Raw genomic sequence first — 144179 nt, forward strand, 5'->3', positions numbered from 1 at the left:
TGTACCAGTACCGGTTACATATGGCAATAAAGTTCAAGTTCAAGTTAGATAGATCACTTTATTGACCATGTACAATTTCTTGTATTAGGAATTTGTCTTTTCACATACCCCAACTCGCTCTCCATGAGACAAACAAACAGGGAAAGAGGCTTGGGGGCAGAGCATAGGGTCTATGGGGTATATGGCACCCCTGGAGCAGCTGGGGGTAAAGGCCTTGCTCAGGGGCCCAATGGGGTAAGATTCCTCTGCCGGCCACGGGATACAAAATGGCAACCTTCCAGCCACAGGTGCAGATCCTTAGCCACAGAGCCACCACACCACCTGCCTTTTAAGAGCATGAGGAAGCTAGAGCATGAGCTCTAGCTATAGTTAGAGCCATATCGTTTAGAATAGCTATGGTCTGAGCCATTAAACAGGTTTATATATAGTTACATATTGGATGAACATCCCTTCTTCCTTATCCGCATGTCTTCACAGTGTCAGGACAAGCCTTGCATGAGAGCTTTCTAGAGGCCCAAAGCTTCTCTGAGGCTCAGTTCAGAATTTGTGCTTATGTGTTCTTCTCTGTGTTACTCCTCTCAACATTTCTCTCAAGCTACATTGCATCTTCCTGAAGATTACTGCTTTCAGTAACTATAAAGTTATGTATTTTATGTACATTTCTATTACTCACTCTTACCACAGTGTCCTGGTCAAATTTCCCATAGCCTTTACCAATCATGGCCTCCCAATAAACCCTAATAATCTGTTCTCCTCCCTTGATAGCTGGTGTGTGGTGAGTGCTGTGACACACTATGGCTTCTGTTGCATCATCCAGGTAGATGCTGCACTTTAGTGGTGCTGATGGAGGGGAGTCCCTATTACCTGTAAAGCACTTTGAGAGGAGTTTCCAAAAAAGTGCTACAGTATATAAACGTAAGAATTTTTATTATTATTGTGTTGACCATACAATAATATTAGCAGCTTAGTCCTCTGTGTAAAGCTCTAGGAATGCAAAAAGACACATAAGAAACAGGTTCTGGGTCTTTAAAACAACCTAGTGCCTTAAAATGCTCTTACTTTTAATGATAAATGGCAGCCACAGGAATTTATATATAGACACAGAAACCATTACATCTGTAAGATGATCCTAGCTGCAGGACATGATCAGTCATACAAACAATGACAAACCAATGAGGAACCTACTGAGTGGTGTAGGAAACAATCAATCACCAGCCTTGATTACTGCAATTGAAAAGTTTTAAAAGGCCATCACATTACTCTCTTTCTCTGCTATATCATTTAATAATTCTCTTGATGGTTTGCTATGCATCTTTTGGGATTGTGTTAATACATTTTATATTTGTATAATTTTAATCTATGTGCAGCAGACTGCTTGTTATCCTGTCCAATTAATTCCCAATAGCTATAACACACTCTTGCAATTTGCTATTACAATTTGTAATTAAATCAATGCATTATACCACTACAATAGTAAATAAAGTACCGTGTAAGACCTTTGACAATAAAGGTTTTCAAATCATTTCAAATTCTAAACCACCCTGACAGCTAAAGCAATACTAAAAACAAATTTCTACCAAAAAATATATAGCCTTTTCATTCTTCCCTAAATTAATTATATAGTCTGCATATAAATAAAACATACTAATAAGGTGTTTATTAGTACAACAAATGTGTTTATTGCTCAATTATAACACCCCACTATTTGTAAATCGTAGGAGTTGTAGGAGCTCAAGTGGAATTAGGCACAACCTTTCCTTGTTTACAACACTGTTGTAAATGAAGGTTTACAACCAGAAGGTTTATTTTAAACCTAAAGGTCCTGACTTTATTTGAATGATAAAACAAAATGATAAAATCAATTATATTTGAAAGGGTGGCTGCTACTAGCCCCCAACCTTCTACCACCTTCTGTACTGTGCTTCTGAAACAACTTTATAGACATGTAGCAACTGAAGGACAAAAATGTACATTCCATATTTCAAGCACTGGTGACATACTGTATGTACACACATGTACTGCATATTTACAAAACAAGTCACAACTGCCACTAAGTTTATTTGTATTTAATCTGGGGTTTTTCTCTTCGTCTCATGCACTCATGGTACAAGGAACACTGGATGTCTGCCATGTCTAACTTACTAGCAGTTGGTAAGACAGCTGTGCAGTGGGAACTCAATCATCTGCCCTAATACAAAATTATATACTCTGCCCTAATACAGTATATTCTACTATTCCATACTAATCATCTGCCCTAATACAAAATTCTATACTGCCCTAATGTGGACTGGTCAGCAGCTTTGTGGAGTAGTGTGGGGAGAACCACGTGCAATTGAACGTGGCAAAGACGAAGGAGCTGTTGATAGATTGGGAGTGATGTGGAGATAGTGGACTCATAAAAGTACCTGGGAGTGCACACCGACGATAGACTGGAATGGTCTAAGAACACCAAGGTCATCTACAAGAAGGGTCAGAGCCAACTTTACTTCTTGAGGAGGCTCAGGCCCTTCAATGTGTGTAGTAAGATGCTCCATACAGCATGTTCTATCAGTCAGTTGTGGCGAGTGCCATTTTCCACGCAGTGGTGTGCTTGCACTCTGGGATTAGAGCAGGGGATGCTAACAGGCTGAGCAAGCTCATCAAAAGAGCAAGCTCTGTCAGTGGGTCTGACCTGGATCCCCTGGAGGTAGTGGGCTGAGAGGAGAATAGTGTCAAAATTAATGGCCATCATGAACAACGTCTCCCATCCCCTCTATGACATGCTTGTGAGAATGAAGAGCACATTCAGCAATAGTCTGATCCAACCACGGTGTGACAGGGTTAGGGTTAGGCTACAGAAGGTCATTCTTGCCTTCTACCATTAGACTGTACAACGCAACATTGACATTGACCTGTTTTTGGACTAAACATTAAACTCTCTGCTTACATCTGTTTTTTTCTTTTTTACAACTGTTTTTTTTTGTGTGCAATATATGCTAGGGACTTGTGCAATATATTTTTATATTTATAATGTGCAATAAAACTTTGTGTACTGTTCTGTTTTTTTGTATATTCTGTCCTGTGAGAAACTCTTTTTAGTGCATTTCTCACTGATTGTATTGTATGTATTGTTTTGTTGTATTATTGTATTATTTCGTTACACTGTGCTGTGTTGACTGTGCTAAGCTGTGGTTCCACTGCAATTTGTACAGCTTTCCTGGAAGTGATCAAATGTCTCTTCTTGCTGCCCAAGTTTAGTATTCCTGCAACCATTACTACGATTTTTTTGTGAAGCTCACAATTTAAAGGATAAATGTTTCTTATCTGAATATATGCATATCTAATTTAGATATAAGTAGAAAAATCATAGGTACTGTACTTTACACATGGGACCTATGAAACAATGTTTTTTATGTCACAATGTCACATTAGTTGTTGTTTGACAGCATTAATAGGATCAGTCCTGAAAAAACTATTGCTCTGATTCTTGGCTGTTCTTGGAATAAATTAGAAATTTAATCTCATACATCAGAGATGATGGCATGCAGTTTACATTCTGTCTCCATTACTTTAAATTGTTTCAGAAAGGTGAAAGTTGTATCAAGCATATTTGATAGTATGCTCCCGCTTTTACTTTCAACTATCATCTGTGGCATTTTGGAGTGTCTGGTTGTTTTTTTCCCAGTAGAAAGCAGATTAATAAAGATTTATAAAGCACATTTTCCAGTATAAAGCAGAAAACAAGCCTCATGGATAATTTCATTTCTTGCACACTTCCAGCACAAGTTATATTTCCAACTCCTCCTTTGTTTAAACAAAACAAAACCTTGTTCTACCTCTGGAGTCCTAACTACACTTGAATTTCTAGACTTTCTAATGTTCAGGCTAGGTAAGCCTTTATTTTCCCACCTTTGAGTAATTGCTACAACATACCCAAGAAAACTTTCCTTTTTCTCCATCTGTCACACTTTAAACATGTTCATGATTAAATGTTTAATTGATTTTGGCAAATGGAAATTATTAACTGAAGTGTTGGTAAGATAATGAAAACCAAGTCTTTTGCTTCAGTTGTTCTAAATCATAATCGGTCCCAACATAATTTCTCCAAGCTTTACATATACAGTATTACATGAATCCATTTTGTTTTGGATTTTGTCTCATGCATCCCTCCTCCACCAAGCTCCCGTTTGGTTAATTCCACTTTCTGTATGGGGGTCCCAGCCCTCTTGTCCTATGGCCTGGGGTCCAGCTTTCAGCTAAGCAGGTTAAGTGAAATTTCACTATATTAAATACTCAATAAATATCTTAAGCACATATATTTTGATGGTATCATGATTCTTCATAAACTATGATAGACGAAAGGAGAGGAAGCACATATTGTATGGGCAGAGAAGAAAGATTTGAGATGTGAAAAAGGGTTAACTGATTTCTTTCTGCACAAAGACTTCTTTTGGTACGAAACATTTGATGCTTCAGCACTTGTGAGTTATGGCAAGGACAGGAGTTAACTGATAAGAGATTCCAAGTGCGAGCTAGAGACTCCCTAACTATGGGAAGATGTGACCATCAAAAGTGTTCAAGGTCTGGAGAATGTCCGAACACAGATGGCCTCCCCCCATTACCATGGTAACAATTTGCATCAGAAACGGCTGAGATGTGTTATATTAACTTCTTTGATTGCATTGTTCCTTGCATGCAATGAAACACGTTGTTACATGATGACTAAGGGATAACTGAAATCACTATCTTTAAAAGACAAATATCCAACAAAGATTTAAAAGCTAAAAATTCACAAGATAAACTTTTATTCAGGGATGCTTTTTTCACTGATACAAATAACAGCCAGGAAAAATGTACAAAACTAGCAAGGCCAAAACGCTTCAACAGCAAATTACATTCTAAACAAAATAGCTATTCTACCCTCAGAAAACAATTGCAGGTGAGAATGCATCCTTACCTAATCACACAAATGCAATCAATTACTATAAAATTGCCAAAAACTTCACACTGTCCTGTCAGTTAGCACACACTCACACAAAAATCCACACACAAAAATGTGACCCCTCATTAAAATAAATTGAATTGAATTCCAATGAATGAAAAACCCCATTACCACAATCTGTAAACAAACAGTAAATTATTTTCTAGTCTCTTGTCTAAAATGTTTTCAGTACCAGGATTTGTTTCTCTTACTGGTGTCACGCCCTCTGCAGCCAGAAGGCGCTCCTACTCTGTCCTGTCCCTTGTTTCCTGTGCTTTGCTGTCCTTCTGGTGTCTCTCTCTCTGGGACTATATATTTCCGGGTCACTTATTCACCTTTGCTCACCATTGACGTTCGGATGTCCTGAGACCCGCCTAGCATCCAGGTCGCCCCACGTCCGCTGCCTGAGGGCATTGGTCTCTACACAACTCCTGAACTGCTGAGCCCGGGCTAACCCCCCGTTCTGCCGCTATGCATATGGGTCTTTTCCCACTCTCCTGCCTCTCCACCGTTTGTCCCTTCCGACATCCGGGACAACTGGTTTGAATTGAATTTTAGAATGTTCTCGTACAGTGCATCTAAAATTGTACAATGAACAATATAAATATTTTCTCATTATCCAAAGGAGTTAAGATACAGTAGCTATTATGCAGATCAGTATTGTTACCCTTAAATTTCTGGTTTCTTAAAAATCATTAAAAAAATTATTTTGTTATGTTTTTGTCCATTGAATGTCACTCTGCTTTTTCAATGTTTTTGATCAACTTCTATTGGACATCACTGCATTCAATCGGGTATGCGTTTTTTATTTCTTGATTATTTTTTATTGTGTAGTTTTGATAAACCATATTGCAGTTTTAGTTTTTATCGCCGTGAGACATTATTTTCATGTCTGTTTTTTTTATATAAAAGCCTACCAAATAACTTACCCACAAACCACAGGTGTACCACAGAACACATGAGCACAAGACAAGTTGGCAAGCCAGCACATGTGGTACACATTGGCATAACATATTTAACTCAAGCTGGGTCTTTCCATTTTACTACAGCCGGCAGTGATTTGGGTTTGAAATATAATTGTAATTAAAGTGCATTAAGACACACCTGTCTGGTTTTAGCGGACTTGCACCTCACTTTAACTTATGTCCATAGTATTTTTTAGCACAGTGGCATAATAAATCCGATGTTTTCTGTCATAGTCTTTTAAAGGAACAAAATCATGATTCTGACAGCATGGATGAACCATAGAAATGAATTCCTATTAGGGAAACATGATTAGGCCTATTAAACTGCTTCCAGTTTAGAAAAGAAAATACTGTTGGTACTGTTACTCATGTACAGTATACTATATGATTTTAGATGCATTATCTGACATATTCAGTTAGTTATCAGCAGTGGGTTAGACACGTTTCTGACCTCTAGCTAAATAGGCCATGTGCTGTAATGCCCTGCTGAAAGTATTGCACACATCATGAAAACTGCTGTTTTAATTGATGGCAAGTTCTGTTTTAATGAAGACTTTAGGTCTGAGCTGTAAGAAAATTCTGTTGTATGGTACTTAAAGGTTAATGTACATAATAAATATAGAGGTTCTTTCCTGTTAAATATGTGCTTTTTACAGTAAAATTATTATGAAGGGTTATGTCAAAGTTTTCTAAAATGGTAACAAATTACTTTACAGTTTTAGGTGACTGAGGAGTGGCTCTTATTTTAGATTAAGTTTGTGACACTTGTGAGAGTAAATACTTCTAGCTTCAAAGCAGAGAGGATGTTTGTTGAGATGTGGTCAGAAACCATTGTGAAGTTTACCTTGGTATACCTAGGTAAGTTGTGGGTTAAAGATCGTCAATGAGCAGTACAGAAACACGCAATATAAGATCACATTAAGAACAATATAAGATCTCACAATTAGAACACAGAGAAATGACAAGGAAGGGGTAGAGCAAGAAGGAGATGGCAGGAAGAGAGGGAAGAGAGAAGTTAGACCTTGAAACTTGCACGAGGTGAGAGCCCCTACTTCATGATCATCCAAACAAAACCTGACTGGAGCTAAGTAATTGAACCTTGCTAGAGATAACTTCCTATTCTGTGTTTTTAGGGAATTTGGATTTCCTGGGTAAAAGATACCTTGGTTAGAGAAGCATTTTTAGAATAGGGAGATACTGTAGGCTCCCATTTATTTTGTGGCATCTGGGACGCAGAGAGAAATTTTACTGCAGGTTGTTTCACATTTATTTAGAAAGAAGCTTATCTCTTTTTTGGCCTCTGTAGGCATTATTTATAATGTTTATAATATTTCATACTTAGTAGAAGTCTGGATTTTTTCTGGGTAAATAGAATGATAGGCCTCTATAAATACTCTGTAAATACTGTATATAGAGTAACTTGTGTGTTGTATGTTTTGTTGTACAGTATGTAGTGTAGTTTGTGTCTTGTCATTGTAATAAATAGTAATAGAAATACATTTCATTGTAATTGAAATATAAAAGATCTATATTTCAAACTGTGCTCAAGAGGTTTTGATGCTAAAAAGCAAAAGTATGTTTTTTTTTCTGCAAATAGATTACTGCAATGTGTATTTTCCCGGTACCTCTATAAATTTTACCAATGTGTTAAAAAGCTAGAAATTCAACAGCTTTAATTCTTACAAAAACAAATACAGTATATTTAAGCTATGAAACCAATTATAGCTTATCTGCTTTGGTTTCCTGTGGAACTAAGGGTTAAAATCAAAATACTTCTCACTTTTAACGCCCTGAATTGTTTAATACCAGGCTATAGCTATGATCTATGATATGAACATTAGCAATTCTGTTTTAAGATGAAAGATAACCCTTGGCAATTTGTATTTTTTAGAGCCTCCTTGGTCGATTGGACCAATTCAAATAACAATGAAACAAGCCAACAAATATAAAGGGATAGCATATTTTTAATACATTAGTTAAGAAACTCACTTGGCTGAGGAAATTATAGCGTTGGCCAAAGGTCAGTGCTGCCACAATCGGCCTCACTTCCAAGGACTAAACCAGGGTATATCATGTAATGCTGAAGGTGGGGGTAGAGGGAGAGGTACTGGAAAAGATGTGCATAGAGCTCAATGTAGCAAGGGAGTACACGTAATGGGTAAGTTGAGAACATCCCTGTGCAGGTAGCGAACAACTCCAATAGGCTAGGTGAGGTCGGTGTCGGTGAGGCAGGCAGAGTCGGAATCCAAAGAGCTACAGAAGATTGTCAACAAGATTGTAACTCGCGAAGGGAGATGGTGCATACGAATCCTCCGAAGGAACCCATCCTGTTAAATGGACAGCCCATCCAGGCCCTCATAGATTCCGGGAGCGCTCTCTGTTTGGTGACCCCTGATGTAGTGCGACCACACCAGGTTGAAAAACACCACAAAATCACCGTAGGCTACATTCATGGGGAACAACGAAAACACTCGGTAGTGCGTCTACGGCTCCGTCTCAGAAGGCAGACGGTAGTTATTACAGCTGCCGTAGTACAAGGGCTGCCACACCCCCTCAGTCTCGGAAGAAATGGTTCCTTGTGCAGCGAGCTATACTCTGTGACCAGCTCTAAAACTAACTAGGTAAAGAAACCAAAGCACTAACAAAACTCCAAGCCAGAGGTAGGCATTTGCGCCTTGGGAAAATGCAAAAGAAAAGGGGGCGCTACCCAAACTAAACTTGATGCGTCTACCTCTGCGTCTTCGCTCCCCAGATCTGAGCAAACCAGGCCGTCTACGGTACAAAGAGACCCCCTTGACAACTGGGAGATGGGCATCCCCACAGCTGAGGAACCTACCCTGGCCCATGCCTGAGGCCAGGTGAAGGAATTGAAAGGGCAACTGGTGGAGGCTCTCCAGGGACGTCCGAATTCTTTTATTATAAAAGAACGACCTCTTATACCAATGCAATGGTCCCAAACAGGAGCGTCAGGACAGACCAAATCACGAATAAGCAAATTCAGTATTTTAAAATACAAGTTAAATATTTATCTTTTGATTTTTGATATGTTGTTTTTAAGAACAACTCCTAGCAACCCAATATATTAAATTGTCCCTCAAATGTATTATTTTTCTTTGCGGGTAATACTGCTTATTAATGTAGTACTACTGTATGAGTTCATGTTATATACAATTTAAGCTGATTAAGTAGTTCGTAGAACTGAATAATGGCTAATTAATGTATTTTCTTGTGAAAGGAAATATCTATTTCACTAGCTGCATTCTGATTTCTGCATGTTTTTAATAAGGTTTATGATTGACAGGAGATGTTTCATAACTTTGGAAAGCTAGAAACTCAGTTCTATTACCACTCAAACAATCTTAGTCCCATAATCCTGGAAATACAACAGAAGATAAAAAGAGAGTCGAAATAACGCTTCCTCTATATTTTTACACTGAACTGTGCTTCACTTCAGCTAAATACACTCTATTCTTTTATTATTTGACTAAAAAGAAATCGTACAAACATTCTGTGGGAAGAAAATAAAACCACAGAGCTTAGTTCGAAGCTGCAATTCTGAGAAACTAAAACCATTGTAACCACAAATGCCTGTACAGCATGGTGGCAGAATAGTTAGCATTGCTTCCTCACAGTGCTGGAGCCCTGGGTGCGATTCTTGACATAGTGTGGTTTGTATGTTCTACTTGACCCCAAGTGTGCAGGGCGAGTTTGTTCTGAAACTCTCAGAGCAGGACGTGCAGAAAATCCGTAAGGCTGCAGGGCCTGATGGGATACCACCTCGCGTCCTGAGGACATGTGCAACCCAGCTGACCACAGTGTTTACAGACATCTTTAACTCCTCCCTGTCACAGTCCATAGTCCCCACCTGCTTTAAAAAAAAACACTATTGTTCCAACCCCCAAAAAGACAAAAGTGACATGTCTGAATGATTACCGCCCAGTAGCATTAACATCTGTGGTGATGAAATGCCTGGAGAAGCTGGTGTTGTCACACATCAACTCCTCCATCACAGAGTCCCTGGACCCCTTGCAGTTCGCCTACCAGAACAACAGATCAGTGGATGATGCTGTCTCCCTGGCTCTGCATACAGCCTTGGAACACCTGGACACTAAGAACTCGTATGTGAGAATGCTGTTTGTAGACTACTGTTCAGCATTCAATTCCATCATACCCAGTCAACTGGTGACAAAGCTCAGGGGATTAGGTCTGTGCAACTCTGTCTGCAACTGGCTGCTGGACTTTCTTATCGAGAGACCACAGGTGGTGCGGATAGGCAATAAAACATCAACACCACTCACCCTGAGCACTGGAACCCCACAAGGCTGCTGTCTGAGTCCAAGGTTGTACTCCCTATTTACTCACGACTGCACAGCAAGACACAGCAACAACCGCATCATTAAGTTTGCAGATGACACCACTATAATAGGACTGATCAGTGATGATGATGAGTCCACTTACAGGGATGAAGTTGTACAGCTGTGTAGGTGGTGTCATAGCAATAACCTGGACTTGAACATAAAGAAAACGAAAGAGCTAATAGTGGACTTTCGGAGACACAGGCCATACACTCACAGCCCACTCAGTATTGATGGAACGGAAGTGGAAACAGTCACCAGCTTTAGGTTTTTGGGAATTCACATCTCTAAAGATCTAACCTGGACTGTGAACACTGACTCTATCATGAAGAAGGCTCAGCAGCGCCTTTATTTCTTGAGGTGCCTCAAGCGATGGGGGATGCCAATACATGTGTTGGTGAACTTCTACCGCTGCACTATCGAGAGCGCCCTCACCAACGGGATCACCGTGTGGTATGGCAACACCTCTTCGCGAGAAAGAAAGGCACTGCAGAGAATGGTCAATATGGCCCAGAAGATCATCGGCTGCGGTCTCACCGAGATTAAACAGCTCTATGAGGACCGCTGCCGTGGTAGAATTCTGGCCATCACAGAGGACAGTCACCACCCCGGGCATGAGCTCTTCACCCCACTGCCCTCAGGCAAGAGATACAAGAGCATACGGACACTTACCACTAGATTCTTCAATAGCTTCTATCCACAAGCAGTGAGACTGGCGAACACATTTAGCCATCCCCCTCGGACCACACCTACACCATCACCATCTACCTCTTTATGATTTCTTATCTATTGCACATCTCCAGTCATTGTTTACACGTCTGTATTGTTTACATTCAAACTGTCTACACGTTTACTTGCACATTGTCTATTGTTTGTTTGTACATTGTCTTGATGCACTGTTTGCACTTTGTTTTGTTTTTTACACTTGTTTTACAATCGAGAGACTTTCTGTAAGTAAGAATTCCATTGTACCAGTACCGGTTACATATGGCAATAAAGTTCAAGTTCAAGTTGTTTTTGCTGGGTGCTCCATTTTTCTCCCACAAGTCAAAGACATAATTTTAGGCTTCCCCTTGACCCTGAATTAATTGAACCAGTTAGAAAATAGCTAGTTATATTATTTTTATTCCAATGTGGATAACAATAGGACACTTAGTGTAACACTAAAATCATATGAATCCTATAATTAGGTTTGATTGTAAAAAAAAGACACATCTTTGAAAAAGTAAAAACAAAACAAAGCATGCCACATCCTTCTGTTGTAAAGCAAAGATCACTTGATCTCTTTCCAACATAGGTAACAAATGACTTCTTTTGGAGACATTGTATCTCAAATAAAACTACACCACTAGACTAATGATATTATTGCATGTTCTATTAAGTTGGAAAACAGATTTTGATACTAGTGAATAGCCTTCACAATGATGTTTACATTTCTAAAGGTTAACTTCGCATGGTATGTTCACTTTTCACATGGTTTCAGAAACCTGTGGTTTCCTACACTTACAGACCACTCTAAAAGTAACATCTTCAGACAGCAGTAACAAAGTTGTCTTCATTTCCTGTTTGATTCATTTTGTTTATGTATAGATGCATCAAAGTAAACAACAGCAAAAGATAATAAAAGTGAAAAACATCCTAATTACTCCCGCTCAACATGTTCTACAATCTGCTACAGCAAGTCTGGTACCATTTCACCAACTCCAACTACTACTAAACACGAAAAACTCTTTCCCTTTCACAGTTCTTCAGATTTTGTCAATCATGGAATGATGAAAAGGCCTTCCAAAACTAAACCTTTAAAAAGTTCTTCTTTATTGACAGGACCCTTACCTAAGACCACAGAAAATAGTCACAGAAAATCAACCCAAAATCACACCACACCCAGAACTGGAATCACTGGTGCATTCCTTCAACCCCCTACATCCTTCCTATTATTAGGATCAACAATATTAACCTCTCTATTTTATAGGATGAAACCACAACTAGAATCATTTCCCTGGATCCCCCTGTCATCTCATACTGATGAACGCCTAATATGCACAAACTTCATTTCCACAGTTCCTGTAACCTCCCATCCACTATCTACATCAGGCACCTCTTGCTGTAACAAAAGTCACAGCCTCACCTGCAAATATGTATACAGTATCACACATACAGTATACAGTACTAAGTGGCTCATACTTCAAATTCACCCGTTGAATTCCATGCGTATCGGTAATGTGGTCAGTTATCGGTGATATGGCCAGCAGCCATATCACCCTGCAACTCACAACTGGCAACCCACTGAAGCTAAGCAGGTGTGAGCCTGGTCAGTACCTAGATGGGAAACCTCCTGAGAAAAACTAAGGTTGCTGCTGGAAGAGGTGTTAGTGGGGCCAGCAGGGGGCACTCACCCTGCGGTCCATGTGGGTCCTAATGCCCCAGTATAGTGACAGGGACACTATACTGGAAACAGGCGCCGTCCTTCGTATGAGACGTAAAACCGAGGTCCTGACTCTCTGTGGTCATTAAAAATCCCGGGGCGCTTCTCGAAAAGAGTAGGGGTGTAACCCCGGTGTCCTGGCCAAATTTCCAATTGGCCCTTACCAATCATGGCCTCCTAATAATCCCCCTCTATGAATTGGCTACATTACTCTGCTCTCCTCCCCACTGATAGCTGATATGTGGTGAGCGTTCTGGCGCACTATGGCTGCCGTCGCATCATCCAGGTGGATGCTGCACATTGGTGGTGGTGGAAGGGAGTCCCCATTGCCTGTAAAGCGCCTTGAGTGGAGTGTCCAGAAAAGCGCTATATAAGTGTAAGCTATTATTATTATTATTATTATTATTATTATTATTATTTACTGACTTTTTGCAGAAACTTCTCTGTCATTTACATCAGTGAGACAGAAAGAAGACTGGCTGACTGTTTCAGGGAACATGTCTGAGAAATGAGGATCAAAGATCTCTCTAAACCTACAGTTCCCCTGTCAGGGGGAATGTTCTATGTTCTAACTTCTTCCAATTCAGTGTTGCGGGCAAGCCGGAGCCTGTCTCAGCAAGCAAAAGAAGCAAGGCAGGATACACCCTGGAAAGAATGCCAGTCCAACAGAGCAGAAACACAGACATGCACACCCTCACACCTACTGTAGAGCCAAATTTCCCAGAAGCCATTAAACTCCTAGTAGGTTTTTGGACCGGAGCACCCAGAGGAAACCTGTAACGAACAGTTCTTTCCTGACCCTATGCGGACGACACAATCCGAAGAAGTGGGGAAACACTAGGAAAACGTCATGCAGGGATACGGGGCTGAAAACAGGGGGGCGTGTCCAAAGTGCGCTGGTGCACGGGGAAGGTGTGGCCGAGGCAAACAATCCAAAAACTATCCATAGAGGGAATGCAAAACACAAGAATAAGTCCATTGCCAGGTGATCCATCCAAACTAGGAATTAAAAACCATGAACCGGGTCGGAACCGGCGGACAGGGAACGGGAACAGAGATTAAAACCTTAACGGGACCAGGCGCTTACAGGTCCCGGACTCGCACGGTGCGGAAACCAGATGCAGAGCAGTCCTGGCCTTCTTCCAGAGTATAAAAGAGACATACTGAAGTGATGCAGGTGATAGAGGGCTTCACTTCTATTGTACCTATTTACTTTCATGCTGCAGTGTTCCCAATATGTTTTAAAAGCTTCATGTTTGGAGGCAGCTTGCAATGTAGTAATTGCTCCAAGTGAACGTCAGTTAATCTGCTGCTATAACAACTGCACTTATTAAAAATGAAGATATATTCTACTGTCCTGAGAGTTATTGTACCCACTATTCTTCCCAAAAACTTTGTTCTCTGAACCAGCACTGAGAGATGCAAAGATGAATGACCATTCTCAATCATGTAACCTGACATAAGGTATTTCCTCATTAAGTTAGCACAAAATGGAAACTCAAGATGAAAAGTAAAATATACAAAACATTAAAACTTTTGCCCATTTAGATTTACTAAAACTATTTCCCTGTCATTTATATTAATTAGATTGTGCCGCCAATAATAATAATAATAAAATACCCCCTTTCAATTGTTTTGCAGAAGAAAAGAACAACTGATCAAAATCATGCTATTTGGGAAGGTGGAAAGGAGCAATTTAAACATGAATAAACTCCAGTACATAGTGCATATAATAATACTAAACTAACATCTATCCACATATATGCACATATAGTATATGCTGAAGAAAAAGAATATTAAAAACAGAATTTAAGCAGATCAAAATAAAGTTAATTAAACAATATACAGGCAGTTAATACTTATTGTTATGAGTAATCCACGCCACCTCATTTTCCTGTGCGACGCAATCAAACAGCAACAATAATTATAAGATCTACTTCGGTTTCCTGAGTGCTTTATGTTGCAGTCTCCACTGTAGGCGGTTTGTCTTTTATGGTTTTTTTTAAAAACAGCAGTTTTTTTTGTCACATTACTTATGCTTTTTGTTGCATATTCTGCTTATATTCTTTTACATACTAGATGAATTTATTCACATTTGAAGAAATAGGAAATGTATTTAATACTATTTAATCTAGCAATTCATTTCCAGAATACACACATGCAATAGAAGAAACCAGGAATTAAATACATGGACAATGATTTTGAGCTGTACAACATTTCCATTTTTTTAAAGAATTACTATACCATTTCTTTCTAGCTTTCTGAGAATGCATACAGTAGGATGTAAAAGCAATTGTAGTGAAACTTTCAGTGCTGGGAACCTGATGCTTGGTTGTACAGAAGTTCTTGATATAATGCCCCAAAGAGATGAATGTCCACTGTTACAGTCTTTAGTGTGCAGTTTATGATTAGTTTCACTGCATTTCCCTGTTCTTTCATTACTCTATGATTTAATATGATGCATTGTGTGTTCTGCTGGATACACTCTTGTTGTTTAGTCATAGGTTTTACTCCATATATTGTAAGCATTACGGTTAGCTCTTTCTGAATTGGTACTCATTCAGAGTAAAACAAAATACCTAAAACTCATGAGTGGATCTGGAGTAACATTGATGTATTTCTGCTTACAGTCCTTACAAATCTACAAGTGATGGTGTGTGTTGTGAAAGTATTGAGGCAAGGCAAATAATAATAAAGCAAGATTTGTTTGAACAAAATTTGTTTTAACTTGTTTGTACATGTTTGTACCACAATCTGGTGCCAGAATAATTTATACTAAGTAGGAGCAGATCAACTGTTTTACTTTTGTGATAATGAGATAATGAGAATTATTTGTTTAGCTGGTTATGGCTCCTATAGAATGTGTGATACTGTACAGTATATTCTGAGTAGTTATAGTACCTACTGTATCTGAATCACATAATTATTTGAATGACATGAGAACATGAAATAATCTATGAAGGCAGTCAGATTACTTTAATTGATATTTTCCTGTAGATCAGAATCATCCACTGCAATGTGTATAGTGTGTTACTATGTTAAATACATAGTACACATCCTAAATCTCTAATGTAAATTTAAAAATAAACATTACAAATCAGCACTGCTGTGTGCCAGTTAGAGGTGATGTCGTATTTCCTGTTTGTTAATCATTTTTAATCCATGTGTTTGCATTATCCTAGGTTCTTACAGATGTTCTTACAGCTGTTTAGGATTTTGGATTCTAAACACCAAGAACCAGAACCTCTTTTCAGGTGATGCATCTGATGCGTCTGAACAGGAAATGAGGAACAAGTTCTGTGGTTCAACTGAAAGTTTAGCTCGAATTATTTATTATTGCAGCAGGTGTTTCTGCTGTAAACGCTCACATTACCATCTGCACCTAAACTAGTTCGAAGTGATAATGATACAAGTAAATAAGGCAAAGCTCTACCAGATCACCTAGTGGTGATTGAAATTTCAGCCAGTCTCTGGATCTCTGCCACAACAACTTGTTACACTTATGATTTTTGACTTTGCTGTGCTGAAAAGAAAGATAAAAACCTAGGTTAAATGCTATCGTTTCTGTGCTAAGACTACCATAATATTAAAAATATAAAAAATGATGTTTGAGGAGACCATGAGACTATTAAACAAAATACATTTGTATAACCAATGTGCAGTATTAGAGTTATTGTGTAAGACTGAAAGGAAAAGACTTGAAAATGTATGTGGTCCTTTAACCACATCCGCATCCTTTAACCCTTAATTTAAATTTACCCTTTATATGGTCCTTTGAGGCAGTATGCTGCATGCAGATTGTATTTTCTTTCTATGTTTGTGTTGGTTTTGTAAGATAGGGCTGCTTGGGCAATAGGATCCTATGCAGGACTCAAGACAAGAGAATGACAATAAGCAGATACGCTAGGCAAAAACGAAAACCAGGAGGCAGGTGAGTAGGTCAGCACACAGAGAGACAAGCAGGAAGCAACAATCCAAAAACACTAGGCAAAATCGAATCCAGGAAGCAGGCGAGAAGATCAGAACACGGAAGCACAAATGAGGAAGCAGCAATCCAAATCACAAGACGAAACCGAAAACGAGAGGCAGACTAGGAGATCGAAAACCGGAGAGAAGCAAGAGGTAACCGCGCACTAGGGAGCTCGAAGAGAATCCGCAATAGTGATCAGGGAAGTGAGGAAAAAGGAGAACTAAAATAGAGACGGGAGAGAAAGGTGATTGGAATGCAAGAAGGAAGAGCGGCGCGAGTGGAATGCGTAACAGTACCCCCCCCAACAGGGTCGGCTCCTGACGACCGGATAGCCGGCGCAGGATGGGTGTGAAGGAAGTCTCGAATAAGGTTTTGGTCCAGGATATCCACTTCAGAAACCCAGGAACGTTCCTCTGGACCATAACCCTCCCAGTCAATGAAAAACTGGTGGATACCTCTACGCCATCGGGTGTCCAAGATCTTATTCACAGTATAGGTGGGAAATCCATCCATCAGTCGGGGAGGAGGTGGGCGAGGTTGCCGAGCAGAAAGTGGGGATCTGTGGTAAGGCTTCAAGAGGGAAACATGGAAGGTGGGGTGAATCCTGAGGGTGGGGGGGAGGGCGAGGCGGTAAGAAACAGGGGTAACACGGGATAGAATTCTGAAAGGGCCAATGAAGCGAGGACCCAGCTTGCGGGAAGGTTGCTGGAGTGGAATATTCTTGGATGACAACCAGACGAATTGACCTCGACGTAAACGGGGAAAGGGGCGTCGGAGTATATCAGCAGAAGTTTTCTGTCTCCTAGAGGTCTTAGGCAGAGCTTCTCCTCAGCCCCAGTTCTCCGTCATCCCGATCCCTCTCTTCCTTTTGTGCTCGAGGTCGATGCCTCCGCTCTTGGAGTTGGTGCCATTTTATCTCAACGCCATGGTCCGAAGGGCACGCTCCATCCGTGCGCCTTTTTTTCAAGACGCCTATCCCCTGCCGAGATGAATTATGATGTTGGGAACAGGGAACTTTTGGCCATCAAGCTTGCCTTGGAGGAGTGGAGACACTGGCTGGAAGGGGCCATCCATCCCTTTACTATCCTCACTGACCACAAGAACTTGGCCTACTTGCAATCTGCTAAACACCTCAACCCCCGCCAGGCTAGGTGGTCCCTGTTCTTCTCCTGGTTCCGTTTTTTCATTACCTATACTCCAGGCTCCAAGAATATCAAAGCTGATGCCCTTTCCCGCATTCACGACCCCATGGACTCCGAAGACCCTCCAGTGCCCATCATGCCGCCTGACAGGTTCCTCGCAGCTGTACATTGGGACATCGAAGACAAGGTGAGACGGGCTCTCCGGAACCTCACAGTTCCTCCCCAGTGCCCCCCAGACCGACTCTTTGTTCCTGATTCAGTGCGCTCCGCAGTTCTTCAATGAGGCTTCGCTGCTCATTCTGGCATCCGTCGTTCCATCGAATTCATTTCCAGGGGCTTCTGGTGACCTTCCCTAAAGTCTGATGTAACAGAATACGTACGAGCCTGCCCCACCTGTGCTAGGAGCAAGACCCCTCGGCAGAAGAGGGCTGGTCTCTTACAACCTCTTCCCATTCCTTCACGGCCTTGGTCTCATCTCGACTTCCTGACGGATCTCCCGAAAAGCCACAGTAAAACAACAATCATGGTGGTCATCGACCGTTTCTCTAAAGCTGCGCATTTTGTTCCTCTTCCAGCCCTCCCATCAGCCCGGGAGATGGGAGACCTTTTTGTCCAACATGTTTTCCGCCTCCATGGCATTCCAAATGATATTGTTTCTGACAGGGGTCCGCAGTTTATATGTAAATTTTGGAAGGCTTTCTGCCAGACCTTAGAGGCATCCTCCTCCCTCACTTCTGGTTACCACCCCGAAGCCAATGGTCAGGCAGAGAGGATTAACCAGGACCTGCTGACTTACCTCAGATCCTATGTCTCTGCTGCCCATGATAACTGGGCTTCTCTATATACCTCCTCCACTAATATGTCTCCGTTCCTCTGTTCACTGGGCTATCAACCCTCGCTCTTCCCCGACACTATTCCCGACTCTGATGTCCCTGCTGTTCGGGCATATTTTTCGTCCCTCCCGGAACTCTGGAAGAAGGCCAGGACTGCTCTGCATCTGGTTTCCGCACTGTGCGAGTCCGGGACCTGTAAGCGCCTGGTCCCGTTAAGGTTTTAATCTCTGTTCCCGTTCCCTGTCCGCCGGTTCCGACCCGGTTCATGGTTTTTAATTCCTAGTTTGGATGGATCACCTGGCAATGGACTTATTCTTGTGTTTTGCATTCCCTCTATGGATAGTTTTTGGATTGTTTGCCTCGGCCACACCTTCCCCGTGCACCAGCGCACTTTGGACACGCCCCCCTGTTTTCAGCCCCGTATCCCTGCATGACGTTTTTCTAGTGTTTCCCCACTTCTTCGGATTGTGTCGTCCGCATAGGGTCAGGAAAGAACTGTTCGTTACAGGTTTCCTCTGGGTGCTCCGGTCCAAAAACCTACTAGGAGTTTAATTGGCTTCTGGGAAATTTGGCTCTACAGTAGGTGTGAGGGTGTGCATGTCTGTGTTTCTGCTCTGTTGGACTGGCATTCTTTCCAGGGTGTATCCTGCCTTGCTTCTTTTGCTTGCCGAGACAGGCTCCGGCTTGCCCGCAACACTGAATTGGAAGAAGTGGTTAGAACATAGAACATTCCCCCTGACAGGGGAACTGTAGGTTTAGAGAGATCTTTGATCCTCATTTCTCAGACATGTTCCCTGAAACAGTCAGCCAGTCTTCTTTCTGTCTCACTGATGTAAATGACAGAGAATTTTCTGCAAAAAGTCAGTAAATAATAATAATAATAATAATAATAATAATAATAATAATAATAATAATAATTGCTTACACTTATATAGCGCTTTTCTGGACACTCCACTCAAAGTGGTTTACAGGTAATGGGGACTCCCCTCCACCACCACCAATGTGTAGCATCCACCTGGATGATGTGACGACAGCCATAGTGTGCCAGAACGTTTACTACACATCAGCTATCGGTGGGGAGGAGAGCACAGTAATGAAGCCAATTCATAAATGGGGATTATAAGGAGGCCATGATTGGTAAGGGCCAATGGGAAATGTGGCCAGGACGCCAGGGTTACACACATACTCTTTTCGAGAAACACCCTGGGATTTGTAATGACCACAGAGAGTCAAGACCTCGGTTTTACATCTCATCCGAAGGACGGCGCCTCTTTACAGTATAGTTTCCCGGTCACTATACTGGGGCATTAGGACCCACAAGGACCGCAGGGTGAGTGCCCCCTGCTGGCCCCACTAGCACCTCTTCCTCTTCTGTTAATACAATGGCAAACATAATTCTGATTCTCTCCAAATAAAATAATCTTCAAACTGTATTCACTTTCTGATAATTGCATATATCAGAGTAGGTCAAATATTAATAATAATATTCATAATCATATTTGAGTAATAATCTGAATAAGCCTACAGACTATCTTCAAGATGTTCGGAAAGAGCAGGGAAATTTAAAGATGCACTTAAACAGAAATGACAATTGAGTATTTTACATACATACAGCATTTAGAACAACTAAGTTGCACTTGTAGTGCACTTACTTCAGTTTAACTTTTCTAATGTACTGTAGCACAGGAACTGCACCTCCTTGCAGGAGGAGGGAAACTGGGTGTGGGCTTTTATTTCCTCTCTCCATTAATACACATTACCAATAGTCACTAATGCAGATTTAGCTAAGTAATTTTTGGTTTTAATCTGCTCTTTTAAATATGAACATTTTAAAGTCACTGCTAATATATTTCTATAATTAAAATCTTAAATAATTAAAAGTATTCCCTGATACTTGAATTAAATGAATACATACTGTATATTATATAGACATATTTATTAATTTTATATATCACAGTATTAAATATTAACTTTATATTCACAATCTCTTAAACCCCATGGCGATATTGGGGACGTATCAGATGTTAGATTGAGGAAGGGAGACAATAGCCCCAACTCCAATCCCCAGAAAGTCTGAGAAAGATGTTATATCCAGTCAAAAGGGTGCAGTGTCAAGGAATTCAGCACATTTGTAAATGGATGTGTCTGTAAACTGCAGCGGCCCCTGTGTCAATGTTGGCAGTTTTATAGCAAATCAAATTCCAATAAGATTAACTACAGAACATCTTATTTTTCTGTTTCAGGTGAATGAGACAAATTGAAAGTCAAATCAGTCAGGATCTTGTTTAATAAGGGTCAAAAAACGTTTTGCATAAGTAGACTGTCAAAGACACAGACCTTAAATTAAGATCAGATATCACAATATCCTTTCTTAGCAAACTCATAAGGCATTCTACTCTTTTTAAAACTCTGTAATATCTACAACCGTGCTGTCTTGGTGGAAAATAAATTCAAACACTAGCTCTACACTCTGATGTGGTGATCAAGTACAGAGGTCCTGATATCTAAAAATCATTTTAAAACGTTTTCAATGGAGATGAAAAGAAATATCATATTGTATGTACATCACATTTTTAAAGATATTACTCTCCTCAGCCTCCCGAATTTGAGCAAAAAGTATGTCATCCAAGAAAAACATAACATACAATACCTGCAATTGAAAAATTTAGACCAAGATTAATATTATATTCAAAAAATGTATCTAGATTGTATACAATTATTAATACAATAGATGATACTTAATCTCTTCCTAAAAAAACAAAAACAGAACAAAAATGTTTAAAATAGGACACTGTATTCAATCAGTTAAAAGTACACAATGCACATTTGAGACCTCTGACAATAATTTCCATTTCACCTTGCTCCAAACCAAATGTTCTGGAAAAAAGTAGTAAACATTTCTTTTTCTGCAGCATCCTACTCTCTCCGTATGTAAACTTGGTGACCTGTTCATTTTAGATTCCACACTAATTTCCAAATCAATACCATTATAAAGGAAACAAAGCTTTTACACTCGAAAACTAGACATGAGATCACAATATTTTAATCGTTTAACCTTCCAATAGACTACATATCTCTTGATAAGATCACAGCTTCTTATAAAAATCAAATTCCACACTTTAATGAGACCCAGAATTCATTCATTACAGCACACAATTGCACACATGTACTGTATACCACATACTTACATGCATATTAAAATCACACATTGGAAAACAGATAGACATCAATACCACTACAATAGTTCTAGAAACAATATTACATTATATACATATAAAATATAACATAAACACAAAAAAACATATAAACACATCAAATAAACATAAATATTTTTATTTTGACACAACTCTTACTACTGTAATTATTACAGCCATTTTTTTTTCTTGCCTTATGTTCAACTTAATATTATTGTAGATTTTTCTTTCCTATTCCCACTTTTAGCATTTGTTTTTTCTTCTCCTTCTCCTTTGTTTGCTCTATTTTTTTATTCACAAATTCTCGAATATCTCAAACATGTCACATACGTTCACTCTGTCTGCTTGTATGTGTGCCTGTAAAAATAATTAAATTTCAAAATAAAAAAGGTCAAAATTATATCTACTTGGACCTGTATATTATACAACCAGTTTCAGAAATAAAAATAAGAGTAAAATATTTCTGGAATATCAAATGTAGTAGTTTGACCACAGCATTCTGCAAGAAAAAGAAGACTGGACCCTGAAAGCAAAAATACAGGAACTAGTGACCAGTCATGTATGCATGAGCTCAAAAACAGATCCAGCCATTCAGAATGCACACGGGATAATGCAGTACTTTGCAGTGCTGCATTTGCGCTGCATTTTACTGCACCTTTACAAAAATATTCAGTTATGGGACTTCACTACTTTGTAAAACCACCAGGTGGAGCAGTGAAAGCTGAACTTGGTGTGTAGAAACATTTGGTCTGTCGCCAGAAAATGCTTGATGACAATGCTGAGCGACAATCTTTTTATTATAGAATTTAAGTTGTATAATGTTTAATGTTTCGACTTTTATCAATATTAAACTGTATAGTACAGTAGTAATTGTAACAGTAACATTAAAAAAAACAAAATTACTCAGTTCAATATATGAAAAATAGTTTATTATTCTACTGTGGCTTGCTGTGAACAAATGTGATTCTTTCAGGCTTACATCCGCAATGAGATAATCTATATTGTGCCTTAATGTAAATTTCAGTAATGAGTAATCATGATTATTTAACTTTAAATTTCTGTAAATAATATGTTTCTGAAAATATATTTCACACATACTGTACTGTAGTGGCTTTAAAGCCTTTAAAGGTCCCATCGGGAATATACCTAATGCACATACAGTAAATGGTGGCTAAATAAAAAAAATACAAAGTACTGTATAAACAGTATTCCACCGTCTGCATAAAGATTTTATACATCAAAGTCTTTACCTCAGAAACTTGGGGTGGTTATTTTGGAAAAGTTTTGATGTGCTTGTTCTAACTGTACAAAGTTTATATACTTCATAAAAACCTGTTTTATACTTTTTGAAGAATATGTAATAAGAACACTTGCCATTATTCTTGTAAAAAAGGTGCAATGCTGATTGAAATATTAATGTAACCTTAGGTCCTGTGGTTGTTTTGTTCAGTTGAGCAGTTTGAAATGGTTTTGGTGGAGTTCTTTAGTTAAGCTGCTGGATAGGTTTATTGGGAGAACGGGACAGGGGGAGATCAGGAAGGCAGCAGGAGAGAACATTGAACAGTAAAGGTGGCTGTTCAGTAATAAAGTGCAAAAAATATACAGTTACAAGAACAAGTTTGTGAACCCTTTGAAAGTACCTGGATTTCTGCATTAATTACTCATAAAAATGTGGTCTGATCTTCAACTAAGTCACAATAATAGATGAACACAATTGTCTATTATTTAACTAATAGCACACTTACAATTGTACATAAATATACAGTATATTATAAAAAGGCACAAAAAGGTTGGTTTATGGCAGAGCTGTTCATGTGAACGATGCCCTGATCAAAAGAAATATCAGAGAACCTTAGAAGAAGAATTGTAGAGATGCATGAAGCTGGAAAAGGCTACAAAAGCATGTTCATCAATCCACAGTATATTGTCTACAAATGGAGGAAATTCTGTACTATTGCTACTTTCTCCAGGAGCGGGCGTCCTGCAAAGATCACGGCAAGAGCGCAGCGTGCAATGCTGAAGGAAGTGAAAAAGAACCCTAGGGTAACAGCACTGGACCTGCAGAAATCTCTTGAACTTGCCAAAGTCTCTGTTCATGTGTCCACTGTAAGAAAAACACTGAACAAGAATGGTGTTAATGGAAGGACACCACAGAGGAAACCACTGCTCTAAAAAAAAACATTGCTGCATGTCTCAAGTTTGCAAAAGACCACCTGGATGTTCCACAACACTTCTGGGACAATATTTTGTGGACGGATGAGACAAAAGTTGAACTCTTTGGCAGAAATGTGCAATGCTGTGTTTGGAGGAAAAAACAGCACTGCACACCAACACCAGAACCTCATCCCAACCATGAACCATGGTGGATGGAGCATCATGGTTTGCAGCTACTTTGCTGCCACAGGGCCTGGACAGCTTGCTATCATAGAGGGAACTGTAGTGGCTTTACAACCATATGGTATCAGTATATTTATATGGTGTACGATCAAACTGCAGAGGTGGAGGTGAATGCTACTGTTTCGGTATATCTGTGGACCTGACTTCATGGGATTTGCATGTGTGAAGCGGCGGGAGACGGCACCAACGGGGGAACTCTGTTTTGATTATGCTATAAATTAGTTCCTAAAGGCATACTGCTCAAGTTTAGAAATTATAAAACAAATAAAACTTTGATGTGTTTGCACGAGAGAAAAAAAGGTACCTTCAAGGAAGTTGTGTACTGCTTGCAAAGTAGCTGATTTTTACAAACAGCTTATTTTTCTTGAATAATTTAAAATCTGTCTCCACTGCAGCTTTCAATCAATTGAGCAGAAAGTCACCTTGCTCTTACGAGCGGCTCTGTTCGCAGAGTTTGTGTTAACACTCCGCACCCTTTTGAATGAATTTGTATCACCTTTATCACCTATGTTTGTCCAGGGGGTGGGGGTTGGGAATAGTGATGGAGAATGAAATAAAAGCCCACAAGTACTTTCTCTTCCCCCTAGTCCGAGGTGATAATGTGCTGGCTGCATGAACCAATCTTGGACCATCTTGGTCATGGTCTGGAGGTTCATTCATGTTATTATTAATATTAATATTTGATATGTACAATTATCAGAAATGTGAATATACAGTAGCTTGCGTAGTATTTTAGTGTGAGAGAATCACAATTATATTCGTCATTACATTAACAGTTACAACAGATATCTCACACTTGAAAATACAGGGTTTTTATTGTACTGGGAGTGTGAAGACTAAGTGGGCACAGGAGCTAACAGTGAGATTGACACAATGAGATTACTGAAATGGATAATTTTAGTAAATATGTTGCCAAATGTCTGGATTTTCTGTTTCACGAGATAAAATTGTATCCAGCTGTGAATTAGCTTTAAGACGTTGCCCCTGTGAAGTTTTGGGAAAGGGGGTTAGTCGGCAGCTATCCTCACAGTGTAGTGCCCAAGGAGTGTTAGTTTTAATATAACAGTGCATTACTGTGATCTTGCAAGTACATTTTTTAAAACATTTGTAATAACTCTTCTTGCAAATACATTTTGTATTGTTATTTAATTTATGTCTGCTTGTCAGTTGGTGGGCAAACGTTCGAGGTAAAAATTCTTCTATTTGAGCCATTTTTAACCATTCTGTGTCAGAATTGCAGCGGGTGAGAGAGAGTAGGGAGAGAGAGAAAAAAGTGAATCCTAGCTTCAATGTATTTAGAATTTTTTTTTGTGGTAAGGGGAAGCAAAACATGAGGATTTACTGCAAGTAATTAATGTAAGATTTATAGTTGAAATATGAGCCTGAGAACAGAGTTAAAATCTCAACAAAAAGAGTAATGTTGGAAATGTGTAATTTCTCTGGAGCAGAAATACAAATATAAAATAAATGCTTTTTGACATCTCAAATCAATTTCAATCAAGGTCTCCAAAACAAACAAGAAAAACATTTTCAGAGAGCAACTACTTTGTGTTGACATAAAATACGTAATTAGAAATTTGAGCATTCATTAATTTTTTATTCATTAAAATGTCAAATTTTACCTGCAGAAGAATGCACCAGAGACAACACTAGCTATGCTTGCCATAGAAGTTCATGGAAAGCCATGTAAGCTCTTCAGAGTTGAAGCTAAAATTCAGTCTAAATAATTAAGACAAAAATGTAGGACGTTTAGAGTTTTAAAATGTATCTTCAGTGAGTAACATTACATTACATCACATCATTACATTATCATTCTCACTGTGTATAACAAGGAAGATTAATAAACATAAGGTTGTTTAATGACAATCTATTGTATATCTCATGGCTAAATAGTCAAGTCTAGCCAAAAGAGAAAACATCGACTTTATTTAAACTCCAGCGAAAGTATTAATGGTTTTTAATGACCATACTTTTATGCTACATGACTTTGCTAAAATGTATTTAAAAATAAAAACGATTACAATTATACGCCTTTTGCTTTTTCACAAAACCTCCTAAAGTAACTAAATTTATTGCGTTGTACAGCTTTTCGGCTAAATATACAGTATGTAACGCTTTCGCCTCACCGCATTTCCCTCTGAATAGCGACTGAATAAGCAGTGAAAACATTTGTCTGTCTTTCCGTGTGAGGAAGGGGGACTGTCTTTGATAGGAAAGCACGACTATTCTACTCTGAGAATGCCCGTTGTCTTTTCACTGAAAAACTTGTTTTAACAAAAACCACAGTATGCTTAAGTATTCTTAAGAGTTGTCAAACCGGTTTTTATTTATTTTTCGGCACAGCCAGCCGGCTGTCGAGTGGTCACCGCGCAGGCGGGCACCTCAAATATCCTGCCCCCACTGTGACTAGAATATACAGCACACAGAGCACTGAAATCTTTCGAGCAGATGATCAGGTGTTTCGCAGATGTAGGCATAGTACGTAATTCAGGCTTTATGAACTCACACCCGGGATTCGATTAATTAGGGTTATTACTTGTTAGAGTTCATCAAGCCTGAATAGAAACCTGTTTTTATAGCTTTTAAAGTGTAAGCAGGAACACATCATTATATCTTATATATGAAAAATACATATATAGCACCCAAACAAACGCAAATGCGTTTTTAATAAAATGTTTTTATTCATTCATAATCTAACTCACATAACTTACGTTCCCGAATGCCCCCCACCCCGTCTTACAATTTTAGGAAGACTAAGGAAGGACTAAGGAAGTTGTCATCTGTTGTTGAAGCTCTGTGAGCTCGGAGACTTTGAGACCACCTGTTATCCCAAGTTATTTGAATCACCACAATTCAATTTGAGAAAAAAGAGCTGACTGACAAGATTTAAGATGTGGCTGTGTTCTTCCTAGGATTGTTGAGCGGGGTGGGGGGCATTCGGGAATGTGAGTTATGTGAGTCAGATTAAGAATTAATAAAAGCATTTTATAAAAAATGCGTTTGTATTTGTCTGGGTGCTGACAAAGTAAAAAACAATTACTTTTTGACAATGAAAACCGGTTTGCGTGTCTCTCTCTCTCTGCTGGCGCGCAGGTGTGGTGGGGTGCTGTACCAGCCGTACAGAAAATTGCAGTGCCCCTTTCCATTCAACGGGTGTCTGAGTCGCTGTGTCCTATCTTCTGACAGTCGCTGTTGTGAATGTCTGCAGAGTGTATCTTATTTTTAGTATTGTAGCGCATTCGCCCCGGGGGGCACCTGAAGAGCGCCCGGCTGGGATGCGCGATGAGGGGCAGGACAGGAGTGGTCAGGGCGGGGTTTAGGAAGGCCGCTGACTATTGCAGCTGCCACACAGTGAAAGGGGCATACAGGCTGGGGAGATCGCCCGTTTTCCATGTAAATAGTTCCCTGGTTCCACACCCCTGGGGGTCTCTCTCAATTCAATTCAATTCAAGGTGCTTTATTAGCATGACCGATGGGTACAATCAGTGTTGCCAAAGCAAATGAAAGTAAAGATATTTACATTAAACAAAAAAAAAATAGAAGTAAAATAAAATCTACAGACATATTACAGACATTTACAACAAAGACATATTATAAAATATTTACATATACTGTAGGCGGCTGGAGCATTATTGGGAGACAGACTCACTGTTCCTCAGGCTGTGACAGGAGATCACATACTGGGCTGCCAGATCAACTGAGTTCCCTCCTCCCTCTCCCAGTAGGATTGGGACCCATTGTGATTCTGGCAGGTGTGGGAACTCTGGGGTTAGATTTCTGAATTTCGGGAAGAATGTTTCTAATCCCAGAGTATCTGTCACAGTGCAGTAGAAAGTGCACCTCTGTCTCTATTTCTCCCCGCTGGCAGTGGGAGCACAACCTGTCCTCTCTGGGCAGCCAGGTCTGCCTGTGTTGCCCAGTTTCTATGGCCAGGCTGTGGTCGCTGAGCCTGTACTTCGTCAGGGTCTGTTTCTGTTTGTTATTTTTTATTTTGGTCAAATATTCAGCTAGTGTGTATTGTCTGTTTAGGGTTCTGTAGCATTCCAGTTTATGTTGTGTTTGTGTGTGTGTGTCCCAGTGTGTGAGATATTGCTGTTTGACCTGTGCTGTGATGTGGTTGAGTCTGGGTTGGTGGGCGGCCTTGGTGAAGAATTTAGTCCTTTTGTTTCCAATTTTCACTGCACATTTGCTCTGAATACTTTGATTTAATTATGTCGTACACTTTGCCCCCTATGCCACTTTGGAGGAGTTTGTAAAACAATCTCTCATGCCAAATCGAGTCAAATGCTTTTTTGAAATCGACAAAGCAGGCAAAAATTTTTCCTATGTGTTTTTGGTGGAGGTGTTTGTCTATCAGTGTGTGTAGGGTGTAAATGTGATCAGATGTGCGGTGATCTGGCAAGAAGCCAATCTGACTTTTACTCAGGACATTGTGTTCGGTAAGGAAGGCCTGTATTCGTGTATTTAGGATACTGCGGAATACCTTCCCCAGGTTACTGTTCACACAGATGCCCCTGTAGTTGTTGGGATCGAGTCTATCTCCACTCTTATAGATGGGCGTGATCAGTCCTTGGTTCCAGGCCTCGGGGAAACATCCAGCTGTCATGATGAGATTGAGGAGTTTGAGCAGGGCTTGTTGCAACTTTGGGCTGCTGTGTCTCAGCATCTCATTTATGACTCCATCATGGCCACAGGCTTTGCGTGGTCTGAGGGACTGGAGTATGTCCAGTAGCTCCTGCTCAGTGATTGGGGAGTCTAAGGGGTTTTGGTTGTCTTTGATAGCCAATTCCAAAACTTTGAGTTTTTCATAAATGGTGTTTTGGTATGATTGATTTGTATTTGGGAGCTTTTCATAGAGATTTTCAAAGTATGTTTGCCAGATTGTTCCATTTTGGCTGGCCAATTCTTCTGGTTTTGATTTTCTTAAGTTGTTCCACTTCTCCCAGAAACAGTTCTGATTTAGTGACTCCTCAATTTCTGCAAGTTGTTTGTTTATGTAGGTGTTTCTTTTCTTTTTCAGTGTTTGTTAGTAAAGTTTAACCATGTCACAGTACAGTACCTGAGGCGCAGATCTGTGTTGTGTGGTTGTCTGTGTTTTTCATTTGAGACTTTTCGTAGAGCATTTCTGATGTTTTTGCACTCCGTATCAAACCACTTTTCTTTTACTTTTGTTTTTTGGTAGTGAAGTAAGAGACAAGATGTTAAAAGGGTTAATAACTTAAGTCAGTTCTGCCTGAAAATTAGACTTCTAAGCAACAGGGGTTTATGGGAGGAAAGGGGGTTAACTGATAAGGATTCCAGATGCGAGCAAGGAACCCCCTGGGGTCTTAATCTTAAACTGACCATTTGGCCAAATACCATGACCCCCCCCCTCTTACCATAACATCGAATGACGTCTGAAGCAGCAAGCAAGGACTATATAACCTAAAAGTTTGTACCGGCACATCAAACAATACTTCGGTTTTGCGGGAAACAAGACTTCGGCTTTATTGTTCCTTGCATGCAATAAACTCATCTGTTTTACTTCATCTCAGGATCAAGAACCTTATTCGTTCTGTTACAACAAATTTGGCGTAGTCGGCGGATGCTCCAGAAGGCGCAGAACTTCCTATCGGCAGGAGAGACGGTCAGGGCTCACATTATTAAGAGGTAAGGACTCCTCTTTTAAAAAAAAGTCCTGACTCTCTCTGACCGATTGCGAAGTCTCTGCTCCCTGCGAGAATCGCCCGAGATGACAGAGTAAACATGAGTTCCTGTATTCCTCTGGCCCGGGGAAGACACCGGTGTATGTAATGGCTTGTTTGCTGTAAGCCCAGAATTTGGTCTGGCAGGCGGTCCGCGGTATTGTGTACAGGCGTTCGAAGCTGGTGTATGCCTTAATTGCGTGTGGAGTTTTTGAACGGGTTTTGGACCTTTACCGCGAAGTTCAGGACTGGTGTGGGCCTTAATTGCGCCAGGAGTTCTGGAGGTCAGAACTGGTTTGGGCCTTAATTGCGCCCGGAGTTCTGAGGCTCAGGATCGGTGTGGGCCTTAATTGCGCCCAGGGTTCTAGAGCAAGTGGTGCATTAAATGCACGGAATTCAGGAATGGTGTGGGCCTTAATTGCGCCCGGAGTTCTGAGGCTCAGGATTGGTGTGGGCCTTAATTGCACCCGGGGTTCTGGAGCTGAGTGGTGCATTAAATGTACATATAATCCAGGATTGGTGTGGGCCTTAATTGCGCCCGGGGTCCTGAGATTAGCTACGCCTTGATCGTGCACGGATTGGCGTGGCGTGGTTTTTTGTTTTAAAGGAAACAGAAGTAGGAGATATATATATATGTATGTTTTTGGTGTTTTCCTTGTTTATGAAATACATATACACACGCCATCACTAACATAAACACACCTCATAATAAAAGAGCAAAGCACTAAGTAGCAGGATTTAAAGGACGTTGAGACCCGAGAATCGCCCTGATTGAGCTCAGTGTGTAAGTCCACCCCGGGGCAAAAGCAGGTGAATTACTGATCAAGTTTTCGAGGTCTCGTTCCTTACCTGTGAACAGTGTGGTGTAAGTCCTCTCTAAAGTCTGAGAGGCATTTAGATCTGGAGGTAACAGACGCCCTTGGCTGAATGAGTGCAGGAATGCACAGGTTTTTCAAGTGAAAGCATCCCCTTACTGTATGAGCTGTTACCTCACACACGACAAAAGTAAAAGAGACTGAACATGTGTGCTAACTGATGGTTTGAGAAAATGGTGGAAGGGTCCATTTATATATCGGAAAAGTGTAAGTTGACGAAAAAAAAAGGAGAAAAATATGCGAAAAGTTGAGTTTGTCAGAGGGAGTCTGGGGCGAAGATGCCTGTAAAGAAACCATGTGAGTATTGATTGGCAAAAGCGCAAGCATGTAGCTCCCACCCTGGTGCACGGCCGGCACCAGTGGTGGCAGATACATGAGAAAAAAAAGAGAAATTGGGATGTGACTTCTTAAAAGTGTGTTTACGGGGAAAACAAAAACCCGGAAGAAAAGATACTTTACTCGCTACGAAAGAGTATAAACAAAAGCGAAAAGAGGCAGTGCAGGAGAATCAGAAATTAAAAGAAGAATTAGTTCCTGGTCGTTCCTGGACGGTAATGTTTAGGGAGAAATGGAATACTGGTTTGTATTTTTTCTTTAAAGAACCGAAACCAGCCATATACAGTTTGCATACTGTAATACTGTATGTTTATGTTCCAAAATTAATATTGTTTATGGCCTTCACACGCATTATGCTCCTATTCTTTTTATGCTCAGCTACTAAAATTTCCCGTCAGTGGTAAAATTCCATATAAATATTCAATACTAAAAAGGGCACAGTAAAGACATTTAAATCTTTCTATGACCGACCAACGCACCACGAGTGCCCCTGTCGGTCAACCAATCACGTACCGTGGTATGACGCGCAATGACATAGCCAAATGCGTGCGGTACGTGTTTGTGCCACACACTTTGAATGGCTGCATCTGTAAATGTCAATTACATAAATAAATGTGAGGAAAGTCATCATAAAATAAGAACAATTAAAGAGAACTAAAAAAAGAAACATAAATAGAAAGAACAAAGAACCACTTTAACTAAAATCTAAATTTAAAAAATATATATTTTCAAATGTTTTTTAAAAAATGTACTGAGTTTGACTGCCTAATAAAAAGTGGTAGTGAGTTTCATAATTTAGAAGCCTAAAAACAAAAAAGCAGCCTCTCCACTTTTTCTGTATTTCATATGTGGTATTTGCTGTAGGCCAGTATTTGCAGATCTCAGGTCACATACAGATGCAGCCATTCAAAGTGCGCGGTACAGACACGTACCGGAGGTAATTGTCTACGGCGTCGTGCATCGTGACTCGCGATGACGCAAAATACCGCGGTGCGTGATTGGTTGACCGACAGGGGCACTCGTGGTCCGTTGGTCTGTCGTAGAAAGACTTACTGTAAACATCTTTACTGTGCCCGTTGTAGATATTGAATTTTACCACTGAAGGGAAATCTTAGTAGCTGAGCATAAAAAGAATAGGAGCATACTGTAACGCGTGTGAAGGCCATAAACGATATTAATTTTGGAACATAAACATACAGTATATAGCTGGTCTTGGTACTTTAAAGAAAAAAATACACACCAGTATTCCATTTCTCCCTAAACATTGTAAGCTTCGAAGTCTTTAACTAACGTGATACCGGAATCAACAAGCATACTTTTTGAATTTGATTAAAAGGGAATATAATATGGAATCGCGTATCTCAAGAATTTAATAACGGTATGATTATATCCGTGTGCTGCGACAGGGCTGTGTAGGGCTGTTTCGCCTGCCTGTTCATGGGAGCTGTCTTGTAGCCTACTGGTCTAGGTGCATGACTCCCAACTAGCAGGTTGTGTGTTTGAATCCAGCTGGTGCTGGACTTTTCTTTTAACAAACATTTCTTCGAAAAAATAGGTAAGCGATATTATGGACAATCAATTGACTTTTATATTTCAAAATATCGCAACATGATCGATATTTGCGATATTTTGAACATATCTTCCCTTCTGACAGCGGTTCCTGCTTCTATTGTGTGTGTGTGTGCAACAGAGTAAATTTTTATAGAGAAATTGAGGCTGGACAGTATGAGTTACAATATAAACATTTATATTGATTTAAATCGTGTTCTGATTTAAATCGCAAACGCGTGTTTAATTATGTGTTTTTTAAACATAATCAGGCTAATGCATTTCTACATTTTCTGTATGAACCAGCTAAGAGGTTCATACAGAAAGACAGCTTGTGTATAAATTGAGTGTAAGGTAATTTATGCTTCTAAAGTCATGGTCAGCATTTATTATTGTACTGTGCTGTAAACTTTTTCTGTGCCTAGTCACATTATTTTATAGCGTTTTTATTGCATTATTAAATCCGGTGGCGCTGTGTGTTAGTTTCCTTACTCCCATTATTTAAACTGCGACACTGATCATTCATCTCTAAATAAACTTTATTTTATATAGCGTTTTAAGCGAATAGGTAATTAGATTGCTCATAAACCTAATCGCTTTTTCTACATAAACACAGCGTGATTGCTCTCTGAAAATGCTTTTCCTTTATTTTTAAAGTAGGCTCAGATTTCAACTATAGATCGTATTATTATAAACTTTCTTGGAAAAATGTATTTTATGTAAACCATGTTTGCTATTAATTCATTTAGGGCTAAAATACATTCATTGTCTTCCAATCGAGTCGAGTTGACATTGGAAGCCTGCCACACCCGGACTGTTAAACCAACGCATTAGCACGTCAAAGCTTTTCAGAATAATTGCAAATCTAGCAGGATAGAGAAAGCACAGAAAACTGGCAGTTAGATTGATCAGATTAGTATGTAGATCATGTTTCCCTAAAACAATAATAAAAAACTTTATTTGATATATCACCATTAAAGGTGGCATCTCAAAGCAATACAGTAGATGTAAAAACAGATAAAAGGACCACAGATTACAAAGTAAATGCATATAAGAAAGACAAGCAGTTAGAGGTGCTACCAAAATTAGAAAATGAAGCAGATACAGACACTAAGTCTTCTGAAAAGAAAGGTTCTGAGGTTAGATTTAAACTGGCCCTGGTGTGTGTGTGTTTGTGTCTGTCTGTCCTGTGATGGACTGGCGCTATGTCCAGGGTGTATTCTGGTGTATTCTGCCTTGTGTCCGTCGCTTACTGGGATAGGCTCCAAATCCTCTATACTGGATAAAGAGATTAGAAATGGATGGAAGTAAAGGCACTGTGTGGATGGAACTATACACAGTGTTAGAAACCCACTATGAAATGGCAGCATCTCACTGAGAATAAAACATTTTATAGTGCTGGCTTAAGGAAACAGCCTTTCCACCTCTCTTGCACATCAGTATCCATACCTAGTTATTTAAACAAATTGCCTCTAATTATAAACATCTTAATATCCTGGCTCTGTGGATCCGCATCAGCTATGTTTGCCCATTCCTTCAATTCATGTGCATCCAACACACAGTTCAACGCTAGCAACTACACAGAATCTAAAATATGAGCTCTACTTGCCACTTACAATACCAACAGTACCAGCTAACTTTAGTAGTGACATTTTCATGGATCTTTTTAACAATAAAATTTACAACATCAGACTTCAGACACAATTAAACAGGCCTCAAAAAAGTCTGGTACAAACATTTTCAGCATGGAATAAACCGTTACTTTAATGGTATAAACCTTAAATGGATTCATATTCTCAATAAGATTTGGTGCTCAGTAACATGACTTAGAAAATGACAGAAGACATACGTATCATGCTTATCCTTCTATTTTTCATAATCGTAAACTCCTTAAGGCAGTTACATTTTCTCTGTTCTGACCTGGAGTTACAGAGAAATTTAAATTCTAATAAGAGATTTGTAATGAGGAAAGTCATACCAATCACTCATACATTACCAGGATTTGCAATTACAATACAAATACTTTCTTTCTGTATGTGTTTATTTTGCAGTTTGAGTCTATGGCATTCCTTTGGGGGTCTATACTCCAAGGCATGACTTTTTTATGGGAACATGACATTTTTTTAAACATATATTTTTGTGGTAGGAGGGCGCAAAACATCAGTATTTACTGCTATTAATTACTGTACGATTTATAGTTGAAATCTTAGCCTAGATATAAAGTTAGATATAAAGTTAAAATCTCGACAAAGCAATGTAGGAAATACAGAGAAAATAAATCCTTTCTGACACCTAAAATCAGTTTCGATCAAGGTCTCTAAAACGAACAAGAAAAGAGGATTTTCGGAGGGCAATTACGCTGTGTTTATATAGAATAAGTGATTTATGAGCAATCTAATTTCTTGTTCGTTTAAAACAGTGAAATGTCAGCTGCAAAAGATAGCACCAGAAACAGCACTCTCTCTGCCTGTCATAGACGTTCAGGAAAGGCTGAATGAAGTCATGTCAAGTATAATAATTCAGTGATCAATAATAACAGTTGTAGGACAGTATATAAGGAGGATAAGGATTTTGAAGTTGACTCGAAATCTGATAGGTAACCAGTGCAAGGACTTGAAAACAGGTGTAATGCATCCCTGATAGGATTCTTGCTGTCATATTCTGAACATATTGAAGATTGCTCAGTGTGGATTTAATTTCCCCAGTGAACAGGATGTGCATTTATTAATTCTAGAAAAAAAGCCTTTCTTGATTTCTCTAGTTCTTAGTTTCTCTAGTTCCCTTTAAAATAAAGTATTATTCCACAATGCAGAGTATTACATGGCCAGTATTTACACATGATATTTGTGATTTAAAGAAATTAACACAAGCAGCTTTTGGAGATTTAAGTGTTGGCTGAGTTATTGCAGGATAAAAGACTAGAGATGTTGGCGAAAGGAGATAATTTGGGGAAAGCTGAGGAATACACTTATAACAAGAACACTTCCTAATGGGGTTAGGCATACTTTTGATGAAGATGATGAAGTTAACAGACTATATGTTTACATAGATACTGAAATAAGGATTGTATTTTAGATTATGTGTAGTTGCTGGCATTGAACTGTGTGTTGGATGCACATGAATTGAAGAAATGGGCAAACATAGCTGATGCGGATCCACAGAGCCAGCATATTAAGATGTTTATAATTAGAGGCAATTTGTTTAAATAACTAGGTATGGATACTGATGTGCAAGAGAGGTGGGAAGGCTGTTTACTTAAGCCAGCACTATAAAATATTTTATTCTCAGTGAGATGCTGCCATTTCATAGTGGGTTTCTAACACTGTGTATAGTTCCATCCACACAGTGCCTTTACTTCCATTTCTAATCTCTTTATCCAGTACAGAGGATTTGGAGCCTATCCCAGTAAGCAACGGACACAAGGCAGAATACACCCTGGACATAGCGCCAGTCCATCACAGGACAGTCAGACACAAACACACACACACCAGGGCCAGTTTTCCCATAAACCAATTAACTTACCAGTATGTTTTGGAGTGCGAGAGGGAGTCATATCACACATATGGAGAAAAACCATGTAACCCAGAGAGAACATGTAAACCCCACACACACAGGATGGCAGGAATTGAACCTAGGACCCCAGTGCTGCAAGATAGCAATGCTAACCACTTTGCCACCATTATAAATGGATGGATAGCTTAGTTATCTTTCTAGTTCACAGGTTTGCATGCATAATTTAATTTTGAAAGCCACTGAAACATCAGGTACTACTGTTGTATTTATGAAAAAGAAACAAAACAAAAAACATACTAACAACTGTGCCATCCTACTCCTTAGTTAATACATTTTATTATTCATAAACAGTTAACATTGTTAGCAAAATATTTTGAATTATATTTAACCCTATTTTTTCTTTAGTTTTGTATTTAACTTATTATATGATAGTCAGACTTAATGTATATTTGAACAATGAAAATATATTTTTACAAGATTTTACATTAAGCACTTAAAATGAATATGGTTAATAATAGTAAACTGTAACATGCTGTAACAAGATCAGTTAAACTGCGAAGAAAATGCTTTCAGAGAAAATGTTTCAGGTGTGAAGAACATAGATCTCCAATGCAATTTCAACCAAACCTGTTCCCACACACCCTGCCCCCACTACCATTAGAATATACACAAAGCACTCAAATCTTTCTAGCTAATGATCAGGTGACCCGAGAGAGAGCGAGAGAAACACCAAGGGGTGCGGAACCAGGGAACTATTTACATGGAAAACAGGCGATCTCCCCAGACTGTCCGCCCGTTTCACTGTTACCTGGATACCTCTTTATTTAGAACTCACTAACACTGATTTTTAGTTTAGAAGGATTCAAATAGGGTTTTAGATGAAAGGCAGCGACCTTAATCAAGCCCAAATCATAATTGAACCCATTCAGAGCCTACATTACATTTTAGCGTTTCATTCTGAGCAGAAGACCCTCACACCTGAAGAAGGGGGGGGTGTTTTTCGCTGGTAATCTCGCCTGCTTCTACTTTACAACCGGAGTGCTGGCTGTGACGAATTAAACCGGTTTTACAGGTTTCAATCACAGACCGTGTGACATGGGAGTCAGGAAACTAACACACAGCGCCACCGGATTTGATAACGCTATAAAAACGCTATAAAATAATGTGACTTGGCACAGAACAAGTTTACAGCACAGTACAATAATAAATGCTGACCATGACTTTAGAAGCATAAATTGCCTTACACTCAATTTAAACACAAGCTGTCTTTAGCCCTCTAAGCTGGTTCATACAGAAATGTAGAGATCCAGGCTCAGAACACACAGCTTCATTAGCGAATACATATGCAGGACAACTAGAGAAGACGTTTTACAGAGGATGGATTTTTAGAAACATCCCATCAGTGACATCACTGAAGTCAACTCCTAGGTACTGTAACTGTCGTGTGGATAGTTTCACAAGAATCAGACAAAGGTTTAAGCATCGCTTGTTCTAGATAAAACTGCAAAAAAAAACAACAACCTATAATGTACTTCTTTGCGGCTCTGTTTGCCCAAATCATATATTCACAACGTGAAATCTAGAAAATAATATTACGTAACCAAAATCCGCAATATGGAAACAGAACCTGTGTAATTGTTGATAGATGATGTACTCGTAACATTTTTTCAAGACGAACTACAACGTTTAAAAAATGACTTGTATGTACTTGATATCGCTAATCAATCCACGGGTCCCAGCACAAAACGAAACTAAAACGCATACCGTTTCGCACTTCTTATTAGTTGCTCAAAAGTAATTTGACCGTATGAAATGCATAATATAAACCTAGAAACATATACGTGAGCAGTACTTAAGCACTGTAGTATCGGTGTTAAGACATACCTCTCAAATACTGTAAATCAAGTTAAAAATATCTCAAGACCGATTCTGGTCATAATGAAACCATGTTTCGTGTATGTTTTCTTTAAAGTACCGAGACCAGCCATATACTGTATGTTTATGTTCCAAAATTAATATCGTTTATGGCCTTCACACGCGTTGCAGTATGCTCCTATTCTTTTTATGCTCAGCTACTAAGATTTCCCTTCAGTGGTAAAATTAGATATGAATATTCAATACTTAAACGGGCACAGTTAAGACATTAAATATACATATACATACTGTATAGAGTACAGTTTGCATACGGTAATATGTTTATATTACGCGATTAAAAAATAAATAAATAAAAATGAAAAGTCCAGCACCAGCTGGATTTGAACACACAACCTGCCAGTTGGTAGTCACGCACCTAGACCAGTAGGCTACAAGACAGCTCGCATGAACAGGCAGGCGAAACAGCCCTACACAGCCCTGTCGCAGCACACAAATTCTTTAGATACGCAATTCCATATTATATTAGCAGAAAAGCTTAAAACTACCACTTTTTCACACGCTATTTCACATGCTAGTTAAATACTTCGATGCTTAAAATCGTTAGGAAGTTGGAATACCGGTGTGTATTTTTCCTTTAAAATGCCGATTCCTGGAATCTGACTGGCTGACACCCCTCTGAAGTGGTTCCATAAAATCTGGTATACGGAAAAGAAAGCGTTGATAAATACAAGTGTCTTTTAATACACTCTTTGCTGTGCTCTTGAGGATCCTTGTGATATTTTAAGCTCTAGTTGAATGATAGGTGTCGCATTTTAAATCATTTTCGTAGTTAGAAATTATGAAACGCCCTGTTAAAAGCAAGGAAGTTTTTATGCCCGTTGAAGTAAAACAAAATGCCTGACAAAGTATGGCTTGGACAGATTCCAAGTGCTTGTACAAATGTGCTAAAGAAATTATACTTTGAGTATACAGCTTGTCCAAAGTCATCCATTATTAATACTATTAGTAATATCTTCAGTAAAGGCTTTGATGCATAAATATTTCTGATAAAGGTAGGTTGTGTACTTTTGTCCAACTGAGCAATCTTGCTTTCATAAAATCTACCAACATTTTAATGACTGATGATTAACATGCTGTAATACACAGTTCAAAATTAAAGGCTCAAATGCTGTACATGAGAGGTTAAGCTCCCCCTGGCGGTTTTACAAGGCGACGCCGGATAGTTAGCCACGTGACACACGTGAACTGCGTGATACCGCGACACGCCCACCGGGGTATGCCGCGAAATACCTCACCCATTTTGAATGGCTGCATCTGTATCATGTACAGACGTACTAGATCGTTTAGAGCTTTAAAAACAAGTAAAAGAACTTTAACATTTATCCTAGATAATACAGGTGACCAGTGAAGTTTTTTCAAAACAGGAATGATATTCTCTTTCTTGTATTTATTAGGATCTGTGCTACTGCAATTTGAACAAGTAGTAAGGGATTTATTGTTTTCTTGGGAAGCCCACAAAACAGAGCATTACAATAATATCCATATCAATGTGAGCAATGGAGAAGTCAAATGAACGTGTCTAAATATCATCTAGTTCTATCCCAGGGAAGAGGACAGCTGCCTACACAGATGACAAGACACAAAACGCTCAACTGTGCAAAACAAGCATAAGGACATCAGTCAGGAGGAACAAGGTAAAGTGTTTTTACTTGTTCAACATGGTCATGTAGTTTCACACCAAGCACTGTCATATGAAATAACTGTGGAAACGACCTCCCCAACAATTTGGGTTGTTGCATTTAGCTTCAATTGATTTTAACCTTTTCTTTTACACATTAAGAGGAAGGACGCATTCACCTTTGGTAGAGATTCAGTTGTTCTTTGAGATGTAAAACCTGAAGAAGGCTCCACGGCCAAAACGTTGTGTTCTCTTTCGTCTTTTTTTCAGCATGGAATAAACCTATTACTTGTTCCTTTGCAGACTACGCATGCTGACACAGCTACCCACCTGAACTAATATAGAGGATGTTGGACTTGTAATAAATAATTGAATAATAATAATAACCAATGAAAGTGCTTAAAAGTATCAACAAATGTCTTCAAAGTACTTGACATGTACTTTACTTTCAAAAGTGAAACAGATTTAATGCTTACGTAAGATTTCTCTTGACTTCTCAGGAGTAAGTAATAGGTTTATTCAGTGCTGAAAAAAAGGAGAGAGAAAACACAGCGTTTCGGCCGTGGAGCCATCATCAGGTGTGAGAGAGACAAGGCAGTAGGCAAAGTTAATGTAGTAGGAGAACAAAGGCTGGGAGGGAGGAGGAGTGAGAGGCGGGAGCTGGGGACAGAAAGAGAGGTCAATCAAGAGGTGTGAAGTCAGAATAGGTGTAGAGAGGTGTGAAATAAAACTTCCAATGAATGGAGAAAATGTAAAAGAAGAGTAGTCTGTCGTTAAGAGAAGGGGGAATGTGTGATCCTAGCTGCAGGATAAGTTTGATTTCGATAGTCTTTCTGATGTATGAGTTCAGAAAACCGTCTTTGAGAACACAGACGGAGAGATTAGAATGGTCGTGGCCGTCAGAGGTGAAATGAGAAACAATGGGCTTGGAGAGATCTTTAATCTTCACAGCCCTGACATGTTCTCTGAAGCGGTCTCCATGTCTCCTTCCTGTTTCTCCAATGTAGATGGCTGGGCATTTACTGCAAGAGATACAGTAAATAAGGTTGCTGGAGGTACAAGATGCCCTCTGGGTGATGCAAAATTGTCCTGAGGGGCCTTGAATGAGTGTGGTGGTGGATGTGTACTTGCAGGTGAAACAGCAAGCCCTGTTGCAAGGGAAAGTGCCTTGTGTGGATGGTTGCTGAGGGCGGTCAAGGGAGCTGTAAACAAGGAGGTTGCGCAGATTAGGTGCTCTGCGATATGAGATGATGGGGCGGTCAGAAAAGAGGGCCCCAATGGAGGGATCATCCTGTAGGAAGGAAAATTTTTCGTTAATAGTCTGGGGATATGCAGTGTGTTAGGGTGGTAGGGAAGTACCAAAGGAATGCGGTTGTTACGGCAGCAGTTCCTGATCAGGTTGATGGTCCGAGGGGTGTTTTTGGCTCGGGCAAGGGCCCTGTCAATAACTGTTACGATCCCTGCCTCCCGGCTACGGAAGAGGCAGAAGAAGGCGTAGCCTCACTCCATCAGTTTACCTATCAGTTTTCTTATTCACCACCACACCCCCGTCTCATCCTATACTTAAACACCTGTCTTCTCCTACCTCCTCGCTCAGTATTGGTTTTCCTTTCGAGCTTCCTAGTTGCGCTACTCCTTCTTCTGCCTTGTGTCCTTCTTGGTTTTAGGTCTACGGTATTTTCCCCTTTTGGCGACAGTTTTTCGGATCACGGCTTGGCTTCGGTACTCACGCTCTGTTCTGGATCTCTGGCTTCCCCTGGACTATTGGATTGCTCTTTTGTCTATGGTTTCGGATCACTCTTTGGCTTCGGTAACTCGTTTCATTTTGAATCTCTGGCTTCCCCTGGACTCTCGGCTCATTTCTTCGACTATGGCTTTCTTTGGATCACGGCTAGGCTTTATCAGCTCCTGCAAGTGGGTTCATTCACTGGTTTCGGTTTCTCTTACCGAATCCGTAACAATAACACTGCTGGGGTGTCCTCTGTTGATGAAACAGGAGTACATTTTGAGGGCTTGGTTCTGGAAGTCGATGCCGTCGCTGTATAATCGTCGTAGCCAAAGGAACTGTGAAAAAGGGAGAGAGTTTTTAGTGTGTTTGGGGTGAAATGAGCTATACAAAAGATAGTTGTGTGAATCCGTGGGTTTGTAATAAACTGAAGTGGACAGTCGGGGGTAGTTGATGGAGAAGTTGATGTCTAGAAACGGAAGAGCAGTGGAAGATATGTTAACCGTATATTTGAGGGACGGGTGGAAGTTGGTGAAATGGTGCAGGAAGAACTCAAGCTGATCGTTGGGGCATGTGGCGGCACCGACGCAGTCATTAATATATTGTTTGTAGAGGTCAGGGACATAGCCAGTTTAGGAAGCGAAGAAGCGTTCTTCTACCCAGCCGACAAAAATATTGGCATAGCTGGGTCCCATTCTGGTGCCCATGGCAACTCCACTCACCTGTTGGTAAAAAAGATTATTGAAAGAGAATGCGTTCAAGTGTGAGGACCAATTCTGCAAAGCGTACCAGGGTGTGGGTGGGTGGATCAAGCACTGTGCGTTTGTCCAGCATGTGCTTGAGGGCTGTAAGGCCATCATTATGGGGAATGGCGTAAAGAGATGTGATGTCCATGGTAAAAATGTAGCATTCGGTGCCCTGAAATTGGAAATCATTAAAAAGTTGGAGCGCGTGGTTGCAGTTTTTGATGTATGAGGGAAGACCTTCAACCAGCGGTCTCATAAGGCTGTCGAGAAAGGCAGATCTCTTCAAGCCCATTGTTTCTCATTTCACCCCTGACAGCCACGACCACTCTAATCTCTGTCTGTGTTCTCAAAGACGGTTTTCCGAACTCATACATCAGAAAGACTACCGAAACCAAACTTATCCTGCAGCTAGGATCACACATTCCCCCTTCTCTAAACAACAGACTACTCTTCTTTTAAATGTTCCCCATTCATTGGAAGTTTCATTTCACACCTCTCTACACCTATTCTGACTTCACACCTCTTGATTGGCCTCTCTTTCTGTCCCCAGTGTCACGATTATAGTCCCCCCTCCTTAAGGGTGCTCCAGCCCTTTCACGTGAGACTTTATTCTGTGCACCTGCTCCCTATTCCCAGCCCACCTTAAAAGCCAGGCGCTGACGCTCATCCGGGCTCTGCATCTGGTTTACGTGCCGTGCGAGTCCGGGACCTGGAAGCGCCTGGTCCTGTTAAGGTTTTAACCTCGGTTCCCGTTCCTGTTCCCTGTCCGCCGGTTCCGACCCGGCCTTCGTGGTTTTAACTTCGTGTTTTGATGGATCTTCTGGTTTTGGACTTACCCTTGTGTTTTGGATATTCCCAAAGGACTACTCTCTCGGATTGTTCGCCTCGGCCACACCTCCCCCGTGCACCAGCGCACCTTGGACACGCCCCCCTGTCTTCAGCCCCGTTTTCCTGCATGATGTTTCCCTAGTGTTTCCCCACTCCGTCGGGTTGTGTCATCCGCATAGGGTCCGGAAAGAACTGTTCGTTACACCCAGCTCCCGCCTCTCACTCCTCCTCCCTCCCAGCCTTTGTTCTCCTGCTACATAACCTTTGCTTACTGCCTTGTCTCTCTCACACCTGATGAAGGCTCCATGGCCGAAACATTGTGTTTTCTCTCTCCTTTTTTCAGCATGGAATAAACCTATTACTTGTTCCTTTGCAGCCTATGCATGCTGACACAGCTACCCACCTGAACTTCTCAGGAGTCTACTAACTCCAAGGACAAGTAACATCACAAACCATAATTTAAGTGCTGATGTTGGAGCTGTAATACTACTACCAAGACAAAAAATGATACAGGTAACACTGCTTTCAGATTTCTAAGAATTGCCAAAATAGTATGTTTACAGAGCATTCAGAGTCTCATAAAGAAAATAAGTTGAGAAGATGACAAGTTCTTACCATCTCAAACACTGCCAATCTTTAATAAAAAGAAAGTACTTGAACCTACAGTAATCAAACACAAACCAGAAGATATCAGTGCAGACAATGAAATGTAGTTGGGGGACGGCTGAAGAGTGCCAGGCTGGGGTGCGCGGTGAGGGGCAGGTCAGGAGTGCTCTGGGCGGGGTTTACGAAGGCCGCTGACTATTGCAGCTGCCACACAGTGAAAGGGGTGCACAGGCTGGGGAGATCGCCCGTTTTCCATGTAAATAGTTCCCTGGTTCTGCACCCCTCTCCCTAATCAGACACAGCTGAATGAGCTTCACCAGTCAGGACAGGAGGCTCTACTGTACACAGAGAGGGGCGGGAGGGGGAACAAGCTGCCCAGCCATGTGGTTGAAGCTGATACCCTGGATCCTCTCCAGACACAACTGTATGAGCTCCACCAGTCAGGACAGGAGGCTCTACTGTACACAGAGAGGGGTGGGAGGGGGGAACAAGCTGCCCAGCCGTGGGGTGGAAGCTGATGCCCTGGATCCTCTCCAGACACAGCTGTATGAGCTCCATCAGTCAGGACAGGAGGCTCTATTGTATACAAAGAGGGGCGGGAGGGGGGAACAAGCTGCCCAGGCGTGGGGTTGAATCTGATAACCTGGATCCTCTCCAGACACAGCTGTATGAGCTCCACCAGTCAGGACAGGAGGCTCTACTGTACACTGAGAGGGGCGGGATGGGTGAACAAGCTGATACCCTGCCTTCTCACACAAACCATAATAATCAAGTAATAGGTTTATTCCATGCTGATAAAAGAAGAAAGAAAACACATTCCATAGGAATCAGAGCCTTTATATAGCGCCTTTAAAGGTGGCTTCTCAAAGCGTTTTATGGTATAAAAATAACAATAACAACAACAACAACAATATTGTATTCCATTGCACTTTGACAGATCGTCTTTAAATCAATTGTTGATTTAAAGTTTGACAGTAAATGTTTATATTGTAACGCATGACGGCGCTTTTTACCAATCAGATCGCCTTATTTCTGGCGGTCTTACTTCAGACATTTACAGCAAAGTCAATAACGTTCAATAGCCTCCAGGTCTGGAGATAAGCTAGTCTGGGCTACTGTGGATATATGTTATGCTTCAAAATAAGGTAAAAACATGGGATATATATATTTTTTGCTGGTTTTTGCTTTTGCGGTCTTGTTTAGCTGGCTTATTGATTGCGTTATCGATGCATATTGGAAGTTTGGAAGTCCATCATCAGATAAAAAGTGACTTTGTGATCGATTGTCTTGTTTTTTTTTTAAAAAACACGTTTTTTTTAAAGCTCCGGTTGTCCTTTTTCAATTGATAACATGGTTTTGTTGGTACAAAATGATGAAAAAGTATGAAGGAATCAAAGGTAGATATTGATTTCCACCTCGGACGTAAGTGACCACGCTGGGCGGAGCGGTGGCTCTGTGGCTAAGGATCTGCGCCTGTGACCGGAAGGTTGCCGGTTCAAATCCCGCGGCCGGCAGAGGAATCCTACTCCGTTGGGCCCCTGAGCAAGGCCCTTAACCCCAACTGCTCCAGGGGCGCCGTACAATGGCTGACCCTGCGCTCTGACCCCCAGCTTCTCTCTCTGTCTGTCTGTGTGTCTGTGTCTCCCTGGAGAAAAGCTGGGGTATGCGAAAAGACGCATTCCTAATGCAAGAAATTGTATAGGGCTAATAAAGAAACATTACATTACATTACATTGAAGAGAGCACACGTGTGGCATTATGGACCTTCTCATGCAATTTCCAAAAGTGGTTTTGTGAAAAACAATTTTGACACTTTTTGATTAATAAAAGGTTTTCTGTAAAGGTTTTGTGGTTTTGGTGATATAAAAGATGGTACTTTTGAGGCAGGTTTTTCCGGAAAAGGGGAGACCCGCGTGGTCGTCAGTGACCACGATCCGGACTAAGAGGCTAATTAGTTCTCTTTTATTTTTCTTATTTTATTACGAGTTTTCTCATTTGTATTTATTTATTTAATTGACATTTATGTTGCTTTACTGTATTGCTGTGTTTTCCTTTACAACTGAAAGTATATCTCTTAATTTTAATATTTTATTTTTATGCTTGGTTTGTAAAGCACCTTGAGCTGCTATTTGTTTGAAAGGTGCTCTATAAATAAAGTTTATTATTATTATCATTATTGCACTTTAATGTTTGCTACAGTTTTGGTTAGGAGAAAGATTCTAGTAGAGGTGGCCTCTTTTACCCCTGTTCCAAAAAATTGGAAAACTACCTTCAGAATACACTGACAATGACCTGTGGAACACTTCCTAGGAAAATTAAGTTATTTCCATGAATAACTCGCAGTTGAACTCTCAGCTGCTCTGCATCTCATTGAAACATCTCTTTTCTATCTGTAAATGCAAGAGGCTCGTCTGCTGAGAGACGCACTTCAAGAACTGCACCTTCTTACACGTGTAGCCAGCTGTGTTGAGCCATCATCTTTTATTTTATTATTTTATTTTTGTGAACTTCCCCAAAATGAGTTCCGTTTTTCTGTATAGAACTGGCTTTGCGACAGCCCTTGGGGTTTGTTGGTGACGGGGCACCAGTGAAGGTGCCCCTGGGGTCACAGGTGGCTCGTTTCTCTGGGGAGCCCATAGACTGTGGCCGCCAGTCGGGTGAGACACCATCACTGGCTCTCTTCAATGAGCTCATGCCACTTGTTTTAATCCGTTTATTTTCTGTTTGAATTTATGACTAGTGTGGTGTGATATACTGGTGACCTGTGCTGCCCGTGATGGTTTCTTGCTGGAGGAGAGAGTCGGGGTGTCTGGTCTGAGGGCCTGTGGCTAGATGATCATGTGCTGGAGTGGAGTGGAGTGGGGGGCGACATGTGCTCCTGCAGGTGAGCATGCCTGCGCTATTTTTTTATTTTATTTTTATTACAGATTCATGTGGCGATATTATATATATTATTTCTGTAAATATTACAGTTGTGTGCCAAATTAATCACGGTAATGCATAAAGGTGATGTTTAATGCCTCACACAGTATTGAACCACGTTATGTTTTGCTGAGCAGGAGAGAGAGAGAGACATTCAGCGTGTGTAACGCCAACGGGTTTTCTGTTCTAGAAGGTATGTCATCTGTTTTGTTATAATTTTTTTCTTTCTTATTTAATATTTTAGGTATATTGATTTTATTAACCAAATGTTAACGTACAACATGGGAAAAGTTGGATTGTAGAGTAAGATAACGGATATTGGCTTATATCGTGGAGAGGACGTATGTGCTGAAAGATGGGAAGAGAAAGGGGAGATTTCTGTGGGCATGTTTATCATTGTGATTGATTTGATATTGATCTGATATGTGTGGTCATGTGAATGTACATAGATGGTGGGTATGGTGTTAATAATATATGATATTATATAATATCATATTTACTTTTATATATCATATATCATACTTTTATATAAGTCATTCTTTATATTTTTATATATGGTATATCCTTCTAGATAATATTATTCTGTTATCTTATATAGTATGATTATAAGGTGATTTCTCAGACGCACTGTGGACGCCAATCGGGAGAGAGAGAGAGATATTTAGCGTGTGTAACGCCAACGTGTTTTCTGTTCTAGAAGGAAATAAAATTGCAGACCTCTACCTGGTGTCCCTGGGTGCTCATCTGACACAGCGCAGACTATTGGCCAAGAAAATTCTCACATATACTTTACTGGTTCTGGGGTAAGTTTTCCGAAAGCATCGTACAGATGCAGCCATTCAAAATGGGTGAGGTCTTTCGCGGCATACCCCGGTGGGCGTGTCGCGGTATCACGCAGTTCACGTGTGTCACGTGGCTAACTATCCGGCGTCGCCTTGTAAAACCACCAGGGGGAGCTTAACCTCTCATGTACAGCATTTGAGCCTTTAATTTTGAACTGTGTATTACAGCATGTTAATCATCAGTCATTAAAATGTTGGTAGATTTTATGAAAGCAAGATTGCTCAGTTGGACAAAAGTACACAACCTACCTTTATCAGAAATATTTATGCATCAAAGCCTTTACTGAAGATATTACTAATAGTATTAATAATGGATGACTTTGGACAAGCTGTATACTCAAAGTATAATTTCTTTAGCACATTTGTACAAGCACTTGGAATCTGTCCAAGCCATACTTTGTCAGGCATTTTGTTTTACTTCAACGGGCATAAAAACTTCCTTGCTTTTAACGGCGTTTCATAATTTCTAACTACAAAAATGATTTAAAATGCGACACCTATCATTCAACTAGAGCTTAAAATATCACAAGGATCCTCAAGAGCACAGCAAAGAGTGTATTAAAAGACACTTGTATTTATCAACGCTTTCTTTTCCGTATACCAGATTTTATGGAACCACTTCAGAGGGGTGTCAGCCAGTCAGATTCCAGGAATCGGCACTTTAAAGGAAAAATACACACCGGTATTCCAACTTCCTAACGATTTTAAGCATCGAAGTATTTAACTAGCATGTGAAATAGCGTGTGAAAAAGTGGTAGTTTTAAGCTTTTCTGCTAATATAATATGGAATTGCGTATCTAAAGAATTTGTGTGCTGCGACAGGGCTGTGTAAGGCTGTTTCGCCTGCCTGTTCATGCGAGCTGTCTTGTAGCCTACTGGTCTAGGTGTGTGACTACCAACTGGCAGGTTGTGTGTTCAAATCCAGCTGGTGCTGGACTTTTCATTTTTATTTATTTATTTATTTTTTAATCGCGTAACATAAATATATTACCGTATGCAAACTGTACTCTATACAGTATGTATATGTATATTTAATGTCTTAACTGTGCCCGTTTAAGTATTGAATATTCATATCTAATCTTACCACTTAAGGGAAATCTTAGTAGCTGAGCATAAAAAGAATAGGAGCATACTGCAACGCGTGTGAAGGCCATAAACGATATTAATTTTGGAACATAAACATACAGTATATGGCTGGTCTCGGTACTTTAAAGAAAACATACACGAAACATGGTTTCATTATGACCAGAATCGGTCTTGAGATATTTTTAACTTGATTTACAGTATTTGAGAGGTATGTCTTAACACCGATACTACAGTGCTTAAGTACTGCTCACGTATATGTTTCTAGGTTTATATTATGCATTTCATACGGTCAAATTACTTTTGAGCAACTAATAAGAAGCGCGAAACGGTATGGGTTTTAGTTTCGTTTTGATGTCACTGATGGGATGTTTCTAAAAATCCATCCTCTGTAAAACGTCTTCTCTAGTTGTCCTGCATATGTATTCGCTAATGAAGCTGTGTGTTCTGAGCCTGGATCTCTACATTTCTGTATGAACCAGCTTAGAGGGCTAAAGACAGCTTGTGTTTAAATTGAGTGTAAGGCAATTTATGCTTCTAAAGTCATGGTCAGCATTTATTATTGTACTGTGCTGTAAACTTGTTCTGTGCCAAGTCACATTATTTTATAGCGTTTTTATAGCGTTATCAAATCCGGTGGCGCTGTGTGTTAGTTTCCTGACTCCCATGTCACACGGTCTGTGATTGAAACCTGTAAAACCGGTTTAATTCGTCACAGCCAGCACTCCGGTTGTAAAGTAGAAGCAGGCGAGATTTCCAGCGAAAAACACCCCCCCCTTCTTCAGGTGTGAGGGTCTTCTGCTCAGAATGAAACGCTAAAATGTAATGTAGGCTCTGAATGGGTTCAATTATGATTTGGGCTTGATTAAGGTTGCTGCCTTTCATCTAAAACCCTACTTGAATCCTTCTAAACTAAAAATCAGTGTTAGTGAGTTCTAAATAAAGAGGTATCCAGGTAACAGTGAAACGGGCGGACAGTCTGGGGAGATCGCCCGTTTTCCATGTAAATAGTTCCCTGGTTCCGCACCCCTTGGTGTTTCTCTCGCTCTATCTCGGGTCACCTGATCATTAGCTCGAAAGATTTGAGTGCTTTGTGTATATTCTAATGGTAGTGGGGGCAGGGTGTGTGGGAACAGGTTTGGTTGAAATTGCATTGGAGATCTATGTTCTTCACACCTGAAACATTTTCTCTGAAAGCATTTTCTTCGCAGTTTAACCGATCTTGTTACAGCATGTTACAGTTTACTATTATTAACCATATTAATTTTAAGTGCTTAATGTAAAATCTTGTAAAAATATATTTTCATTGTTCAAATATACATTAAGTCTGACTATCATATAATAAGTTAAATACAAAACTAAAGAAAAAATAGGGTTAAATATAATTCAAAATATTTTGCTAACAATGTTAACTGTTTATGAATAATAAAATGTATTAACTAAGGAGTAGGATGGCACAGTTGTTAGTATGTTTTTTGTTTTGTTTCTTTTTCATAAATACAACAGTAGTACCTGATGTTTCAGTGGCTTTCAAAATTAAATTATGCATGCAAACCTGTGAACTAGAAAGATAACTAAGCTATCCATCCATTTATAATGGTGGCAAAGTGGTTAGCATTGCTATCTTGCAGCACTGGGGTCCTAGGTTCAATTCCTGCCATCCTGTGTGTGTGGGGTTTACATGTTCTCTCTTTGTTACATGGTTTTTCTCCATATGTGTGATATGACTCCCTCTCGCACTCCAAAACATACTGGTAAGTTAATTGGTTTATGGGAAAACTGGCCCTGGTGTGTGTGTGTTTGTGTCTGACTGTCCTGTGATGGACTGGCGCTATGTCCAGGGTGTATTCTGCCTTGTGTCCGTTGCTTACTGGGATAGGCTCCAAATCCTCTGTACTGGATAAAGAGATTAGAAATGGAAGTAAAGGCACTGTGTGGATGGAACTATACACAGTGTTAGAAACCCACTATGAAATGGCAGCATCTCACTGAGAATAAAATATTTTATAGTGCTGGCTTAAGTAAACAGCCTTCCCACCTCTCTTGCACATCAGTATCCTGATATTATACCTAGTTATTTAAACAAATTATTTAAACAAATTGCCTCTAATTATAAACATCTTAATATGCTGGCTCTGTGGATGTTTATAATTAGAGGCAATTTGTTTAAATAACTAGGTATGGATACTGATGTGCAAGAGAGGTGGAAAGGCTGTTTCCTTAAGCCAGCACTATAAAATGTTTTATTCTCAGTGAGATGCTGCCATTTCATAGTGGGTTTCTAGCACTGTGTATAGTTCCATCCACACAGTGCCTTTACTTCCATCCATTTCTAATCTCTTTATCCAGTACAGAGGATTTGGAGCCTATCCCAGTAAGCGACGGACACAAGGCAGAATACACCAGAATACACCCTGGACATAGCGCCAGTCCATCACAGGACAGACAGACACAAACACACACACACCAGGGCCAGTTTAAATCTAACCTCAGAACCTTTCTTTTCAGAAGACTTAGTGTCTGTATCTGCTTCATTTTCTAATTTTGGTAGCACCTCTAACTGCTTGTCTTTCTTATATGCATTTACTTTGTAATCTGTGGTCCTTTTATCTGTTTTTACATCTACTGTATTGCTTTGAGATGCCACCTTTAATGGTGATATATCAAATAAAGTTTTTTATTATTGTTATAGGGAAACATGATCAGATTTTCCCTGGTTCAGAAAAAAAGATCTAAAGTATACTAGTTTGTCACTCTTCTCATTCCCTTTGCTAAATGACTTTTCATACTAATCTGATCAATCTAACTGCCAGTTTTCTGTGCTTTCTCTATCCTGCTAGATTTGCAATTATTCTGAAAATTTTCATCTTGAAATAACTCATTTCTAAATACCTTTTTCACTGTTAACATCTTGCAGCAACTCTGCGACAAAATATACACTCTGACAGTTCATCCTGCTACCAACATTAAATAAAACAAATCTTAAGATTTCTATATTTATGTCTTTATTTAGTGGTTTCATTAGTGACAAAGGCTAAACTTTCTTGGAAAAATGTATTTTATGTGTTGCGGAAAAAACTGACTTGCTTTAACAAAATATGTTTACAAATCCTTTCACCTGGCATTTTCGTAGTTAGAAATTATGGAACGCTCTGTTAAAAGCAAGGGAGTTTTTATGTCCGTTGCAGTTCTTTTGCAACATGAATATAATTATATCGTTATTAATTTCTTGAGATACGCGATTCCATATTATATTCCCTTTTAATCAAATTCTAAAAGTATGCTTGTTGACTCCGGTATCGCGTTAGTTAAAGACTTCGATGCTTAAAATGTTTAGGGAGAAATGGAATACTGGTGTGTATGTTTTCTTTAAAGTACCGAGACCAGCCATATACTGTATGTTTAAGTTCCAAAATTAATATCGTTTATGGCCTTCACACGCGTTGCAGTATGCTCCTATTCTTTTTATGCTCAGGCACTAAGTAAAAGGAGATGCTTCATATTGCTTGACTAATTTTAAAAACTAAGTTATAAATGCAGACGCTCCCTCGGTGCGCTGCTCTGGTGCGCCGGCTCTTACACAGTGCCTGTCTGCCGTAAGCGTTACAATATACATACCCAACACTGCTTGTACCCATCTGTCATGCAAATAAAACACCTTGAATTGAATTGAATTGAGGGGAGAAGGGGGGAATACTAAAGCCAATACTGGCTCAATGGGCTTTGACGTGCTAATGTGTTGGTTTAACAGTCCGGGTGTGGCAGGCTTCCAATGTCAACTCGACTCGATTGGAAAACAATGAACGTATTTTAGCCCTAAATGAATTAATAGCAAACATGGTTTACCTAAAATACATTTTTCCAAGAAAGGTTATAATAATACGATCTATAGTTGAAATCTGAGCCTACTTTAAAAATAAAGGAAAAGCATTTTCAGAGAACAATCACGCTGTGTTTATGTAGAAAAAGCGATTAGGTTTATGAGCAATCTAATTACCTATTCACTTAAAACGCTATATAAAATAAAGTTTATTTAGAGATGAATGATCAGTGTCGCAGTTTAAATAATGGGAATAAGGAAACTAACACACAGCGCCACCGGATTTAATAACACAATAAAAACACTATAAAATAATGTGACTAGGCACAGAAAAAGTTTACAGCACAGTACAATAATAAATGCTGACCATGACTTTAGAAGCATAAATTACCTTACACTCAATTTATACACAAGCTGTCTTTCTGTATGAACCTCTAAGCTGGTTCATACAGAAAATGTAGAAATGCATTAGCCTGATTATGATTAAAAAACACATAATTAAACACGCGTTTGCGATTTAAATCAGAACACGATTTAAATCAATATAAATGTTTATATTGTAACGCATACTGTCCAGCCTCCATTTCTCTATAAAAATTTACTCTGTTGCACACACACACACAATAGAAGCAGGAACCGCTGTCAGAAGGGAAGATATGTTCAAAATATCGCAAATATCGATCATGTTGCGATATTTTGAAATATAAAAGTCAATTGATTGTCCATAATATCGCTTACCTATTTTTTCGAAGAAATGTTTGTTAAAAGAAAAGTCCAGCACCAGCTGGATTCGAACACACAACCTGCCAGTTGGTAGTCACGCACCTAGACCAGTAGGCTACAAGACAGCTCGCATGAACAGGCAGGCGAAACAGCCCTACACAGCCCTGTCGCAGCACACGGATATAATCATACCGTTATTAAATTCTTGAGATACGCGATTCCATATTATATTCCCTTTTAATCAAATTCTAAAAGTATGCTTGTTGACTCCGGTATCACGTTAGTTAAAGACTTCGAAGCTTACAATGTTTAGGGAGAAATGGAATACTGGTGTGTATTTTTTTCTTTAAAGTACCAAGACCAGCTATATTCTGTATGTTTATGTTCCAAAATTAATATCGTTTATGGCCTTCACACGCGTTACAGTATGCTCCTATTCTTTTTATGCTCAGCTACTAAGATTTCCCTTCAGTGGTAAAATTCAATATCTACAACGGGCACAGTAAAGACGTTTACAGTAAGTCTTTCTACGACAGACCAACGGACCACGAGTGCCCCTGTCAGTCAACCAATCACGCACCGCGGTATTTTGCGTCATCGCACGTCACGATGCACAACACCGTAGCCAACTACCTCCGGTACGTCTCTGTACCGCTCACTTTGAATGGCTGCATCTGTAGAGCTAAGAACATCGTAATCTCAACATCGTAAGTTACATCGTAACTTCGTAAGTTAATTTTTCCATTGAGTTCCAATACACCCAATAACTATAAATAACAGTTTTTTTCTCATGAAACACTGTGATTCTTAACAATGGCAGCGCACCAAAAAATACTGCTTTAAATCAAAGACGTCGTGCGGGACGCATACACTGTTCACGCAGTTAATCTTGGTTTTCTTTTACGTCATGTCAGTCATTTCTTTTCTTTTCTCTTAGAAACAATAAGGGTCCCATTTTGTGCCTATCTATACGCTTTCGTTTAAATGGTTGTTAAATTATGATGTCAAGTTTACTTCATATTCCTTTTCACAACTTTATTTCATCCCACTGAAGGACCAAAACCGACACCATATAATGAAAAAATTATCAATCGATTGTTTTTCAATCGACTTGTGATGCTTTTTGCTGAGCCACTTCAGGGGCGGGGTAAACAAAGAAGTACTTTATACTTGCTCGTGAAATGACCGATTAAGAGGGGTTTTGCCAAACGCATGAAAAAGTAGCTCGTACGTTACATACGTACATCGTAAAGTTGCTCGTTAGTCACTAAGATTAATCGTTTTCGGGAAACTCACCCCTGTTCTTTATCCTTCTGCTCCCACTGTGTTTAGTACCACCATCTACTGTCTCCTCTAACTGTGTATTGTCATAATGAATAACTTGTGTATTATTTATTGTTGTTGGTTTTGTCATTCTGTAAAGAAGCCACCTTTCAAGGTGCTATATATATAAATGTTTATTATTATTATTTACTTTTTTAAAAAGTTGTACATTCTGACGCCATGAGATTTTGAGATTTTGAGATTCTCATATTTTTGGCTTCTACAACAAACAGTAACAATGTCCTTGAATGGTTCTGCAAAAGTTTAGCTGTAATTTTAAAGCCATCCTCATCTTTATCAGGTACAAAGAAAAGAAGGTAGGCCGGCTTGTGTTTGGAATGTTCTCTACTACATAGCTGAAATTGAAGCAGCCAGGCTGCAATAATATTTTCAAACCTATGGCTGCTTAGCCTGCACCAAAGGCCTCTTAATACAATATCACTTCATCGTTAAATGTGGCGAAGAGTCTTAAGAGAATATCAAAGGACACGTTGCTCTTACCTTTCCATTCCAAGAAATGCCCTCAGCTCGGATTGCAGAGATTGAACTCTCTTTCTCAAATTCTGAGAAACATAGACACGATTGAAAAATGACCATTTATTAAGATTCACGTAACATCACCAGTCAACATTTGCCACTTGACATCAATAGAAACCATAGAGTACATGACATTTCCAATCAGTTTTCTTTCAAGGTACAATACCAATCACCTTGCCAGAAAAGTTATACTGCGGTAGATAAATATTACAAATGTCAGATACACGCAGAGTTGTTTGGATTACTATGAAAAGATTGGCAAAATATATTTATGTTCATTATATTCTTCAGTTTATCCCTCGGGAGGGGGATCAGAATACGTTCTGGGTATCCCTGCCTGTCGTAAGAGGCGACTAAAAGGGTTGTGTCAGGAAGGGCATCCGACGTAAAACCAACTTGCCAAAACCATGGTTGCAAAGAATGTACAAGACTGTGATTAGACCTGTACTACTATATGGAGCTGAATGCTTGGCAGTTGGAAAGAGGGAAGAGAACTTGATGAGAAGAACTGAAATGAGGATGTTGAGATGGATTCTGCAGATTTCAATGAAGGATAAGATCAGAAATGAAGAAATCCGTAGACGATGTAGGGTTGTGGATGTGGCTGAGAAGATGCGAGAGGCGAGGTTACGGCGGTATGGACATATCATGAGGAGGAACGTTGAGGAAGTAACAAAGAAGGTAATGGAATTTGAGGTGGAAGGTAACTGAGGAAGAGGCAGGCCTAGAAAGAGATGGATAGATTGTGTGAGAAAAGATATGGAGGTATGTGAAGTGAGTGAGAAAGATGTGCTCGACAGAGACAAGTGGAGAAGAGCAACCAAAGCAGCTGACCCCAGGACAGTCTGGGACTAAGGCTGTGAAGAAGAAGAAGAAGAAGAAGAAGAAGAAGAAGATATTCTTCAGTTACAATGGGTTTTGGGAAACACTCGTCAATTAACGATCTATCTTAAGAGCGAGTTACGATGTTGCGAGGGTGAGGTTACCATGGTCATCATCATTAGCAGGGATATACAGATGCAGCTATTCAAAACAAGCGGGTGATATCGGATTATTTTGCGATGCGCTTCTTGCGGTGTAATGCAAGTTACCGTATTAATACCATATATTCTCGCATAGTACCGCATAATACCACATGTTATAATGAATGACCTTGGACAAGCTGTAAACTCAAAGTATTGCCCAGGTCCACATTCTTTTTTTCATTGACTGTCTTTGTAAAAGTAACAACACAGCATTTCGTTGATCCAATCACTCATTTGTTTCCAATCATGCAAAGTACAGTAATTTTTGAGAATCTCCAATTCACCATGCCTTTCGCATGCTCATAAGAGATATTGATTTAAGAACATAAACATATTACTGTATGCAAACTGTACTGTATACAGTATATATATATTAAATGTCTTTACTGTGCCCGTTTAAGTATTGAATATTTATATGGAATTTTACCACTGAAGGGAAATCTTAGTAGCTGAGCATAAAAAGAATAGGAGTTTAACTCGTGTGAAGGCCATAAACGATATTATTTTAGAACATAAACATACAGTATTACAGTATGTAAACTGTATATGGCTGGTCTCGGTACTTAAAAAAAAAAACACACACCAGTATTCCATTTCTCCATAAACATTTTAAGCATTGAAGTCTTCAACTAACATGTGAAATAACGTGTGTATAAAAAGTGGTAGTTTTAGGCTTTTCTACAAATACACTCGATACCGGAGCAAACAAGCATACTTTTAGAATTTGATTAATGGGGAATATAATATGGAATCGCGTATCTAAAGAAATTAATAACAATATAATTCTATTCATGTACTACAACACAATAGTACACGTTGTACAATGTCTCTTGACACAGTATGTGTAGGGTTGTTTCACCACTCCTCATGTGACCTTGTGAGTAGCGCTGTGCTGGACTTGTAAGTGAGAGGTTGGTTGTTCAAATCCAGCTAGTGCCATGACTTTTCTTTTAACAAACATATCTTTGAAAAAATAAAATAGCAATATTATGGACAATGAATTGACTTTTTATATTTCTAAATATCACAACATGTTCGAATCTAAGTCATTTTTTAATAACAATGAATAGTCACCACGCATGCTTACACAGCTCCCTGGGTAAATTATCACAAAGTCTTAGAGAACTTAACATTTTTATTATCAACAAATTTTAAATACAACGTTTACATTGGCGTTATTAATTTTTCACTTGAGTATATGGGGGATTGTCAGCTGTCACTGAGAGCAGACCCCCACTCTTAGACTGCGCAAACAATTTTTTAAATTTTTATAAAGAAATGGCGGCTGTATGCGTTACAATATCAACATTTACTGTCAAACATTAAATCAACAATTGACTTAAAGATAATCTGTCAAAGTGCAATGGAATACAATATTGTTGTTGTTATTGCTGTTTTTATCCCATAAAGCGCTTTGAGAAGCCACCTTTAAAGGCGCTATATAAAGGCGCTGATTCCTATGGAATGTGTTTACTTTTTTCTTTTTTTCAGCATGGAATAAACCTATTACTTGATTTTATGGTTTGTGTGAGAAGCCAGGGTAGCCTCCTGTCCTGACTGGTGGAGCTCATACAGCTGTGTCTGGAGAGGACCCAAGGTATCACCTTCAACCCCACGGCTGGGCAGCTTGTTCCCTCCTCCCTCCCCCCTCTGTGTACAGTAGAGCCTCCTGTAATGACTGGTGGAGCACATACAGCTGTGTCTGGAGAGGGTCCATGGTATCAGCTTCAACCCCACGGCTGGGCAGCTTGTTCCCCCCTCCTGCCCCTCTCTGTGTACAGTAGAGCCTCCTGTCCTGACTGGTGGAGCTCATACAGCTGTGTCTGGAGAGGACCCAGGGTATCACCTTAAACCCCATGGCTGGGTAGCTTGTACCCCCTTCCCACCCCCCTCTGTGTACAGTAGAGCCTCCTGTAATGAGTGGTGGAGCACATACAGCTGTGTCTGGAGAGGATCCAGGGTATCAGCTTCAACCCCACGGCTGGGCAGCTTGTTCCCCCCTCCCGCCCCTCTCTGTGTACAGTGGAGCCTCCTGTCCTGACTGGTGGAGCTCATACAGCTGTGTCTGGAGAGAATCCAGGGTATCAGCTTCAACCCCATGGCTGGGCAGCTTGTTCCCCCCTCCCGCCCCTCTCTGTGTACAGTAGAGCCTCCTGTCCTGACTGGTGGAGCTCATACAGCTGTGTCTGGAGAGGATCCAGGGTATCAGCTTCAACCCCACAGCTGGGCAGCTTCTTCCCCCCTCCTGACCCTCTGTGTACAGTAGAGCCTCCTGTACCAACTGGTGGAGCTCATATAGCTGTGTCTGGAGAGGGAGAGGGAGAGGGGTGCGAAACCAGGGAACTTTTTACATGGAAAACGGGCGATCTCCCCAGCCTGTATGCCCCTTTCACTGTGTGGCAGCTGCAATAGTCAGCGGCCTTCCTGAACCCTGCCCTAACCACTCCTGTCCTGCCCCTCACCAGGCACCCCAGCCAGGTGCTCTTCAGCCGCCCCCCGGCTGGGGTGCCTTGTTTAACAGGAATGTTTTGTTTCTGGACAGACTGTTAAACTAGGGGAAAGAGCGCCTATGAAAGTCGGGTTCCTTTCGCAAAGTCGGGAGACATTAGAAGCTTGCCACACCCGGACTGTTACACCAACGCATTAGCAAGTTAAAGCTATCCCATTGAGGAGCCGGGCGCAATAATTGTTTTGTTCCTTGATTTTCTGATCTGCAAGGCCATTTGGCTGCAGCGAATGTGAATTCTGTCTGGCATTGCCAGATTGTGAAAAAATAAAAGTATTTAAATCAAGATGGGGGTAAGGGAGTCGTCTCTATGACACTCTCCCTTATAAAATTAGCGTGAAACAAAACAAAAACTAAAAATAAGATACAATCTACAGACATTCACAACATAGACATACAGTATCTTAAAACATTTACATATATTGTTAAATTATTACTTTTAATATATACTTTAAGTTACTGAAACAGCCAGTTAATAAAATCGTTGCAATTTTGTTCTCGTTTGGAGGTGGGGATATTCTGACAACAATTGATTTAAAGACAATCTGTCAAAGTGCAATGAAATACAATATTACGCTGGGTTAACGTTCCGAGGTCAAATTCTTTTGTGACGGGGGTACCTTTAAAGGTCTAAGCCAGAAACCATCATTATGTCTCATTTTTTATTCTCTCTTCCAAACAAGAACAAAATTGCGACAATTTTATTTGCGGGCTGTTTCAGTAACTCAAAGTATTTATTTAAAGTAATAATTTAACGATAAATCCCGCAGCCGGCAGAAGAATCCTACTCCGTTGGGCTCCTGAGCAAGGCCCTTAACCCCAACTGCTCCAGGGGCGCTGTACAATGGCAGACCCTGCGCTCTGACCCTAGGCTCTCTCCCTAACTGTTGTCTGTGTGTCTCATGGAGAGCAAGCTGGGGTATGCGAAAAGATAATTCCTAATGCAAGAAATTGTAAAGGGTTAATAAAGTAATGTTGTTGTAAATGTTTTATGATATGTCGCTGTTGTGAATGTCTGTAGAGTGTATCTTATTTTTAGTTTTGGTTTTAGTTTTGTAGCCAAAGGCTACATTATCATTCTCACAAGGAAGATTATTAAACATAGAAATAAACATAATCTCATGGCTAAATAGTCAAGTTAAGCCAAAAGAGAAAACATCAACTTTATTTAAACTCCAACGAAAGTATCGATGGTTTTTAATTACCGTACTTTTATGGAACATGACTTTGCCAAAATGTATTTAAAAATAAAAACGATTACGATTGGCACGCCTGTAGCTTTTTCGCACGCCTGTAGCCTGTAGCTGAATAGGCAGTGAAAAAATTTGTCTGTCTTTCAGTGTGGGGAAGGGGAACTGTCTTTGATTGGAAAGCATGACTATTCTACTCTGAGAATGCCCATTGTCTTTTCACTGATAAACTTGTGTTAACAGAAACCACAGTATGCTTAAGTATGCTTAAGAGTTGTCAGACCGTTTTTTATTTATTTTTCGGCACAGGTCAGGTCTGGCTTTTTTCTGGAAAACCATAACTCTGGTCTTGTCCAGATTGACTGTCAGTGCCCAGGTCTGACAGTGCTGCTCCAGCAGTGCCGGGTTCTGCTGCTGCCCCTATTCTGTGGGCGACAGCAGGAGCAGGTCATCTGCATAGAGCAGGAACTTGATTTCTGTTAGATTAAAAAAAAAAACACAATGCCCGATGTTAGAAAGCATCTTGCCCATCTTTATTTCTAGAGACTGGATAAGTAATTCAAGTGTTTTTTAACTTCCTGAAAAACAAGCCAAGCTATGAGTCATCTTTACAAGGCAGGTTAAGAGAAGAAATCCTGTTTTTGGATGTTTATGTAATGTGATTGGAAGACAGCAAGTGAGGTAAAAAATATGTATTTTTCACATTATCTGGAGAGCCTTGTTTTGTCAAAGAACCAGAGATCATCTCATTTTCAAAGGACAGCACAGACTTTCAAAAGGCCACAAAGATACTAGCAAGGGTTAATTGCACTATGAACCGCACAAAGAAATGTAAAATAGTCTTCTTTAGGTGTGAGGGCAGGAGTGGATCGTAGCAGGCATACACAGCAAATAACAGGAAAACAAAGAGCAGGGCAGGTGAGACGAGTATCCAAACAGTGAGTGATCAGAAAAAGGAAACAATTGTCACGCCTGGCTTTTTGACACAATTTTTTTTTACTTGCTAATGCATCAGACACATTTCCTGGCGTATTGTGCTTTTAAATACTGAATACAGGTACAGACTTCAAGCTGCACCACTGTATCGCTTTGGTAAGGAGACGGACTATGGCCAAAATCACTGTTGATCTCTTTTTTTTCCCAAGTCCTATTGTGCGAGCCATCGACAGACTGACAGATGAAAATGATGAGCTACCGGCGATACAAGTTCAAAGACGGCTATGGGCTGACCTCGGTGCGAGCGTGAGTCTGATATCGATAAGAAGAGTGCGCAGAAGGCTTAGATGGAGATATAAAAAAACAACACATGCCCCATGATAAGGGTAAAAAACAAAGAGGAAAGACTCAAACAAGTGCTCCAATGGATTGAACAGGGAGAGGCATTTCATGATGTACTACTCACCGATGAAACAACAGTGGCTCTGGAACAGTTTTCAAGCATATCATTTTGTGAAAAGGGGAGATATGCGGACAAACCAAAGCCCAACATCCACTGAAGGTTCACGTCTGGGGGGGTAAATCTAGAAGAGGCCCGGGACCACTTCTTTTTTTCGAAAGAATTATGGATCGTGAATTCTTCAAAGAAGTCGTGGTCAAACAGCATGCTGCCCCATATATCGGGGAGCATTTCGGATCAAGGCACTGTCTCTTTCAAGATAACGATCCGAAACACACAGCAGCAAGGGTGAGGCTTATAGCAGAAGGAGTGAACTGGGTGAAAACTCCAGCCAAATCCCCAGATTTAAATCCAATAGAGATGGTATGGCATTCGCTGAAAGACTATGTTCGGAAAACTGCTAAACCCAGCACAAAGCAAGAACTTATCACTGCGATCTACAAGTTTTGGGAGGAAGAACTGACCGAACAAAAATGCAACAATTTAATTAACAGGCTGTTTCGTGTTCTTCCTAGGATTGTTGAGCGGGTTGGGGGGTATTCAGGAATGTGAGTTATGCAAGTCAGATTAAGAATGAATAAAAGCATTTTATTAAAAACACGTTTGCGTTTGTCTGGGTGCTGACAAAGTAAAAAACAATTACTTTTTGACAATGAAAAAAGAGAGAGAGAGAGTGAGAGAGAAAGAGAGAGATCTGCACCCGGCTTATGAGCTGAACTTCCATCACCCACAGCGACAGGCAAAAACCCAGCATAATACTTGCATTTGGGCTGAAGAGCACTGATCCCGAATTTATCAAAGATGTAGAGGAGACAGACATCATGATCCTACAGGAGACATGGTGTCGGGGAGACTTGGCTACCCACTGTCCCCCAGGCTACAAGGAGATCACACTGCCCTCTGTCAAAAAAAAAACAAATCACCAGGGGCAGAGACTCTCATTCACTCCATACAATTAGTAAAGAAAGAAGAGTCACGAGTTTGGCTTAAAATCAAAAGAAATACCATCTATACAGAAAATGAGGTCTTCCTGTGTGCTGTCTACATCCCGCCCTCAGAATCCCCCTACTACAGTGAGGGAATTCTCCCCAGTCTCCACACGGAGATCGGTCACTTCCAGGGCCAGGGAAACGTGCTGCTCTGTGGTGACCTCAATGCACGAACAGGCACACTGGCAGACTACACCAGCACACAGGGAAACACTCACATCTGTACAACACACCGGTCACCTCACACAGGTGCAGCCATGACACCACGGTCAACAGCACCGGGCGCGATCTGCTCCAGCTCTGTCAAGGGCTAGGCCTGTACATCGTCAACGGCAGGACTAGAGGGGACTCTCTAGGCAGGTTCACCTACAGTTCAGCTCTGGGCAGCAGTGTGGTGGACTACGCCATCACCGAACAGACCAAAACACCATTTATGAAAAACTCAAAATTTTTGAATTGGCTATCAAAGACAACCAAAACCCCTTAGACTCCCCAATCACTGAGCAGGAGCTACTGGACAAACTCCAGTCCCTCAGACCACACAAAGCCTGTGGCCATGATGGAGTCATAAATGAGATGCTGAGACACAGCAGCCCAAAGTTGCAACAAGCCCTGCTCAAACTCCTCAATCTCATCATGACAGCTGGATGTTTCCCCGAGGCCTGGAATCAAGGACTGATCACACCCATCTATAAGAGTGGAGATAGACTCGATCCCAACAACTACCGGGGCATCTGTGTGAACAGTAACCTGGGGAAGGTATTCTGCAGTATCCTGAACACACGAATACTGGCCTTCCTTACCGAACACAATGTCCTGAGCAAGAATCAGATTGGCTTCTTGCCAGATCACAGCACATCTGATCACATTTACACACACACAAACACAACATAAACTGGAATGCAACAGAACCCTAAACAGACAATACACACTAGCTGAATATTTGACCAAAATAAAAAATAACAAACAGAAACAGACCCTGACGAAGTACAGGCTCAGTGACCACAGCCTGGCCATAGAAACTGGGCGACACAGGCAGACCTGGCTGCCCAGAGAGGACAGGCTGTGCTCCCACTGCCAGCGGGGAGAAATAGAGACAGAGGTGCACTTCCTACTGCACTGTGACAGATACTCTGGGATTAGAGAAACATTCTTCCCGAAATTCAGAAATCTAATCCCAGAGTTCCCACACCTGCCAGAATCACAACGGGTCCCAATCCTACTGGGAGAGGGAGGAGGGAACTCAGTTGATCTGGCAGCCCAGTATGTGATCTCCTGTCACAGCCTGAGGAACAGTGAGTCTGTCTCCCAATAATGCTCCAGCCGCCTACAGTATATGTCAATATTTTATAATATGTCTTTGTTGTAAATGTCTGTAATATGTCTGTAGATTTTATTTTACTTCTATTTTTTGTTTTGTTTAATGTAAATATCATTACTTTCATTTGCTTTGGGCAACACTGATTGTACCCATCGGTCATGCTAATAAAGCACCTTGAATTGAATTGAATTGAGAGAGGGCGAGCGAGCAAGAGAGAGAGAGAGAAACACCCAGGGGTGCAGAACCAGGGAACTATTTACATGGTACAGTCTGGGGAGATCGGCCGTTTCACTGTGGGGCAGCTTTAAGGGCGCTATATAAAGGCGTGTTTGGCTGGTCTTGGTCTTGGTCTTGGTCTTGGCAGCCAGGTCTGCCCATTGAGTGTAATCGTGGTCTGTGAGGATATCAGGAAGACAATAGCATATGTTGTTTCTATTCGAAAAGTGTATTTTAAAAGTTTAATTAAGAAGTAAAAACTTTATATCATACACAGATTTCTAAGCTGATCAGGAGGAAGAAAAATCACCCGTGTTTCGCACATAAAAAGTGGTTATTAACAATCGAAACCTGTTTTATTTATTTTATTTTTATTTAGATTAAGAGTTCCTGTCACCCCCATTCCCATTTAAATCGCAAACCCGTGTTTTATTAAATGTCTTTATTGGTTCACAATCTGGCAAGGCAACGTAACTCGTTATCTTTCTGCATAATAATGTTCACCTCTCTGTCCAGCAAATTAATAATAAACTTTATTTTATATAGCACCTTTAAAGGTGGCTTCTCAATGCACTGTACAGGTAAAAACAACAATAACAACAATACAGTTATGCTGGGCAAACGATTTTCAATTTTGTTTTAAAATAAATAAAAAATGAGATATAGTAATGTGGTCCGGCTTAGATCTTTAAAGGTACCCCCGTCAAGGAAGAATTTGACCTCGGAACGTTTACCCAGCGTAATATTGTATTTCATTGCACTTTGACAGATTGTCTTTAAATCAATTGTTGTCAGAATATCCCCACCTCCAAACGAAAACAAAATTGCAACGATTTTATTAACTGGCTGTTTCAGTAACTTAAAGTATATATTTAAAGTAATAATTTAACAATATATGTAAATGTTTTAAGATATGTCTATGTTGTGAATGTCTGTAGATTGTATCTTATTTTTAGTTTTTGTTTTGTTTCACTAATTTTATACTTTTATTTTTTCACAATCTGGCAGTGCCAGACAGAATTCACATTCGCTGCAGCCAAATGGCCTTGCAGATCAGAAAATCAAGGAACAAAACAATTATTGCGCCCGGCTCCTCAATGGGATAGCTTTAACTTGCTAATGCGTCGGTGTAACAGTCCGGGTGTGGCAAGCTTCTAATGTCTCCTGACTTTGCGAAAGGAACCCGTCTTTCATAGGCGCTCTTTCCCCTAGTTTAACAGTCTGTCCAGAAACAAAACATTCCTGTTAAACAAGAGGAATGTAAAACAAATTGTACAAAAGTAAAAAGTACTTTTTGACAATGAAAACTGGTGTGTGTCTCTCTCTCTGTTGGCGCGCGGGCGCGGTGGGGTGCTGTACCACCCGTTCAGAACATTAATGTGTCCCTTTCCATTCAACGGGTGTCTGAGTCGCTGTGTCCTATCTTCTGACAGTCGCTGTTGTGAATGTCTGCAGAGTGTATCTTATTTTTAGTATTGTAGCGCATTCGCCCCGGGGGGCGGCTGAAGAGCACCCAGCTGGGGTGCCTGGTGAGGGGCAGGACAGGAGTGGTCAGGGCGGGGTTTAGGAAGGCTGCTGACTATTGCAGCTGCCACACAGTAAAAGGGGCATTCAGGCTGGGGAGAACGCCCGTTTTCCATGTAAATAGTTCCCTGGTTCCACACCCCTCTCCCTCTCCCTCTCCAGACACAGCTGTATGACCCCCACCAGTCGGGACAGGAGGCTCTACTGTACACAGAGAGGGGCGGGAGGGGTGAAGAAGCTGCCCAGTCATGGGGTTGAAGCTGATACCCTGGATCCTCTCTAGGCACAGCTGTATTAGCTCCACCAGTCAGGACAGGAGGCTCTACTGTACACAGAGTGGTGCTGGAGGGGGGAACAAGCTGCCCAGCAAAGGGGTTGAAGCTGATACCCTTGATCCTCTCCAGACACAGCTGTATGTGCTCCACCAGTCAGGACAGGAGGCTCTACTGTACACAGAGGGGGGCGGGAGGGGAGAACAATCTGCCCAGTCGTGGGGTTGAAGCTGATACCCTGGATCCTCTCCAGACACAGCTGTATGAGCTCCACCAGTCAGGACAGGAGGCTCTACTGTATACAGAGAGGGGCAGGACGGGGGAACAAGCTGCCCAGCCGTGGGGTTGAATCTGATACCCTGGATCCTCTCCAGACACAGTTGTATGAGCTCCACCAGTCAGGACAGGAGCCTCTACTGTACACAGAGAGGTGCGGGAGGGGGGAACAAGCTGCCCAGCCGTGCCGTGGGGTTGACTCTGATACCCTGGATCCCCTCCAAACACAGCTGTATGAGCTCCACCAGTCAGGACAGGAGGCTCTACTGCACACAGAGAGGGGTGGGAGGGGGGAACAAGCTGATACCCTGGCTTCTCACACAAAACTTAAAATCACGTAATAGGTTTATTCCATGCTGAAAAAAAGAAGAAAGAATACACATTCCATAGGAATCAGTGCCTTTATATAGCGCCTTTAAAGGTGGCTTCTCAAAGTGCTTTATGGGATGAAAACAACAATAACAACAACAATATTGTATTCCATTGCACTTTGACAGATCATCTTTAAATCAATTGTTGATTTAAAGTTTGACAGTAAATGTTGATATTGTAACGTATACAGACGCAATTTCTTTATGAAAATTTAAAAAATTGATTGCGCAGTCTAAGAGGGGGGGTCTGCTCTCAGTGACAGCTGACAATCCCCCATACACTCAAGTGAAATATTAATAACGCCAATGTAAATGGCGTATTTACAATTTGTTGATAAGAAAAATGTTAAGTTCTCTAAGACTTTGTGATAGTTTACCCAAGGAGCTATGTAAGCATGCGTGGTGACTATTCATTGTTATTAAAAAATGACTTAGATTCGAACATGTTGTGATATTTAGAAATATAAAAAGTCAATTATTTGTCCATAATATTGCTATTTTATTTTTTCAAAGATATGTTTGTTAAAAGAAAAGTCATGGCACTGGCTGGATTTGAACAGCCAACCTCTCACCTACAAGTCCAGCACTTAGACTACAGCGCTACTCACAAGATCACATGAAGAGTGGTGAAACAGCCCTACACATACTGTGTCAAGAGACATTGTACAGCGTGTACTATTGTGTTGCAGTACATGAATATAATTATATCGTTATTAATTTCTTAATATACGCGATTCCATATTATATTCCCTATTAATCAAGTTCTAAAACTATGCTTGTTTGCTCCGGTATCGAGCGCATTCGCAGGAAAGCTTAAAACTACCACTTTTTATACACGCGTTATTTCACGTTAGTTAAAGACTTCGATGCTTAAAATGTTTAGGGAGAAATGGAATACTGGTGTGTATTTTTTCTTTAAAGTACCGAAACCAGCCATATACAGTTTACATACTGTAATACTGTATGTTTGTGTTCCAAAATTAATATCGTTTATGGCCTTCACACGCGTTATGCTCCTATTCTTTTTGTGCTCAGCTACTAAGATTTCCCTTCAGTGGTAAAATTCCATATAAATATTCAATACTTAAACGGGCACAGTAAAGACATTAAATATACATATACATACTGTATACAGTACAGTTTGCATACAGTAATATGTTTATGTTCTTAAATCAATATCTCTTATGAGCATGCGAAAGGCATGGTGAATTGGAGATTCTCAAAAATTACTGTACTTTGCATGATTGGAAACAAATGCGTGATTGGATCAATGAAATGCTGTGTTGTTACTTTAACAAAGACAGTCAATGAAAAAAAGAATGTGGACCAGGGCAATACTTTGAGTTTACAGCTTGTCCAAGGTGATTCATTATAACATGTGGTATTATGCGGTACTATGCGAGAATATACGGTATTAATATGGTACCTTGTGTTAGACCGCGTGAAGCGCACCGCAAAATAATCCGATATCGCCCGCTTGTTTTGAATGGCTGCATCTGTATATCCCTGCTAATGATGATGACCATGGTAACCTCACCCTCGCAATACACCGGCTGAAAGAACTTAAGAACAGGGTAAATCAAGAACAGGGCATTGGCAATGAGTTCCCCTTCTTTTCATGGTTAAAATCATTTTTTTGGGTCATGGGGACTGTTTTTCTTAAAGCTATTCATGCCTGTTGTAGTGTTCTTGCTGTTGTGCTGTTGTCTGACTTGCTTTATTCCTATGCTTCGATCTATGGTAGTGAAAATGTTTACGCATCAATATGCACTGCTCAGAACAGACTCCAAGGAGCCCTGGGACCCACCAGGTATGAAGGACTCTGTGGTATGAACACATTTCAGGATAAAAAGGAGGGAATGTAATGAAAACTTACTGAGAAAAAGTGTTTTATCCTAAAAATGTTGTTTACAGACAGAGCTGTGCTGCAGAAGCAGCTGGATACTTAGAACAAAGTGTGATAGCACCCAACTCGTCAAGGGCACTGGATGTTTTAATACTGTTTATCTCGGATGCTTGACGAAGGGAGTATGAGAAACTATTTGAATAACTGCTCTTCTTTGCTTAAAGCAAAAACCTATAAGGAATGGAAAATGACTGCTTTGCCTGTCCTTGAAGTGTTGCATCATCTTAAAAAAGATATAAAACAAGGGCTCTCCCTGCTTGCTTTTGAATCAGCTTTCAATTCTCTGCACAGACGGGTGATGGCTTTTTCCCATATTGCAATATGAATTAAGACCTTACTGAGTGAATGAGAATACCTCTCCTGGCTCTTCTTCGATAAAATTCCACAACACATCTCAAAGAACAACTGAATCTCTACCAAGGGTGAATGTGTCCTTCCTCTTAATGTCTAAAAGAAAAGGTTAAAATTCATGGAAGAGAAATGCAACAACCCAAAATGTTGGGGAGGTCTTTTCCACAGTTATTTCATTTGACAGTGCTTGGAGTGAAACTACATGACCATGGTGAAGAAGTAAAAACACTTTACCTTGTTCCTCCTGACTGATGTCCTTATGCTTGTTTTGCACAGTTGAGTGTTTTGTGTCTTGTCATCTGTGTAGGCAACAGCCCTATTCCCTGGGATAGAACTAGATGATATTTAGACACATTAATTTGACTTCTCCATTGCTCACATTGATGTGGATATGATTGTAATGATCTGTTTTGTGGGCTTCCGAAGAAAACAATAAATCCCTTACAACTTGTTCAAAATGCAGTAGCACAGATCCTAACAAATACAAGAAAGAGAATATCACTCCTGTTTTGAAAAACCTTCACTGGTCACCTGTATTATCTACGATAAATTTGAAAGGTCTTTTACTTGTTTTTAAAGCTCTAAACAGCCTAGCGCCTATGTACCTTACTGAATGTCTGTCTTCATGTGTTCCTATACGTGACCTGAGATCTGCACATACTGGCCTACTGCAAATACCACATGTGAAATACAGAAAGAGTGGAGAGGCTGCTTTTTGTTTTTATGCTTCTAAATTATGAAACTCACTACCACTTTTTATTAGGCAGTCAAGCTTGGTACATTGTTTTAAAAAACATTTGAAAATATACATTTTTTAAATTTAGCTTTTAGTCAAAGTGGTTCTTTGTTCTTTCTATTTATGTTTCTTTTTGTAGTCTTACTCCCAGTGACACATTTATCCAATGTCTGCCTGGAATTTCCTCCCCTTAAACAATTTGTTATATCGCTGCAGCAGAACATAGCAGGAGCCTGATTCAGGTCTTAAATTGAAGCTAACCCCCTTGGCTTTGAGTGTGAACAGTCAAATGTCTTATATTTCTTAATGTGTCTACTCAGCAGACAAACATATGAACCCCCCCCCCCAAAAAAAAAGCAGGCGGAAATGTTTTTTGGTCTTCAGAGGTCAGATTTTTCAACTATATGCATGTCATGGGAATGATTTGAAAACCTTGTTCTAGGTGACTACTAGCTTGGATACAAATCTGGGACAAATTGATCAATTAGAAGAAATTAAACATCATGTTTTGTGAAGACTGGACCTGGAATGAAATTTCACCCCTATAATCGAAAACATAAAAATATTGAAAATAATAAGAATAAAAACAATTGCAATTGCTATAAAAACCTTTAGACACTGCTAGAGAGCCATTATCTGCTGTTATGCAATAAAAAAAAACCTCAAAGAGTCAATGATTGACAGCTAAAAGGCAGGTAGAATATAGCCTGAGGCTTCTAGAGGAAGTCTTACCCCCTAAGGCCTCTGAATGGCTGAAAATACAATGAATGGCGGCGCTTTTAACCAATCAGATCGCCTTGTTTCTGGCGGCTTTTGCTTCAGACATTTAGTACACAGTCAATGATGTTTAATAGCCTCCAGGTCTGGGCTACTGTGGATATATGTTATGCTTCAGAATAACGTAAAAAAATGGGGTATATATATTTTTTGCTGGTTTTGATTGCGTTATTAATGCATATTGGAAGTTTGAAAGTGCATCATCAGATAAAAAGTGACTTTGTGATCGATTGTCTTGGGTTTTTTTTAAAGCTCCGGTTGTCCTTTTTCGATTGATAACATGGTTTTGTTGATAAAAAACGATGAAAAATGATGAAGGAATCAAAGGTAGATCTTGATTTCCACCGCAGACGTGCGTGACCACACTGAGGAGAGCAAAGGTGTTGTGTGGACCTTCTCATGCAATTTCCAAAAGTGGTTTTGTGAAAAACAATTTTGACACTTTTTGATTAATAAAAGGTTTTTTGTAAAGGTTTTGTATTTTTGGTGATGTAAAATAATAAAGTGAGATGGTACTTTTGAGGCAGGTTTTTCCAGAAAAGGGGAATCCAGATTGGTCGTCGTTGACCACAATCCGGACTAAGAGGCTAATTAGTTCTCTTTTATTTTTCTTATTTTATTATGAGTTTCCTCATTTGTATTTATTTAATTGAGATTAATGTTGCTTTACTGTGTTGCTGTGTTTTCCTTTACAACTGAAAGTACATCTCTTAATTTTAATATTTTATTTTTACGCTTGGCTATTTGTATGAAAAGTGCTCTATAAATAAGTTTTTTATTATTATTATTATATTTCTGCTGAGAGCCGCACTTCAAGTACTGCACCTTCTTACACGTGTAGCCAGGTGTGTTGAGCCGTGGTTATATGATGTGATCTTTTATTTTATTATTTTATTTTTGTGAACTTCCCCCAAATGAGTTCTGTTTTTCTGTATGGAGTTCGCTTTGCGACAGCCCTTGGGGTTTGTTGGTGGCGGGGCGCCAGTGAAGGTGCCCCTGGGGTCACAGGGGGCTCGTTTCTCTGGGGAGCCCTCAGACGCGCTGTGGCCGCCAGTCAGGTGAGACGCCATCACTGTCTCTCTTCAGCGAGTTCATGCCACTGGATTTTAATCCGTTTCTTTTCTGTTTGAAATGCTGACTAGTGTGGTGTGATATACTGGTGAGCTGTGCTGCCCGTGATGGTTTTTTGCTGAAGGAGAGAATCGGGGTGTCTGGTCTGAGGGCCTGTGGCGAGATAATCACATGCTGGAGTGGAGTGGGGGGCAACACGTGCTCCTGCAGGTGAGCATGCCAGCTGCATTTTTTATTTTATTTTTATTACAGATTCATGTGGCGACATTATATATATTATTTCTGTAAATAGTACAGTTGTGTGCCAGATGAATCGCGGTAATGCATGAAGGTGATGTTTAATGCCTCACACGGTATTGAACCACGTTATGTTTTGCTGAGCAGGAGAGAGAGAGACATTCAGCGTGTGTGACGCCAACAGGTTTTCTGTTCTAGAAGGTATGTCATCTGTTTTGTTATAATTGTTTTCTTTCTTATTTAATATTTTAGGTGTATCGATTTTATTAATCAAATGTTAACGTACAACATGGGAAAAGTTGCATTGTAGAGTAAGATAACCGATATTGGCTTGTATCGTGGAGAGGACGTATAATGTGCTGAAAGATGGGAAGAGAAAGGGGCGATTTCTGCGCGCATTCTAATCATTGTGATTGATTTGATATTGATCTGATATGTGTGGTCATGTGAATGTACATAGATGGTGGGTATGGTGTTAATAATATATGATATTATATAATTACATTTATATATCATATATCATTCTTTCTATTTTTATATATGATATATCCTTCTAGATATTATTATTCTGTTTCCCGAAAGCATCGTAGCGCTAAGAACATCGTAAACTCACTCTTAAAATTGATCGTTTATTGACGAGTGTTTCCCTAAACCCATCGTAACTGAAGTAGCACGTTAAATCCTTCGTCATCTACAGATGCAGCCATTCAAATTGCGCGGGCGATACCGCATTATTTTGCGGTGCGCTTTACGCAGTCTACCGGGAGTTACCGTAAATTCTCCTATAATACCGCAAGTAAAATAATAGTGTCCGGAATTTCCGCAAGGTGGAGCTAATAAAGCTCAACCTCTCATGTTTGAGCTGTCGCCATCAAAGTCTTTACCGAAGATATTACTAATAGTATTAATAATGAATGACCTTGGACAAGCTGTAAACTCAAAGTATTGCCCTGGTCCACATTCTTTTTTTCATTGACCGTCTTTGTAAAAGTAACACCACAGCATTTCGCAATCACGCATTTGTTTCCAATCATGCAAAGTACAGTAATTTTTGAGAATCGATTCACCATGCCTTTCAACTGCTCATAAAAGAGATTGATTTAGGAACATAAACATATTACCGTATGCAAACTGTACTGTATACAGTATGTATATGTATATTTAATGTCTTAACTGTGCCCGTTTAAGTATTGAATATTTATATGGAATTTTACCACTGAAGGGAAATCTTAGTACCTGAGCATAAAAAGAATAGGAGCATACTGTAACGCGTGTGAAGGCCATAAACAATATTGATTTTGGAACTTAAACATACTGTATATGGCTGGTCTCGGTACTTTAAAGAAACATACACACCAGTATTCCATTTCTCCCTAAACATTTTAAGCATCGAAGTCTTTAACTAAAGTGATACCGGAGTCAACAAGCATACTTTTAGAATTTGATTAAAAGGGAATATAATATGGAATCACGTATCTAAAGAAATTAATAACGATATAATTATATTCATGTACCGCAACACAAGAATAGTACATGCTGTACGATGTCTGTTGATAATGTTTGTAGGGCTTTTTCAACACTCCTCCTGTGACCTTGCTGGTGGCGCTGTGGGTTAGGTTCCTGACTCCCATGTCGCACGGTCTGTGATCAAACCCTGCTGAAACCATGAAATTTTTTTAACAAACATTTCTTTGAAAAAATGAAATGTTTCCCTGAGTCAGAGATTAAATAAAACCTCACTCGCACCAAACAAATTTATATTTCTAAATATCACAACATGATCGAATTTAAGTCATTTTAATAACAATGAATAGTCACCTATGCGTTACAATATAAGCATTTATATTGATTTAAATCGCGTTTTGATTTAAATCGTAAACGCGTGTTTAAATATATGTGTTTAAAGGCGATATACTGTATAAAAGCGCTGATTCTTATGGAGTGTGTTCCGCCGGGGATTCAAAAAAATTATTTTTTTTAATCGCGTATCTAAGGAAAATTGCAGTATAACTTTGTTCATGCACAAACAGTGGCATGTTACATTATAATTTGGGTGTCTCCTCTTGCCAGAAAGCTCTAAATTGCATTTTGAGTGCGGTTTTTGACTTTTTCTAAATTGCAACCCATAAATAAAGCTGATAAAGTTTAGACTAACTGTATTCTAAACTGTATTACAACGTAAATTGCAAAAATGCACTTGGAATCTGTCCAAGCCCTCCTACGAAAATTATTTAAACTGCGACACTTATCATTCATCTCTAAATAAACTTTATTTTATATAGCGTTTTAAGCGAATAGGTAATTAGATTGCTCATAAACCTAATCACTTTTTCTACATAAACACAGCGTGATTGCTCTCTGAAAATGCTTTTCCTTTATATTTAGGCTCAGATTTCAACTATAGATCGTATTATTATAAACTTTCTTGGAAAAATGTATTTTATGTAAACCATGTTTGCTATTAATTCATTTAGGGCTAAAATACGTTCATTGTCTTCCAATCGAGTCGAGTTGACATTGGAAGCTTGCCACTCCCGGACTGTTACACCAACGCATTAGCATCTTAAAGCGATTTCATTGAGGAGCCTAGCTACCAGTTAACACTGTACTTCCTACTTTGAAAATACCGAAAAAAACGGTTTAATTCGTCACAGCCAGCACTCCGGCAGAGAGGGGGTTGTAATCGTAAAGTAAAGCAGGCGAGATTTCCAGCGAAAGACACCTCCCCCCCCTCAAAAACCCAGTAAGTACAGTACCAGTTAAGAAAGGCGAGGCTCCTCAATGAAATCGCTTTAACATGCTAATACGTTGGTGTAACAGTCTGGGCGTGGCAAGCTTCTAATTTCAACCCGACCACGGCGAAAGGAACCCTTCTTTCATTTGAAGACAATTAACATACTTTAGCCCTGAATGAATTAATAGCAAACAAGGTTTACATAAAAGCCCTTTTAGCCTTTGTCACTAATGAAACAAAGGTCACTAGCCTTTGTCACTAATGAAACCACTAAATAAAGACGTAAATATAAAAATCTTAAGATTTTTAAAATACATGACTTTGCTCAAATTTATTTGAAAATAAAAACGATTACAAACGCCAGGGGAGAGAGAGAACAGGGGAGGGAGGTTGGTTTTGCATAAGGGGCGGGGCTATGGAAATGAGGTCTGTTTGGGAATGTGGAGTTACATGTTCTGGCTGTTTGTGAATTATCGTTGTTGAGTATGGAGTGTTGAGGTATTGATTTTGTGTAATGCTTTATGTTGAAAATTGAGGTGGATTTTGTTTATGATAAAGAGGATAAACTGGGATGGGAGGAGGGTTTGGTTTTGCATAAGGGGATTATGATAATTGGAGGAATTTGCGAGAGTATAATGGTTTGATATATTTGATTTTGTATTGTGGTCGTTATCTATGTTTTTGGTTGGTATTATGTTTATATGGTTGTTTTTGTTGGTTGGTTGTTATTATGGTTATTAATAATACGATCTATAGTTGAAATCTGAGCCTAAATAAAAAGAAAAAGCAAGTGATTAGATTTATGAGCAATCTAATTACTTATTCGTTTAAAACGCTATATAAAATAAAGTTTATTATTAATTTGCTGGACAGAGCGGTGAACATTATTATGCATAAGACAAAGATAACGATCCTGATCAGTTTAGAAATCTGTGTACGCTGTAAGGTTTTTACTTCTTAAACTTTTAAAATACACGTTTCGAATAGAAAGAAATCCTCTTCCTGGTACAGTCGCATGAAGAGAGAGGCGAAACAGCCCTACACAGCCCTGTCGCAGTACACAAATATAATCATATCGTTATTAAATTCTTTAGATACGCGATTCCATATTATATTAGCAGAAAAGCTTAAAACTACCACTTTTTCAGACGCTATTTCACATGTTAGTTAAATTTAATTTATTTATATATTATATATTTAGATACTTAGAAGACAAAGATACTGTATCAATTTATATTGCATTAGCCTGATTATGATTAAAAAACACATATAATTAAACACGCGTTTGCGATTTAAATCAAAACACGATTTAAATCAATATAAATGTTTATATTGTAACGCATACTGTCCAGCCTCCATTTCTCTATAAAAATTTACTCTATTACACACACACACACATAATAGAAGCAGGAAGCAGAAGCAGGAACCGTTGTCAGAAGGGAAGAAGGTGACTATTCATTGTTATCAAAAATGACTTAGAATTTTGAAATATAAGTCAATTGATTGTCCATAATATCGCTATTCTATTTTTTCGAAGAAATGTTTGTTAAAAGAAAAGTCCAGCACCAGCTGGATTTGAACACACATCCCATGATTTGGTAGTCAGGGACGTAGACCAGTAGGCTACAAGGGAAGTCGCATGAAGAGGGAGGCGAAACAGCCCTACACAGCCCTGTCGCAGTACACGAATATAATCATATCGTTATTAAATTCTTTAGATACGCGATTCCACATTATATTCCCTATTAATCAAATTCTAAAAGTATGCTTGTTGACTCCGGTATCTTTTTAGTTAAAGACTTCAATGCTTAAAATGTTTAGGGAGAAATGGAATACTGGTGTGTATTTTTTACTTTAAAGTACCAAGACCAGCCATATACTGTATGTTTATGTTCCAAAATTAATATCGTTTATTGCCTTCACACGCGTTACAGTATGCTCCTATTCTTTATATGCTCAGCTACTAAGATTTCCCTTCAGTGGTAAAATTCAATATCTACAACAGGCACAGTAAAGACGTTTACTGTACTGTAAGTCTTTCTACGACAGACCAAGGGACCACGAGTGCCCCTGTCGGTCAACCAATCACGTATCGCAGTACCCCGCGTCATCTTGCGTCATGATGCGCGACGCCGTAGCCAATTACCTCCGGTACGTGTCTGTACCGCTCACTTTGAATGGCTGCATCTGTATGTCGGTATCTTCGCAAGGGAATCAGTGCGACTTTTAATACTAATGAAATGACCGCAGGCACTTTCCACCCCCTCTACATTCTCAGAGTAGAACAGACTAACCTTCTAATGAAAGACAGTCCACCCCCCACGGACAGGAAAAGTGCCCATAGGCACTTAAACTTAATATGGTCAGTAACAGTAAACAGTAACATGGTCAGAAGGAGCAAATACAAACGTTTCTGAAATAACCACATGTAAGACTCTGATGCTTAAAATGTTTAGGGAGAAAGTGGAATACTGGTGTGTATTTTTTAATTAAACTACCAATACCAGCCATATACAGTCTGTAACGTAGGGATTTCTATATGTCTTTATTCAGTGGTTACATTTAGTGACAAAGGCTAAACTTTTAGCTTCAGTAACGCATACAGATCTCCCCTTTTTATAAAACGACATGGTTGAAAATTGTTCCAGAGCCACTGTTGTTTCATCAGTGAAAACTACATCATGAAATGCCTCTCCCTGTTCAATCCACTGGAAAAAAGAAAAGGAGCATAAAGCGTCTGATGGTCATAAACGATATTCATTTAGGAACAGCATCAGAGAAATGTTTTTAGCTGCACTGTGTAGTGGCAATGTTTGTTAATAAGACAGAATTAAGTGTTGCTGTGCTTTCCCAAATGAGGCCCCATCTCTCTGTTCATCTCTGTGGTGCAGCCACAGAGAAGCTATTCATGCAGGCTGATTTAAAAATGTTTTCTTTTGATAAGGGACAGCTCCCAAATGGGGATGCACTTAGCTAAGCCTTGCTATCATGATCAATGGTCATCCATTGGCGCCTATCTGTCTAGGGAGTGCCAGATGGACATCTGGACTGCATTCCTAAGTGTCAGGAGTAAGTGACTCATATCTCACCTTGATCAACCAATCAGGGACTGGTAGGGCCGAGTAACCCACATGGGACTTTGATGCCCATGGAACTTTCAGCCAATGAACGAGCTGAAGTTCCTCCAGGTAAAATCAGGCAACACAGGGGGCCTGAGAGACTATTTCGGTGGACTTTTCTGAAAGGGAGAATCTCAAAGGAGAATTCCAGGGCAGGATGGCCCAGGAGCAGAAGGCTCCCAAGGGCAGGACATTCTCGCAGCGCGCCTCTCGACCATCCTGAGACTCAGCCCGGACAACCACAGAATGGCCAGTGTGTCCGAGTGCCAGAACTTTCCTTTGTTCTAAGAGTCTCGAGCGGAGGTTGCCAGAGAGTAACCAGAGGATCCACCCGAGGTTAGCATCAGCAGCAGGCCTCATGAACAGGTCGGAACTGTGGACAGCTGAATCACTATTCAGAACTAGCTCTTCATCAGGTACGAACAGGTCCTCTTCCTGACTTGCTGGGACCCACAGTCGTCTTTTCTCCTGTGCACAAACTTTGCTAGTTAAAGCCAACACTAACTAGCCGGTCAGCGAGCATCAGCAGCGCATTGTCGCAAGCCTCACAGCACAGCCTGGCACCGAGCCAGAGAGCGCGGATTGGACAGCAACAGCCTGCAACTGTTTCTTTGTGCCCGCAGGAGATCTGAATCCCCAGAGACTGGATGAGTATTCAACTTCAATGCATTACAGCTCGAGAATTCAATTGTTATCCCAACCAGTTGATATCAATTTAATTCCTAAGCGTTATGTACTTGTTTTGAGTATCTAATGTAGAAGTTGTAACCAAGTTCACTTTATGAAACGGTCTAAATGAATGATATACTGAATGTATGTCCTCTTGATATGTGTAACTCTTCGTAACTGACTGAATATATATCTTTTGTATTCTGATAACCCTCACGATAAGATCTGTTAGGTTTACATGCATATATTATGTATTAATAAATGTATCCTCGTGTATTAGTACCTGTGTGTGCGTTGTTTGAGTTATATCGCATGGTTGGATTCTAAGGCCATTAAAAGAATCATTTCGTGATTTACTGCTACAATTAATAATTGTCCCAGTAAATGCCCAAACCCTACAGAACTGGTGCCTCGTGAGAGCACACTACAACTGCATCGGAGAGAATGCCATAGTGTGTTTTTTTTTTTTACTCCCTGGCGGAAACTGCCTTCAATAAGAATCAGTATGGCTCAGAGATTAAATAAAACTTCACTCGCATGTATATTTCTAAGTATCACAACATGATCGAATTTAAGTTATTTTAATAACAATGAATAGTCACCTATGCGTTACAATATAAACATTTATATTGATTTAAATCGCGTTTAAATCGCCTTTATTTAAAACCCATAAATAAAGCTGATACTGTTTGGACTTTTAATTATTTAAAACTGTATTACAGCAGCACAATGCACAATGCAACGAAAATCGCTATCTGTCTTCTGTGTAATAATGTTCACCTCTCTGTCCAGCAAATTAACAATAGTAATAATAATGAACTTTATTGTATATGGCGCCTTTAAAGGTGGCTCCTCAAAGCGCTTTACAGGTTAAAAACAATAACAACAATACTGTTAGACTGGGCAAATGATTATTTTTTTTAAGAAATACAACATGAGATATAATGATGTGTTCCAGCTTAGACATTAACGAATAGCATAACACTTGGAGGCGTAGCGGTCGGCTCTGGCTTTCCCATCTACTGTATTAACGATGCACTGCAAATACAACCCCCCTCTCTGCAGGAGTGCTGGCTGTGATGAATTAAACCGGTTTCACAGGTATTTTCAAAGTAGAAGTGGGTGAGATTTCCAGCGAAAGACACCTCCCCCCTTCAGAAACCCAGTAAGTACAGTACTTACTAGTTAAGAAAGCTAGGCTCCTCAATGAAATCGCTTTAACATGCTAATGCCTTGGTGTAACAGTCCGGGCGTGGCAAGCTTCTAATGTCAACTTGACTACGGCGAAAGTAACCCTTCTTTCATTGGAAGACAATGAACATAATCTAGCCCTAAATGAATTAATAGCAAGCATGGTTTACATAAAATACATTTTTCCAAGAAAGTTTATAATAATACGATCTATAGTTGAAATCTGAGCCTAAATAAAAAGAAAAAGCATTTTCAGAGAGCAATTACGCTGTGTTTATGTAGAATAAGTGATTAGGTTTATGAGCAACCTAATTACTTATTCGTTTAAAACGCTATATAAAATAAAGTTTATTATTAATTTGCTGGACAGAGCGGTGAACATTATTATGCATAAGACAAAGATAACGATCCTGATCAGTTTAGAAATCTGTGTACGCTGTAAGGTTTTTACTTCTTAAACTTTTAAAATACACGTTTCGAATAGAAAGAAATCCTCTTCCTGGTACAGTATGTATAGCAAACCAGCACGTCTTTTTTCTCCAATCAGAGGGGTGTCAGATGGTGTCAACCAATCACCATTCTGAAGCCCTACCATAATCTCTGGTATGGGGGGACCCCAGAATTCTGTCCCATAGTTTAGATAGATGATAGATACTTTTATTGATCCCGTGAGGGAAATAAAGTAAATCATTTTTATTTTAGGAAATTATTAAACGCTCGGTTAAAAGCAAAGGAGATTGTCTGTTATAGTGGACATAAAAACAAGAGTTCACTGGCATTATATCCTAGAAGACACAGACTGGCGCCAGACTGGGAGAATGCCCGCAGCGTAAAAGAAAATGCCTGATGAACTAGGAATTGGACAGTTTCCAAGTGCTTGTACAATCGATGGAAATGTTCAAATAAATGTGCAAAAGAAATAAACAAAATAATCATTTATTTCTTTATCATATTGGCTAGCTAATGTCCTCTCTTTGCTAGTTAGTGGCTATGTTTCTGCGTTGGGTAGCAACGGGTGACTGTTCTCAGGCGGAAGATGTAAACAGCTTAATTTTCGTGTTAAATAACTTTTTTAAATTAAAATTCATTCTATACAGCAATCGCATATTTGGGTAACATTTCATAAAATGTTCATGCTTAAAATGTTTAGGGAGAAATGGAAGACTGGTGTGTATTTTTTCTTTAAACTACCAAGACCAGCCATACACAGTACAGTTTACGTACATACAGTAATGTTTATGTTCCTAAATTAATACCGTTTATGACCTTCAGATGCATTATGCTCCTCTTCTTTTTATGCTCAGCTACTAAAATTTCCCTTTAGTGGTAAAATTCCATATAAATATTCAAAACTAAGCGGATTAAAATATGCACAGTAAAGACATTAAATGATTAAATCTTTTCACTACCAACCAATGCACCACGAGTGTCCCTGACGGTCATTTTGGCCAGCCAATCACTTACGGCGGTGCCCTACGGTGCCCTGCGGTGGCTTGTGGGTAGTTTACCGTACCGCGGGTTTGAACAGCGCATTTTGAATGGCTGCATCTGTACATGCTCCCCGACCCGCTCGTTCATCTCTAAGTGCTTCTTAAACTGGCCACCTCCTGCCCACCCTTAACGCCAGAGATCGCCAGACAGAGCACAGTCAATTCACGGCATGGGCATCCTCTGGGAATATAGGACACTAAGAGTTTATATGAAGGATTTTTGATATTTTGTTGTACTATGTCAGAGGAAATTTGAAATAAGAACATTTATTTATACAGTGATGAATTTATTAGTCATCTTGGGTATATTTCATATTCCTAAGTCAAATGATTTAATAATATTGCCACTTTTAGCACTTTTGAGGAGGGGTTTAAATTGTATTTAAATTCCATAAAGAATGTGAAAAATGCCAAAGCAAGGAAAACATTTGATACATGTAAAAATCTAACTTGGTTACATAAATATTTACCTCATTACCGCTGGCAGTTAATTGTTTTTTGTTCTTTTTATGTTTTCTTTCTTTTATCTGTATTTTCTCCTCTACTTGTATTTGTTTGGGAGGTGCGAGGGCATATGCCCAGAGAACCCCAATCCGTTAGAATATAGTTAATTAAAAAGAAAGGCTAAGTTTGTAGCGGGACGGACTGTATAGCAGGACGGAGGCTGGGATACAGTCTCTTCCCTTCTTGTGTGTGTTAGTGTAGGTGCAGCGCTGTAACCCCTGTCCCTCTGTGTGTACCTTTCCCGATTCGAGTTAATAAATGTGTTGTTCAGCCCCATTCCTGAGTCCCACGCCTGCTCCATTCTGTACCGAAACCCGCGGTCGATACAAAGTTCCAATACCGTTTTATGTTCTGTCGTGATTGTTAACGGTAAAGCTTAGACCTACTTGTTTTTAAATTTGATTATAGGTCCTGTATTTGTTGAGTGACACATGCCAAGCTTAGTAGTTAATTTTTCCATTGAGTTCCAATGCACCCAATAACTATAAATCACAGTTTTTACTCATGAAACACTGTGATTCTTAACAATGGCAGCACGCCATAAAATATTGCTTTAAATCAAAGATGTCGTGCAGGACGCATACATTGTCCACGCAGTTAATCTTGGTTTTCTTTTACAGCATGTCAGTCATTTCTTTTCTTTTCACTTAGAAACAATAAGGGTCCCATTTTGTGCCTATCTATACGCTTTCGCTTAAATGGTTGTTAAATTATGATGTCAAGTTTACTTCATATTCCTTTTCACAACTTTATTTCATCCCACTGAAGGACCAAAACCGACACCATATAATGAAAGAATTGTCAATCGATTGTTTTTCAATCGACTTGTGATGCTTTTTGCTGAGCGACTTCAGGGGCGAGGTTAACAAAGAAGTAAAGGTTGTGAAATGACCGATTAAGAGGGGTTTTGGGAAATGCACGAAAACGTAGCTCGTACGTTACATACGTATATCGTAAAGTTGCTCGATAGTCTCTAAGATTAATCGTTTTCAGGAAACTCACCCCTGTTCTTTATCCTTCTGCTCCCACTGTGTTTAGTACCACCATCTGCTGTCTCCTCTAACTGTGTATTGTCATAATGCATATCTTGTGTATTATTTATTGTTGTTGGTTTTGTCATTCTGTAAAGAAGCCACCTTTCAAGGTGCTATATAAATTAATGTTTATTATTATTATTTACTTTTTTTAAAAGTTGTACATTCTGACGCAATGAGATTTTTAGATTTTGAGATTCTCATATTTTTGGCTTCTACAACAAACAGTAACAATGTCCTTGACTGGTTCTGCAAAAGTTTAGCTGTATCTTTAAAGCCATCCTCATCTTTATAGATAGATAGATAATACTTTATTAATCCCGTAGGGAAATTATCAGGTACAAAGAAAAGAAGGTAGGCTATCTTGTGTTTGGAATGTTCTGTACTACATAGCTGAAATTGAAGCAGTCAGGCTGCAATAATATTTTCAAACCTATGGCTGCTTAGCCTGCACCAAAGGCCTCTTAATACAATATCACTTCATCGTTAAATGTGGCGAAGAGTCTTAAGAGAATATCAAAGAACACGTTGCTCTTACCTTTCCATTCCAAGAAATGCTCTCAGCTCGGATTGCAGAGATTGACCTCTCTGTCTCAAATTCTGAGAAACATAGACACGATTGAAAAATGACCATTTCCTAAGATTCACATAACATCACCAGTCAACATTTGCCACCTGACATCAATGGAAACCATAGAGTACATGACATTTCCAATCAGTTTTCTTTCAAGGTACAATACCAATCACCTTGCCAGAAAAGTTATACTGCGGTAGATAAATATTACAAATGTCAGATACACGCAGAGGTTGGGATTACTATGAAAAGATTGGCAAAATATATTTATGTTCATTATATTTCTGGGAATGACAGAGCTAAAGAGAAAAACATGCTAACCTTTATCTCTGCAGACAGGATCGCAAGGGATTCCATTATACTGGGTTCCTATATAACAAATAACACATTATTAAAAAAACATGATATTTCTCTGTTAATTGGCAGCATGATTGTCTATCATTACAGTTTTAGTTAGCTTTAATTTTGTAAACCCCAGGTAAACATAGTTTGTGCCTTTCTCTGAACTTTTTGGCATTTCAATTCAGTTGTTTGTAAGCTTATTTTACAGTTGCTAGGTTGATGAAGTTCCTGAACTGTGCAGTATTTCTTTTGGGTTTGGTGCGAATCATATTCTAACGGTTGGGGGGAAAAAAGCACAGGTGCCATCCCACCAATAAACCCTGAAACTTACCTTAGCCGATTCTTCAACTAAACCAGACATGTTAACTAAGTGTTACAGTATGTTTCAAAGTGTGTATATTAACTCTCCTTGGAGACACTTGGAACTGCTGTGATGCTGGTAGTTGTTCTATGACATCATTAGTTCTAAATGTAAATGCAGGTATTGGCACAACATAGTAAAAAGATGTAAAGTTATGGATCCATTTATGATTTTCACTCAGTTTGAAAGAGTTCCTGTCGTGTAGTTAAACTTTGTGTTACGGAGGGTTAACTGGGGTTCTGGCTACTAGTTAGGCCTGGTCATTCAGTCATCTGCTTCATGAAATAGGAAGCTAAGAGATCTGTGTTTTAGTTTTACTGTTTGTTTTTGTTCTATAGAATATGAAATGTTTCATTAATTTTAGTAATAGAGTAGCTGTTTCTCTAAACAGTGTGTGTCAGTTTGCACTGCAGGTGTGCCAGGAAGAGACCATTTGAGAACCCAAAAATATGCTGTCATTTACTACCGTGGCTAATTTCTGTTAACCTTGTCTCTCACTCACTTTGATGAGCAAAATGTTCATACATAAAACATACATTTCTGATTGGTCAGAAGAAGCTTCTTAACATATAGATGCAGCCATTCAAAGTGCGCGGTACAGACACGTACCGGAGGTAATTGGCTATGGCGTCGCGCATCGTGATTGGTTGACCGACAGGGGTGTCTTTACTGTGCCCGTTGTAGTATTGAATATTCATATGGAATTTTACCACTGAAGGGAAATCTTAGTGCCTGAGCATAAAAAGAATAGGAGCATACTGCAACGCGTGTGAAGGCCATAAACTATATTAATTTTGGAACATAAACATACAGTATATGGCTGGTCTCGGTACTTTAAAGAAAACATACACGAAACATGGTTTCATTATGACCAGAATCGGTCTTGAGATATTTGAGAGGTATGTCTTGACACCGATACTACGTAAATACTGCTCACGTATATGTTTCTAGGTTTATATTATGCATTTCATACGGTCAAATTACTTTTGAGCAACTGATAAGAAGCGCGAAACGGTATGCCCAGGGCATTTTAGTTTTCGTTTTGTTTTAATGCAGTGCAGTGGATTGATTAGAGATATCAAGTACATACAAGTCATTTTTTAATTGTTGTAGTTCGTCTTGTAAAAATGTTACGAGTACATCATCTGTCAACAATTACACAGGTTCTGTTTCCATATTGCGGATTTTGGTTACGTAATATTATTTTCTAATTTCACGTTGTGAATATATGATTTGGGCAAACAGAGCCGCAAAGAAGTACATTATGGGTTGTTGTTTTGTTTTGCAGTTTTATCTAGAACAAGCGATGCTTAAACCTTTGTCTGATTCTTGTGAAACTATCCACACGACAGTTACCTAGGAGTTGACTGCAGTGATGTCACTGATGGGATGTTTCTAAAACTCCATCCACTGTAAAACGTCTTCTCCACTTGTCCTGCATATGTATTCGCTAATAAAGCTGTGTGTTCTGAGCCTGGTTCTCTACATTTCTGTATGAGCCAGCTTAGAGGGCTAAAGACAGCTTGTGTTTAAATTGAGTGTAAGGTAATTGATGCTTCTAAAGTCATGGTCAGCATTTATTATTGTACTGTGCTGTAAATTTGTTCTGTGCCTAATTACATTATTTTATAGCTTTATCAAATCTGTACATTGTCTGTCGATAATGTTTCTGTATTGCTTTTTCAGCACTCAGCATGTGACCGCGCCGGTGGCGCTGTGGGTTAGGTTCCTGACTCCCATGTCACACGGTCTGTGATTGAATCACATGGAACTATGACTTTATTTTTTAAGAAACATTTCTTTGAAAAAATGAAACGTTTCCCTTGGTCAGAGATTAAATAAAACCTCACTCACACCAAACAAATTTATATTTCTAAATATCACAACATGATCAAATTTAAGTCTTTTTAATAACAATGAATAGTCACCTATGCGTTACAAAATAAACATTTATATTGATTTGAATCGCGTTTTGATTTAAATCGTAAACGCGTGTTTAAATATATGTGTTTAAAGGCGATATACTGTATAAAAGCGCTGATTCTTATGGAATGTGTTCCGCCGGGGATTCAAAAAAAATAATTTTTTTAATTGCGTATCTAAGGAAAATTGCAGTATAACTTTGCTCATGCACAAACAGTGGCATGTTACATTATAATTTGGGTGTCTCCTCTTGCCAGAAAGCTCTAAATTGCATTTTGAGTGCGGTTTTTGACTTTTTCTAAATTGCAACCCCTAAATAAAGCTGATACAGTTTAGACTGTATTACAGCAGCACATTGGACAATGCAACGTAAATTGCAAAAATGCACTTGGAATCTGTCCAAGCCCTACTACGAAAATTATTTAAACTGCGACACTTATCATTCATCTTTAAATAAACTTTATTTTATATAACATTTTAAGCGAATAGGTAATTAGATTGCTCATAAACCTAATCGCTTTTTCTACATAAACACAGCGTGATTGCTCTCTGAAAATGCTTTTTCTTTATATTTAGGCTCAGATTTCAACTATAGATCATATTATTATAAACTTTCTTGGAAAAATGTATTTTATGTAAACCATGTTTGCTATTAATTCATTTAGGGATAGAATACGTTCATTGTCTTCCAATCGAGTCGAGTTGACATTGGAAGCTTGCCACGCCCGGACTGTTACACCAACACATTAGCATGTTAAAGTGATTTCATTGAGGAGCCTAGCTACCAGTTAACACTGTACTTCCTACTTTGAAAATACCTGTGAAACCGGTTTAATTCGTCACAGCCAGCACTCCGGCAGAGAGGAGGGTTGTACTCGTTAATGTCCGATGACATACAGATGCAGCCATTCAAAATGCGCGGTAAAAACCCGCGGTACAGTAACCTACCCACAAGCCATCGCAGGGCACCGGAGGGCACCGCGGTAAGTGATTGGCTGGCCAAAATGACCGACAGGGGCACTCGTGGTGCATTGGTTGGTAGTGCAAAGATTTAATCATTTAATGTCTTTACTGTGCACATTTTAATCCGCTTAGTTTTGAATATTTATATGGATTTTACCACTAAAGGGAAATTTTAGTAGCTGAGCATAAAAAGAAGAGGAGCATAACGCATCTGAAGTTCATAAACGATATTAATTTAGGAACATAAACATTACTGTATGTATGTAAACTGTACTGTGTATGGCTGGTCTTGGTAGTTTAAAGAAAAAATACACACCAGTCTTCCATTTCTCCCTAAACATTTTAAGCATGAAAGTTTTATGAAACGGTACCCAAATATGCGATTGCTATATAGAATGAATTTTAATTTAAAAAAAATTATTTAACACGAACATTAAGCTGTTTACATCTTCCGCCTGAGAACAGTCACCCATTGCTACCCAACGCAGAAACACAGCCACTAACTAGCAAAGAGAGGACATTAGCTAGCCAATATGATAAAGAAATAAATGATTATTTTGTTTATTTCTTTTGCACATTTATTTGAACATTTCCATCGATTGTACAAGCACTTGGAAACTGTCCAATCCCTAGTTCATCAGGCATTTTACCGGTCTGGCGCCGGTCTGTGTCTTCCAGGATATAATGCCAGCGAACTCTTGTTTTTATGTCCACTATAACAGACAATCTCCTTTGCTTTTAACCGAGCGTTTAATAATTTCCTAAATTGAAAATGATTTACTTTATTTCCCTCACGGGATCAATAAAAATATCTATCATCTGTCTAAACTATGGGACAGAATTCTGGGGTCTCCCCATACCAGAGATTATGGTAGGGCTTCAGAATGGTGATTGGCTGACACCATCTGACACCCCTCTGATTGGAGAAAAAAGACGTGCTGGTTAGCTATACATACTGTACCAGGAAGAGGATTTCTTTCTATTCAAAACGTGTATTTTAAAAGTTTAAGAAGTAAAAACCTTACAGCGTACACAGATTTCTAAACTGATCAGGATCGTTATCTTTGTCTTATGCATAATAATGTTCACCGCTCTGTCCAGCAAATTAATAATAAACTTTATTTTATATAGCGTTTTAAACGAATAAGTAATTAGATTGCTCATAAACCTAATCACTTGCTTTTTCTTTTTATTTAGGCTCAGATTTCAACTATAGATCGTATTATTAATAACCATAATAACAACCAACCAACAAAAACAACCATATAAACATAATACCAACCAAAAACATAGATAACAACCACAATACAAAATCAAATATATCAAACCATTTTACTCTCGCAAATTCATCCAATTATCATAATCCCGCCCCTTATGCAAAACCAAACCTTCCTCCCATCCCAGTTTATCCTGTTTATCATAAACAAAATCCACCTCAATTTTCAACATAAAGCATTACACAAAATCAATACCTCAACACTCCATACTCAACAACGATAATTCACAAACAGCCAGAACATGTAACTACACATTCCCAAACATACCTAATTTCCATAGCCCCGCCCCTTATGCAAAACCAACATCCCTCCCCTGTTCTCTCTCTCCCCTGGCGGTTGTAATTGTTTTTATTTTCAAATAAATTTTAGCAAAGTCATGTATTTTAAAAATCTTAAGATTTCTATATTTATGTCTTTATTTAGTGGTTTCATTAGTGACAAAGGCTAAACTTTCTTGGAAAAATGTCTTTTATGTAAACCATGTTTGCTATTAATTCATTCAGGGCTAAAATATGTTCATTGTCTTCTAATGAAAGAAGGGTTCCTTTCACCGTAGTCCGGTTGAAATTAGAAGCTTGCCACGCCCGGACTGTTACACCAACGCATTAGCATGTCAAAGCAATTTCATTGAGGAGCCTAGCCTTTAACTAGTAAGTACTGTACTTACTGGGTTTTTGAGGGGGGGGGAGGTGTCTTTCGCTGGAAATCTCGCCTCCTACTTTGAAAATACCCATGAAACCGGTTCAATTCGTCAAAGCCAGCACTCCTGCAGAGAGGGGGGTTGTACTTGCAGTGTATACAGTACACGCGTTATGCTCTTCGTTAATGTCTAAGCCGGAACATATCATTATATCTCATTTTGTATTTCTTAAAAAAAATCGTTTTCCCAGCCTAACAGTATTGTTTTTAACCTGTAAAGCGCTTTGAGGAGCCACCTTTAAAGGCGCCATATACAATAAAGTTCATTATTATTACTATTGTAAATTTGCTGGACAGAGAGGTGAACATTATTACACAGAAGACAAAGATAGCGATTTATGTTGCATTGTGTATCGTGCTGCTTTAATACAGTTTTAAATAATTAAAAGTCTAAACAGTATCAGCTTTATTTATGGGTTTTAAATAAAGGTGATTTAAACGCGATTTAAATCAATATAAATGTTTATATTGTAACGCATAGGTGACTATTCATTGTTATTAAAATGACTTAAATTCGATCATGTTGTGATATTTAGAAATATACATTTGTTTGGTGCGAGTGAAGTTTTATTTAATCTCTGAGCCATGCTGATTCTTCTGGAAGCCAGTTTCCGCCAGGGAGTAAAAAAAAAAAAAACACACTATGGTATTCTCTCCAATGCAGTGCAGTTAAAAACATACCTCTGATGCTGCTCCTTAATGAATATCGTTTATGACCATCAGAAGCTTTATGCTCCTTTTCTTTTTTCCAGTGGATTGACCAGGGAGAGGCATTTCATGATGTACTTTTCACTGATGAAACAACATTGGCTCTGGAACAGTTTTCAACCAAGTCGTTTTATAAAAAGGGGAGATATGTACACATTACTGAAGCTAAAAGTTTAGCCTTTGTCACTAATGTAACCACTAAATAAAGACATATAGAAATCCCTACGTTACAGACTGTATATGGCTGGTATTGGTAGTTTAATTAAAAAATACACACCAGTATTCCACTTTCTCCCTAAACATTTTAAGCATCAGAGTCTTACATGTGGTTATTTCGGAAACGTTTGTACGTGCTCCTTCTGACCATGTTACTGTTTACTGTTACTGACCATATTAAGTTTAAGTGCCTGTGGGCACTTTTCCTGTCCGTGGGGGGTGGACCGTCTTTCATTAGAAGGTTAGTCTGTTCTACTCTGAGAATGTAGAGGGGGTGGAAAGTGCCCGCGGTCATTTAATTAGTATTAAAATTCGCACTGATTCCCTTACGAAGATACGGACATAGGAATATTCGTGCGTGGTCAAAAAATGGCATAAAAACGACAAAGTGAAGGCCGTGAAAACATTCACAATGTACTTTATACACAAAGCAAATATACCCCCCCCCCCCCTCTCTCAATTCAATTCAAGCTGCTTTATTAGCATGACAGATGGGTACAATCAGTGTTGGGTATTTACTTTGCTTTGAGATGCCACTTTTTAAGGTGATATATAAAATCAAGGCTTTAACTTGCTTTAACTCTGCAAGTCTGAGTTCTTGTGTCTGTCCTATCCGAACCCGAAAGTATTACAATATGTATCTTTATAGCAGGTGGTGTACAGCTTTTTAGTATAGATTACACTTTTCTAAAATGTATTTAAAAAATAAAAACGATTACAATCTAATCTTTCCACGTTTGATCCCAATATAAATCTAAACGGGGAGAAAGCTATGCTGAAAGTTTATTAAGATACGTAGAAGACAAAGATATCAATTTTATGTTGCATTTGTCTGATTGTGAATCAAAAAACACATATATTTAAACCCGCATTTGCGATTTAAATCAAAACGTTATTTAAATCAATATAAATGTTTATATTGTAACGCCTAGGTGACTATTCATTGTTATTAAAATGACTTAAATTCGATCATGTTGTGATATTTAGAAATATAAATTTGTTTGGTGCGAGTGAGGTTTTATTTAATCTCTGACTCAGGGAAACGTTTCATTTTTTCAAAGAAATGTTTGTTAAAAAAAAAAACATGGCTCTAGCAGGATTCGATCACAGACCATGTGACATGGGAGTCAGGAACCTAACCCACAGTGCCACCAGCAAGGTCACATGGAGAGTGCTGAAAAAACACTACAGAAACATTATCAACAGACAATGTACAGCGTGTACTATTCTTGTGTTGCGGTACATGAATATAATTATATCGTTATTAATTTCTTTAGATACGCGATTCCATATTATATTCCCGTTTAATCAAATTCTAAAAGTATGCTTGTTGACTCCGGTATCACGTTAGTTAAAGACTTCGATGCTTAAAATGTTTAGGGAAAATGGGATACTGGTGTGTATGTTTTCTTTAAAGTACTGAGACCAGCCATATACTGTATGTTTAAGTTCCAAAATTAATATCGTTTATGGCCTTCACACGCGTTACAGTATGTTCCTATTCATTTTATGCTCAGGTACTAAGATTTCCCTTCAGTGGTAAAATTCCATATAAATATTCAATACTTAAACGGGCACAGTTAAGACATTAAATATACATATACATACTGTATACAGTACAGTTTGCATACGGTAATATGTTTATGTTCCTAAATCAATCTATTTTATGAGCATGTGAAAGGCATGGTGAATCGATTCTCAAAAATTACTGTACTTTGCATGATTGGAAACAAATGCGTGATTGCGAAATGCTGTGGTGTTACTTTTACAAAGACGGTCAATGAAAAAAAGAATGTGGACCAGTGGACCAGACTTTGAGTTTACAGCTTGTCCAAGGTCATTCATTATTAATCCTATTAGTAATATCTTCGTTAAAGACTTTGATGGCGACAGCACAAACATGAGAGGTTGAGCTTTATTAGCTCCACCTTGCGGAAATTCCGGATACTATTATTTTACTTGCGGTATTATAGGAGAATTTACGGTAACTCGCGGTAGACTGCTTAAAGCGCACCGCAAAATAATGCGGTATCGCCCGCTCGTTTTGAATGGCTGCATCTGTACAAGTGGAAAGATTACAGATTTTAATCGTCTTTTTCTGAACCAAGGAAAATCTGATCATGTTTCTCTATACCAATAATAATAAACTTTATTTTACATTATTTTACAGATCCCGCTTACACATCGCACGACTTTAATAAATCTATTCTTTATTAATACTAAATAAATAATACTAAAGATACTACAGCAAAGAGGTCACTTGATTTTTGGAATAATTCCAAATAGCACAATGATCCACTGGCATCCCTGAAGTCTGTTTAGTCCATAATTTTCCAAATACAATCACTAAGCAATTATAAGAATTTTACCATCCTATTTCTTTGTGATGTCCTGTAAAAACTAAACCTATTTTTATAAGGCTTTTACTCAAAAGATTTCCAAACACACAAAGCATTTGTGAGGTACTATAGTATTTCTAAAGGTTACTGGGACAACATCAATCATTAAAGCTTAACAATAAAGTTTAGATTGCTGACTATGGACTAACTACATTAACTAACTGCAATGCAACAGTAGACATTTTACAAGTAAGAATATCTGGTTGAATTCTTGCATTTGTAGCCAATTTAATGCGAGAGATTTTAAGTTTTAACAGAAGAAAACTACAAATATGAAAACAGCCATAACAACAAAAAATACTGTGCAAATATCAAAAGGCTACTTCAGTAATGAAATAATGATCACAGTAGAAACCAGACACTGTTTACACCATATTGTTAAGAAAGACTCAAGACAGAAATGTTCATGTACAGCTGGAAAAAACAACTTCTAAAACAACAGTGAAGGCTGCAACATTACGCCCATGCTTTTCCACACTTGTAAGGATAACCTGTTGGTGTTAAATGGTGAGGTGTTATTATAATCTAAGGTATGAAAACAAACTAGCTACATTTTTTAACACACTTTATAATACACCACTTTTTTGTTGTATCCCAAGTGATTTGAGGAATTTCTGTTTTAATTGAACTTCTAGAGTTATTTCTCCAATGTTTAGGAGGATATTGCCATAATAAGGGCATGCTTGTCATATGCTAAAAGAATAGCTTATAACAGGAAAGGCAAAGTCTGTTTTTTTAAAAACGCTCCTTTAAAGCCTGTGCCCCAGAAGGTCCATTTATGTTGAGCTGTGAAAGTGCTTTACAGTAAAAACCTTGTGTAAATGGTTAAAAGCAATGATCGAGGGACCAAAGGTGATTCAGGAGCCTAGAACCAATATTTGTGTGCTCGGTGCAGTCGGATGTTGAAATGTGTTCCCCGTTTTTGAAAAAGTCCCACTGTATGCTGTTCCTTTTATTTACAATAAGAATCTAGGAACCTCTAGGAGACATCAACTGCAAAGTGACATGACTGAGAGCCTCTTGAGTCCTGCAGATACTGGGACTGGTAGATTCAGGGACTGGTAGGGCCGAGTAACCCACGTGGGACTCTGATGCCCATTGAACTTTCAGTCAATCAACGAGCTGAAGTTCCTCCAGGTAAAAACAGGCAACACAGAGAGCCTGTAGTAAGATTCAGGAGGATTCAGTAGAATTCTGTGGACTTTTCTAAAGGGAATTCAAAGGAGAATTCCAGGGCAGGACGGCCCAGGAGCAGAAGGCTCCCAAGGGCAGGACATTCTCGCAGCGCGCCTCCTGACCATCCTGAGACTCAGCCCGGACAACCACGGAACGGCCAGTGTGTCCGAGTGCCAGAACTTTCCTTTGTTCTAAGAGTCTAGAGCGGAGGTTGCCAGAGAGTAACCAGAGGATCCACCCGAGGTTAGCACCAGCAGCAGGCCTCGAGAACAGGTCAGAACTGTGGACAGCTGAATCACTATTCAGAACTAGCTCTTCATCAGGAACGAACCGGTCCTCTTCCTGACTTGCTGGGACCCACAGTCATCTTTTCTCCTGTGCACAAACTGTGCTAGTTAAAGCCAACACTAACTAGCCGGTCAGTGAGCATCTGCAGCGCACCGTCGCAAGCCGCACAGCACAGCCTGGCACCGAGCCAGAGTGCGCGGATTGGACAGCAACAGCCTGCAACTGTTTCTTTGTGCCCGCAGGAGATCTGAATCCCCAAAGATTGGATGAGTATTCAACTACAATGCATTACAGCTCGAGAATTCAATTGTTATCCCAACCAGTTGATATCAATTTAATTCCTAAGAGTTATGTACTTGTTTTGAGTATCTAATGTAGAAGTTATAACCAAGTTCATTTACGAAACGGTCTAAATGAATGATATACTGAACGTATGTCCTCTTGATGTGTAACTCTTTGTAACTGATTGAATATATATCTTTTGTATTCTGATAACCCTCTCGATAAGATCTGTTCGTTTTACATGCATATTCTATGTATTAATAAATGTATCCTCGTGTATTAGTACCTGTGTGTGTGCGTTGTTTGAGTTATGTTGCATGGTTGGATTCTAAAGCCATCAAAAGAATCAATTTTGTGATTTACTGCTACAATTAATAATTGTCCCAGTAAATGCCCAAACCCTACAGAACTGGTGCCTTCAGAGAGCACACTACATTACAATATAAACCTAGAAACATATATTCCTATATTCCATATATTCCTAGAAGCAGTATTTACGTAGTATCTGTGTCAAGACATACCTCTCAAATACTGTAAATCAAGTTAAAAATATCTCAAGACCGATTCTGGTCATAATGAAACCATGTTTCGTGTATGTTTTCTTTAAAGTACCGAGACCAGCCATATACTGTATGTTTATGTTCCAAAATTAATATCGTTTATGGCCTTCACACGCGTTGCAGTATGCTCCTATTCTTTTTATGCTCAGGCACTAAGATTTCCCTTCAGTGGTAAAATTCCATGTAAATATTCAATACTTAAATGGGCACAGTTAAGACATTAAATATACATATACATACTGTATACAGTACAGTTTGCATACGGTAATATGTTTATGTTCCTAAATCAATCTCTTTTATGAGCATGTGAAAGGCATGGTGAATCGATTCTCAGAAATTTCTGTACTTTGCATGAAATGCGTGATTGCGAAATGCTGTGGTGTTACTTTTACAAAGACGGTCAATGAATGTGGACCAGGGCAATACTTTGAGTTTACACTTACAGCTTGTCCAAGGTAATTCATTATTAATACTATTAGTAACATCTTCGTTAAAGACTTTGATGGCGACAGCCCAAACATGAGAGGTTGAGCTTTATTAGCTCCACCTTGCGGAAATTCCGGATACTATTATTTTGCTAGCGGTATTTACCGGTAACTCGCGGTAGACTGCGTACAGCGTACCGGAAAATAATGCGGTATCGCCCGTGCATTTTGAATGGCTGCATCTGTATAAGGTATAAACAAAGTCAGAAAGTTAGGCACTTAGGTCAGCCTTAGGCAGTTAACCAAGACCATAATCCGATAAGAAGCTATTCCCTTTCATGTTGCTAAATCACATGTAGGATACATGAGTTACAGCTCCACTTAAGAGACCTTAAAGAAACCTTGGCCAGCCAGGAGTGTAGGAAACCGTAAAAGTTCTTGAGGACCTTATTGTTAACTCTTAACAGGCAAAGGTTCCTTCAGTCCTATGAGAAATATTTTAGAATTGAACGAAAGTGTGTTTCCGATACAGGAGCATATGTCTTTCAGGGCCGAAGGCTGGTGCCTATTGGAGAGGCCCTGCATGAGAACCCCTGGCTGCAGTTCCACATCCCCCTGAAAGTAAAGAGAGCCATAAGCACGGAGCTGAGGACACTGCTCCAGGACATGCTGGCTGTCGATCCTGACCAGTGACCAGAAGCCATCCAGCTGGAGAAGCAAGTCAGGCAAGCCATGGCACGAGAGAAAACATCTTTGTAGTGACTGATAGCAGGATGTTCGTGACCAAGGGGAATTCGTCTGAGTGAAGTCTAATTTCATTTTTATATTCCAAAAGGCCACTGCATTTGTGCTGTAGATTTCTGATTTAAAGTATAGATTACACTTTTCTAAAATCTATTTTAAAAATAAAAACGATTACAATCTAATCTTTCCACATTTGATCCCAAGATCCCAAGAAAAATAAATCTAAACGGGGAGAAAGCTATGCTGAAAGTTTATAAAGATACTTAGAAGATAAAGATATCAATTTATGTTGCATTTGTCTGATTGTAAATCAAAAAACATATATATTTAAACACGCGTTTGCGTTTTAAATCAAAATGTGATTTAAATCAATATGTTTATATTGTAATGCATCGGTGACTATTCATTGTAATTAAAATGACTTAAATTCGATCATGTTATAATAATAATAATAAACTTTATTTTATATAGCGCCTTTAAAGGTGGCTTCTCAAAGCGCTTTACAGGATGAACAATAACAATAAATAAGAAGACTACAACAATAAATAAGAAAATTTCACAAGACAGGACACAATTATAATTACAACAATACAACAATAACAATAGAGGAGACCGTGGAAGATGGTATTAAGAAGAGCAGAGGGGTGAAGAATGGAACCAGTTAAGTAAAGGCTTTTCTGAAAAGGAGGGTTTTGAGTCTGGATTTGAAGGAGTTTAGAGAAGGTGACTCTCTAATATCCTTGGGCAAGGAGTTCCAGAGCTTGGGGGCATAGCAGGAGAAGGCCCTGTCGCCCATACAATGTAGACGGGCTTGGGGGACAGTAAGGAGGGCAGAATTTGAAGAGCGGAGGTTGCGAGGTGGGGAGTAGGGCGATAAAAGTTCAGACAGGTATTGAGGTGCCAAGCCATGTAAAGCCTTGTAGGTGAGCATGAGGATTTTAAAGTCTACGCGGAATTTGACCGGAAGCCAGTGCAAGGACTCCAGGATAGGAGTAATGTGAACACTTGCACTAGATCTGGTCAGGATTCTGGCTGCTGAATTTTGGACATACTGCAGCTTGTTCAGAGTAGATTTAGATACCCCAGGGAGCAGAGCATTGCAGTAGTCAATTCGAGAGAATACAAATATGTTGATCAGCTTTTCAGCCACAGTTAATGATAGCATAGGGCGTAGTCTTGCGATATTTCTAAGGTGAAAAAAAGATGTTTTGACAGTATGCTGTACATGTGGGTCGAATGTTAAGCCAGAATCGAATATAACCCCAAGGTTTTTCAATTTTGATTGGAGCTCAAGTACAGAGCCATCTACAGACAGGGTTACAGGACTGGCTTTACGAAGTTGATGGGGGGTACCAATAAGCATGACTTCAGTCTTGTCACAGTTAAGATGAAGGAAGTTTTGAGTCATCCAAATTTTTATGTCAGAGATGCAATTAGATAGTTGCAAATCTATTGCAAATCTATCTATTGCAAATAGATGCAATTAGATGCAATTAGATGTTGTGATATTTAGAAATATAAAAGTCAATTAATTGTCCATAATATTACTATTCTATTTTTTCAAAGAAATGTCGCAGTACACGAATATAATCATATCGTTATTAATTTCTTTAGATACGCGATTCCATATTATATTAGCAGAAAAGCTTAAAACTACCACTTTTTCAGACGCAGTAAAAGAAAATGCCTGACAAAGTAGGGCTTGGACAGATTCCAAGTGCTTGTACAAATGTGCTAAAGAAATTATACTTTGAGTTTTCAGCTTGTCCAAAGTCATTCATTATTAATACTATTTACTATACAATTAGCTAGATTGTGTACTTTTGTCCAACTGAGCTATCTTGCTTTCATAAAATATACCAACTTTTTAATGACTGATGATTAACATGCTGTAATACACAGTTTAAATTTAAAAGCTCAAATGCTGTACATGAGAGGTTAAGCTTTATTGGCTCCTCCTGGCGGTTTTACAAGGTGATGCCGGATACTTTCTGGCATGACGTCAAATGACGCGATTTACCCCGTGGTACTGCGTGATACTGCGACACGCCCACCGGGGTTTACCGCGAAATACCCCACCCATTTTGAATGGCTGCATCTGTAAGTCAGGCTTTATGAACTCACACCTGGGATTCGATTAATTAGGGTTATTTATTATTAGAGTTCATAAAGCCTGAATTACGTACTATGCCTACGTCTGCGAAACACCTTTGCTAGTTAATGCTACAGTACTTCACTTTCTCGGGCGTGATTTTTTAAGGCAAAAACCAGGCTAACAGGCTTGTTTTGTGATCTTCCTAAGATTAAGCGCGGTGTCAAAATGTTTCCATATGAAAGGATTCATATGAAAGGCAGTGACATCACCGTCCTGAGGTGTGTGTGGTAGATGTGGTTGAGTGTGAATTGTGGTGAGCCTCTGATTGGGGAAAAAAAGACCATGTTAAAAAAATCGTGAAGAGAATTAAAGTTTCACACAACAAGGCATGACTGTGAAAGTTCAATATGCCTGCCTAATGTGCACAACACGGTGCAGTGTGCTGGCAGCTGTGTGGTGTGATGCAGCGGTGGCCTGGTACGGTGAGGTGCGCTGGCAGCTTTCTGACGCAGTGGTGGCTGGGCATGGTGAGGTGCGCTGGCAGCTGTGTGGTGTGACGAAGTGGTGGCCTGGCACGGTGAGGTGAGCTGGCAGCTGGGTGACGCAGTGGTGGCCTGGCACGGTGAGGTGCGCTGGCAGCTGTGTGATGCAGTGGTGGCCTGGTACGGTGAGGTGCGCTGGCAGCTGGGTGACGCAGTGATGGCCTGGCACGGTGAGGTGCGCTGGTAGCTGTGTGACGCAGTGGTGGCCTGGCACGGTGAGGTGCGCTGGCAGCTGTGTGACGCAGTGGCGGCCTGGCACGGTGAGGTGCTCTGGCAGCTGTGTGACACAGTGGTGGCCTGGCACGGTGAGGTGCGCTGGCAGCTGTGTGGTGTGACTCAGTGGTGGCCGGGCACAGTAAGGTGCGCTGGTAGCAGTGTAACGCAGTGGTGGCCTGGCACGGTGAGGTGCGCTGGCAGCTGTGTGGTGTGACGCAGTGGTGGCCTGACACGGTGAGGTGCACTGGCAGCTGTGTGACACAGTAGTGGCCTGGCACGGTGAGGTGCGCTGGCAGCTGTGTGGTGTGACGCAGTGGTGGCCTGACACGGTGAGGTGCGCTGGCAGCTGTGTGACGCAGTGTTGGCCTGGCAGGGTTAGGTGCACTGGCAGCTGAGTGACGCAGTGGGGGTCAGGCACGGTGAGGTGTGCTGGCAGCTGTGTGGTGTGACGCAGTGGTGGCCTTGCACGGTGCCCTAGCAGATGTGGTGTGACTCATTGGTGGCTAGGCACAGTGAGGTGCAGTGGCAGCTGTGTGGTGTGACGCAGTGGTGGCCTGGCACAGTGAGGTGTGCTGGCAGCTGTGTGATGCAGTGATGGCCGGGCACGGTGAGGTGCGCTGGCAGCTGTGTGACGCAGTGGTGGCCTGGCAGGGTTAGGTGCACTGGCAGCTGAGTGACGCAGTGGTGGTCAGGCACGGTGAGGTGCGCTGGCAGCTGGGTGACGCAGTGGTGGCGTGACACGGTGAGGTGCGCTGTCAGCTGTGTGGTGTGACTCAATGGTGGAAGGGCACGGTGAGGTGCGCTGGCAGCTGGGTGACGCAGTGGAGATCTGGCTCGGTGAGGTGCGCTGGCAGCTGTTTGTTGTGACGCAGTGCTGGCCTGGCATGGTGAGGTGCGCTGGCAGCTGGGTGACGCAGTGGTGCCTGGGCACGGTGAGGTGCACTGGCAGCTGTGTGACGCAGCTGAGGCCGGACACGGTGTGGTGTGCTGGCAGCTGTGTGACGCAGTGGTGGCCTGGCACTGTGAGGTGCACTGGCAGCTGTGTGACGCAGCTGTGGCCGGGAACGTTGAAGTGCGCTGGCAGCTGTGTTACGCAGTGGTGGCCTGGTACGGTGAGGTGTGCTGGCAACTTTGTGATGCAATAGTCTCCTGGCACAGTGAGGTGCGCTGGCAGCTGTGTGGTGTGACACAGTGGTGGACTGGCATGGTGAGGTGCGCTGGTAGCTGTGTGGTGTGACGCAGTGGTGATCTGGCATGGTGAAGTGCGCTGGCAGCTGTGTGACGCAGTGGTGGCCTTGTATGGTGAGGTGCGCTGGTAGCTGTGTGGTGTGATGCAGTGGTGGCAGGGCACAGTAAGGTGCGTTGGCAACTGTGTGGTCTGACGCAGTGCTGTCCTGGCACGGTGAGGTGCACTGGCAGCTGTGTGGTGTGAAGTAGTGTTGGCCTGGCACGGTGAGGTGCGCTGGCATCTGTATGATGCAGTGGTGGCCTGGCACGGTGAGGTGCACTGGCAGCTGTGTGATGCAGCTGTGGCCGGGCACGTTGAGGTGTGCTGGCAGCTGTGTGATGCAGTGGTGGCCTGGCACTGTGATTTGCGCTGGCAGCTGTGTGACGTATTGGTGGCCTGGTACGGTGAGGTGTGCTGGCAACTATGTGACGCAATAGTCGCCTGGCACGGTGAGGTGCGCTGGCAGCTGTGTGATGCACTGCTGGCCGGGCACAGTGAGATGCGCTGGCAGCTGTGTGAAGCAGCTGTGGCCGGTTACGGTGAGGTACGCTGGCAGCTGTGTGACGCAGTGGTGGCCTGGTACGGTGAGGTGCGCTGGAATATGTGTGACGCAATGGTGGCCTGGCACTGTGAGGTGCACTGGGAGCTGTGTGACACAGCTGTGACTGGGCACGGTGAGGTGCACTGGCAGCTGTGTGACGTAGTGGTGGCCTGGCATGGTGAGGTGCACTGGCAGCTATGTGGTGTGACGCAGTGGTGGCCTGGCACGGTGAGGTGTGTTGGCAGCTGGGTGACGGAGTGGTGGCCTGGCACAGTGAGGTGCGCTGGCTGCAATGTGGTGTGACGCAGTGGTGGACTGGCACGGTGAGGTGCGTTGGCAGCTGTGTGATGCAGTGGTGGTCTGGCACGGTGAGGTGTGTTGGCAACTATGTGACGCAATAGTTGCCTGGCACGGTCAGGTGCGCTGTCATTTGTGTGATGCAGTGGTGGCCGGGCACAGTGAGGTGCGCTGGTAGCTGTGTGGTGTGATGCAGTGGTGGCCGGGCACGGTGAGGTGCGCTGGTAGCTGTGTGACCCAGTGGTGGCCTGGCACGGTGAGGTGCGCTGGCAGCTATGTGGTGTGACGCAGTGGTGGCCTTGCACGGTGAGGTGCGTTGACAGCTGGGTGACGCAGTGGTTGCCTGGTACAGTGAGGTGCGCTGGCTGCTATGTGGTGTGACGCAGTGGAGGACTGGCACGGTGAGGTGAATTGGAAGCTGTGTGGTGTGACGCAGTGGTGGCCTGACACTGTGAGGTGCGCTGGCAGCTTTGTGACGCAGTGGTGGTCTGGCACGGTGAGGTTCGCTGGCAGCTGTTTGGTTTGACGCAATGGTGGCCTGGTACGGTGAGGTGCGTTGGCAGCTAGGTGACGCAGTGTTGGCCTGGCACAGTGAGGTTCGCTGGCAGCTGTGTGATGCAGTGAAATCCGGGCAAAGTGAGGTGCACTGGCAGCTGTGTGGTGTGACCTAGTGGTGGCCTGGCACGGTGAGGTGCACTGGCAGCTGTGTGGTGTAATGCAGTGGTGGCCGGGCACGGTGAGGTGCGCTGGTAGCTGTGTGACCCAGTTGTGGCCTGATACGGTGATGTGCGTTGGCAGCTGTGTGGTGTGATGCAGTTGTGGCATGGTACGGTGAGGTGTGTTGGCAGCTGTGTGACCCAGTGGTGGCCTGGCACGGTGAGGTGCTCTGGCAGCCGTGTGGTGTGATGCAGTGGTGGCCGGGCACGGTGAGGTGCGCTGGTAGCTGTGTGACCCAGTTGTGGCCTGGTACGGTTTTGTGTGTTGGCAGCTGTGTGACGCAGTGGTGGCCTGGCATGGTGAGGTGCGCTGGCAGCTATGTGGTGTGACTCAGTGGTGGCCTGGCACGGTGAGGTGCGTTGGCAGCTGTGTGGTGTGACGCAGTGGTGGACTGGGACGGTGAGTTGCGCTGGCAGCAGTGTGATACAGTGGTGGCCGGGCACGGTGAGGTGCGCTGGCAGCTGTGTGATGCAGGTTGAGGTGCGCTGGTAGCTGGGTGACGCAGTGGTGGCCGGGTACAGTGAGGTGCACTGGCAGCTGTGTGACGCAGCTGTGGCCGGGCACGTTGAGGTGTGCTGGCAGCTGTGTGAACCAGTGGTTGCCTGGCACGGTGAGGTGCGCTGGCATATGTATGATGCAGTGGTGGCCTGGCACAGTGAGGTGCACTGGTAGCTGTGTGACGCAGCTGTGGCCGGGCACGGTGAGGTGCGCTGGCAGCTGTGCGACGCAGTGGTGGCCTGGTACGGTGAGGTGTGCTGGCAACTATGTGAAACAATAGTCGCCTGGCACGGTGAGGTGCGCTGTCAGCTGTGTGATGCAGTGCTGGCCGGGCACACTGAGGTGCGCTGGCAGCTGTGTGACGCAGCTGTGGCCGGTTACGGTGAGGTACGCTGGCAGCTGTGTGACGCAGTGGTGGCCTGGTACGGTGAGGTGCGCTGAAAAATGTGTGACGCAATGGTGGCCTGGCACGGTGAGTTGCGCTGGCAGTTTTATGATCCAGTGGTGGTCTGGCTCGGTGAGGTGCGCTTGCAGCTGAGTGACGCGGTGGTGGTCTGGCACGGTGAGGTTCGCTGGCAGCTAGGTGACGCAGTGGTGGCCTGGCACAGTGAGGTTCGCTGGCAGCTGTGTGATGCAGTGGTGGCCTGGCAAAGTGAGGTGCACTGGCAGCTCTGTGGTGTGACGCAGTCATGGCCTGGCACGGTGAGGTGCGCTGGCAGTTGTGTGATGCAGTGGTGGTCTGGCACGGTGAGGTGCGCTGGCAGCTGTGTGACGCAGTGGTGGCCGGGCACGGTGAGGTGTGCTGGTAGCTGTGTGACGCAGTGGTGTCCTGGCACGGTGAGGTGCACTGGCAGCTGTGTGACGCAGCTGTGGCCGGGCACATTGAGGTGTGCTGGCAGCTGTGTGACGCAGTGGTGGCCTGGCACGGTGAGGTGCGCTGTCATCTGTATGATGCAGTGGTGGCTTGGCACGGTGAGGTGCACTGGCAGCTGTGTGACGCAGCTGTGGCCGGGCACGGTGAGGTGAGCTGGCAGCTGTGCGACGCAGTGGTGGCTTGGTACGGTGAGGTGTGCTGGCAACTATGTGACGCAATAGTCGCCTGGCACGGTGAGGTGCGCTGTCAGCTGTGTGATGCAGTGCTGGCCGGGCACAGTGAGGTCCGCTGGCAGCTGTGTGACGCAATGGTGGACTGGTATGGTGAGGTGTGTTGGCAGCTAGGTGACGCCGTGTTGGCCAGGCACAGTGAGGTGCGCTGGCAGCTGTGTGACGCAGCTGTGGCCGGTTACGGTGAGGTACGCTGGCAGCTGTGTGACGCAGTGGTGGCCTGGTACGGTGAGGTGCGCTGAAAAATGTGTGACGCAATGGTGGCCTGGCACGGTGAGTTGCGCTGGCAGTTTTATGATCCAGTGGTTGTCTGGCTCGGTGAGGTGCGCTTGCAGCTGAGTGACGCGGTGGTGGTCTGGCACGGTGAGGTTCGCTGGCAGCTAGGTGACGCAGTGGTGGCCTGGCACAGTGAGGTTCGCTGGCAGCTGTGTGATGCAGTGGTGGCCTGGCAAAGTGAGGTGCACTGGCAGCTCTGTGGTGTGACGTAGTCATGGCCTGGCACGGTGAGGTGCGCTGGCAGTTGTGTGATGCAGTGGTGGTCTGGCACGGTGAGGTGCGCTGGCAGCTAGGTGACGCAGTGGTGGCCTGGCTCAGTGAGGTTCGCTGGCAGCTGTGTGATGCAGTGGTGGCCTGGCAAAGTGAGGTGCACTGGCAGCTCTGTGGTGTGACGCAGTCGTGGCAAGGCACGGTGAGGTGCGCTGGCAGTTGTGTGATGCAGTGGTGGTCTGGCACGGTGAGGTGCGCTGGCAGCTGTGTGACGCAGTGGTGGCCGGGCACGGTGAGGTGTGCTGGCAGCTGTGTGACGCAGTGGTGGCCTGGCACGGTGGGGTGCGCTGTCATCTGTATGATGCAGTGGTGGCTTGGCACGGTGAGGTGCACTGGCAGCTGTGTGACGCAGCTGTGGCTGGGCACGGTGAGGTGCGCTGGCAGCTGTGCGACGCAGTGGTGGCTTGGTACGGTGAGGTGTGCTGGCAACTATGTGACGCAATAGTCGCCTGGCACGGTGAGGTGCGCTGTCAGCTGTGTGATGCAGTGCTGGCCGGGCACAGTGAGGTCCGCTGGCAGCTGTGTGACGCAATGGTGGACTGGTATGGTGAGGTGTGTTGGCAGCTAGGTGACGCCGTGTTGGCCAGGCACAGTGAGGTTCGCTGGCAGCTGTGTGATGCAGTGATGGCCGGGCAAAGTGAGGTGCACTGGCAGCTGTGTGGTGTGACCTAGTGGTGGCCTGGCACGGTGAGGTGCACTGGCAGCTGTGTGGTGTAATGCAGTGGTGGCCGGGCACGGTGAGGTTCGCTGGTAGCTTTGTAACGCAGCTGTTGCCGGGCACGGTGAGGGGCGCTGGTAGCTGTGTGACCCAGTTGTGGCCTGATACGGTGAGGTGCGTTGGCAGCTGTGTGGTGTGATGCAGTGGTGGCCGGGCACAGTGAGGTGCGCTGGTAGCTGTGTGACCCAGTGGTGGCCTGGTACGGTGAGGTGTGTTGGTAGCTGTGTGACGCAGTGGTGGCCTGGCATGGTGAGGTGCACTGGCAGCTATGTGGTGTGACGCAGTGGTGGCCTGGCATGGTGAGGTGCGTTGGCAGCTGGGTGACGGAGTGGTGGCCTGGCACAGTGAGGTGCGCTGGCTGCTATGTGGTGTGACGTAGTGGTGGACTGGCACGGTGAGGTGCGTTGGCAGCTGTGTGGTGTGACGCAGTGGTGGCCTGGCATGGTGAGGTGCGCTGGAAGCTGTGTGACGCAGTGGTGGTCTGGCACGGTGAGGTGTGTTGGCAACTATGTGACGCAATAGTCGCCTGGTACGGTCAGGTGCGCTGTCATTTGTGTGATGCAGTGGTGGCCGGGCACAGTGAGGTGCGCTAGCAGCTGTGTGGTGTGAGGCAGTGGTGGCCGGGCACGGTGAGGTGCGCTGGTAGCTGTGTGGTGTGACGCAGTGGTGGCCTTGCACGGTGAGGTGCGTTGGCAGCTGGGTGACGCAGTGGTTGCCTGGTACAGTGAGGTGCGCTGGCTGCTATGTGGTGTGACGCAGTGGAGGACTGGCACGGTGAGGTGTATTGGCAGCTGTGTGGTGTGACGCAGTGGTGGCCTGACACGGTGAGGTGCGCTGGCACCTTTGTGACGCAGTGGTGGTCAGGCACGGTGAGGTTCGCTGGTAGCTGTGTGACCCATTGGTGGCCTGGTACGGTGAGGTGCACTGGCAGCTGTGTAGTGTGATGAAGTGGTGGCCGGGAACGGTGAGGTGCGCTGGTAGCTGTGTGACGCAGCTGTTGCCGGGCACGGTGAGGGGGGCTGGCAGCTGTGTGACCCAGTGGTGGCCTGGTACGGTGAGGTGCACTGGCAGCTGTGTGGTGTGATGCAGTTGTGGCCTGGTACGGTGAAATGTGTTGGCAGCTGTCTGACCCAGTGGTGGCCTGGCACGGTGAGGTGCACTGGCAGCTGTGTGGTGTGATGCAGTGGTGGCCAGGCACGGTGAGGTGCGCTGGTAGATGTGTGACCCAGTGGTGGCCTGGCACGGTGAGGTGCGTTGGCAGCTGGGTGACGCAGTGGTGGCCTGGCACAGTGATGTGCGCTGGCAGCTATGTGGTGTGATGGAGTGGTGGACTGGCACGGTGAGGTGCACTGGTAGCTGTGTGACGCAGCTGTGGCCGGGCACGTTGAGGTGCGCTGGCAGCTGTGTTACGCAGTGGTGGCCTGGTACGGTGAGGTGTGCTGGCAACTATGTGACGCAATAGTCTCCTGGCACAGTGAGGTGCGCTGGCAGCTGTGTGGTGTGACTCAATGGTGGACTGGCATGGTGAGGTGCGCTGGTAGCTGTGTGGTGTTACGCAGTGGTGATCTGGCATGGTGAAGTGCTCTGGCAGCTGTGTGACGCTGTGGTGGCCTTGTATGGTGAGGTGCGCTGGTAGCTGTGTGGTGTGATGCAGTGGTGGCAGGGCACAGTAAGGTGCGTTGGCAACTGTGTGGTCTGACGCAGTGGTGTCCTGGCATGGTGAGGTGCACTGGCAGCTGTGTGGTGTGACGCAGTGCTGACCTGGCACGGTGAGGTGCGCTGGCATCTGTATGATGCAGTGGTGGCCTGGCACGGTGAGGTGCACTGGCAGCTGTGTGACGCAGCTGTGGCCGGGCACGTTGAGGTGTGCTGGCAGGTGTGTGACGCAGTAGTGGCCTGGCACTGTGAGGTGCACTGGCAGCAGTGTGATTCAGCTGTGGCCGGGCACGGTGAGGTGTGCTGGCAGCTGTGCGACGCAGTGGTGGCCTGGTACGGTGAGGTGTGCTGGCAACTATGTGACGCAATAGTCGCCTGGCACGGTGAGGTGCGCTGTAAGCTGTGTGATGCAGTGCTGGCTGGTCACAGTGAGGTGCGCTGGCAGCTGTGTGACGCAGCTGGGGCCAGTTACGGTGAGGTACGCTGGCAGCTGTGTTACGCAGTAGTGGCCTGGTACGGTGAGGTGCGCTGGAATATGTGTGACGCAATGGTAGCCTGGTACGGTGAGGTGCGCTGGCAGTTTTATGATGCAATGGTGGCCTGGCTCGGTGTGGTGCGCTGGCAACTGTGTGGTGTGACGCAGTGGTGCCCTGGCACGGTGAGGTGCGCTGGCAGCTGTATGATGCAGTGGTGGCCTGGCACAGTGAGGTGCGCTGGCAGCTGTGTGGTGTGATGCAGTTGTGGCCTTGTACGGTGAGATGCGTTGGCAGCTGTGTGACCCAGTGGTGGCCTGGCACGGTGAGGTGCACTGGCAGCTGTGTGGTGTGATGCAGTGGTGGCCGGGCACGGTGAGGTGCGCTGGTAGCTGTGTGACCCAGTGGTGGCCTGACACGGTGAGGTGCGCTGGCAGCTATGTGGTGTGACGCAGTGGTGGCCTGGCACGATGAGGTGCATTGGCAGCTGGGTGACGCAGTGGTGGCCTGGCACAGTGAGGTGCGCTGGCAGCTATGTGGTGTGGCGCGGTGGTGGCCTTGGACGGTGAGGTGCGCTGGCAGCTGTGTAGTGTGACGCAGTGGTGAACTGGCACGGTGAGGTGCGTTGGCAGCTGTGTGGTGTGACGCAGTGGTGGCCTTGAACGGTGAGGTGCGCTGGCAGCTGTGTGGTGTGTGACGCAGTGGTGGCCTTGCACGGTGAGGTGCGCTGGCAGCTATGTGGTGTGACGCAGTGGTGGCCTGGCACGGTGAGGTGTGTTGGCAGCTGGGTGACGGAGTGGTGGCCTGGCACAGTGAGGTGCGCTGGCTGCTATGTGGTGTGACGCAGTGGTGGACTGGCACGGTGAGGTGCGTTGGCAGCTGTGTGGTGTGACGCAGTGGTGGGCTGGCATAGTGAGGTGCGCTGGAAGCTGTGTGACGCAGTGGTTGTCTGGCACGGTGAGGTGTGTTGGCAACTATGTGACGCAATAGTCGCCTGGCACGGTCAGGTGCGCTGTCCTTTGTGTGATGCAGTGGTGGCCGGGCACAGTGAGGTGCGCTGGCAGCTGTGTGGTGTGAGGCAGTGGTGGCCGGGCACGGTGAGGTGCGCTGGTAGCTGTGTGACCCAGTTGTGGCCTGGCACGGTGAAGTGCGCTGGCAGCTATGTGGTGTGACGCAGTGGTGGCCTTGCACGGTGAGGTGCGTTGGCAGCTGGGTGACGCAGTGGTTGCCTGGTACAGTGAGGTGCGCTGGCTGCTATGTGGTGTGACGCAGTGGAGGACTGGCACGGTGAGGTGTATTGGCAGCTGTGTGGTGTGACGCAGTGGTGGCCTGACTCGGTGAGGTGCGCTGGTACCTTTGTGACGCAGTGGTGGTCTGGCACGGTGAGGTTCGCTGGTAGCTGTGTGACACAGTGGTGGCCTGGTACGGTGAGGTGCACTGGCAGCTGTGTGGTGTGATGAAGTGGTGGCCGGGAACTGTGAGGTGCGCTGGTAGCTGTGTGACGCAGCTGTTGCCGGGCACGGTGAGGGACGCTGGCAGCTGTGTGACCCAGTGGTTGCCTGGCACGGTGAGGTGCACTGGCAGCTGTGTGGTGTGATGCAGTTGTGGCCTGGTACAGTGAGATGCGTTGGCAGCTGTGTGACCCAGTGGTGGCCTGGCACGGTGAGGTGCACTGGCAGCTGTGTGGTGTGATGCAGTGGTGGCCGGGCATGGTGAGGTGCGCTGGTAGCTGTGTGACCCAGTGGTGGCCTGGCACGGTGAGGTGCGCTGGCAGCTATGTGGTGTGACGCAGTGGTGGCCTGGCACGGTGAGGTGCGTTGGCAGCTGGGTGACGCAGTGGTGGCCTGGCACAGTGATGTGTGCTGGCAGCTATGTGGTGTGATGGAGTGGTGGACTGGCACAGTGAGGTGCACTGGCAACTGTGTGACGCAGCTGTGGCCAGGCACGTTGAGGTGCGCTGGCAGCTGTGTTACGCAGTGGTGGCCTGGTACGGTGAGATGTGCTGGCAACTATGTGACGCAATAGTCTCCTGGCACAGTGAGGTGCGCTGGCAGCTGTGTGGTGTGACGCAGTGGTGGAAAGGCATGGTGAGGTGCGTTGGTAGCTGTGTGGTGTTATGCAGTGGTGATCTGGCATGGTGAAGTGCGCTGGCAGCTGTGTGACGCTGTGGTGGGCTTGTATGGTGAGGTGCGCTGGTAGCTGTGTGGTGTGATGCAGTGGTGGCAGAGCACAGTAAGGTGCGTTGGCAACTGTGTGGTCTGACGCAGTGGTGTCCTGGCACGGTGAGGTGCACTCGCAACTGTGTGGTGTGACGCAGTGATGGCCTGGCACGGTGAGGTGCGCTGGCATCTGTATGATGCAGTGGTGGCCTGACACGGTGAGGTGCACTGGCAGCTGTGTGACGCAGCTGTGGCCGGGCACGTTGAGGTGTGCTGGCAGCTGTGTGACGCAGTGGTGGCCTGGCACTGTGAGGTGCACTGGCAGCAGTGTGATTCAGCTGTGGCCGGGCACGGTGAGGTGTGCTGGCAGCTGTGCGACGCAGTGGTGGCCTGGTACGGTGAGGTGTGCTGGCAACTATGTGACGCAATAGTTACCTGGCACGGTGAGGTGCGCTGTCAGCTGTGTGATGCAGTGCTGGCCGGTCACAGTGAGGTGCGCTGGCAGCTGTGTGACGCAGCTGTGGCCAGTTACGATGAGGTACGCTGGCAGCTGTGTTACGCAGTGGTGGCCTGGTACGGTGAGGTGCGCTGGAATATGTGTGACGCAATGGTAGCCTGGTACGGTGAGGTGCGCTGGCAGATTTATGATGCAGTGGTGGCCTGGCTCGGTGTGGTGCGCTGGCAACTGTGTGGTGTGACGCAGTGGTGGCCTGGCACGGTGAGGTGCGCTGGCAGCTGTATGATGCGGTGGTGGCCTGGCACGGTGAGGTGCACTGGCAGCTGTGTGATACAGTGGTGGCCGGGCACGGTGAGGTGCGCTGGCAGCTGTGTGGTGTGACGCTATAGGTGGCATGGCACGGTGAGGTGCGCTGGCAGCTGTGTGACGCAGCTGTTGCCGGGGACAGTGAGGTGCGCTGGTAGCTATGTGACCCAGTTGTGTTCTGGTACGGTGAGGTGCTTTGGCAGCTGTGTGACCCAGTGGTGTCCTGGCATGGTGTGGTGCACTGTCAGCTGTGTGTTGTGATGCAGTGGTGGCCGGGCACGGTGAGGTTTGTTGGTAGCTGAGTGACGCAGTTGTGGCCTGGCACGTTGAAGTGCGCTGGCAGCTATGTGGTGTGATGCAGTGGTGGCCTGGCACGGTGAGGTGCGTTGGCATCTGTATGATGCAGTGGTGGCCTGGCACGGTGAGGTGCACTGGCAGCAGTGTGACGTAGTGATGGCCTGGTACGGTGAAGTGTGCTGGCAACTATGTGACGCAATAGTCGCCTGGCACGGTGAGGTGCGCTGCCAGCTGTGTGGTTTGATGCAGTGGTGGCCTGGCATGGTGAGGTGCGCTGGTAGCTGTGTGACGTAGTGGTGGCCTGGTACGGTGAAGTGTGCTGGCAACTATGTGACGCAATAGTCGCCTGGCACGGTGAGGTGCGCTGCCAGCTGTGTGGTTTGATGCAGTGGTGGCCTGGCATGGTGAGGTGCGCTGGTAGCTGTGTGACGTAGTGGTGGCCTGGTAAAGTGAAGTGTGCTGGCAACTATGTGACGCAATAGTCGCCTGGCACGGTGAGGTGCGCTGCCAGCTGTGTGGTGTGACGCAGTGGTGGCCTGGCATGGTAATGTGCGCTGTCAGCTGTGTGATGCAGTGGTGGCCTTGCATGGTGAGGTGCGCTGGTAGCTGTGTGGTGTGACGCAGTGGTGGCAGGGTACAGTAAGGTGCGTTGGCAACTGTGTGGTGTGACGCAGTGCTGGCCTGACATGGTGAGGTGTGCTGGCATCTGTATGATGCAGTGGTGGCTTGGCACGGTGAGGTGCACTGACAGCTGTGTGACGCAGCTGTGGCCAGACACGGTGAGGTGTGCTGGCAGCTGTGTGACGCAGTGGTGGCCTGGCACTGTGAGGTGCACTGGCAGCTGTGTGACGAAGCTGTGGCCGGGCACGTTGAGGTGCGCTGGCAGCTGTGTTACGCAGTGGTGGCCTGGTCCGGTGAGGTGTGCTGGCAACTTTGTGACGCAATAGTCTCCTGGCACAGTGAGGTGCACTGGCAGCTGTGTGGTGTGACGCAGTGGTGGACTGGTATGGTGAGGTGCACTGGTAGCTGTGTGGTGTGATGCAGTGGTGATCTGGCATGGTGAAGTGCGCTGGCAGCTGTGTGACGCAGTGGTGGCCTTGTATGGTGAGGTGCGCTGGTAGCTGTATGGTGTGATGCAGTGGTGGCAGGGCACAGTAAGGTCCGTTGGCAACTGTGTGGTCTGACGCAGTGCTGTCCTGGCACGGTGAGGTGCACTGGCAGCTGTGTGGTGTGACGTAGTGTTGGCCTGGCACGGTGAGGTGCGCTGGCATCTTTATGATGCAGTGGTGGCCTGGCACGGTGAGGTGCACTGGCAGCTGTGTGATGCAGCTGTGGCCGGGCACGTTGAGGTGTGCTGGCAGCTGTGTGATGCAGTGGTGGCCTGGCACTGTGAGGTGCACTGGCAGCTGTGTGATGCAGCTGTGTCCGGGCACGTTGAGGTGTGCTGGCAGCTGTGGGATGCAGTGGTGGCCTGGCACTGTGAGGTGCGCTGGCAGCTGTGTCACGTATTGGTGGCCTGGTACGGTGAGGTGTGCTGGCAACTATGTGACGCAATAGTCGCCTGGCACGGTGAGGTGCGCTGGCAGCTGTGTGATGCACTGCTGGCCGGGCACAGTGAGATGCGCTGGCAGCTGTGTGACGCAGCTGTGGCCGGTTACGGTGAGGTACGCTGGCAGCTGTGTGACGCAGTGGTGGCCTGGTACGGTGAGGTGCGCTGGAATATGTGTGACGCAATGGTGGCCTGGCACTGTGAGGTGCACTGGGAGCTGTGTGACACAGCTGTGACTGGGCACGGTGAGGTGCACTGGCAGCTGTGTGACGTAGTGGTGGCCTGGTACGGTGAAGTGTGCTGGCAACTATGTGACGCAATAGTCGCCTGGCACGGTGAGGTGCGCTGCCAGCTATGTGGTTTGATGCAGTGGTGGCCTGGCATGGTGAGGTGCGCTGGTAGCTGTGTGGTGTGACGCAGTGGTGGCCTGGCATGGTAATGTGCGCTGTCAGCTGTGTGACGCAGTGGTGGCCTTGCATGGTGATGTGCGCTGGCAGCTGTGTGACGTATTGGTGGCCTGGTACGGTGAGGTGTGCTGGCAACTATGTGACGCAATAGTCGCCTGGCACGGTGAGGTGCGCTGTCAGCTGTGTGATGCAGTGCTGGCCGGGCACATTGAGGTGCGCTGGCAGCTGTGTGACGCAGCTGTGGCCGGTTACGGTGAGGTACGTTGTCAGCTGTGTGACGCAGTGGTGGAATGGTACGGTGAGGTGCGCTGGTATATGTGTGACGCACTGGTGGCCTGGCACGGTGAGGTGCGCTGGCAGTTTTATGATGCAGTGGTGGACTGGCACGGTGAGGTGCGTTGGCAGGTAGGTGACACAGTGGTGGCCTGGCACAGTGAGGTTCGCTGGCAGATGTGTGATGCAGTGGTGGAATGGCAAAGTGAGGTGCACTGGCAGCTCTGTGGTGTGACGCAGTCGTGGCCTGGCACGGTGAGGTGCGCTGGCAGTTGTGTGATGCAGTGGTGGTCTGGCACGGTGAGGTACGCTGGCAGCTGTGTGACGCAGTGGTGGACGGTCACGGTGAGGTGTGCTGGTAGCTGTGTGACGCAGTGGTGTCCTGGCACAGTGAGGTGCACTGGCAGCTGTGTGGTGTGACGCAGTGCTTTCCTGGCACGGTGAGGTGCGCTGGCATCTGTATGATGCAGTGGTGGCCTGGCACGGTGAGGTGCACTGGCAGCAGTGTGACTCAGCTGTGGCCGGGCACGGTGAGGTGCGCTGGCAGCTGTGCGACGCAGTGGTGTCCTGGTACGGTGAGGTGTGCTGGCAACTATGTGACGCAATAGTCACCTGGCATGGTGAGGTGCGCTGTCAGCTGTGTGATGCAGTGCTGGCCGGGCACACTGAGGTGCGCTGGCAGCTGTGTGACGCAGCTGTGGCCGGTTACGGTGAGGTACGCTGGCAGCTGTGTGACGCAGTGGTGGCCTGGTACGGTGAGGTGCGCTGGAATATGTGTGACGCAATGGTGGCCTGGCACTGTGAGGTGCGCTGGCAGCTGTTTGGTTTGACGCAGTGGTTGCTTGGCATGGTGAGGTGCGCTGGTAGCTGTGTGGTGTGACGCAGTGGTGGCCTGGCATGGTAATGTGCGCTGTCAACTGTGTGACACAGTGGTGGCCTTGCATGGTGAGGTGCGCTGGTAGCTGTGTGGTGTGACGCAGTGGTGGCAGGGTACAGTAAGGTGCACTGCCAGCTGTTTGGTTTGACGCAGTGGTTGCCTGGCACGGTGAGGTGCGCTGGCATCTGTATGATGCAGTGGTGGCTTGGCACGGTGAGGTGCACAGTCAGCTGTGTGACGCAGCTGTGGCCGGACACGTTGAGGTGCGCTGGCAGCTGTGTTACGCAGTGGTGGCCTGGTACGGTGAGGTGTGCTGGCAACTTTGTGACGCAATAGTCTCCTGGCACAGTGAGGTGCGCTGGCAGCTGTGTGGTGTGACGCAGTGGTGGACTGGCATGGTGAGGTGCGCTGGTAGCTGTGTGGTGTGACGCAGTGGTGATCTGGCATGGTGAAGTGCGCTGGCAGCTGTGTGACGCAGTGGTGGCCTTGTATGGTGAGGTGCGCTGGTAGCTGTGTGGTGTGATGCAGTGGTGGCAGGGCACAGTAAGGTGCGTTGGCAACTGTGTGGTCTGACGCAGTGCTGTACTGGCACGGTGAGGTGCACTGGCAGCTGTGTGGTGTGACGTAGTGTTGGCCTGGCACGGTGAGGTGCGCTGGCATCTGTATGATGCATTGGTGGCCTGGCACGGTGAGGTGCACTGGCAGCTGTGTGATGCAGCTGTGGCCGGGCACGTTGAGGTGTGCTGGCAGCTGTGTGATGCAGTGGTGGCCTGGCACTGTGATTTGCGCTGGCAGCTGTGTGACGTATTGGTGGCCTGGTACGGTGAGGTGTGCTGGCAACTATGTGACGCAATAGTCGCCTGGCACGGTGAGGTGCGCTGGCAGCTGTGTGATGCACTGCTGGCCGGGCACAGTGAGATGCGCTGGCAGCTGTGTGACGCAGCTGTGGCCGGTTACGGTGAGGTACGCTGGCAGCTGTGTGACGCAGTGGTGGCCTGGTACGGTGAGGTGCGCTGGAATATGTGTGACGCAATGGTGGCCTGGCACTGTGAGGTGCACTGGGAGCTGTGTGACACAGCTGTGACTGGGCACGGTGAGGTGCACTGGCAGCTGTGTGACGTAGTGGTGGCCTGGTACGGTGAAGTGTGCTGGCAACTATGTGACGCAATAGTCGCCTGGCACGGTGAGGTGCGCTGCCAGCTGTGTGGTTTGATGCAGTGGTGGCCTGGCATGGTGAGGTGCGCTGGTAGCTGTGTGGTGTGACGCAGTGGTGGCCTGGCATGGTAATGTGCGCTGTCAGCTGTGTGATGCAGTGGTGGCCTTGCATGGTGAGGTGCGCTGGTAGCTGTGTGGTGTGACGCAGTGGTGGCAGGGTACAGTAAGGTGCGTTGGCAACTGTGTGGTGTGACATAGTGCTGGCCTGACATGGTGAGGTGCGCTGGCATCTGTATGATGCAGTGGTGGCTTGGCACGGTGAGGTGCACTGGCAGCTGTCTGACGCAGTGCTGTCCTGGCACGGTGAGGTGCACTGGCAGCTGTGTGATGCAGCTGTGGCCGGGCACGTTGAGGTGTGCTGGCAGCTGTGTGATGCAGTGGTGGCCTGGCACTGTGAGGTGCACTGGCAGCTGTGTGATGCAGCTGTAGCCGGGCACGTTGAGGTGTGCTGGCAGCTGTGTGATGCAGTGGTGGCCTGGCACTGTGAGGTGCGCTGGCAGCTGTGTCACGTATTGGTGGCCTGGTACGGTGAGGTGTGCTGGCAACTATGTGACGCAATAGTCGCCTGGCACGGTGAGGTGCGCTGGCAGCTGTGTGATGCACTGCTGGCCGGGCACAATGAGATGCGCTGGCAGCTGTGTGACGCAGCTGTGGCCGGTTACGGTGAGGTACGCTGGCAGCTGTGTGACGCAGTGGTGGCCTGGTACGGTGAGGTGCGCTGGAATATGTGTGACGCAATGGTGGCCTGGCACTGTGAGGTGCACTGGGAGCTGTGTGACACAGCTGTGACTGGGCACGGTGAGGTGCACTGGCAGCTGTGTGACGTAGTGGTGGCCTGGTACGGTGAAGTGTGCTGGCAACTATGTGACGCAATAGTCGCCTGGCACAGTGAGGTGCGCTGCCAGCTGTGTGGTTTGATGCAGTGGTGGCCTGGCATGGTGAGGTGCGCTGGTAGCTGTGTGGTGAGACGCAGTGGTGGCCTGGCATGGTAATGTGCGCTGTCAGCTGTGTGACGCAGTGGTGGCCTTGCATGGTGAGGTGCGCTGGCAGCTGTGTGACGTATTGGTGGCCTGGTACGGTGAGGTGTGCTGGCAACTATGTGACGCAATAGTCGCCTGGCACGGTGAGGTGTGCTGTCAGCTGTGTGATGCAGTGCTGGCCGTGCACATTGAGGTGCGCTGGCAGCTGTGTGACGCAGCTGTGGCCGGTTACGGTGAGGTACGTTGTCAGCTGTGTGACGCAGTGGTGGCCTGGTACGGTGAGGTGCGCTGGTATATGTGTGACGCACTGGTGGCCTGGCACGGTGAGGTGCGCTGGCAGCTGTGTGATGCAGTGGTGGCCTGGCAAAGTGAGGTGCACTGGCAGCTCTGTGGTGTGACGCAGTCATGGCCTGGCACGGTGAGGTGCGCTGGCAGTTGTGTGATGCAGTGGTGGTCTGGCACGGTGAGGTGCGCTGGCAGCTAGGTGACGCAGTGGTGGCCTGGCTCAGTGAGGTTCGCTGGCAGCTGTGTGATGCAGTGGTGGCCTGGCAAAGTGAGGTGCACTGGCAGCTCTGTGGTGTGACGCAGTCGTGGCAGGGCACGGTGAAGTGCGCTGGCAGTTGTGTGATGCAGTGGTGGCCGGGCACGGTGAGGTGTGCTGGTAGCTGTGTGACGCAGTGGTGTCCCTGCACGGTGAGGTGCACTGGCAGCTGTGTGACGCAGCTGTGGCCGGGCACATTGAGGTGTGCTGGCAGCTGTGTGACGCAGTGGTGGCCTGGCACGGTGAGGTGCGCTGGCATCTGTATGATGCAGTGGTGGCTTGGCACGGTGAGGTGCACTGGCAGCTGTGTGACGCAGCTGTGGCCGGGCACATTGAGGTGTGCTGGCAGCTGTGTGACGCAGTGGTGGCCTGGCACTGTGAGGTGCACTGGCAGCAGTGTGACTCAGCTGTGGCCGGGCACGGTGAGGTGCGCTGGCAGCTGTGCGACGCAGTGGTGGCTTGGTACGGTGAGGTGTGCTGGCAACTATGTGACGCAATAGTCGCCTGGAACGGTGAGGTGCGCTGTCAGCTGTGTGATGCAGTGCTGCCCGGGCACAGTGAGGTCCGCTGGCAGCTGTGTGACGCAGTGGTGTGACGCAATGGTGGACTGGTATGGTGAGGTGTGTTGGCAGCTAGGTGACGCAGTGTTGGCCTGGCACAGTGAGGTTCGCTGGGAGCTGTGTGATGCAGTGATGGCCGGGCAAAGTGAGGTGCACTGGCAGCTGTGTGGTGTGACCTAGTGGTGGCCTGGCACGGTGAGGTGCACTGGCAGCTGTGTGGTGTAATGCAGTGGTGGCCGGGCACGGTGAGGTTCGCTGGTAGCTGTGTAACGCAGCTGTTGCCGGGCACGGTGAGGTGCGTTGGCAGCTGGGTGACGGAGTGGTGGCCTGGCACAGTGAGGTGCGCTGGCTGCTATGTGGTGTGACGCAGTGGTGGACTGGCACGGTGAGGTGCGTTGGCAGCTGTGTGTTGTGACGCAGTGGTGGCCTGGCATGGTGAAGTGCGCTGGAAGCTGTGTGACGCAGTGGTGGTCTGGCACGGTGAGGTGTGTTGGCAACTATGTGACGCAATAGTCGCCTGTCACGGTCAGGTGCGCTGTCATTTGTGTGATGCAGTGGTGGCCGGGCACAGTGAAGTGCGCTGGCAGCTGTGTGGTGTGATGCAGTGGTGGCCGGGCACAGTGAGGTGCGCTGGTAGCTGTGTGACGCAGTGGTGGCCTGGCACGGTGAGGTGCGCTGGCAGCTTTGTGACGCAGTGGTGGTCTGGCACGGTGAGGTTCGCTGGCAGCTGTTTGGTTTGACACAATGGTGGCCTGGTACGGTGAGGTGCGTTGGCAGCTAGGTGACGCAGTGTTGGCCTGGCACAGTGAGGTTCGCTGGCAGCTGTGTGATGCAGTGAAATCCGGGCAAAGTGAGGTGCACTGGCAGCTGTGTGGTGTGACCTAGTGGTGGCCTGGCACGGTGAGGTGCACTGGCAGCTGTGTGGTGTAATGCAGTGGTGGCCGGGCACGGTGAGGTGCGCTGGTAGCTGTGTGACCCAGTTGTGGCCTGATACGGTGATGTGCGTTGGCAGCTGTGTGGTGTGATGCAGTTGTGGCATGGTACGGTGAGGTGCGTTGGCAGCTGTGTGACCCAGTGGTGGCCTGGCACGGTGAGGTGTGCTGGCATATGTATGATGCAGTGGTGGACGGACACGGTGAGGTGCGCTGGCAGCTGTGTGATGCAGGTTGAGGTGCGCTGGTAGCTGGGTGACGCAGTGGTGGCCGGATACAGTGAGGTGCACTGGCAGCTGTGTGACGCAGCTGTGGCCGGGCACGTTGAGGTGTGCTGGCAGCTGTGTGAACCAGTGGTGGCCTGGCACGGTGAGGTGCGCTGGTATATGTATGATGCAGTGGTGGCCTGGCACAGTGAGGTGCACTGGCAGCTGTGTGACGCAGTGGTGTGACGCAGTGGTGGACTGGTATGGTGAGGTGTGCTGGCAACTATGTGAAACAATAGTCGCCTGGCACGGTGAGGTGCGCTGTCAGCTGTGTGATGCAGTGCTGGCCGGGCACAGTGAGGTCCGCTGGCAGCTGTGTGACGCAGTGGTGTGACGCAGTGGTGCACTGGTATGGTGAGGTTTGTTGGCAGCTAGGTGACGCAGTGTTGGCCTGGCACAGTGAGGTTCGCTGGCAGCTGTGTGATGCAGTGATGGCCGGGCAAAGTGAGGTGCACTGGCAGCTGTGTGGTGTGACCTAGTGGTGGCCTGGCACGGTGAGGTGCACTGGCAGCTGTGTGGTGTAATGCAGTGGTGGCCGGGCACGGTGAGGTTCGCTGGTAGCTGTGTAACGCAGCTGTTGCCGGGCACGGTGATTGGCGCTGGTAGCTGTGTGACCCAGTTGTGGCCTGATACGGTGAGGTGCGTTGGCAGCTGTGTGGTGTGATGCAGTGGTGGCCGGGCACAGTGAGGTGCGCTGGCAGCTGTGTGGTGTGACGCAGTGGAGGACTGGCACGGTGAGGTGCATTGGCAGCTGTGTGGTGTGACCTAGTGGTGGCCTGACACGGTGAGGTGCGCTGGCAGCTTTGTGACGCAGTGGTGGTCTGGCACGGTGAGGTTCGCTGGCAGCTGTTTGGTTTGACGCAATGGTGGCCTGGTACGGTGAGGTGCGTTGGCAGCTAGGTGACGCAGTGTTGGCCTGGCACAGTGAGGTTCGCTGGCAGCTGTGTGATGCAGTGAAATCCGGGCAAAGTGAGGTGCACTGGCAGCTGTGTGGTGTGACCTAGTGGTGGCCTGGCACGGTGAGGTGCACTGGCAGCTGTGTGGTGTAATGCAGTGGTGGCCGGGCACGGTGAGGTGCGCTGGTAGCTGTGTGACCCAGTTGTGGCCTGATACGGTGATGTGCGTTGGCAGCTGTGTGGTGTGATGCAGTTGTGGCATGGTACGGTGAGGTGCGTTGGCAGCTGTGTGACCCAGTGGTGGCCTGGCACGGTGAGGTGTGCTGGCATATGTATGATGCAGTGGTGGCCTGGCACAGTGAGGTGCATTGGCAGCTGTGTGGTGTGACGCAGTGGTGGCCTGGGACGGTGAGTTGCGCTGGCAGCTGTGTGATACAGTGGTGGACGGACACGGTGAGGTGCGCTGGCAGCTGTGTGATGCAGGTTGAGGTGCGCTGGTAGCTGGGTGACGCAGTGGTGGCCGGATACAGTGAGGTGCACTGGCAGCTGTGTGACGCAGCTGTGGCCGGGCACGTTGAGGTGTGCTGGCAGCTGTGTGAACCAGTGGTGGCCTGGCACGGTGAGGTGCGCTGGTATATGTATGATGCAGTGGTGGCCTGGCACAGTGAGGTGCACTGGCAGCTGTGTGACGCAGCTGTGGCCGGGCACGTTGAGGTGTGCTGGCAGCTGTGTGAACCAGTGGTGGCCTGGCTCTGTGAGGTGCACTGGCAGCAGTGTGACTCAGCTGTGGCCGGGCACGGTGATGTGCGCTGGCAGCTGTGCGACGCAGTGGTGGCCTGGTACGGTGAGGTGTGCTGGCAACTATGTGAAACAATAGTCGCCTGGCACGGTGAGGTGCGCTGTCAGCTGTGTGATGCAGTGCTGGCCGGGCACAGTGAGGTCCGCTGGCAGCTGTGTGACGCAGTGGTGTGACGCAGTGGTGGACTGGTATGGTGAGGTGTGTTGGCAGCTAGGTGACGCAGTGTTGGCCTGGCACAGTGAGGTTCGCTGGCAGCTGTGTGATGCAGTGATGGCCAGGCAAAGTGAGGTGCACTGGCAGCTGTGTGGTGTGACCTAGTGGTGGCCTGGCACGGTGAGGTGCACTGGCAGCTGTGTGGTGTAATGCAGTGGTGGCCGGGCACGGTGAGGTTCGCTGGTAGCTGTGTAACGCAGCTGTTGCCGGGCACGGTGATTGGCGCTGGTAGCTGTGTGACCCAGTTGTGGCCTGATACGGTGAGGTGCGTTGGCAGCTGTGTGGTGTGATGCAGTGGTGGCCGGGCACAGTGAGGTGCGCTGGTAGCTGTGTGACCCAGTGGTGGCCTGGTACGCTGAGGTGTGTTGGTAGCTGTGTGACGCAGTGGTGGCCTGGCATGGTGAGGTGCACTGGCAGCTATGTGGTGTGACGCAGTGGTGGCCTGGCACGGTGAGGTGCGTTGGCAGCTGGGTGACGGAGTGGTGGCCTGGCACAGTGTGGTGCGCTGGCTGCTATGTGGTGTGTCGCAGTGGTGGACTGGCACGGTGAGGTGCGTTGGCAGCTGTGTGGTGTGACGCAGTGGTGGCCTATCATGTTGAGGTGCGCTGGAAGCTGTGTGACGCAGTTGTGGTCTGGCACGGTGAGGTGTGTTGGCAACTATGTGACGCAATAGTCGCCTGTCACGGTCAGGTGCGCTGTCATTTGTGTGATGCAGTGGTGGCCGGGCACAGTGAGGTGCACTGGCAGCTGTGTGGTGTAATGCAGTGGTGGCCGGGCACGGTGAGGTACGTTGGCAGCTGTGTGACCCAGTGGTGGCCTGGCACGGTGAGGTGCACTGGCAGCTGTGTGGTGTGATGCAGTGGTGGCCGGGCACAGTGAGGTGCGCTGGTAGCTGTGTGACCCAGTGGTGGCCTGGTACTGTGAGGTGTCTTGGTAGCTGTGTGACGCAGTGGTGGCCTGGCATGGTGAGGTGCACTGGCAGCTATGTGGTGTGACGCAGTGGTGGCCTGGCACAGTGAGGTGCGCTGGCTGCTATGTGGTGTGACGCAGTGGTGGACTGGCACGGTGAGGAGCGTTGGCAGCTGTGTGACGCAGTGGTGGTCTGGCATGGTGAGGTGTGTTGGCAACTATGTGACGCAATAGTCGCCTGGCACGGTCAGGTGCGCTGTCATTTGTGTGATGCAGTGGTGGCCGGGCATAGTGAGGTGCGCTGGCAGCTGTGTGGTGTGATGCAGTGGTGGCCGGGCACGGTGAGGTGCGCTGGTAGCTGTGTGACCCAGTGGTGGCCTTACACTGTGAGGTGCGCTGGCAGCTATGTGGTGTGACGCAGTGGTGGCCTTGCACGGTGAGGTGCGTTGGCAGCTGGGTGACGCAGTGGTTGCCTGGTACAGTGAGGTGCGCTGGCTGCTATGTGGTGTGACGCAGTGGAGGACTGGCACGGTGAGGTGCATTGGCAGCTGTGTGGTGTGGTGCAGTGGTGGCCTGACACGGTGAGGTGCGCTGGCAGCTTTGTGACGCAGTGGTGGTCTGGCACGGTGAGGTTCGCTGGCAGGTGTTTGGTTTGACGCAATGGTGGCCTGGTACGGTGAGGTGCGTTGGCAGCTAGGTGACGCAGTGTTGGCCTGGCACAGTGAGGTGCACTGGCAGCTGTGTGGTGTGACCTAGTGGTGGCCTGGCACGGTGAGGTGCACTGGCAGCTGTGTGCTGTAATGTAGTGGTGGCCGGGCACGGTGAGGTGCGCTGGTAGCTGTGTGACCCAGTTGTGGCCTGATACGGTGATGTGCGTTGGCAGCTGTTTGGTGTGATGCAGTTGTGGCATGGTACGGTGAGGTGCGTTGGCAGCTGTGTGACCCAGTGGTGGCCTGGCATGGTGAGGTGTGCTGGCATATGTATGATGCAGTGGTGGCATGGCACAGTGAGGTGCACTGGCAGCTGTGTGACGCAACTGTGGCCGGGCACGTTGAGGTGTGCTGGCAGCTGTGTGAACCAGTGGTGGCCTGGCACTGTGAGGTGCACTGGCAGCAGTGTGACTCAGCTGTGGCCGGGCACGGTGAGGTGCGCTGGCAGCTGTGCGACGCAGTGGTGGCCTGGTACGGTGAGGTGTGCTGGCAACTATGTGAAACAATAGTCGCCTGGCACGGAGAGGTGCGCTGTCAGCTAGGTGACGCAGTGTTGGCCTGGCACAGTGAGGTTCGCTGGCAGCTGTGTGATGCAGTGATGGCCGGGCAAAGTGAGGTGCACTGGCAGCTGTGTGGTGTGACCTAGTGGTGGCCTGGCACGGTGAGGTGCACTGGCAGCTGTGTGGTGTAATGCAGTGGTGGCCGGGCACGGTGAGGTTCGCTGGTAGCTGTGTAACGCAGCTGTTGCCGGGCACGGTGAGGGGTGCTGGTAGCTGTGTGACCCAGTGGTGGCCTGGTACGGTGAGGTGTGTTGGTAGCTGTGTGACGCAGTGGTGGCCTGGCATGGTGAGGTGCACTGGCAGCTGTGTGGTGTGACGCAGTGGTGGACTGGGACGGTGAGTTGCGCTGGCAGCTGTGTGATACAGTGGTGGCCGGGCACGGTGAGGTGCGCTGGCAGCTGTGTGATGCAGGTTGAGGTGCGCTGGTAGCTGGGTGACGCAGTGGTGGCAGGGTACAGTGAGGTGCACTGGCAGCTGTGTGACGCAGCTGTGGCCGGGCACGTTGAGGTGTGCTGGCAGCTGTGTGAACCAGTGGTTGCCTGGCACGGTGAGGTGCGCTGGCATATGTATGATGCAGTGGTGGCCTGGCACAGTGAGGTGCGCTGGCAGCTGTGCGACGCAGTGGTGGCCTGGTACGGTGAGGTGTGCTGGCAACTATGTAAAACAATAGTCGCCTGGCACGGTCAGGTGCGCTGTCATTTGTGTGATGCAGTGCTGGCCGGGCACAGTGAGGTGCGCTGGTAGCTGTGTGGTGTGATGCAGTGGTGGCCGGGCACGGTGAGGTGCGCTGGTAGCTGTGTGACCCAGTGGTGGCCTGGCATGGTGAGGTGCGCTGGCAGCTATGTGGTGTGACGCAGTGGTGGCCTTGCACGGTGAGGTGCGTTGGCAGCTGGGTGACGCAGTGGTTGCCTGGTACAGTGAGGTGCGCTGGCTGCTATGTGGTGTGACGCAGTGGAGGACTGGCACGGTGAGGTGCATTGGAAGCTGTGTGGTGTGACGCAGTGGTGGCCTGACACTGTGAGGTGCGCTGGCAGCTTTGTGACGCAGTGGTGGTCTGGCACGGTGAGGTGCGCTGGTAGCTGTGTGACCCAGTTGTGGCCTGGTACGGTTTTGTGTGTTGGCAGCTGTGTGACGCAGTGGTGGCCTGGCATGGTGAGGTGCGCTGGCAGCTATGTGGTGTGACTCAGTGGTGGCCTGGCACGGTGAGGTGCGTTGGCAGCTGTGTGGTGTGACGCAGTGGTGGACTGGGACGGTGAGTTGCGCTGTCAGCTGTGTGATACAGTGGTGGCCGGGCACGGTGAGGTGCGCTGCAGCTGTGTGATGCAGGTTGAGGTGCGCTGGTAGCTGGGTGACGCAGTGGTGGCCGGGTACAGTGAGGTGCACTGGCAGCTGTGTGACGCAGCTGTGGCCGGGCACGTTGAGGTGTGCTGGCAGCTGTGTGAACCAGTGGTTGCCTGGCACGGTGAGGTGCGCTGGCATATGTATGATGCAGTGGTGGCCTGGCACAGTGAGGTGCGCTGGCAGCTGTGCGACGCAGTGGTGACCTGGTACGGTGAGGTGTGCTGGCAACTATGTAAAACAATAGTCGCCTGGCACGGTGAGGTGCGCTGTCAGCTGTGTGATGCAGTGCTGGCCGGGCACACTGAGGTGCGCTGGCAGCTGTGTGACCCAGCTGTGGCCGGTTACGATGAGGTACGCTGGCAGCTGTGTGACGCAGTGGTGGCCTGGTACGGTGAGGTGCGCTGAAAAATGTGTGACGCAATGGTGGCCTGGCACGGTGAGTTGCGCTGGCAGTTTTATGATCCAGTGGTGGTCTGGCACGGTGAGGTTCGCTGGCAGCTAGGTGACGCAGTGGTTGCCTGGCACAGTGAGGTTCGCTGGCAGCTGTGTGATGCAGTGGTGGCCTGGCAAAGTGAGATGCACTGGCAGCTCTGTGGTGTGACGCAGTCATGGCCTGGCACGGTGAGGTGCGCTGGCAGTTGTGTGATGCAGTGGTGGTCTGGCACGGTGAGGTGCGCTGGCAGCTAGGTGACGCAGTGGTGGCCTGGCTCAGTGAGGTTCGCTGGCAACTGTGTGATGCAGTGGTGGCCTGGCAAAGTGAGGTGCACTGGCAGCTCTGTGGTGTGACGCAGTCGTGGCAAGGCACGGTGAGGTGCGCTGGCAGTTGTGTGATGCAGTGGTGGTCTGGCACGGTGAGGTGCGCTGGCAGCTGTTTGACGCAGTGGTGGCCGGGCACGGTGAGGTGCTCTGGCAGCTGTGTGATGCAGGTTGAGGTGCGCTGGTAGCTGGGTGACGCACTGGTGGCCGGGTACAGTGAGGTGCACTGGCAGCTGTGTGACGCAGCTGTGGCCGGGCACGTTGAGGTGTGCTGGCAGCTGTGTGAACCAGTGGTTGCCTGGCACGGTGAGGTGCGATGGCATATGTATGATGCAGTGGTGGCCTGGCACAGTGAGGTGCACTGGCAGCTGTGTGACGCAGCTGTGGCCGGGCACGGTGAGGTGCGCTGGCAGCTGTGCGACGCAGTGGTGGCCTGGTACGGTGAGGTGTGCTGGCAACTATGTGAAACAATAGTCGCCTGGCGCGGTGAGGTGCGCTGTCAGCTGTGTGATGCAGTGCTGGCCGGGCACACTGAGGTGCGCTGGCAGCTGTGTGACGAAGCTGTGGCCGGTTACGGTGAGGTACGCTGGCAGCTGTGTGACGCAGTGGTGGCCTGGTACAGTGAGGTGCGCTGAAAAATGTGTGACGCAATGGTGGCCTGGCACGGTGAGTTGCGCTGGCAGTTTTATGATCCAGTGGTGGTCTGGCTCGGTGAGGTGCGCTTGCAGCTGAGTGACGCGGTGGTGGTCTGGCACGGTGAGGTTCGCTGGCAGCTAGGTGACGCAGTGGTGGCCTGGCACAGTGAGGTTCGCTGGCAGCTGTGTGATGCAGTGGTGGCCTGGCAAAGTGAGGTGCACTGGCAGCTCTGTGGTGTGACGCAGTCATGGCCTGGCACGGTGAGGTGCGCTGGCAGTTGTGTGATGCAGTGGTGGTCTGGCACGGTGAGGTGCGCTGGCAGCTATGTGACGCAGTGGTGGCCTGGCTCAGTGAGGTTCGCTGGCAGCTGTGTGAATCAGTGGTGGCCTGGCAAAGTGAGGTGCACTGGCAGCTCTGTGGTGTGACGCAGTCGTGGCAAGGCACGGTGAGGTGCGCTGGCAGTTGTGTGATGCAGTGGTGGTCTGGCACGGTGAGGTGCGCTGGCAGCTGTGTGACGCAGTGGTGGCCGGGCACGGTGAGGTGTGCTGGTAGCTGTGTGACGCAGTGGTGTCCTGGCACGGTGAGGTGCACTGGCAGCTGTGTGACGCAGCTGTGGCCGGGCACATTGAGGTGTGCTGGCAGCTGTGTGACGCAGTGGTGGCCTGGCACGGTGAGGAGCGCTGTCATCTGTATGATGCAGTGGTGGCTTGGCATGGTGAGGTGCACTGGCAGCTGTGTGACGCAGCTGTGGCCGGGCACATTGAGGTGTGCTGGCAGCTGTGTGACGCAGTGGTGGCCTGGCACTGTGAGGTGCACTGGCAGCAGTGTGACTCAGCTGTGGCCGGGCACGGTGAGGTACGCTGGCAGCTGTGCGACGCAGTGGTGGCTTGGTACGGTGAGGTGTGCTGGCAACTATGTGACGCAATTGTCGCCTGGCACGGTGAGGTGCGCTGTCAGCTGTGTGATGCAGTGCTGGCCGGGCACAGTGAGGTCCGCTGGCAGCTGTGTGACGCAATGGTGGACTGGTATGGTGAGGTGTGTTGGCAGCTAGGTGACGCCGTGTTGGCCAGGCACAGTGAGGTTCGCTGGCAGCTGTGTGATGCAGTGATGGCCGGGCAAAGTGAGGTGCACTGGCAGCTGTGTGGTGTAATGCAGTGGTGGCCGGGCACGGTGAGGTTCGCTGGTAGCTGTGTAACGCAGCTGTTGCCGGGCACGGTGAGGGGCGCTGGTAGCTGTGTGACCCAGTTGTGGCCTGATACGGTGAGGTGCGTTGGCAGCTGTGTGGTGTGATGCAGTGGTGGCCGGGCACAGTGAGGTGCGCTGGTAGCTGTGTGACGCAGTGGTGGCCTGGCACGATGAGGTGCGCTGGCAGCTTTGTGACGCAGTGGTGGTCTGGCACGGTGAGGTTCGCTGGCAGCTGTTTGGTTTGACGCAATGGTGGCCTGGTACGGTGAGGTGCGTTGGCAGCTAGGTGACGCAGTGTTGGCTGGCACAGTGAGGTTCGCTGGCAGCTGTGTGATGCAGTGATGTCCGGGCAAAGTGAGGTGCACTGGCAGCTGTGTGGTGTGACCTTGTGGTGGCCTGGCACGGTGAGGTGCACTGGCAGCTGTGTGGTGTAATGCAGTGGTGGCCGGGCACGGTGAGGTACGTTGGCAGCTGTGTGACCCAGTGGTGGCCTCACACGGTGAGGTGCACTGGCAGCTGTGTGGTGTGATGCAGTTGTGGCCTGGTACGGTGAGGTGCGTTGGCAGCTGTGTGACCTAGTGGTGGCCTGGCACGGTGAGGTGCACTGGCAGCTGTGTGGTGTGATGCAGTGGTGGCCGGGCACAGTGAGGTGCGCTGGTAGCTGTGTGACCCAGTGGTGGCCTGGTACGGTGAGGTGTCTTGGTAGCTGTGTGACGCAGTGGTAGCCTGGCACAGTGAGGTGCGCTGGCAGCTATGTGGTGTGACGCAGTGGTGGCCTGGCATGGTGAGGTGCGCTGGCAGCTGTGTGGTTTGATGCAGTGGTGGCCGGGCACGGTGAGGTGCGCTGGTAGCTGTGTGACCCAGTGGTGGCCTGGTACGGTGAGGTGTCTTGGTAGCTGTGTGACGCAGTGGTAGCCTGGCATGGTGAGGTGCACTGGCAGCTATGTGGTGTGACGCAGTGGTGGCCTGGCACGGTGAGGTGTGTTGGCAGCTGGGTGACGGAGTGGTGGCCTGGCACAGTGAGGTGCGCTGGCTGCTATGTGGTGTGACGCAGTGGTGGACTGGCATGGTGAGGTGCGCTGGCTGCTGTGTGGTTTGATGCAGGGGTGGCCGGGCACGGTGAGGTGCGCTGGTAGCTGTGTGACACAGTGGTGGCCTGGCACGATGAGGTGCGCTGGCAGCTTTGTGACGCAGTGGTGGTCTGGCACGGTGAGGTTCGCTGGCAGCTGTTTGGTTTGACGCAATGGTGGCCTGGTACGGTGAGGTGCGTTGGCAGCTAGGTGACGCAGTGTTGGCTGGCACGGTGAGGTTCGCTGGTAGCTGTGTGACCCAGTGGTGGCCTGGTACGGTGAGGTGCACTGGCAGCTGTGTGGTGTGATGAAGTGGTGGCCGGGAACGGTGAGGTGCGCTGGTAGCTGTGTGACGCAGCTGTTGCCGGGCACGGTGAGGGGCGCTGGTAGCTGTGTGACCCAGTTGTGGCCTGGTACGGTGAGGTGCGTTGGCAGCTTTGTGACCCAGTGGTGGCCTGGCACGGTGAGGTGCACTGGCAGCTGTGTGGTGTGATGCAGTTGTGGCCTGGTACGGTGAGATGCGTTGGCAGCTGTGTGACCCAGTGGTGGCCTGGCACGGTGAGGTGCACTGGCAGCTGTGTGGTGTGATGCAGTGGTGGCCGGGCACGGTGAGGTGCGCTGGTAGCTGTGTGACCCAGTGGTGGCCTGACACGGTGAGGTGCGCTGGCAGCTATGTGGTGTGATGCAGTGGTGGCCTGGCACGGTGAGGTGCATTGGCAGCTGGGTGACGCAGTCGTGGCCTGGCACAGTGAGGTGCGCTGGCAGCTATGTGGTGTGGCGCGGTGGTGGCCTGGGACGGTGAGGTGCTCTGGTAGCTGTGTAGTGTGACGCAGTGGTGGACTGGCACGGTGAGGTGCGTTGGCAGCTGTGTGGTGTGACGCAGTGGTGGCCTTGAACGGTGAGGTGCGCTGGCAGCTGTGTGGTGTGTGACGCAGTGGTGGCCTTGCACGGTGAGGTGCGCTGGCAGCTATGTGATGTGACGCATTGGTGGCCTGGCACGGTGAGGTGTGCTGGCAGCTGTGTGATGCAGGTTGAGGTGCGCTGGTAGCTGGGTGAAGCAGTGGTGGCCGGGTACAGTGAGTTCCACTGGCAACTGTGTGGTGTGACGCAGTGTTGCCTGGCACGATGAGGTGCGCTTTGAACTGTGTGACGCAGTGGTGGCTGGGCACGGTGAGGAGCGCTTGGAACTGTATGACGCAGTGGTGGCTTGGCACGGTGAGGTGCGCTGGGAACTGTGTGACGCTGTGGTGTCCGGGCACGGTGATGTGCGCTGGCAGGTGTGTGATGCAGTGGTGGCCTGGTACGGTGAGGTGTGCTGGCAGCTGTGGGACGCAGTGGTGGCCTGGCACGGTGAGGTGCGCTTTCAGCTGTGTGACGCAGTGGTGGCCTGGCAAAGTGAGGTGCGCTGGCAGATGTGTGGTGTGACGAAGTGGTGGCCTGGCACGGTGAGGTGCGCTGGGTGTTGTGTGACGCAGTGGTGGCCTGGAGCCGTGAGGTGCGCTGGCAGCTGTGTGATGGAGTGGTGGCCTGGCACAGTGAAGTGCACAGGCAGCTGTGTGGTGTGATGAAGTTGTGGCCTGGCACGGTGAGGTGCATTGGCAGCTGCATGGTGTGACGCAGTGGTGGCCAGGCACGGTGAGGTGCGCTGGCAGCTGTGTGACGCAGTGGTGGGCTTGCATGGTCAGGTGTACTGGCAGGTGTGTGATGCAGGTTAAGGTGCGCTGGTAGCTTGGTGACGCAGTGGTGGCCGGGCACGGTGAGGTGTGCTGGCAGCTGTGTGACGCACTTGTGGCTGGGTACTGTGAGGTGTGCTGGCAGCTGTGTGACGCAGTGGTGGCCTGGCACTGTGAGGTGCGCTGGTAGCTGTATGACGCAGCAGTGGCCAAGCACGGTGAGGTGCACTGGCAGTTGTGTGACGCAGAGGTGGCCTGGCACTGTGAAGTGCGCTGGCAGCTGTGTGACGCAGCTGTGGCCAGGCACGGTGAGTTGCGCTGGCAGCTGTGTGACGCAGAGGTGGCCTGGTACAGTGAGGTGTGCTGGCAGCTGTGTGACGAAGTGGTGGCCGGGTACGGTGAGGTGCGTTGGCAGCTGTGTGATGCAGTTTGAGGTGCGCTGGTAGCTGGGTGACGCAGTGGTGGCCGGGCACGGTGAGGTGCGCTGGGAACTGTGTGACGCGGGGGTGGCCGGGCACGGTGAGGTGCGTTAGGAGGTGTGTGACGCAGTGGTGGCCTGGTACGGTGAGGTGTGCTGGCAGCTGTGTGGTGTGACGCAGTGGTGTAGCACACCTCAGCGTGCCAGGCCACCACTGCTGACAAGTTCATCAGTGAAAAGACCACTGGCATTTTTCCTTCCACCTACATTCTCAGAGAAGAATCGAATTTAATATTAGCATAATTTATTACAGTGCTAAGTTTAATATTATTTATTACTAATAGTTTATGCTAACAACTAACTTTCTTAACGCGAGAAGTACTACTGTAAGTACCTACTGTACTTAAGTACTACCATAAGAAGTACTGCTGTAAGCAAAAAAAAGGAGGCGTGGTGAAAAAGCCCTACACATACATTATCAGTATCAACAGACATTGTATCAGTATCAGTTCTTGCTCTGTGCTGGGTTTAGCAGTTTTCCAAACAGTCTTTCAGCGAATGCCATACCATGTCTATTGGATTTAAATCTGGAGATTCGGCTAGAATTTTCACCCAGTTCACTCGTTCTTCTATAAGCCTCGCCCTTGCTGCTGTGTGTTTCGGATCGTTGTCTTGAAAGAGACGGTGCCTTGATCCAATGTGCTCCCTAATATATGGGGCGGCATGCTGTGTGACCCTCGAAGAATTCACGATCCATAATTCCTTCGAAATAAAAATATTTTTCAAGCAACGTAATGCAAGATGCTTTCTAACGTTGGGCAATGTGTTTTTTCTCAAAATTTTGTTTCTAGAGACTAGATAAGTAATTCAAGTGTTTATGATATGTCGCTGTTGTGAATGTCTGTGGAGTGTATCTTATTAGCCTGTCCTGACTGGTGGAGCTCATCCAGCTGTGTCTGGATATCTTGGTCAAATATTCGGGTAGTGTGTATGGTCTGTTTAGGGTTCTGTAGCATTCCACACGGCTGGGCAGCTTGTTCCCCCCTCCCGCCCCTCTCTGTGTACAGTAGAGCCTCCTGTCCTGGCTGGTAGAGCTCATCCAGCTGTGTCTGGCTAATATTAAAGCCATTACTTTAATATTGTTTTCTGTATGTTTATCAATAGTGGGTACTGGCCTAATTCGGTCCTGCACCCGTTGTTAGGTTTTTTTTAGGTGTTGTTAGGGCTTCTACCAAATATGAACACGTGGGTGAAAATGTATACAATTCTAATATTTCCTTTTTTCCCATTGAAAGTACAGTATAAAATATGTGGTGTGAGAAAGAGGTCCTCATTTAAGTGCATGAAACTCAGGCACTGGCGCAACAAACTGAACAAAGTTCAAGGGGGTATACGCTTTCTGTAGACACTTTATTTCCTCTTTTTCCATACTTTAAGAAATGATTTGGGAAACCTGTGGGACACTGGAGGTCATTATACATGAGCCTCTTTATGCACCTTTTAAGCCATTGAAACCTAGTTGCCTTGTTACAAGGTCTAATATTACAGTAGGTGTGATTTCTGTCTCCTAATTTCTGAGAATGATCAAATTGGGGAATAAGTTGTAGGGAATACCACTCTTGCACTTCTAAGAAAAGACTATCTCAAATGAAACTCGCTATAGAAAGACATCTTGTTGAAAAACTCTTTATTTTTTGTAATTTCTAAAGAAGAAACATTCACCAAGTACTTCACAAATGTTTTGTTTGTGACTTTCTCTGTTGTTCCCTTTCACACTCAACTGAACTATGTGTTATGTCTTGTAAACGTAATCACACATTTCACTTAGGTGTGTGGGTTAACACAAACCCATATTGTATGAAACATTCAGTTTTATATTCAAGTTTTTTCTAACAATTGCATCCATGCTAGGACTACAGTAAACAACACTTTTTACTAAAGTAAATGAAATTGTTCATTAAACAAGACACATTGTTTTAAATGTATGCAATATGACGACACTAAAAACAACACTGAAACTTTTCATTGAAATACTGTTCGAGATTGTGCATATCCAATGGATTTCTCCTGGTGCTTTTTTTCATCAGTCTTTTCGTATTCTTGTTCTCTACTCAGGTGTCTCCTATTCCTTTGGTGATGTCTGCTGTACACACATGGTATCATACACTTGAGCAAAGTGTGATACCACCGTTTGTTCTTCTCCTAAAATAAAGATGAACATTGACAAAAGTCAGAAGCACTCTTTTCTTTGACAGACGAACAAAACAATGCAAGAATAACCATACTCTCTGTTCCTTACTCATTTCTACCTACCTGTTTGACCACTTTGTCTCCTTCAGTCAGGACAGGGTCCTGGGGCTGACTCTGAGCAATCTGAGAAGAGCTCTCTGTGATCTTCTCCCCTACATTGGCTACATTGTGCTCTGTTTGAAATCCAGGGATCGCCTCCGGTAAGTTCCTCGGTCCTTTTTGGGACTTGAAAGGGTAGAATCATTTTGTGACTACATTTCATTGTCATGCACTGATATGTTGTGGTTTGTGTTTGATAACTGTAGGCGTTCAAGTACTTTCTTTTTATTCTAGATTGGCAGTGTTTGAGATGGTAGGAACTTGTCATATTCTCAACTTATTTTCTTTGAGACTCTGAATGCTCTGTAAACATACTATTTTAGCAATTCTTAGAAATCTGAAAGCAGTGTTACCTGTATAATTTTTTGTCTTGGTACTAGTATTGCAGCTCCAACATCAGCACTTAAATAATGGTTTGTGATGTTACTTGTCCTTGGAGTTAGTATACTCCTGAGAAGTCAAGAGAAATCTTACGTAAGCATTAATTATGTTTCACTTTTGAAAGCAAAGTACGTGTCAAGTACTTTGAAGGCATTTGTTGATACTTTTAAGCACTTTCATTGATGACGATGATGATGATGATGATGATGATGATGATGATTATTATTATTATTATTATTATTATTATTCAATTAGTTATTACAAGTCCAACATTCTCTACATTATCTCACTCCATATTCAGAATGTGGGAATACAGTTGTTTTAAGGAAATGGCACTGAATAAATAGTAGCTGCACTCTACAAAGATGAATTTGCTAATTATTCAGTTAGGGACACAGCTTATGCTTCAATAGTCTTAGATAATTTAATGATGATTATTATACTTTATAACTAGAAGAAGACCCATATCCTGTTTATTGCCCCTTTTTCAGTCATGTCGATTGACTTATACCTGAAGTGGTTAACTGTAAAATAATTTACAAACAACTGAATTGAAATGCAAAAAAGTTAAGAGAAAGGCTCAAACTATGTTTACCTGGGGTTTAAAAAATTAAAACTAACTAAAACTGTAGTGATAAACAATCATGCTGCCAATTTACAGAGAAATATCATGTTTTTTGAATAACGCATTATTTGTTATATAGGAACCCAGTATAAGGGAATCCCTTGCAATCCTGCCTGCAGAGATAAAGGTTAGCAATTTTTTCTCTTTAGCTCTGTCATTCCAAGAAATATAATGAACATAAATATATTTTGCCAATCTTTTCATAGTAATCCAAACAACTCTGCATGTATCTGACATTTGTAATATGTATCTACCGCAGTATAACTTTTCTGGCAAGGTGATTGGTATTGTACCTTGAAAGAAAACTGATTGGAAATGTCATGTACTCTATGGTTTCCATTGATGTCAAGTGGCAAATGTTGACTGGTTATGTTATGTGAATCTTAAGAAATTGTCATTTTTCAATCGTGTATATGTTTCTCAGAATTTGAGACAGAAAGGTCAGTCTCTGCAATCCAAGCTGAGGGCATTTCTTGGAATGGAAAGGTAAGAGCAACATGTTCTTTGATATTCTCTTAAGACTCTTTGCCAGATTTAACGATGAAAAATGTAAATAATAATAACAAACATTATTTTATATAGTGCCTTGAAAGGTGGCTTCTTTACAGAATGACAAAACCAACAACAATAAATAATACACAAGATATGCATGATGACAATACTCAGTTAGAGGAGACAGTAGATGGTCATTGTCAGTGTATACTGAAGGTAGTTTTCCAATTTTTTGGAACAGGGGTAAAAGAGGCCACCTCTACTAGAATCTTTGTCCTAACCAAAAGTGTAACAAAGTATAATAATAATAATAATAATAATAATAATAATAATAATAATAATAATAATAATAATAATAATAACAAACTTTATTTATAGAGCACCTTTCATACAAATAGTGCTTTGGTGCTTTACAAACCAAGCGTAAAAATAAAATATTAAAATTAAGAGATATACTTTCAGTTGCAAAGGAAAATACAGCAATACAGTAAAGCAACATAAATGTCAATTAAATAAATAAATAAAAAATAGGAAAGTCGTAATAAAATAAGAACAATTAAAGAGAACTAAAAAAAAAAACATAAATAGAAAGAACAAAGAACCACTGTAACTAAAAGCAAAATTTTCAAATGTTTTTTTAAAACAATGTACCGAGCTTGACTGCCTAATAAAAAGTGGTAGTGAGTTTCATAATTTAGAAGCATAAAAACAAAAAGCAGCCTCTCCACTCTTTCTGCATTTCACATGTGGTATTTGCAGTAGGCCAGTATGTGCAGATCTCAGGTCACGTATAGGAACATATGAAGACAGACATCCAGTAAGGTACAGACGTGCTAGGTCGTTTAAAGCTTTAAAACAAGTAAAAGAACTTTCAAATTTATCCTAGATAATACAGGTGACCAGTGAAGTTTTTTCAAAACAGGAATGATATTCTCTTTCTTGTATTTGTTAGGATCTGTGCTACTGCATTTCGAACAAGTAGTAAGGGATTTATTGTTTTCTTGGGAAGCCCACAAAACAGAGCATTACAATCATATCCACATCAATGTGAGCAATGGAGAAATCAAATTAACGTGTCTAAATATCATCTAGTTCTATCCCAGGGAAGAGGGCTGTTGCCTACACAGACGACAAGACACAAAACGCTCAACTGTGCAAAACATGCACAAGGACATCAGTCAGGAGGAACAAGGTAAAGTGTTTTTACTTCTTCACCATGGTCATGTAGTTTCACTCCACGCACTGTCATATGAAATAACTATGGAAACGACCTCCCCAACATTTTGGATTGTTGCATTTTGCTTCAATGAATTTTAACCTTTTCTTTTAGACATTTAGTGGAAGAACGCATTCACCCTTGGTAGAGATCAGTTGTTCTTTGAGATGTCAAGGTGAGAATTAACCACTTCAGGTATAAGACAATCCACATGACTGAAAAAGGGGCAATAAACAGGATATGGGCCTCTTCTAGTTATAAAGTATAATAATCATCATTAAATGATCTAAGACTACTGAAGTATAAGCTGTGTCCCTGACTGAATAATTAGCAAATTCATCTTTTTTAGAGTATATCTACTGTATGGTATATTCAGTGGCATTTCCTTAAAACAACAGTATTCCCACATTCTGAATATGGAGTGAGATAATGTAGAGAATGTTGGACTTGTAATAACTAATTGAATAATAATAATAATAATAATAATAATAATAATAATAATAATAATAATAATAATAATAATAATAATAATAATAATCTAAAAGCAATCTTCTAATTGCTAAAATAGTATGTTTACAGAGCATTTAGAGTCTCATAGAGAAAATAAGTTGAGAATATGACAAGTTCCTACCATCTCAAACACTGCCAATCTAGAATAAAAAGAAAGTACTTGAACGCCTACAGTAATCAAACACAAACCACAACATATCAGTGCATGACAATGAAATGTAGTCACAAAATGATTCTACCCTTTCAAGTCTCAAAAAGGACCGAGGAACTTACCGGAGGCGATCCCTGGATTTCAAACAGAACACAATGTAGCCAATGTAGGAGAGTAGATCACAGAGAGCTCTTCTCAGATTGCTCAGAGTCAGCCCCAGGACCCTGTCCTGACTGAAGGAGACAAAGTGGTCAAACAGGTAGGTAGAAATGAGTAAGGAACAGAGAGTATGGTTATTCTTGCATTGTTTTGTTCGTCTGTCAAAGAAAAGAGTGCTTCTGACTTTTGTCAATGTTCATCTTTATTTTAGGAGAAGAACAAACGGTGGTATCACACTTTGCTCAAGTGTATGATACCATGTGTGTACAGCAGACATCACCAAAGGAACAGGAGACACCTGAGTAGAGAACAAGAATATGAAAAGACTGATGAAAAAAGCACCAGGAGAAATCCATTAAATATGCACAATCTCGTACAGTATTTCAATGAATAGTTTCAGTGTTGTTTTTAGTGTCGTCGTATTGCATACATTTAAAACAATGTGTCTTGTTTAATGAACAATTTCATTTACTTTAGTAAAAAGTGTTGTTTACTGTAGTCCTAGCATGGATGCAATTGTTAGAAAAAACCTGAATGTAAAACTGAATGTAAAAGTTTCATTTGAGATAGTCTTTTCTTAGAAGTGCAAGAGTGGTATTCCCTACAACTTATTCCCCAATTTGATCATTCTCAGAAATTAGGAGAAGGAAACCACACCTACTATAATATTAGACCTTGTAACAAGGCAACTAGGTTTCAATGGCTTAAAAGGTGCATAAAGAGGCTCATGTATAATGACCTCCAGTGTCCCACAGGTTTCCAAAATCATTTCTTAAAGTATGGAAAAAGAGGAAATAAACTGTCTACAGAAAGCGTATACCACCTTGAACTTTGTTCAGTTTGTTGCGCCAGTGCCTGAGTTTCATGCACTTAAATGAGGACCTCTTTCTCACACCACATATGTTATACTTTCAATGGGAAAAAATGAAATATTAGAATTGTATACATTTTCACCCACGTGTTCATATTTGGTAGAAGCCCTAACAACACCTAAAAAACACCTAACAATGGGTGCAGGACCGAATTAGGCCAGTACCCACTATTGATAAACATACAGAAAACATTATTAAAGTACTGACTAATATTAGCCAGACACAGCTGGATGAGCTCTACCAGCCAGGACAGGAGGCTCTACTGTACACAGAGAGGGGCGGGAGGGGGGAACAAGCTGCCAAGCCATGTGTAATGCTACAGAACCCTAAACAGACAATACACACTACCCGAATATTTGACCAAGATATCCAGACACAGCTGGATGAGCTCCACCAGTCAGGACAGGCTAATAAGATACACTCCACAGACATTAATAACAGCGACATCTCATAAACACTTGAATTACTTATCTAGTCTCTCGAAACAAAATTTTGAGAAAAAACACATTGCCCAACGTTAGAAAGCATCTTGCATTACATTGCTTGAAAAATAATTTTATTTCGAAGGAATTATGGATCGTGAATTCTTCGAGGAAGTCGTGGTCACACAGCATGCCGCCCCATATATCAGGGAGCACATTGGATCAAGGCACCGTCTCTTTCAAGACAACGATCCGAAACACACAGCAGCAAGGGCGAGGCTTATAGAAGAACGAGTGAACTGGGTGAAAACTCTAGCCGAATCTCCAGATTTAAATCCAATAGACATGGTATGGCATTCGCTGAAAGACTGTTTGGAAAACTGCTAAACCCAGCACAAAGCAAGAACTGATACTGATACAATGTCTGTTGATACTGATAATGTATGTGTAGGGCTTTTTCACCACTCCTCCTTTTTTTTGCTTACAGCAGTACTTCTTATGGTAGTACTTAAGTACAGTAGGTACTTACAGTAGTACTTCTCGCGTTAAGAAAGTTAGGTGTTAGCATAAACTATTAGTAATAAATAATATTAAACTTAGCACTGTAATAAATTATGCTAATATTAAATTCGATTCTTCTCTGAGAATGTAGGTGGAAGGAAAAATGCCAGTGTTCTTTTCACTGATGAGCTTGTCAGCAGTGGTGGCCTGGCACGCTGAGGTGTGCCACACCACTGCGTCACACCACACAGCTGCCAGCACACCTCACCGTACCAGGCCACCACTGCGTCACACACCTCCTAACGCACCTCACCGTGCCCGGCCACCCCCGCGTCACACAGTTCCCAGCGCACCTCACCGTGCCCGGCCACCACTGCGTCACCCAGCTACCAGCGCACCTCAAACTGCATCACACAGCTGCCAACCCACCTCACCGTACCCGGCCACCACTTCGTCACACAGCTGCCAGCACACCTCACTGTACCAGGCCACCTCTGCGTCACACAGCTGCCAGCGCACCTCACCGTGCCTGGCCACCACTGCGTCACACCATGCAGCTGCCAATGCACCTCACCGTGCCAGGCCACAACTTCGTCACACCACACAGCTGCCAGTGCACCTCACTGTGCCAGGCCACCACTCCATCAAACAGCTGCCAGCGCACCTCACGGCTCCAGGCCACCACTGCGTCACACAACACCCAGCGCACCTCACCGTGCCAGGCCACCAATTCGTCACACCACACACCTGCCAGCGCACCTCACTTTGCCAGGCCACCACTGCGTCACACAGCTGAAAGCGCACCTCACCGTGCCAGGCCACCACTGCGTCCCACAGCTGCCAGCACACCTCACCGTACCAGGCCACCACTGCATCACACACCTGACAGCGCACCTCAACGTGCCAAGCCACCACTGCGTCACACAGTTCCAAGCGCACCTCACCGTGCCCAGCCACCACTGCGTCACACAGTTCAAAGCGCACCTCATCGTGCCAGGCAACACTGCGTCACACCACACAGTTGCCAGTGGAACTCACTGTACCCGGCCACCACTGCGTCACCCAGCTACCAGCGCACCTCAACCTGCATCACACAGCTGCCAGCGCACCTCACCGTGCAAGGCCACCACTGCGTCACACCACACAGCTGCCAGCGCACCTCACCGTTCAAGGCCACCACTGCGTCACACCACACAGCTGCCAACGCACCTCACCGTGCCAGTCCACCACTGCGTCACACTACACAGCTGCCAGCGCACCTCACCTTGCCCGGCCACCACTGTATCACATACTGCCAGCGCACCTCACCGTCCCAGGCCAACACCGCGCCACACCACACAGATGCCAGCGCACCTCACCGTGCCAGGCAACCACTACGTCACACCACACAGCTGCCAGTGCACCTCACCGTGCCAGACCACCACTGCGTCAGACCACATAGCTGCCAGTGCACCTCACCATGCCCGGACACCAGTGCATCACACAGCTGCCAGCGCACCTCACCGTGCCAGGCCACCACTGCGTCACACCACACAGCTTCCAGCGCACCTCACCGTGCCATGCCACCAACTGCGTCACACCACACAGCTGCCAGTGCAAATCACCGTGCCCGGCCACCACTGCATCACACAGCTGCCAGCGCACTTCACCGTGCCAGGCAACCACTGCATCACACCACACAGCTACCAGCGCACCTCACCATGCCAGGCCACTACTACGTCACACCGCGCAGCTGCCAGTGCACCTCACCGTGCCCGGCCACCACTTCGTCACACCACACAGCTGCCAGCGCAACTCACCGTGCCTGGCCACCACTGCATCACATAGCTGCCAGCGCACCTCACCGTGCCAGGCCACCACTGCGTCAGACAACATAGCTGCCAGTGCACCCCACCGTGCCCGGACACCAGTGCATCACACAGCTGCCAGCGTACCTCACCGTGCCAGGCTACCACTGCATCACAACACAGAGCTGCCATCTCACCTCACCGTGCCAGGCCAACACTGCGTCACACAGCTGCCAGAGCACTTCACCGTGCCAGGCCACCACTGCGTCACACCACACAGCTGCCAGTGCACCCCACCGTGCCCGGACACCAGTACATCACACAGCTGCCAGCGCACCTCACCGTGCCAGGCTACCACTGCATCACAACACAGAGCTGCCATCTCACCTCACCGTGCCAGGCCACCACTTCATCAGACCACACAGCTGCCAGTGCACCCCACCGTGCCCGGACACCAGTGCATCACACAGCTGCCAGCGCACCTCACCGTGCCAGGCTACCACTGCATCACAACACAGAGCTGCCATCTCACCTCACCGTGCCAGGCCACCACTGCGTCACACAGCTGCCAGAGCACCTCACTATGCCAGGCCACCACTGTCTCACCCAGCTGCCAACGTACCTCACCGTGCCAGGCCACCACTGCGTCACACATATTTCAGCACACCTCACCGTACCAGGCCACAACTGCGTCACACACCTGCCAGCTCACCTCACCATACAAGGCCACAGCTGCTTCACATAGCTGCCAGCCCACCTCATCATACCAGGCCACCACTGCGTCACACAGCTGCCACCGCACCTCACCGTGCCAGGCCACCACTGCGTCACACAGCTGCCAGGACACCTCACCGTGCCCGGCCACAGCTGCATCACACAGCTGCCAGTGCACCTCACCGTGCCAGGGAACCACTGCATCATACAGATGCCAGCGCACCTCACCGTGAGAGGCAACCACTACGTCACACCACACAGTTGCCAACGCACCTTACTGTGTCCTGCCACCACTGCGTCACACCACACAGCTACCAGTGCATCTCACCATTCAAGGCCACCACTGCGTCACAAAGCTGCCAGCGCAATTCACCGTGCCAGGCCACCACTGCATCACACCACACAGCTGCCAGCGCACCTCACCGTGCCTGGCCACCACTGCGTCAACCCACACACCTGCCAGCGCACCTCACCATGCCAGGCTACCACTGCGTCACACAGCTGCCAGCACACCTCACCGTACCAGGCCACCACTGCGTCAGACAGCTGCCAGCACACCTCACCGTGCCCGGCCACCACACCGTCAAACAGATGCCAGCGCACCTCACCGTGCCAGGCCACCACTGCGTCAACCCACACACCTGCCAGCGCACCTCACCATGCCAGGCTACCACTGCGTCACACAGCTGCCAGCACACCTCACCGTACCAGGCCACCACTGCGTCAGACAGCTGCCAGCACACCTCACCGTGCCCGGCCACCACACCGTCAAACAGATGCCAGCGCACTTCACCGTGCCAGGCAACCACTAAGTCACACCACACAGCTGCCAGTGCACCTCACCGTGCCAGACCACCACTGCGTCAGACCACATAGCTGCCAGCACACCTCACCATGCCCGGCCACAGCTGCATCACACAGCTGCCAGTGCACCTCACCGTGCCAGGGAACCACTGCATCATACAGATGCCAGCGCACCTCACCGTGAGAGGCAACCACTACGTCACACCACACAGTTGCCAACGCACCTTATTGTGTCCTGCCACCACTGCGTCACACCACACAGCTACCATTGCATCTCACCATTCAAGGCCACCAATGCGTCACACAGCTGCCAGCGCACTTCACCGTGCCAGGCCACCACTGCATCACACCACACAGCTACCAGCGCACCTCACCATGCCAGGCCACCACTGCGTCACAATGCGCAGCTGCCAGTGCACCTCACCGTGCCCGGCCACCACTTCGTCACACCACACAGCTGCCAGCGCAACTCACCGTGCCCGGCCACCACTGCATCACACAGCTGCCAGCGCACCTCACCGTGCCAGGCCACCACTGCGTCAGACCACATAGCTGCCAGTGCACCTCACCGTGCCCGGACACTAGTGCATCACACAGCTGCCAGCGCACCTCACCATGCCAAGCTACCACTGCGTCACACAGCTGCCAGCACACCTCACGGTACCAGGCCACCACTGCGTCAGACAGCTGCCAGAACACCTCACCGTGCCCGGCCACAGCTGCGTCACACAGCTGCCAGTGCACCTCACAGTGCCAGGCCACCACTGCATCACACAGCTGCCAGCACACCTCACCGTGACCGGCCACAGTTGCGTCACACAGCTGCCAGTGCACCTCACCGTGCCAGGCCACCACTGCATCATACAGATGCCAGCGCACCTCACCGTAGAAGGCAACCACTTCGTCACACCACACAGTTGCTAACGCACCTTACTGTGCCCTGCCACCACTGCGTCACACCACACAGCTACCAGCGTACCTCACCATGCAAGGCTACCACTGCGTCACACAACTGCCAGAGCACTTCACCGTGCCAGGCCACCACTGCATCACACCACACAGCTACCAGCGCACCTCACCATGCAAGGCCACCACTGCGTCACACAGCTGCCACCGCACCTCACCGTGCCAGGCCACCACTGCATCACACAGCTGCCAGGACACCTCACCGTGCCCGGCCACAGCTGCATCACACAGCTGCCAGTGCACCTCACCGTGCCAGGGAACCACTGCATCATACAGATGCCAGCGCACCTCACCGTGAGAGGCAACCACTACGTCACACCACACAGTTGCCAACGCACCTTACTGTGTCCTGCCACCACTGCGTCACACCACACAGCTAACAGTGCATCTCACCATTCAAGGCCACCACTGCGTCACAAAGCTGCCAGCGCAATTCACCGTGCCAGGCCACCACTGCATCACACCACACAGCTGCCAGCGCACCTCACCGTGCCTGGCCACCACTGCGTCAACCCACACACCTGCCAGCGCACCTCACCATGCCAGGCTACCACTGCGTCACACAGCTGCCAGCACACCTCACCGTACCAGGCCACCACTGCGTCAGACAGCTGCCAGCACACCTCACCGTGCCCGGCCACCACACCGTCAAACAGATGCCAGCGCACCTCACCGTGCCAGGCAACCACTACGTCACACCACGCAGCTGCCAGTGCACCTCACCGTGCCAGACCACCACTGCGTCAGACCACATAGCTGCCAGCACACCTCACCATGCCCGGCCACAGCTGCATCACACAGCTGCCAGTGCACCTCACCGTGCCAGGGAACCACTGCATCATACAGATGCCAGCGCACCTCACCGTGAGAGGCAACCACTACGTCACACCACACAGTTGCCAACGCACCTTATTGTGTCCTGCCACCACTGCGTCACACCACACAGCTACCATTGCATCTCACCATTCAAGGCCACCAATGCGTCACACAGCTGCCAGCGCACTTCACCGTGCCAGGCCACCACTGCATCACACCACACAGCTACCAGCGCACCTCACCATGCCAGGCCACCACTGCATCACAATGCGCAGCTGCCAGTGCACCTCACCGTGCCCGGCCACCACTTCGTCACACCACACAGCTGCCAGCGCAACTCACCGTGCCCGGCCACCACTGCATCACACAGCTGCCAGCGCACCTCACCGTGCCAGGCCACCACTGCGTCAGACCACATAGCTGCCAGTGCACCTCACCGTGCCCGGACAATAGTGCATCACACAGCTGCCAGCGCACCTCACCATGCCAAGCTACCACTGCGTCACACAGCTGCCAGCACACCTCACGGTACCAGGCCACCACTGCGTCAGACAGCTGCCAGAACACCTCACCGTGCCCGGCCACAGCTGCGTCACACAGCTGCCAGCGCACCTCACCGTGCCCGGCTACTGCTGCGTCACACAGCTGCCAGTGCACCTCACAGTGCCAGGCCACCACTGCATCACACAGCTGCCAGCACACCTCACCGTGACCGGCCACAGTTGCGTCACACAGCTGCCAGTGCACCTCACCGTGCCAGGCCACCACTGCATCATACAGATGCCAGCGCACCTCACCGTGCCAGGCCACCACTGCGTCAACCCACACTCCTGCCAGCGCACCTCACCATGCCAGGCTACCACTGCGTCACACAGCTGCCAGCACACCTCACCGTACCAGGCCACCACTGCGTCAGACAGCTGCCAGCACACCTCACCGTGCCCGGCCACCACTGCGTCAAACAGATGCCAGCGCACCTCACCGTGCCAGCCAACCACTGCGTCACACCACACAGCTTCCAGCGCACCTCACCGTGCCATCCCACCAACTGCGTCACACCACACAGCTGCCAACGTACCTTACCGTGCCAGGCCACCACTGCGTCACACATATTTCAGCGCACCTCACCGTACCAGGCCACCACTGCGTCACACAGCTGCCAGCTCACCTCACCATGCAAGGCCACAGCTGCTTCACATAGCTGCCAGCACACCTCATCATACCAGGCCACCACTGCGTCACACAGCTGCCACCGCACCTCACCGTGCCAGGCCACCACTGCGTCACACAGCTGCCAGCACACCTCACCGTGCCCGGCCACAGCTGCATCACACAGCTGCCAGTGCACCTCACAGTGCCAGGGAACCACTGCATCATACAGATGCCAGCGCACCTCACCGTGAGAGGCAACCACTACGTCACACCACACAGTTGCCAACGCACCTTACTGTGTCCTGCCGCCACTACGTCACACCACACAGCTACCAGTGCATCTCACCATTCAAGGCCACCACTGCGTCACACAGCTGCCAGCGCACTTCACCGTGCCAGGCCACCACTGCATCACACCACACAGCTACCAGCGCACCTCACCATGCCAGGCCACCACTGCGTCACAATGCGCAGCTGCCAGTGCACCTCACCGTGCCCGGCCACCACTTCGTCACACCACACAGCTGACAGCGCAACTCACCGTGCCCGGCCACCACTGCATCACACAGCTGCCAGCGCACCTCACCGTGCCAGGCCACCACTGCGTCAGACCACATAGCTGCCAGTGCACCTCACCGTGCCCGGACACTAGTGCATCACACAGCTGCCAGCACACCTCACCGTGCCAGGCCACCATTGCGCCACACCAAGCAGCTGCCAGTGCACCTCACCGTGCCTGGCCACCACTTCATCAGACCACACAGCTGCCAGTGCACCCCACCGTGCCCGGACACCATAGCATCACACAGCTGCCAGCGCACCTCACTGTGCCAGGCTACCACTGCATCACAACACAGAGCTGCCATCTCACCTCACCGTGCCAGGCCACCACTGCGTCACACAGCTGCCAGAGCACTTCACCGTGCCAGGCCACCACTGCGTCACACCACACAGCTACCAGCGCACCTCACCATGCAAGGCCACCACTGCATCACACAGCTGCCAGCGCACTTCACCGTTCCAGGCCACCACTGCGTCAAACCACACAGCTGCCAGCGCACCTCACCATGCCAGGCCACCACTGCGTCAACCCACATACCTGCCAGCGCACCTCACCATGCCAAGCTACCACTGCGTCACACAGCTGCCAGCACACCTCACCGTACCAGGCCACCACTGCGTCAGACAGCTGCCAGCACACCTCACCGTGCCAGGCCACCACTGCATCATACAGATGCCAGCGCACCTCACTGTGCCAGACAACCACTACGTCACACCACACAGTTGCTAACGCACCTTACTGTGCCCTGCCACCACTGCGTCACACCACACAGCTACCAGCGTACCTCACCATGCAAGGCTACCACTGCGTCACACAACTGCCAGAGCACTTCACCGTGCCAGGCCACCACTGCATCACACCACACAGCTACCAGCGCACCTCACCATGCAAGGCCACCACTGTGTCACACAGCTGCCAGCGCACTTCACCGTGCCAGGCCACCACTGCGTCAAACCACACAACTGCCAGCGCACCTCACCATGCCAGGCCACCACTGCATCACACAGCTGCCAGCGCACCTCACCGTGCCAGGCCACCACTGCGTCACACCACACAGCTACCAGCGCACCTCACCATGCAAGGCCACCACTGCATCACAGAGCTGCCAGCGCACTTCACCGTGCCAGGCCACCACTGCGTCTACCCACACACCTGCCAGCGCACCTCACCATGCCAGGCTACCACTGCGTCACACAGCTGCCAGCACACCTCACCGTACCAGGCCACCACTGCGTCAGACAGCTGCCAGCACACCTCACCGTGCCCGGCCACAGCTGCGTCACACAGCTGCCAGCGCACCTCACCGTGCCCGGCTACTGCTGCGTCACACAGCTGCCAGTGCACCTCACAGTGCCAGGCCACCACTGCATCACACAGCTGCCAGCACACCTCACCGTGCTGGCCACAGTTGCGTCACACAGCTGCCAGTGCACCTCACCGTGCCAGGCCACCACTGCATCATACAGATGCCAGCGCACCTCACCGTGCCATGCAACCACTACGTCACACCACACAGTTGCTAACGCACCTTACTGTGCCCTGCCACCACTGCATCACACCACACAGCTACCAGCGTACCTCACCATGCAAGGCTACCACTGCGTCACACAACTGCCAGAGCACTTTACCGTGCCAGGCCACCACTGCATCACACCACACAGCTACCAGCGCACCTCACCATGCAAGGCCACCACTGCGTCACACAGCTGCCAGCGCACTTCACCGTGCCAGGCCACCACTGCGTCAAACCACACAACTGCCAGCGCACCTCACAATGCCAGGCCACCACTGCGTCACACAGCTGCCAGCGCACCTCACCGTGCCAGGCCACCACTGCGTCACACAGCTGCCAGCGCACCTCACCGAGCCAGGCCACCACTGCATCATACAGCTGCCAGCGCACCTCACCGTGCCAGGCCACCACTGCATCACACCACACAGCTGCCAGCGCACCTCACCATGCCAGGCCACCACTGCGTCAAACCACACAGCTGCCAGCGCACCTCACCATGCAAGGCCACCACTGCATCATACAGCTGCCAGCGCACCTCACCGTGCCAGGCCACCACTGCGTCACACCACACAGCTGCCAGCGCACCTCACCGTGCCAGGCCACCACTGCGTCACACAGCTGCAAGCGCACCTCACCGTGCCAGGCCACCACTCTGTCACACCACGCAGCTGCCAGTGCACCTCACAGTGCCCGGCCAGCACTGCATCAAACCACACAGCTGCCATAGCTTTAGCAAGTTAAAGCTATCCCATTGAGGAGCCGGGTGCAATAATTGTTTTGTTCCTTGATTTTCTGATCTGCAAGGCCATTTGGCTGCAGCGAA

At 45.5% G+C, this 144179-nt stretch overlaps 1 protein-coding gene across 1 annotated transcript; it reads right to left on the minus strand.

Moving 5' to 3' along the window:
• Window positions 1–18215: 18215 nt before the first annotated feature.
• Window positions 18216–83122, minus strand: LOC148658522 (uncharacterized). Its single transcript, XM_088641840.1, has 6 exons — window positions 83059–83122; window positions 82707–82754; window positions 82350–82411; window positions 68484–68583; window positions 68192–68345; window positions 18216–18310 (listed from the first exon to the last, which is right to left on the minus strand). The coding sequence occupies exons 1-6, from the start codon at window positions 83086–83088 to the stop codon at window positions 18216–18218; spliced, it is 489 nt and encodes a 162-aa protein (XP_088497966.1). The 5' UTR covers window positions 83089–83122.
• Between the last annotated feature and the right edge of the window lie 61057 nt (window positions 83123–144179).

Source organism: Lepisosteus platostomus, chromosome 7 (genome assembly GCF_059453375.1).
Source record: "Lepisosteus platostomus isolate fLepPlt1 chromosome 7, fLepPlt1.hap1, whole genome shotgun sequence".
Lineage (NCBI taxonomy): Eukaryota > Metazoa > Chordata > Actinopteri > Semionotiformes > Lepisosteidae > Lepisosteus > Lepisosteus platostomus.

Coding starts and splice junctions, on each gene's coding strand:
- LOC148658522 (XM_088641840.1), bottom strand. CDS start 83,088: ATGTCTGGTTTAGTTGAAGAATCGGCTAAG. Junction 68,346..68,483: donor CATCAGTCAGGAGGAACAAG/GTAAAGTGTTTT, acceptor CTTTTCTTTTAG/ACATTAAGAGGAAGGACACA. Junction 18,311..68,191: donor ATGGGAAAAAGCCATCACCC/GTCTGTGCAGAG, acceptor GCTTTTCGGGAG/ATCCGTCAGGAAGTCGAGAT.